We start from the raw sequence: 144,179 nt of genomic DNA on the forward strand, positions 1-144,179 counted from the left end.
AACAATTTCAGCAATTTATGTCACAATTTTCGCATCCCTAAGTCTTGTCTGAACCACACACTGTGGAAAGCAGTGCCTTTTCAGACTGCAAGAAGAAGATTGGGGTTCTCTGGGGCAAAGGGACTCACTAAAATGGCCATTTTTGTGCTCTTGTCCATAATGTACATTAAGTCAGAAAACAATTTGAGCTTGCAACAAAGAGTACATTAGAAAGGCATTCATGAACAGCACAGAGGGAACATCCTATTTCTCAAATTAGTATCCTTTCTCCAACTGTCAGTATATCCTCTTCAAATCCCCAAGCCACACTCAGTGAAGCTCACAAATGAGGCAATTAAATTCAGGGTTTCAAACTCCTTTGAACTACACCTTCTGTCTGAATCCTTTAATATTCTGACTGAGGGTTCTCAAACTCATCAGGGCTATTTAGCACCTTGGGCTCCCTTTTTAAAAAGGGACCACCAGCTCGCTCTTATCTGTCAGTCATTTCCTGAGGGGCAGAAGAAAGAGAGAGACAGAAGGAAATGAACATTTCAACAAGTGAAAAACCTCCCGTCTGTGATTCTTCTGTTGGAGGGAAATTTCCCATGTGTTTTCAAAAAAGGGATTAGCGCTCTGGACGCTCTTGTTCCAATTCCCCGTCCAATCCTATCCCATCTAATCTCTTCTCTTCTCACGCCTATGTGTTTAGTAGGTTAGCGCTGGATCAAGCGACTGTGACTGTGATACAATTAGCATCTAACACCATCTGACACTTTCGTACATGGGCTTTTGTTTTACTGCCTCTACTCATAGCACATATATTTTCAGTGCAGCACCTATATCTTGCATAGATAGGGGGTATCACTTCATGTACAGTCACAGGGGTCAAAGGCCCAACTAAGGCAGTTTAATCGGGGTTATCTGGGAATATGGAGAATGCTGAAGCAGTGAGGATGGGACTTTGTAACCAGATAACAGGATTTCACAGAATTTTCATTGATCCAATTTATTTCTACCCTGAGTAACACAAGGTTAGGTCAGATGTGATTTCATTTAGTGACGAGCCATGGACAGATCCCAAGTGCTTACAGAACAAATTTGTACACAGAGTACTCCTGGCACTGTGCACTCTAAAATGTCATGTTTTCTTTAAAGGTTTTTATGACATACAGTGTCACAGTGAATAATGTTTAGAGTTACGATGTCCATTTGTAAGAATGCAAGGGGTTACTTTCTGAGTCAGAAGGAAAACTATGAGCCATGAAGTCCAGTTTGAAGTGTCTACATGTATTATGTGTTCCAGCATTGCGTCATACCAAGTCCTCAGAAGTGTGTCACTGCACTCATTTTTTTCCAGTCTTTACAAATAGAAGGGTAACAGAGTTAACACCATTAACTAGACTCTAAAAGCTACGAAGACTGAATGTTAACAAACACAATCATGACCTTATAACCCTTCAATCATTTGCTGTGGTGGTGTTTATTAAGTATCCCTGCTTCCCAGCCCGGAGACTGGATCTGGGAAGCTAAGCCAAGCCCTGAACCATTGGTGAGATATAGGAGTTATACAGCCACACAAGAGGGATGGAGTGGATAGTGATCAGTGTGTGGGCCTGGATTTGCACAATAACAGGACTGCTTTGAATATCTCTCCTTTGTCAGTAGGATGTGCGGTGGTCCAATCATTGTTCTACCTCACCTTTTACACACAAACCCAGAAAGAGACAGATAGGTGAGCTATAACAGAATGTCACAGTATACCAGCATCAGCTAGAGATAATGTTTGTATTGATATCATGTAATATACATTTGATAATAAACTCCAATGGGAATACTATTAGGTCAAAACTACCATAGTACTATCAAGTAGTAGTATAGTACTTCAGTACTATTAATTTGCCAAAGAAAAGAAAACACACTAAATAAACAAAATTAAGACAATTATGTTTGTCCAATTTTTTTATAGACACTATGATAATATTGTTAAGGAATGTAGGGAAAGGCTATTATGCAAGCATTTGGCTAAATCATAGTTTATTTATAGTCCCACAACTGTGATTACACAAGAGTAGGGTGGATTATGCACACATTTGTAGGACTGCTGTAACATTTGGGCGGCTTCTACTTTTTCTTGTACCATTACTGAATAAGAGATTACTGCAATCACTGTGTGTGTTACTGTGATAGAGAGCGTGAGTGTGTGAGAAGGTTCGCAGTGGAAATAGAGTAGATGGACGTGCAGCACTGGGTTGTGACAAAAGTTTGTTACTTCTGAACATTCTCAGTGAAATGAACAAGCAGGGAGGTTATATCCCATCAGCACCTCTGTTTTCATGTTCCCCCTCTTCATTTCATAATTCAGCACCAGAACAGCTAACATTGAAAAATAATTTATTTCAGAAATGTACTGTGATCATATATTCATTCAGATTCTGCATGATAAGCTTTTTGTTGCGTACAATGAAATCACCTCACAAATAATAAAAAAAAAAAGTAGATGACATTTTTTTTCTGCTTTTTGAACTATGAAAACTAGGAACACACCACTGAGTCTTCACTATAGCGTTATGATTGCGCCTGGCAGGTGGCCGGCTCGTGCAGCCCTCTGTGGCGTTTCTCCAGGCAGGTTTACAGTTGTTGCAGAAACAATCTCTTTATAAACAGACAAAGTGAATGATCTGTAAGCTTGCACACGAGAAGAGTGATCGCACACGCACACACAAACACGCACGTATTTGCATCTGGGACAATACAGTCACACCTTAATAGTACAGAGTGGTTGTTTACACAAAAGGAAAAGAGGTGAGGCAATTCAGTGACATCATCTCTTGGTGCAGGCTCAGCGCTGCCCAGCGATCGTTGATCAGTGACAGCGAAGAGTTATCTCAGCAGGGAAGAAGGGGGTAGGTTGGAGGGGGGGGGGGGGGGGGTCCTCTTGGTCTCCTATCATAATCACACTGTAGAACCAGCAGCTGTGCTCACCTGTAACAGCTCCTGACGACAGTTTTGAGACTTCACCTCTTAACGTTGGTTTCCAAAGCATTTCAGCAGGATGAGACTCGTGTGTGTTGATGTGATCCAGCAAAAAGTGAAATATGAGATATGGTTTTGTATGCAAACTAATTCGTTGCCCACACGGGGCAGCACGATGCCAAAGTCCGGGGGCACCATCAACAGTGCATTCACGATTGGTGCCAGAGATCATAAATACGGGGTTCTCTATAAAGGCATCTTCGATCCGCTGTAACACACTCACAAAAAGACTTGAACAGATATACACTCATATATCTGCAGGATCCTTCAGGCACACCACAGTCGCTGACATCTGACCCACTTTGGCCAAATGCTGTCTGACTTTTTCTATGCATGTGTATGTTACAGGCCGGAGAGCTTTTTCCATTGAAATCCGTGATTGTTTCTTCAATGTCGTTTCTCACGGCCAACACAGTAAATGTCTTCAATTTGGCATAAATTCCACCTTTACGCTGGCATTTTGTCTTTTTACATCCAGTCCAAACAAACAGATGTTCTTCAGCTTCCACCACATGGCTCCATCATACTGTCAAATCAGTCTTCATCAAAGTAGAGTCAGCAAGGACTTGAGTTTGTTTTCTAGGTATGTCTACTATATATTTATATATATGTATATATAATATATATATATTTATGTGTGTGTGTGTTTTCAAAGATTCTAGTGACTTTGTACAGAATCAGATATTACCACTGAATGAGTTAAAAAAGTAAAAAGAAGGGAATAATAATCAAAAGCCATGCAACTAGTTCAACTAACAAAAAAATAAAAGTGAATGGATGCTGCAAAGACTTTTAAAATCAGCCAGCGAGAGAAATCAAAGTCTACACTGGCACACTTCCACACATTAGACCAAAAAAACTGCTTCACACTGGTTCATGGTGTTGTTCTGATACATCCAAGCTCACTGAAAAACAACATGTAAGGGCAGAAAAAGAAATGAGAAATTATGAAAATAAAGAGTTGTGAGTGACTTGACTGGGCTGGCTGCAATGCTATGTTCTTCTTCAACACAACTTGGGTAGGTATTTTCAGAAGTTTCTATGTCCTTCAGTATTTTTCACACAAAAGAGGAAAAGCCAGCAATAGGGGCCCTTGAGCCAGGGGCTAGACTGCTGGGGGGCCTGTACAAGGTGCTGTGCTGGCTGGGAGGGTTGGAGCTCTGCTGGGAGGGGGTGGGAGTCCGGCTACCTTTGGGTCTAAAGAGGCTGCCTTGGCCCTGGGGCTGGCCCTGGGCCTGCTGGGGCTGAGGCTGAGGGCTGGGTGAACTGAGCTGGGGTGGCAGTGGAGGTAGAGGGGGCAGAGGTGGTGGGGCGCAGTGATCCGGCTCTCCTGACTCTGACTCTGTGTAGCTGTAGGCCTGTGCCCGGGATATGCCTTTCTGTTGACGTCGCCAGGAATTGTAGTAGGTAGGATCACTTATGTAGTGGTTGACGAAGGAGTGGGTCTTCTGACGGTTAGGGTCCACCTCATACTCACTGTCGCTGCCCTGAGAAGGCAAATAAAGAAGAGACAGCGGTTCGTGTCGTTAGCATGCTGTGACTCTCGTATTTTCATGTGGAGCAGTTAAAGATGTTGAGGCTAAAATGAAATGAAGTTATTGTGTTATTCTAAGTCATCAGTTTACATCAGTCTACAAAGCACATGCAAACACATTTACAACACAGCACAAGTACAGGTGGACAAAATGGTCAAAGCATGAAGGATGACTTGCTATTGAAACGTGCAGACTAACTGGACCATCAACACAAGAGGGCAAAGGTTAATTTTATCTTCGGGACTTTAACCAATCAGCAGATCTGTATGTTCAGGATCTAAGATCTTAACCACAGCACATCAGCAGGACAGGCCTTGGTGCTGTGTTATACAGTGTCGCATATAAAACCTAAAATATAACAGGAATCTGAGGGAAAGGATTGGATGGGGGCTTCCAGTCTGAACCAGTCACCTACAGGGCTACAAAACATTCAAAGCAGGCAGCCACAAGAACCTCACCAAATGCAGTGGAAGTGTATGTAGGCCACCTGTTCCATATGAAAACACCAGCGCCTCCTATGGGTGAACAAAACAATGGGTTTTACAGTACATCACTATAACAGAATGATTCAAATGGCCGAGTCATGGTGGTGATAATGCCACAATATGTATAAATATATGCATAAATAGAGCCTCTGTGCCATTCTGCGTGAATGATATGAAAAGGTAATAAAAGCATGAGATAAAAACACTGTTTTGTGTTGTGCAGCATATTTGTATAGTGCATTTTCTAGCATCGACTTTAAGAGTTTATTGAAGCATTCTGAAAATGATTTTCCTTCACGTTTTAACTCAGTCTGAATTCCATTCTGGCCACGTGTAAAGAAATCGTAGCTCTCAGCACAGTCTCATCGTTGACCCTCCACCTTGCTGCAGGTTGAGTTGAAGCTCTATTGTTTTCATGTCAAGAAACATTCCACGCGTCAAGCAAAAAGGAACGCCAATCAGCCAGGCAGCGTCTGATTAATCACCTGGCCACAATGAACATATGAAATGTCAACTTTGCCAAAAAATGTCATTTGATCATTTCCCAAAGAGGGTCTTAGAAGCACGCATTAGGTGCCTGACAAAAGCCTGCTCTCTTCAAAGTAGCATACTGCAGAGAGGCTGCTGATAATTGTGACTGTTTCAGAAATTTCTTTCATAATCATGATCATGTACAGAAACAGTGCTGTTGGCACACACTCAAAGGATACACTGCAGAGGACAGATATTAGACAGCACATATGTCACACATATGGCTGCAGTCTCAGATTTCCCTTTGCCTCCCGGTTCATGCCTGTGTATATACAGGCTTTTGTTTGCTCAGTGTCAGCAGAGTTTATAAAAGTCCAAACAGAAACTTTCGAGCGGCGAATTATAGGAAAAAGGATCCTACTTTCTTTAAAAGAAAGGCTCCCCCTCTCTCTTTTCCACAAATTAATCAGAGACAGATATTGCACAAGCCACGTTCCCCCTCACATACCTTCTTTTTTCCTTTCTTCTGTATAGTTTTTCCTCTCAGTAAAGAGAGTCAGAGTGTGAGATGGCTCAGTAGTTGGGTTTTTGTTTGCAATATTGGTACCCAGTTGTAAATACTCGATGCCAACCAGGTCTGAGAAGCATTCTATTCATACCCGTCTATTTAGCAGCACGGCAACACAATAACAACATCCATTCACAGCGGACCAACAAGACGCACTGAGCAGCTTCAAGTGGCCTTAGTTTGCACTAAAAGAATTATCCCAGCACTGAGAAATGAAACAGTGCTCCAGTTGTGTGCGGTAATGGGAAAGAGTGAGTGTAGACCAAGTGTTGACACAGTGAATTGCATCCGTCTCCCGTCTGCCCCAACACAGTGTTAGAGTGTGCGCAACAGATGTTCTGACTGCTGTATCCTACAAGTACACAGCACTCCAATCTGTCTGCCTTTGTTTCTGGTTTATCACCCATATTTAACAGAAATAACACAAGGATACAATCGAGTAACCTAAAGTAAAGATGCTTAACTTTGCCTCTGGGGCTGCACAGCCCATGTGATACAGCTCCTTATTTCAACTCATTACAAGCTAATTACTAGAGCCGAATACTGTGACAGAAGCAGACTTTAGGCACGAAATGCAGCATTGCACCTCAGCCTCAAGGGAAAAACCATCTCATTTATGTAGGGATATGTGTAAGACAGACATGCCAGCCTGCCAGTGTCAATTATTAAACATTTTTTCATCATTTTGATGTTAAATTAGGCAGTGAAAGAGATTAAGAAATCTATCTAATTAACTAGCGAAACCTCTTGACAGCACTTTATTCTCGTCAGCATAATAAAGTTGTCTGAGCTCCTGTTTACACTTTCTAGCTTCAATGTAGGAGGGAGAACAACAGAGGAGGGGAAAAAACAAATGCTTCAATTATGGGTCAAAATTACAGTTTCCTGGAGATAAATTGGTCATTATCAGCAAACCATGTAGGTGTTTAGACCATCAATCTGAAGGAAATGTGACCTCAGCTTGCTGGGAATGAACTTGCTGTCATCTGTGTGTCTGATTTATTCCCCTTTTTATCTGCATTTGTTGCTCCAGAGATGACACAGACATATAATGGTGTTAAAAGTGCTTTTCATCAATGACTGTACTTTGTAAATAACAAATATTCTGGTAAGCGGGGTCCCAACCCCATCCCCCCCAAAACTGATGCATACCCAAACAGGCAGTCCTTTGTCCTCTCGTTATGGATTATTGCAAAGGGGAGGGGCAGAAAGGGGATGCTGTCTAAGTCACTCTTATTGATGAAGTGAACACAGCAGGGGTCCTTAGAGGCAAGACAATAACAGAGTACATTCGGCCGGAGGGGCCTTGAAATCCCTGCACATTCACAGTACATACATTATTATGAGCTTTTAGTAAACGCTGTGCAGGAAACTGGAAAAGGGGGAGATAGTTCGCTTTTGCCAGTACTAAAACACCAGCTTTATCAAAGCCAAGCTGCACACCGCCATCATCAAGGACATACGCCTCCTCAGTACTTACAGTCTCCACTCACATGCATGTTGCTTCATCAGAACAATAACACTCAGAGAAATGTTACATTTTATTGGGCATTAAAGCTGACAGACAGAGGGACTTACTTTGGCGAGAATAATGGAAGCATATGTGAGTATTTCACTTTTTCCCTTTAAAAGTCATCCCTAATTTAAGGGAGCGTGTCAGTTAAGGCTAGTTTACATGTGCTTCATCCGCCCAACATAAACGTCTTTCCAGCGACCTCTGATTTGTACACAATCCAAAAAACTATTAATATCAACTCTTATTTATTGGCGGTCACATTTGAACTTTATTCCCGGTTATGACACCATACTTCAAACTTGGCTGGTCAAAAGTGGTGTGTTGTCACTAGTGACAATCCAAACATCACAGAGAATATTTTCTGTGGAGTCTCAGCCAAAAACAGCTGCAGAAACCACAGCGAGTAACAGGGAGGAGAAGGAGACTCATAGACAGAGAGCGAATAAGAAAGCAGCATTTTCATTTCTCTCCCATGGAATGCCGCTCCGCAGAGCGAACATAGTCTACCATATGACTCAGAGATGAGATCATTTGTCTTTGACTGGTTTCGGCCTTGAATGACACTCAAAGGCATCACCACCAAGACAACCTTGGAAGGTGAGAAAGCCTATACTCCAGAGGAAAAAAGTCAGTAGGTCTCCCCCTGCAGGGGAGCAGAACAGTAATGTGGCTCTGTTGCCTTCCCAAGTCAATGTTGGCTTTCTCCAAATCCCCTCTTCACGAGGAGTACAATAGTGAACTTACACCTGCCGGGGGGGCCGTGGGGATTAAGGAGGACAGACAGCACAGTGTCATATTGACAGTCACGAGTTATCCGCTCAATAAAACTTCAAAGAACATTCCCGGGTTTTTTTGAGCACCACTGGTGCTGATATGGTGGTCTGTCAGGGGCATGGCAGGGAAGCCTCGGGGTAACGGGAAGGCTCTGTGCATTTCAGTCCATCAAAGCCGACGTGAAGCGGTGAGTGTGCAGTGTGGCGGCAGACAGCCGTCATCATCCCTGGCTGAGGGGGCCAGCAATTGCATTAGGGCGATGTCTGACAATACACAAGTGTGCATGCTAGATATGTCAGACAGGTGCTGAAATGTTGAAATGCTTCATTTGAGGGGATGTTATGGTGCTGTGAAAGGTCCTGTCTGTAGCTCTTCATTGTAGAGAGGTTTCTATTTGATCTGGAAACATGACTTGGGTCCCGATAAAGTGAGGTGGGGAGAGACTTCTGGCTTTGGAATTCACACTAGAGACTTATTTATCTGAGAGATCTCCCGAGATAATTTAGGAAAATGCAGAGAGTAAAGAATTCCCAGATGAAAGGAAGTCTGATAGCAAGGGGATTCCAGACCACTTTCCCCCGATTCTTTATCTAACAAGGCTCAAAACCAGACTGCAGACTGCGAGATGAATCACAGAAACTACAGAGAGGAAGTGACACAAATGAAAACAGAAACTGCATAAGAACACAAGACAAGACAGAAGAAATTATTTGGTCAAAAAAAGAAGAAGAAGGAGGGTGAAAAAAAGGAAAAAAAAAGTCAGAATGAGAACAGACAAAAGAAGATGGCACACACTGATCAATACAAAGAGACACAGACAGAAGGGCACAATTTATTGATCACACTCGCTGGGTAAAAGCAGTTTGGCTCAGCACAAAGGCCACAAGTCAGACATTAGTCATTAGTTTTTAATAATCTATCAGTCCCAACAATGTCTGCACATCAGACAGACTCAAAATTATAATTTCATTTATTAATATGAAGAGCGGGGCTAAAGAACAAACACAGTGTTCTTGTTCTTGATCATTTTCACTAACTCTGATTCCAGTAACTGAAAAGGAAAATTGGATAAACTATCTGTTTGGAGTGGCAACTTTCACTCCACAGCTAGCTCTAAAATACATTTTGCAGAGTGCATCCCCTCGCGCTGCCTTACATAACGGGTGCTGCGGCTGAGTGCGGTGACCTAGATCTCAGGTGGATGTTTGTAGAGCGACATTCTCCACAGGTTACTGCCTGCTCTAAAAACTGCTTTGCCACCAGTGAGCAGAGTCATTAATCTCTCATCTCGCCATGCGTATTACTGTAACTGTATGACCTCTGCAGGCCAAATGCATTCAGATGAGTGACACAGAAAGGACACCAGCATGAACAGGCACAAAAACAAAGGAACAGTACAGCTGAGAATGCAAAGCTGAATTCCTGAAGAATTCAAGGAGATGACTGTGCGCACACATACACAGGTACAAACACAGATCAAATACTACCTAATGCACACAGTACAGAGAGCTGAGAAGATGTGGCATAAAACAATATACTGCTGTTGCACCTGTGAGTCTGAGATTTCCGAGGGTTTTTCAGTCAGGCTGCTGCTCTCCGCGGGGATCAGGTCGTTGTACTTGGTGCTGACATCCTCGTCCGAGTAGTGAAGACTGCCTGGACTGGGCCTGGGAGGAGACCTGATCAAAGTGAAGAGGCACACAATTAATTTGATTCAAGTGGCTGTCGAGCTTAACAAAAAAAACAAGCATTCAAAATCAACATCTAGGTGCTGGCATAGCTGACTGGGCTGAGCAGGAAGCCTGTATCCTGTACGGCTAATGTAAACGGTAGATGGAAAAGACTCATTCTACTTTTACTTTTGGTATTAGGAAATGTGCAACCAAATCCAGGTCCAACTTTCAACACAATTCCACTTTTATTTTCTATTTCTATAAACAATTTGTGTGATAATTTGTCAGATGTTCTTTATCATTTTTATGCAGATGACTTGGAAATTTATTGCTACTCTTGTTCACTTTTGAAGGCCATAGAGCTCTTACAGTCTGCTTTCAATGTGGTTCAAACTCGTTTACATACTCTGAAGTTGGTTCTGAGTGTGGATAAGACGAAAGCAATGGTCTCCTCATACTCCAGAAGACTATCAGAGATCCCCCTATTGCTTAGCACAGCTCTAGGTGTACAAATTGAGTTTGTCACTAACTACAAATACCTTGGTTTTATATTGGATAAAGAGCTTTCTTTTAAAAAGCACATAGCAAATTTAAGAAGAACACTGAGAATGAAGATTGGGTTTTATTATCACAGTGGATCCTGTTTTTCTCTCCAAGCAAGAAGAAAATTGGTATCAGCAACCTTCTTACAACAGGCAGCAGACGTCTTACACATCATTGTGAACTGTATGCAAAAGCTGAATGGCCTCCTTTGAGCGTACGGAGATACAATCACTTGATGATCCTGATTTATAAAACTCTACTCGGTTTGGCTCCAGCTTATTTAAAATCTCTTTTACAATGATCTCCTACTGCCCGTTCTTTACGCTCCAACAATATCGTTCTTTTGCTGGTTCCACGTGTTAGAACAGAAAAAGCGAAGCAAGCATTCAGCGTTACGGCTCCGACAGCATGGAGTCAGCTCCAGTCTGAACTCAAGATGTCGCAGTTTATATCACTGGATTTATTTCAAACACTTCTTAAAAACAAGCAAAGTGAGTCATTTAATCTGTGTCACTGCTTTTAAACGGTTTTGTAATTTGTTTTAAACTTGTGTATATGGTTTAATTTGTTCTACTTTTGTGTAACCAGGTTGTTGTGTTGCAGATCTTCTGCCCAGGTCCCTCTTGAAAATGAGATCTGGATCTGAGTGGGGTTTTACCTGGTTAAATAAAGGAATGATGAAAATGAATGAAATGAAAAGAATAATGGAGAGGCCTGAGCTGAGACTGTTTCCTGTGTGCCTTTTGCCGAGCTTTCCGGTCTGCTTTCCGCTGTCCTATCCCGATAAAGGCTAAAAAGAAGTTTAAAGAATACGCCGTCTTTAAATCTTGGGTTAATTATTTAAGAAACAAATTGTTAATAATTATTCTTCTAAAATTCCTGAGATTTCATCTTTTGAAATTAGAAATCATAGTCAATGTTGCTAAACAAGCAGATGCAGTGATTCTTGATGTCCTTGATGTCTGGGACCCTACAGTCAGTGCTTCCTGCAGAGTTCACATGTGCTCTCCTTTCTGGGTGTAGCAGTGCAGCTTGATGAGAATCATGGGACACTCATGAGATGCTGCTCCCAGCCCGTCTCCTCTGCACTGAATAATTCCTTGATTCAGTCCTCACTGTGGGCTGTGGAATGTCAGACCACTAAGCTCTTGTGACTAAATTATAAACTGAACTCAAGGGGTCATCAAACAAGTAGCAGCCTCGGGCTTTGCTCGGGTAAATGTTATCACACCCTCCACAAATGATGGCCTGGATTAATGTTTCAGTGGCATACTTACGTTATCAAATTTGTAATTCAGATATAAGCTTAAAGAGAGAAAGAGAGGTGGCCGAGCAAAGGAAGGATCATTAAAGTGTGGGGGAGGGAGGACAGGGACAAAGGGAGGTGTTCAATGAACCTGAAAACTGAAAGAAAGAGGGAACGAGAAAAATGGGAACTAGGAAAAAAACATTCCCTAAAATGGTGTGCTTCTGTCAGGGGTGTTTTAAGTAAATATGAGAGGAATAAAAAAGCTCTTGGTGCCTAATCTCCTCCATATTTTCCACTGTTCCTGCTGCTCCTAAATAAACACCCATCTGTTTCTGCTGATTGGTGCTGGTTTGGCGGAGACTGCTTGGACATACTGACTCCCGTTGACTTTCCAGGCCACAGGGTCGGCCGGCAGTCGCTGCCAGTGGAGCTGCTGGAGCGCACACAGCCGCTCTACACATTCAAAGTGCATTTGCATAAGCATTTTCCATATAAATATATTTGGAGAGCATTTCAAAAATGTTGCGGGTAAATTCCAGCAGTTTTCACAGGGGTAGTACTTTGTGGATGAAATGGAAAACTCCACTGGGAGATCACAGAGCAAACTCAGTTACACTCAGTGAGTTAAACTAAACTTAATTCAAATTTAAATCAGGTACAATGAGTGCTCCTATACAACAAACTCTAATTTGTGATGAATCTGTGTCTAAGGCTGAGATTATCTCTGCTCACAGACAGCTGCTGCACTGCAGGCCAGCGTTTTTAGCCCACTCCCACAGGGGGACGGGGTAGTGTTTTATTATGTTTGTTAATAGTGTTACAGTAAAGCCTAACATAACTGTTCATAACAAATTTACATGAAAGATGGCCAGTGACCCCTGGATCACTTGATTACATTTTTGCCATAACTGCGTAAAGGTCGGCGGTCAAGTTTTTCTGAAAATCTTGCGAACGCGATAACTCGAGAGCGACACCAAAGATGCATCTACTAAAGATCTCAGAGGAGTTTGAATCTCGGCGACCTTGACCTCAAGTTAGAGGATAATTACGGGCACGGAGAACAGGACCTGTGCGTTATCGTGTAATCCAGTGTTTGCAGAGTGATGTTTGTGAGACGGACGATGTTCAAATCAGCTAAAACGTCTGCTTGGAGTCTGCTCGAAGGACGCGTGCAGCTCGGGGTCGTGTAGATTAGTGTCTGTGTGGACGGAGTTCATGGGGTTACAAGAAATCGATGGATGGATACATCGCGTTCACCCTTTGATCACTTTAGCCAAGCAAACTCACACTGGTAGAAGTGTGTCAGTTTATTGCTGATAACTCATAATGTGAACGCTTTTTCAATAAAAACTCGTAAGACTGCGGTGAGCACTGTAGGATGAAACTCATGTTAGTGTGTCTGTTTGTCTCCTGGAGTGAGCGAGTTGTGTTTTTTATGGAATGCTTGCACTGTATCATATCAGGATAGAGTAAACAAAACAACATTAAACACATTTCAAGTAATAAACGCCATTTTATTTTAAATTATTCAATCTTCAAAATATCAATTTGTTATTGCTACTTTAACATCTTATTACCTAATAAGATTATATTAGTTACCATATACTTGTCATATGGAGTAGTGGTAACACTCCCTCGGCAAGTGAAAGGTCGCTGGTTCACTCCTAGCCAGAGACACAAATCCCCTCTGGGGGGGTGTGTGAGGGAGGGCATAAAACATATGAAACACATGACTGACCCCTTGTGACAAGGAAGTAGCTTTTTTGCTTATAATATATGACTGTATATATGAGAATATATGACATGCATACATAGGACTGTATCATTTGGGGCCTGGCTGTACAAAGCCCAAAAGCACTACACAGGCCTGCCCTCCTGTGGGCCCACCACCCACAGGAGAGGCCGTAGGGGTTTGGTACATAGTGGATGAAATGAACCGGCGAAGTTGAAATGGTGACTGGCCCGTTGTTTCGGTCATGCGGTCCCTGGACACCCGCAGCAGCAGCAGTTAGCTTCACGCTGCCGCATTAACTCAGAACCATTCCCGGGGGGGATATCAGCTAAAACGTTCAATATATGTATTGCTATATTGGCAATACACATATTGCCAATATAGCAATATATGTATTCTAATAAAAGCAATTATTGGCAATAAATTAGAAGAAAATGTTATTTTAGTGCAATTGTTCAGTATTCTGATTATAGCAAAAATAGATAATTAACAACTTAATTAACATAATAATTAACAGCATCTTTCCCCAATTCTCCAGCATCCTTTCGCGATCCCCTTCACACACTCAGTGTAAATGTTGGTGCATTTTTAAGTTAATGACAGAGGAAATTTCCCCCCGGGGTATAATTTTTCGGAGCGGCACTCCAACTCAGAAATCATTTCAACAAAGTCATAATCACAGATCTGCACTTATTCCCAGAAGGACTCCACAAAGTAACCTTCAGCAACTTGCATTCCTCAGTAGTCCTCTTAGCAGGCTCCCGTCTAACAGCCAAACAGAGGACTGAGCCAAAGTGAAGAACAGCTATTGCGAGCCTACTGGGACATTATGATAAACTGCCTGTTTTAAAACACTGAGGAATCTCAGCCCACTTTCACCCTGCTTCTCCTTGACTCTCATACACTGTTGAATGAGGCGTAAATTATTTATCAGCTCTCTCACTTGGACAGAGAGAAGGGTCCACTTAATCCTCTCACAGCAAAATTCAGTCAGCAGCACGTCAGGTAAGGAATGAGAACCAGAGGGTGAAATCAAATCTGCCCCCTGGTCTTTACTCATTACCGGGCTCTCCTCTCGCTACAATCGCCTGAAGGGACTCATTAACATGTCTGAAGTATTCAGGAGCTTTGTCACTCAAGAGTGTTTAAAACCATGTTAATCTACATTAAATTACTTCACCGAGACCTCTTTAAACCCACAACCAGTGTCAGGGTTGGTTTCAAAAAGCAAAAAGACAATAACAGAAGGTCACCCAGGGAGTGTTAATCCATCCCTGCTGATCATCACAGACCCGAGACACGTTTAGACTGCTTTGGTTTAATAACAAGCATTTATGTGCTATTAGTGTGGACTAATGTCATATATAAATTATAGGACCACACAGTCTCCAAATTATTTACATTTGACCAAAATCAGCGTGTTTACTGTCAAACTATCATGAGCACCCATTTTAATCTTCTTGCAGGAACAAAAAGTTGCACTTAAGGTTCAAGTAGTGGCAGATTAAACCATCAGTTTCCAACGGTTCTGACATGGCTGTGAGCTGTGATTCACTAGCAGAAGTATTGGCCCTTGTATTAAACTCTGAACAAATAATCTCCACAGAGAGAAAATCTCTGCGAGGATCAGCTGCAAATGGCATTTGCTGTCTGACACAGTTCTGAATTAAAATGAATACAGCAGGATTAGGAATGTGTTTGATTTCTGATCCTGGTGTAACACAAAGGACTTCATCCTGTCTTTGGTATTCACAGACCCGAGATCAAGATGTGGCTTTAATCTATAATCGGAGAGTCAGGTGTTGGGATTTGGATTTCTCCGCTATGGGTTGAGTTCAAAGAGTGCTGACTGTACATCTGTGCATTCTTTCCCTCCGAGCCTCCCCTGAAAGTCGGAGACATAGTAGTAGGGAGCTGCCTGGAAGCATCTCAAAGACCTGTGCCTGCTTTGATCTGTCCTCAAGGTTACACTCATTGAATTACACACAACCCAACAGACTTCTCCAGCTTACGCTGCCTACATGGATACAAGGAAACAGTTCATTTATTTCAGGGGACTTTAGAATGCATTTACCTCCTTCACTCACAGGACAGTTGTATCCACATGACATAACTAACAATCTGTCCACAACAACATGGAAGCAGCCGTCTGTGAGTCCACATCTTATACGCAGAACAAACAGGTTCTAATGATCTCATGCAAAGTGTGCCGTCAGATCTGAACTGGTCTTTATATGCTGCTCTCAGCCAGCAGAAGGAGATTTAAGCTGTTTAAGAGTGTTTTTTTTACAGCACTCAAAGTGTTTTCAGGCATGAGGTAAAGCTTTCATGGGTTACCCAGTTATTTTTACCATATGGCTGTTTCATTTAGATATTAAATTAAGCTTCTCTCTTATATATTATTTGCGTGTGCATTTTTCTGCCGATGTGTTGCTCACTCACCTGGTGTAGACGCCGTTCTTTCGACAGAAAGAGTTTTTTACAGACAGCCGTCGGTTGTTGAGCTCCAGAGCGGGGAAACGGCCTTCATCCAGGCTGACCATGTCTCCGTGAGTAAGAGCGTTACAATTGGAGTTGTTACCTGGACACACGTACAGAGACACTGTGTGACCACAGGCCGGACGGACAGGCAGGTTAGAGTCCGGGAAAGCTGAGGGAACCACTTGATCTTTTAGATCTTAAAAATACTAAAACAACATTTTCGTGTCAAACCTGTGTAAACCTTTCAGCACACAGGCTTTTATTTCATCAGTTACACCTTCAGATGCCACTGTGTTTGCCTTCAAGGTTCAAATCGTTGAAGTAAATAGTGGTTTTCATATTTATGACCTGCAGCAATAGCTCAGAATTTTGGAAAATAGATTTATTCACTTTCTAGCCAAGAGAAAGAAGAAAAGATCAATAAAACAAAATATGTAACTGGAGCCAGGAGCTGATTAACTTAGATACCTAAGGGATCAGCTAGCTGGGGATGTTAATTAGTGAGGTTTACAAGTGCTGCTCGGTGGATTTTGTTCCCCTCACACAGATAGCTGCTTCCCTGTTTCCACTCGGTGTTAGTTATTCCAACCATTTTCTGACTCTAGCCTTTTATTGATCAGACAGCTACAAGAATGATATTTACATCTAATCCTCAACAATAAATTGAATAAGACTTTTTCCTAACAAGTGTCAAGTCATGCAATGAGGATTTTCAAAAGGTCCAAAAAACATGTGGATGAAAATTCAGCAGGTTTGCATGTCAGTGGAAATATAATATTACAAATTCAGTACAAATGACAGTGCTTAACAAATTTATTAGAACGCCTGTCAGAAAAACAAGGAAACAGAAATGTTTTAGAAATCTGTCAAAAACATGTTCAAAACTAAAAACTACTGAATTCATATCTTCATATTTGAGCCAGCACACCGGACTAATCTGAGAAGTCAGAAATTAATCAAGCATAACATTCAACCACTAGAACAAATTCCTCTGTTCTTTTTATCCATCCATCCATCCATCCATCCATCCATCCATCCATCCATCCACCCATCCACCCATCCATCCATCCATCTATCCATCCACCCATCCATCCATCCATCCATCCATCCATCCATCCATCCATCCATCCACCCATCCATCCATCCATCCATCCATCCATCCATCCATCCATCCATCCATCCATCCATCCATCCATCCATTCACCCATCCATCCATCCATCCATCCATCCATCCATCCATCCATCCATCCCTCCCCAGGGCTGGCTCATGGGGGCAGCAGCCTAAGCAGAAAAACCCTGTCCTCCCTCTCCTCAGCCACCTCCTTCAGCTTATCTGGGGGGGAGCACCGAGGCGTTCCCAGGTCAGCCAAGAGATGTAATCTCTCCATCATGTCCAGGGTCTACACTGTAGGACTTGCCTGAAACACCTCACCCAAGAGGTGCCCATGAGGCATCCTAGTCAGATGCCCGAACCACCTCAACTGGCTCCTTTTGATGTGGAGGAGCAGCGGCTCTACTCCTCACCCTATCTCTAAGAGAAAGGCTAGTCACTCTTTGGAGGAAGCTCATTTCCACCATTTGTATCTGTGATCTCGCTCACAACCACAGGTGAGGGTATGGACGTAGCTCGACCGGTAAATTGGCCGCCTCTCTTTTACGCTCACGACGATGGGGCTGCGGTGTCGTGTCTGCATCACTGCAGCCGCAGCCCCGATCCGTCTGTCAATCTCCCGCTCCCCTCGCTCATGGACAAGACCCCGAGATACTTCAATTCCTCCACCTGGGGCAGCAGCTCGTCCCTGACTTGGAGTGGGCACTCCACCCTTTTCTTACTACAGTCTCAGACTTCGAGGGCATGCTAATTCTAATTCTGCTTTTTTATAAGACAACAAACTTGAAAAATCATGGATAACAATAATTATATTTTAGCATTAACAATTTCAATTAAAGAGCTTGCACATACTGATGGATTAACTATTACAGAAACATAAAAAGTGATTTTGGTAATTAGTGATAATTTAGTTCAGCTGTGGCATGAAACTCACATTGGGTGGTGGTCTAATACATTTGTTATTTCTATATACAGAGATATATACTGTGTGATCTATGGTAAAGGAATGTGCTTAACACCAACCGTGAGTCACATGTGAATATTTTGCTTTGACTTTGACCTCATGATTAATCAAAAAGTCAACCATGTAAACAGGGAGTGACAGGCCAGCTTCTGCTGAAGATTAATGCTCGGAGAGAATCCTGCTTGCCATGTTAGGGGTTAAAAACACTTTGAGTCATCCTACAGGTGGCCACAGCCAGACCAGGGCCTGCATGCTTGCTCGGGGCTACTTAAGGTCAATTGGTGGTTATGCAAACACAGAGAAAAGAAATAGCAGCCCAGTGGCCTGGGCCAGATTCCTAGAGGAGGATATGGAGGCTTTGAGAGTGTCTTTGTGTTGGAATGAGAAGGAACCTCTTGTTTTCTCTCCATCAGTCAGAAAGATGGGCAGTGACCCACAGGGACCCCACCCCTCCCCTGCCTGGCAGCTAAACAGCTCTGGCAAAAGTGCTGAGCTGAGGGAAATACCCGCTGATGTCAGAGCTGCACTGAATGGATAAGTATGCACCCCGCTCCTGCTTCCTTTCTCTCCTCCTCTGGTTTTTGTTGCCCTGCAACCCAGTCAGTGACCTGATTCATTCAAAAGTAGAATTCACCCCTCTACAAAAAAGTTAACTCCAATCCTCTGCTCACTATTTGAAAAGTGCAAATAATAAAAACCCTTTAATAAGTTTGACTGTTTCGTGAGAAAAAAGGCACGTCATCAGATTCCTTGCCCTCCGTGCCACTGGGCTAAGAAACAAAATACAAGGAGGGCTTCCATGATAGATAAATGTTCCATTTAACTGTGCAACTGTGTGTGCTCACCTGATTCGGACTTTTTTGCATACTTCTTGCTCTGTCCTCTGATAATGAGGATGAAAACTAGCAGCAGAATGAAGATGAGCCCCACTAGAGCCACCACGACCAGGAACCACCACTCCTCATAGAAAGGAGCCACTTTTTGGGCTAGATAAAAAAAAAAAAACAGAAAATTGAAATTCATGGTTGTTAAAAACATGTATCCATATTTCTGTGAAGTCTGAATGACCTAAGGGGATTTAATTAAGCCTCAAAGTTAATGTAATTCAGTTCATTCAATTCTATTAACAAATACAAGAAAGCTCACCAGATATGGAGGGAGAGGGTAGACTCGGAGAGCCGTAGCCATAGTCGTTCACTCCGATGACCCGAAAGTCATAACTGACACCTTGTTTCAGTACGTCCATGTTGAATGTGTGCGATGTTGCATCCTTGGGGATGTCCTTGATTAAGATATCCCACAAACCCTCATCTGTAATGGAATTTAAATGGAAAAATTGGGTCACAGGAGGCTGTCAATGTTAGTTAAACAACCAAAAATATTTAAACAATGTCCGTATGTCATCGTTAACAGGCTGTTTGTTTGTTTGATACGCGGCTCCGGTCTGGCTGCCAGCTCCAAGGGTAATTGATAATTCTTAAAAATATTACACAATCCATCAATTTCACTGCTCTCGTAAAAATTTACAACCAACAAATTCTACAACATAAATAGTGGAGCGGCCATATTTCAAATGAAGCAGCATTAGATGCCTTGCTGCTTGCTATGGAAATCGTGCCAGAGATCATTTATTACACACCGCTGCTTGTAAATAAATGTGTAGGTATGACCACAAACAGCCAAGCAGGAGAAGTTCATCTGTCATGGTGCTGAACTTTGTAATTTGATCTAAATACAAAAATAAATTGTTGAGTAATTTGACACTGCAGAGACTTATGGCCCCTGCCATATGGATAAGAGAGCGAAAAGGGGGATATGGGACTTATTTAACCATCTTCACCCCCCCTGCACATTAATCTATACTAAAAAAATATCCATCATTCCTTGCAAACCTTCTTTAAAATGTAGGACTAGGTATCCCTTTCAATTTTCACTTAGAAGCTGTGAAACACATCTCTGCCTGCGAGTCACCCACCATCCATCACCCTGATCGCCATGCCAAGGCTTGTCAATCACAGCTGAAACAGGATGCCAATTGTCTTGACTGTAGCGCCTGAATCAATAACCCATTAAAATGCCAGGGACACAGACTCTAGGGCAGCAGATGTTGACACTTTACACCACTTTCCTTAATCAAAATCTCACACAAGGCAAGGTTTAATCATCATGTAAAACACCTGTTAATAACATGCTTACTAACACCGGCACTCTTAGAAGCATTTACACCGATTTTAAACTTAAATTCTTCAGATGCAAAGTCACAAAATTTCTACTGGCATATAGATTATATACTCATTCATTATAGCATAACTGCATAAATTATTTCAATACATAGTTTGCAGTCTCCTTGCCTGTGGGTGGCTGATGCCTACCTGAGGGTCTGGCCTCAATTACATAGCGTGTTATGGGAGAGCGTCCTGGGTCTCCAGGGGTCCAGTGAATGGTCAGGGCTGAACTGTAGCGTGTGATAAATGGCTCTCCAGGGGGTCCTGGGGCGCCTGAGAAAGAATGATACAGTATTTATTACTGTATTAAAACAAATAATGAAAACATTTTCAGATTTCAAAAACGCCACTGCACCTACCTTCCCCCGGTCCAGTGGTGATGTTTGCCTCCACCTCAGGCCCGTAGATGAAGGTCTTGGCCCGGATGCGGAAGTTGTACGTGACACCATCTGCCAGGTCTCTGACCTTCAACCAGAGGGGGCCGGTCCCCTTCACATCCACTGTCACCGTCTTACTGACGCCTGGGGGGGAGGGGGAGTGGAGACAGTCGGCACAGGCCACTGAAGACTCTAGACAAACACACCACATTTAAAGCAGGTCTTACACAGGCCAGGCAATGTGCAAGCACACCCAACATATGCAAGTGCACACACAGAGTAATGGAATTAGTCGTGGGAAACATGTTTGTATTTTGGCACCGAAGCCACATTTTATCTGGGATGATAGCAGTAGATATGTAAAAGGTTGTGATGAATAATGAGCTGTTTATCTTGATGTAATGGTTAGCTTATAGCTAAAGAAATGCACAACATAAGATTGATGAGTAAGTGTTAACTCTAAAACTAGTTAGTTCTTGTAGTGTGCATTGAGCTTTTATAGCCAGCAGCCATTCTGTGCAGAGAAAGTTGAAATGGTTAAGAATCTGTTACCATCTACAGGTGTGGACGGTTCATAGACCAGACGATAGCCCTCAATGATGCCATTAGGGAAGGTGGGCTCGCCCCAGGACACATTGACTGAGGTGGTGGTCAGTTCACTGAAGTGAATGAAGCTGGGGGCACTGGGGGCTGGAATATACAGAGGTCAAAGATGGAAAGTCACATGGGTTATACTCAATAGACAAATTCAAAGTATGCCTACGGGGCTTTATACATTTTTCACAGACAAACCTTTGGAAAAAATGTGTGAAATGTGTGTTGGATGATGCTGTGAAACAGAGTCAGTGCTAAACAAAAAATAAAAGATAGTTACAACCCAAAAAGAAATCTGTTACATTTCTCATGAAATTTTTTTTCCCACAAGCCACTTTAATGTCACAACCTATATTTGTTCTACTTTATATGGCCAATGAACTTCTTGAGGATTGAAGGAAATGAGTTTTTAAGAAGTTTTTAAGAAGAATGTTTGCTCTTACCATCTTTACATTTATTTGCCTGAGAAATCTGTCTTAGACTGGAAAATAAACATAATTGATTAATGACACAGAAGCTGATGTTTGGTGTCAGCCAAGAACAGTGTGTTGATTCTGGGTTTGCTTCTATCACTAATAGATTATCAATAACAGACATCAGGACTCTGTTGGATGGAATGATCAGCCACTGACGGAGATCAAACCAACGATAAAGGGAAGGTCCGAGGTCATGTGAACACCCAGCTGCTGGAATCCTTTGTCTTGCACATTTCTAGTTTTGTATATGATGTAACCAAGATTGATAAGCTTTGACTATATGAAACCCTGAGCTGAAGAAGAGAGTGTCAGTACCACACTGGGCATGGTATGTATTCTGACCCAGATTAAACTGTAACTTGTGTGAAAATGGCTAATTAAATGCAATAATTGAACTCCTTATTCCATTGTTTTGTGTAATTCCTGTTCGATAAACAAACAGGCAGAAACCTAGTAAAAATGACCCGTTCTTAGTTTTCAACAGGATACATTAGGAAATCTAACTGTCTCTACAGGTGCTGGTTCTTTTTTAAATGGTAGTAATTTAAACATGTACAGATTTTTCTTACTGGAGGTCCAGACCAACTGCTGCAACTGAAAATGACTGGCTGAGGACTCTGGAGTGAGCCTGAGCCCTTGCTCATGAGTTCAGCTTCACAGATTATGTTAAAAAATATATATATGTTATTAGCAATATATATATATATATATATATATATATATATATATATATATATATATATATATATATATATATATATATATATATATATATATATATATATATATATATATATATATATATTGCTAATTGTAACTACATACATATTGCCTGTAGACCCTCCTGCAGCAGGCTGAGCTCCTGAAACCACTGTGCTGAAATACACATTTTCCTCTGCTGCCTTTAAGCCTGCTGAGCAGGAGGTGAGAGGCTTGCAACAGACAAAGCCTCTTTGTTTTTAAAAAGATGGGATAGCCATCTTCCTAATACATGCCCCTCCCTACCAGCTTGTCATTTGCTTCCTCCTTTCACTGCAGAAAGCACTGGGGAAAAAACAAGAATCTGTGAACACCTTCTTTCCTTTTTACTCGTCTGGGACACAGTAGTAAAATGCATCAAAAATAGATTCCTTTACATAGAGCTTTTTGGGAGATAAATATTGCTTTGGTGTGTTTATAGATGGCACCCTGGTAGAAAGTCCCATGAGTCACAGAAAGAGGGAGAACAAAGAAAGGGGGGCAGAGCAGGGGGCATCTTTGATACAGCGTGCCTGTAGACTTTATGAAGCTCACTGACTAAATTTCCACAGCATCAGACAAAAGACGAGATTCAGCAAATAAGTTAGAATGGGTTAGCTGATTAGAAACTTATGCTCCGTGTGTGGCTCCACTAACATCGTTTGGCACGCTGCTGACAACAGCGATTAGCATCATCGTCAAATCAAATCCTTTCCCCATGGCTGACTCATCCACTTTGAGAAAACTCTCATGGTTCTCTAAACTAACATCGGCGCTGCCACCAGCACATAAATATGACAAATGAATAAACACAGCTGTACACGCTCTAATTTATCTGCTTTAGTCCTGTCATGATACTACCACATTTGTCTTAAGCTTGTCTTTTATTTCCAGAGAACATCTCCATCATGTGTGCATGCATCATATACAGAAATATTTGTTTTACTACACTGCTTGATCCTGGCTGTTGTGCTCTTTCATACTGAATAACGATTTTGCATATTCATTGGGGGTCTTGTAACTACATGTACCTGCTTGCTGAGTGCGTCCTCTGGTCGGGGGGCTGCGAGGTCCATCCCCAGCAGCGTTGAATGGTGCGACGCTGATCATATAGGTGGTGTAACCGGTCAGGTTCTTCAGCTTCACCCCTCCTTCAGGCATAAACAGAGTCCGCATCCGCTCTGTCTCATTCTTACGCTGGAATTCCCAAAAGTAAATCTACATGGAAAAGCACAAACATAAATAAATATCTGCAGATATTGTTTAGGGAATGCAGCGGGTTCTGCTTCTCTAAAACTCCCATTTCGAACTCCCTGATGGGAAATACACAATTATATTTTATTCCCTGCAAATGTTTTCTTGAGCAGCAGACTGAACCTTTTATTGAAGCCCCCTCTGGAAAACACTGCTCGCTAAAATTGTCAATTTAATGGTGATTAACATCAGATGAATCCAGTCTCGTGTGAACCACTAAAATGTAAATATTTAATGATAAAAACACAACACAGCATTGTTGGATTATTACACTGCACTATAAAAGTGGGCCGAATACGGCAGCCAGCAGAGTTCAGGAGAACTGAGCCTCTGACCTTGTAACCCTGAATGTCGCCGTTCTGCGTGTCCACAGGCGGAGGCTCCCACGTCACATCCAGCTGGGTGGCTGTTGCGGACTGAATCGCCACGTTCTGGGGCGGGGCGGTCGGCACTGTCACAGCCATTCACATAAATTAGATTTAACAATGACATTTTTAATCACTATGCTCAGAAATTACAGCTTCAAGGAGAAACGACTGAGTAAAAACAGAAAAAAGTTGGTGTTTAAGAAAGATCTACTTGCTCATAAGGGGACGTGTGCATACCTGCTTCTCCCACAAACACCTCCTGTGGTGGGCTGGTTGGCCCCTCACCCACAGCATTGTACACACTCATGCGTATCTCATAGCGCTTGTGTTTGCTTAGCTCTGCAGGAGAAGCAGAAAGTTTGGAGTATAAGGTTAGGAATTATATCAAACACAATATCTGTGATATACACTGCTCAAAAAAATAAAGGGAACACTTAAACAACTCAATATAACTCCAAGTAAATCAAACTTCTGTGAAATCAAACTGTCCACTTAGGAAGCAACACTGATTGACAATCAGTTTCACATGCTGTTGTGCAAATGGAATAGACAACAGGTGGAAATTATTGGCAAATAGCAAGACACACTCAATAAAGGAGTGCTTCTGCAGGTGGGGACCACAGACCACTTCTCAGTACCTATGCTTTCTACTTGATGTTTTGGTCACTTTTGAATGTTGGTGGTGCTTTCACACTCGTGGTAGCATGAGACAGACTCTACAACCCACACAAGTGGCTCAGGTAGTGCAGCTCATCCAGGATGGCACATCAATGCGAGCTGTGGAAAGAAGGTTTGCTGTGTCTGTCAGCGTAGTGTCCAGAGGCTGGAGGTGCTACCAGGAGACAGGCCAGTACACCAGGAGACGTGGAGGAGGCCGTAGGAGGGCAACAACCCAGCAGCAGGACCGCTACCTCTGCCTTTGTGCAAGGAGGAACAGGAGGAGCACTGCCAGAGCCCTGCAAAATGACCTCCAGCAGGCCACAAATGTGCATGTGTCTGCACAAACGGTTAGAAACCGACTCCATGAGGATGGTATGAGGGCCCGATGTCCACAGATGGGGGTTGTGCTCACAGCCCAACACCGTGCAGGACGTTTGGCATTTGCCAGAGAACACCAGGATTGGCAAATTCGCCACTGGCGCCCTGTGCTCTTCACAGATGAAAGCCGGTTCACACTGAGCACATGTGACAGACGTGACAGAGTCTGGAGACGCCGTGGAGATTGATCTGCTGCCTGCAACATCCTTCAGCATGACCGGTTTGGCAGTGGGTCAGTAATGGTGTGGGGTGGCATTTCTTTGGAGGGCCGCACAGCCCTCCATGTGCTCGCCAGAGGTAGCATGACTGCCATTAGGTACAGAGATGAGATCCTCAGACCCCTTGTGAGACCATATGCTGGTGGGGTTGGCCCTGGGTTCCTCCTAATGCAGGACAATGCTAGACCTCATGTGGCTGGAGTGTGTCAGCAGTTCCTGCAAGATGAAGGCATTGAAGCTATGGACCGGCCCGCCCGTTCCCCAGACCTGAATCCAATTGAGCACATCTGGGACATCATGTCTCGCTCCATCCACCAACGTCATGTTGCACCACAGACTGTCCAGGAGTTGGCAGATGCTTTAGTCCAGGTCTGGGAGGAGATCCCTCAGGAGACCATCCACCACCTCATCAGGAGCATGCCCAGGCATTGTAGGGAGGTCATACAGGCACGTGGAGGCCACACACAATACTGAGCCTCATTTTGACTTGTTTTAAGGACATTACATCAAAGTTGGATCAGCCTGTAGTGAGTTTTTCCACTTTAATTTTGTGTGTGACTCCCAATCCAGGCCTCCATTGGTTAATAAATTTGATTTCTATTGATGATTTTTGTGTGATTTTGTTGTCAGCACATTCAACTTTGTACAGAACAAAGTGTTCAATGAGAATATTTCATTCATTCAGATCTAGGATGTATTATTTGAGTGTCCCCTTTATTTTTTTGAGATGTGTATATGCTAAATCTGCACATGGGAATATTTTCCCATTTTTGAAACTCAGAATTGCTCTGCAGGTGACCATCAAGAGGTCTGCTGACCTCCCACCTGTTTCAGCACCCCCCACCCCACCCCCCATGCCCCGAACAATTAGTTAAATAGCAAATGTAATAAAAAGGTCCCTGAATGGCTTCTCATCCACCTACACAACACCACTGCAAGGAATTTAACACAATTTTACTGCTGCCCTCAGAAGACATTTCTATTTCAATTACAAATTCACTGTAATTATGAGACTGCTGAATCCTGCATTGTGGGGGTACAGGAGAAATATGTGACCATCTGCTTTTGCAGTGCTCATCCAAATAAGCTGACATGTGCAAACCAAAGAGCATGCTGGACCAGGCATGCTTGTGTATTCAGCGTTCAAGAATCTCTGTGTACAAAGCGCTCCATTGGCCTCAGTAGAAGTGTTTGTACCAGGCAATGTGATTATAAGCAGCCAAATGTTGTGTTAATTTGCTTAACACTCGGCTTTCTCTGTTCTAGTTTGAGGGGCACTTGAGAAAAAATTGAGATCCAAAAGGAAAATGTCTTTTTTTTTCCAACCTAATTTGTCTGAGGACTGAATTATTGAGTGTATGTGTTGTGAGACAAAGATGTAACACAAACTTACTGTCTAACTCGTACTGGGTGAGCGCTGAATCAGTCAGATTTCGGATGCTGTAGGGGGCTGCAGGTAGGAGACAGAAAAAGGAGAAATGAGAACAGTTGGAGACGAAGGTGGTAGAGTTCAAAGTCTCACATTTTTAGGTGTTAATGAGGGCAGCGACATTATCATAAAACAAACAACCCAACGTGATCATAGCTCTGAATGAGCAACAGAGTGAGCCAACAAGAGTAAAATTATAGGCCAAGTTTCACAAAGCAGTAGAAAGAGCGAGGGCTGCAGAGTAAGCCTAATAATAGCCTGCAGCTGATAACCACTGATCACAAGATGAAATGTTTTGCTGTGAAGTGTCAAGACCAGTGGGGAAATCTTGGCAACAGTTAGGCCTTTGTGAGAATTTTCCTCTAATGGAAACGGTGCTGCTGACGCATAAAGGCAGCGTATGAATCGTCAGCCATAACAGACTTATAATTATGTGTTACTCAATGAAAGTGTAAAGTGTAAAGTATTCTTTTTGATGTGTAATTTCTATCCTTGGTTATTTCCTAAATTCATAATGTCACATTTCATCTCACACACTGGAGAGTTAGATTTCATGCAGTACACAGCTGTTACAGTACACAGTCGATTTTTGTTAGGATCCTGTGGTGTAGGCGGTGGCATGATGAAATGTGTTTTGTTGGTAGCAGTTGCTCCTCACCGGAGAGCTCAGCCCAGGCGGACGCACTGTTGACTGTGTGGATGTAACTGCGCAGACGGTCATACAGCAGCTCCCGGTACCGAATCCGAAAGCCCAGTAAGATACCGTTTATCTTCTCCTCAGAGGGGGGCTGAGGACAAAGATGTGTAGTTAATGTTAGTCAAATGTAGCAGATCACTGCAGACCTGCATGTGACCCAAGTTTATTTAGTTTGAAGGTCAGAAAAAAGCTGATTTTACAGGAATTTTGTCGTTCTTGCTTCACTGAATAAAGAACAAACGCTGCATCACAGTTTTGTCGCTGACTTGTCATCAGCAGCGAAGACTTGCAGTAATTTTTATACACAGACAGAAAGAAAATCATCACACTAATTACTCATCCACAGGTTGAGTAATGAAGGAAAATCCCCTGTGGCTGAGCAATGGGGGAACAGGCTCACAGGAGAGAATTAAAAAAAATCCTCATAAACTCTACAAGTGTTCTCCATAAAACTAAAACTGGGTCTGTTTTCTTTTTATGATCTGTTAATTCAGGTGTGAGTGTGGGAGAAGGTGTTTTTATTACACAGTGTGCAGTGTGTGTACTGTAAGTATAGGCCTTGCTGTGCAGTACTGTATCACGCTCTGTCATTAGAAGCCACTTTCTCAGACTTGACTAGTTCATGGATTTCCAAAACAGTAAAATATGTAGCGACATATAAAGTTATTGTATTTGTCCTTACCTGCCAGCGGATCAGCACTGATGTTGTTGTGTGCGGCGTGACAGAGAGAATTGTGGGTGCTTCGTCAGGCACTGAGGTAATAAAAGTGAAACAAATTAGCTAAATTGACCTGAAAATCTGCACAATTCAAGATGGTAACCTATCCATGTGCAGTGGCATTCATGGAGCATAAATACACAACAGCCAAACAACTGATGAGTCAGAAGTAGCAGAGGGAAGGATCAGCAGAGTTTCTTTAGTTCAGTAAGCACCAGAGGGAGACCTGTTCTTCTCTCTGGTCTGATGATCGTTCACACGTGATAGTTCAGCAGCAATATCCCGATGACAACAAAACGCTCATTAATGCAAACATCAAATATTCATAACGATACAACTCAAAGTCGTACCTCAGACTTTTCTTTCTATAACAGTGTTAATATTTAACCTAAATACTGAATGAATATATGATACAGTACATGAATATCAAAGATACCACACAATTGTTTGATACCGCAAAGTAATCATTTTGTGAAAATGGATCAATAACTGTTATGTGTGCATTTTAACATTAGAGTCCATGCTGGCTGACAAACTGACAGTGTCAGTAAAGGAAGTCAAGCCAAGAAAATGTCTTGCATAACACACCATAAAAGGACTATGCATCAATATGACACATGCATACATTCAACAAATTACAGATGAGTGAGCTTTAGAGGCAGATGTTGTACCTACAGACTAAGCCAGACAAGATATTTACAACTTCATACCAGGTTTGTGCCAAAGGCTCAGTCACACTAGGATGGCAACCTGAACCCGGAACACCCTCAACCTCTGGGAGACTTTTGATTGCAAGGTGATTGCACGGATCGCCTGGTCGGAGGCAACCTGTCTCCAAACAATCACATTTTGACTTGGACTACAATCACGCTCAGACTGATTGGTGAAGGTTTACAAATAGTTACTGTCTAATTTATAGATGCAGACAGATTGCCAGCACAGTGCAATCAATCAATCAAAGTCACTTTGCGTCAGTGAGTGCAACTTGTCTGCAATGTGTTTCTTTGCAATAGGATCTCAACTGGTTGCCGACTGTTTTTATTCTATAAAAAAGCTAAGTTGCCGATTGCCTATAGTGTATGTCTAAAGTCTGTGAATTGATCTGCAAGTAATTGATTGAAATATGAATTAGATCCCCAAGCGAAACATGACAGTAGGTGGAGAAACCCTTGTTGGCAAGCACATTGGTAAGATGTTTCTTGTAGCTGGTCACCAGGTTGGCACAAATCTCAGGAGACATTTTGGCCACTCCTCTTCACAGAAACTCTCTAAATCCTTTAGGGTTCTTGGCTGCTGATTGGAAACTCAAAGCTTCAGCTCCCTCCACAGATTTTCTACAGGACTGAGGTTTGGAAATCAGCTCGGCCACTCCATGACCTTAATGTACTTCTTTTTTAGCTGCTCCTTTGCTGCCTTGGTGGTATGTTTCGGGTCACTGTGATGCTGGAAGACCCATCCACGACCCATCTTCAGTGTTCTGGCTGAGGGAACAAGGTTGTTGTCGAAGATGTTACAGTAGATGGTGTCATGTCCTGGGCCGTTGGCCCAGCGTTTTGTGTTAGTTTATTTCCTGAGTGTGTCCTCCCAGTAGGTTGATGTCTTGTGTTTCCTAGTGTTGTGATATGTCTGCGTCTCTGTCCTGAGTCTGTGCCTGTTCCCCGTGTTTAGTCAGTATGTTCCTTGGTTTGTCACTTCCTGTTTATTTTGACAGTCTGGTTTTCCTGTGCTTTGTGTTCAGCTTTGCTTCCCCTGTGTAATTAGTTTCATTTGCCTCACCTGTTGTTCCCTGCTGTTTCCTCTTGCCCTGATTACCCAGTGTGTATTTAAGCCCTCAGTTTCCATGTGTTCCTTGTCGCGTCGTTGACGTTGTGTGCCCGTGTGTTCCTGTGCTCCCTGTGTCTGCCCGTCGTCTCCCTTCGTCCCCCTTCCAAGGTTTTTTGTATGTGTTTTTGCCTATGTAAATAAATACCCTTTTAAGTGATGTTTACCTCTGGTGTCCTGCGCGGTTGCCCTTCCTCGCCTGTTTCCTCCCCGGCCATGACAGAACGACGCGACCAGACTATGGACCCCGCGGATACCAGGAGCCCCTCCGAGCAAGAGGAAGTGATTTTGGAGCTCATAGATCTCTCCAGGAACATCATTCATGCCACTGATGAACCCCGTCAGATTATTCAGGCAATTTTCTGCTGCAGACTTTTTTCTTCCTCCACTTGGCTCCTCACCCATCCTGACACTGCCTCCCTTGCCCATTCCATAATCATGCTCCGGAAAAACTTACAAGCTAAACTGTATAATATTGGTCGCCCTGTCCAGGGCAAGGACACAACCTTTTTCCTCCAAGCCATCACTAATTCACCTCTCCTGCAGCCGGTCATCTCACCTCCGTCGTCTCCTCCGCACCACTGCAGCTCAGCACCACAGGCGCTGCCTCGCTTTCCGGATCCGCCGTCATCCCTTCAACTCACCTCTCCCACCTCGTCATTTTCATCCTTTCACCCACAGCCCACCGCCTCCCCAGACCTCTCTTGGCTGCCAGATGATGTGGAGCTTATTGATTCACCTCTGCTGGTGGACATCCTGGATGCTGAGAATCGTGCTTCCCACTCCAACAGAACGCGAAGGAAGCAGCGCTCCCGGCGTCGCCGTGCTCCTCCCCAGCCACTCTCGCCTCAGTCAGCTGTAGCGCCTGCTCAGTCGCAGTCTTCCCAGTCAGCTGTAGCTCCAGCTCCCCCTCAGTCGCAGTGTTCCAAGTCAGCTGTAGCTCCAGCTCCCCCTCAGTCGCAGTGTTCCAAGTCAGCTGTAGCTCCAGCTCCCCCTCAGTCGCAGTGTTCCAAGTCAGCTGTAGCTCCAGCTCCCCCTCAGTCGCAGTGTTCCATGTCAGCCGTAGCTCCAGCTCCCCCTCAGTCGCAGTGTTCCATGTCAGCTGTAGCTCCAGCTCCTCCTCAGTCGCAGTCCCAGACCCCTCAGTTAGCTCCAGCTCCCTCTGTTCACCCTGCTCCAGCTCCCTTAGCTCCAGCTTCCCCTGCACCTGTACCTGTTCGGCGGGTGGGGGCAGCCACGGACGGGCTGACCTCTGCACTCGCACCTGTTCGGCGGGTGGGGGCAGCCACGGACGGGCTGACCTCTGCACTCGCACCTGTTCGGCGGGTGGGGGCAGCCACGGACGGGCTGACCTCGGCACTCGCACCTGTTCCGCGGGTGGGGGCAGCCACGGACGGGCTGACCTCGGCACTCGCACCTGTTCCGCGGGTGGGGGCAGCCACGGACGGGCTGACCTCGGCACTCGCACCTGTTCCGTGGGTGGGGGCAGCCAGGTCCAAGCCTTCGCATCGGTTTTCTGTGTTAGCTGCAGCAGCAGGGTCTCAGTCAGCTCTAGCTCCAGTCGCTCTCCCTCGCCTTCAGTCAACTCCAGTAACTCTTCCTCGGTCCCCAGTGTCAGCTGTTTCAGTGCCCTCTCAGTCAGTTCCCTCAGCCCCTGTCTTAGTTCCTTCGGTTTTGGTCCCAGTTCCCTCAGCTCCTGCTCCTTCTGTAGCTCCAGTAGTGTCAGCTCCCTCTCAGGCCCCAGTGTCAGCTAGCTCTCAGCCTGCTCCCACGCAGCCAGCCCTCCCTAGCTCTCGGTCTGTTTCCACGCAGCCAGATCTCCCTAGCTCTCGGTCTGTTTCCACGCAGCCAGATCTCCCTAGCTCTCGGTCTGTTTCCACGCAGCCAGATCTCCCTAGCTCTCGGTCTGTTTCCACGCAGCCAGATCTCCCTAGCTCTCGGTCTGTTTCCACGCAGCCAGATCTCCCTAGCTCTCGGTCTGTTTCCACGCAGCCAGATCTCCCTAGCTCTCGGTCTGCTTCCACGCAGTCTGCTCTCTCTGGCTCGCGGTCTGTTTCCACGCAGCCAGATCTCCCTAGCTCACAGCCCGCTCTCTCTGGCTCCCGGCCTGCTTCCACGCAGCCAGTCGTCTCCCGGCCTGCTTCCACGCAGCCAGTCATCTCCCGGCCTGCTTCCACGCAGCCGTCGTTTGACACACCCAAACTGTCCCCTGAGCAGCCCCTGCTGCCCAGGATGACGACCACCCAGCCGGCACTCCGGTCCTCTACAGCATCTTGGCCTTCAGCAGTGCTGCTGCCCGCTCTCCCTCGTCCTCAGTCGGCTTCCGCTCTAGCCTCCGCTCAGTCCGAGCCGTTGGGGGTCTCCGCTCAGTCCGAGCGCTCCGAGCCAGAGGGTCCCGCTCAGTCCGAGCCGGTGGGGGTCTCCGCTCAGTCCGAGCGCTCCGCGCCAGAGGGCCCCGCTCAGTCCGAGCGCTCCGCGCCAGAGGGTCCCGCTCAGTCCGAACCGATGGGGGTCTCCGCTCAGTCCGAGCCAGGGGGTCCCGCTCAGTCCGAGCGCTCCGCGCCTGTGGGTCCCGCTCAGTCCGAGCGCTCCGCGCCAGAGGGTCCCGCTCAGTCCGAGCCGATGGGGGTCTCCGCTCAGTCCGCGCCAGGGGGTCCCGCTCAGTCCGAGCGCTCCGCGCCAGAGGGTCCCGCTCAGTCCGAGCGCTCCGCGCACGAGGGTCCCGCTCAGTCCGAGCCGATGGGGGTCTCCGCTCAGTCCGAGCGCTCCGAGCCAGGGGGTCCCGCTCAGTCCGAGCGCTCCGAGCCAGAGGGTCCCGCTCAGTCCGAGCGCTCCGCGCACGAGGGTCCCGCTCAGTCCGAGCCGATGGGGGTCTCCGCTCAGTCCGAGCGCTCCGAGCCAGGGGGTCCCGCTCAGTCCGAGCCGGTGGGGGTCTCTGCTCAGTCCGAGCGCTCCACGTCGCCCGAGGGTTCCCCACCAGAGCCCGGGGTCGCCCTTCTCCGCCGCCGCATGCCCCGCGGTCGGCCTCCAGTGCCTGCACCTCGTCTCCGCCGCCGCACGCCCCGCGGTCGGCCTCCAGTGTTTGCTCCCCGTCGTCGCCGCCGCATGCCCCGCAGCCGGCCTCCAGTGACTCCTCCTCGTCTCCGCCGCTGGGAGCGCGGTCGGCCTCCAGTGACTCCTCCTCGTCGTCGCCGCCGCCGCTGGGAGCGTGGTCGGCCTCCAGTGGCTCCCCCTCGTCGTCGCCGCCGCCGCTGGGGGCGCGGTCGGCCTCCAGTGACTCCCCCTCGTCGTCGCCGCCGCCGCTGGGAGCGCGGTCGGCCTCCAGTGACTCCCCCTCGTCGTCGCCGCCGCCGCTGGGAGCGCGGTCGGCCTCCAGTGACTCCCCCTTGTCGTCGCCGCCGCCGCTGGGAGCGCGGTCGGCCTCCAGTGATTCCTCCTCGTCCTCGTCGCCGCCGCCGCTGGGAGCGCGGTCAGCCTCCCTCGTTGGGACTTTGCTTTGTGGCCCCTTGGCCCCTGCGGCCTCCTGAACTGTGTGTTTTTTGTTTTGGATTTCCCACTGACTCCCCTGAACTGTGGACTGTTTTTTCCCCTGCTGTTTTTGTTTTGTCATAGCTCCTGAACTGTTCCTTGTTTTGACCCCCTGTTTTTGGACATTGGAGCTCTCCGGCCTTGTGCTGTCGCTTTTTATTTCGTCCGGTTGTTTTTTGTTTTCTCATCCCCGTGTTTTGCTCTGGTTTTTGGACTGTTATTCAGCTTGTGCCATTGCTTTTCTTTGTTCTGTTCCTTTTGCTTATTGTTTTTTGCCCTCTTGCTCTACCCTTGCTCCAGTGCTTCCTTGTGTTTTTGGGTTTGTTCCTGACTTTGTTTGCTCCCTGTCTGTTTTTGTTTCGGGCCCTCCTTCCTGGTCCCCCGCCTCCCGCCCTGGTCTGGTTTTGTTTCTTGTTTTGGCCGTCGGGAGCCGGCCTTTGAGGGGGGGGTACTGTCATGTCCTGGGCCGTTGGCCCAGCGTTTTGTGTTAGTTTATTTCCTGAGTGTGTCCTCCCAGTAGGTTGATGTCTTGTGTTTCCTAGTGTTGTGATATGTCTGCGTCTCTGTCCTGAGTCTGTGCCTGTTCCCCGTGTTTAGTCAGTATGTTCCTTGGTTTGTCACTTCCTGTTTATTTTGACAGTCTGGTTTTCCTGTGCTTTGTGTTCAGCTTTGCTTCCCCTGTGTAATTAGTTTCATTTGCCTCACCTGTTGTTCCCTGCTGTTTCCTCTTGCCCTGATTACCCAGTGTGTATTTAAGCCCTCAGTTTCCATGTGTTCCTTGTCGCGTCGTTGACGTTGTGTGCCCGTGTGTTCCTGTGCTCCCTGTGTCTGCCCGTCGTCTCCCTTCGTCCCCCTTCCAAGGTTTTTTGTATGTGTTTTTCCCTATGTAAATAAATACCCTTTTAAGTGATGTTTACCTCTGGTGTCCTGCGCGGTTGCCCTTCCTTGCCTGTTTCCTCCCCGGCCATGACAGATGGTCCCGTCAACTGGCCCCTCAATATGATGAAACTGTTCTGCACCCTTAGTAGAAAATCAGCCCCAAAGCATCATGTTTCCACCTCTGTGCTTGACTGTGGGGATGCTGGTCTTTGGCTCATACTCAGGTCGAGTTGATGCCAAAGAGCTTGATTTTGGTTTCATCTGACCACAGCACTTTCTCTGAATCATTTAGATGGTCACTGGCAAACATAAGACGGGCCTGCACATGTGACTTCTTTAGCAGGGAGACTGTGCATGCCCTGCAAGATTTAAATCCATTGCAGTGCAGTGTGTTAACAGTGGCATTCTTGGTGACTGTGGTCCAAACTGCCTTCAGATCACTAAAAAGCTGCTCCTGTCTAGTTTAGGGCTGATCCACCACCTTTCTCATCCTCACCCCATGAGCTCCAGACCGACTGACTTTGTTTTGGTGCTGTCTTGATGCACGGGTATCATTTTGAAAATGGCAGATGACTGCAAGTAGCTGCAGACCCGGTCCTTGACCTTGACGCAGCCGTTTCAAAGACAATGGGATTGCAGGTCTCCAGCCACTGTTTTCCCCAGTGTGACTGTAGCATAAGCTAAGCCAGCTGACTTTAAGATATTTGAGTGTAATAACATCAAATATAACTTTAGTCAACAACAACCAAAGACAACCAAAAACACATTTTCTTCTTAATGCACTCATCGTGTCATCAGATGTTGATGCTGTGAACAATGCTCATAACGTTCCTCTTACCATCCTGTAGAGTTGTGATTGCTTCACTTTCCTGACTGTACTCGCTGTCCCCGATGTCATTTGTGGCTTTTACTCTGAACTGGTAAGATGTGAAGGGCTTCAGCCTTAGAAATGAAAGCACAGAAAAGCCCATCAATCTTAATCACAAACTTCAGCTCCGAAACTTTGAACTTTTTAAACCCCACACATCAACGAGAGCAGGTCTCGCTGCACGAGCTACAAGGTTTACAAGCAAACTATCACACATGCTTTAAACCAGACTGGGACCTTAATGGCAAATGCAATTTCAGATTTGTGTTTGTCACATGTATTTCCATTGTTTGCAGTCCAAACAGCAATCGCCTGGTAACATTTAAAAGGACACAGCTGCACTGCAGCTAGGGGAATATTTAAGAGAATGCATCAGCGACGAGTGTGAGAAGGCAACATCTGTTCTGATAACGGGAATAAAAAAATTCACCCCTTATTGTAACAAGAAGCTGTTACCTGATGAGTACACTCTACCTGGATACTATGTAGGATGTGGCCTCGTGGCTGACGGAGGCTGAGTGGACAGTCCAGTTGCTGTCAGGAAGTTCTCTCAACTGGACCGTGTAGTAACGCACAGGAGACAGGCCGTCGCTACCTGGCTCCCATGAAAGCAACACCTGGCGAGCCTGGACATTTTTCTGAGGAACCAGGGGGCGGCTGGTGGGCTGAGGATGAGCTGGAACAAGAGCAGGAGCAAGTAAGGGAAGGAGAAACGGACAGCAGGATGCATGAACAACAGACATTAAAGCTGTATGTAAAGGATCGCATGTGATCGGATGAATTGGGGAAAATTGAATATTTTTAGAGTTATTAGAAAGAGCACAAAAATATACACCTCTCATTTTTCATCTGCTCACACTTATGTGAGCTATGTTGAGCTGACAAGAAAAAAAAGTGGGATTCTGATGCTGGAATGAAAAGTAGCTGAGAAACTAAAGTTGCATAGTACACAATCCACAGCGTGCCTTGAGGGAAGCAGATGGACTGATGCATTCTCACAACGACATCAGAGCGCTCCCGATAAATACCCACAGGGCACAGACACTGCTCTGGAAAACACATCTGCTCGCTGAACTGTTGACTGGAAATGAACTAAGTGCAATGAAGGCTCAGTACAGCTCTCTGTATGTTGTGCCATTACTGAGATCATACACCTGTGCCTGGTCTCAGGTGTCAGCACCATTTATACAACTGTTACTATATTTCCTGCTTTGTTAGTGAAATACAAATTACGTTGCTGTTACACTTCACCAGCATCTTTTTCCTTTTTTTCCATTTTCTCAGTCAAACTGCTGTTTTTATCACCCTCCACATATCCAGCACTCTAATATGTCAGTATAAAAATAAACATGGAGGTACCTCTTTTCTCTGTGGTAACCACGAGGGCCTCGGCCGCCTCACCCCAGCCTTTCCTTGTCTGTGCTGTGATGCGAAACACATAGACAGTTTCTGCCTTGAGGTTAGTCACTGTGTACTGGCGAGCGCTGGGGTTCAGGACGTCCACCGTGGCTGTGTTGCTGTTGGTGGAGTTGAGGTGGTACGTGATCTGGTAGGCTGCAGAAGAGATAAATGGTCTTAATAAAGCTGTCAGAGAAGCTCTGGGTTAGACTGAACGGCGTATTTCAGGAGCATTGGAAGAAACTGGTGTTTATATTGTTATTAAAAGGGAAATGAAGCTGTGCTGTGGACAGCTGTGTTCCTTTTGACAGGATTTCATTAGCATCTACTCCTGCATGCTACTGTGCAGGCCTGTCACACCGGACAGTTTCAACTAAATTATCCAACAGATGTTTAATGGAATAAATACTCACAAGGAAATCCCCAATAAGCCAACAAGTAAATCCCAGTCCCTTTATTACAAACCGGAAAATAACAAGACTTGATTTCCCCCAACGAGTACGGTCTAATCCACTTAGTTGGAAAAAAAAGAAAAAAAAAGAAAGAAACTTTGCAAGAGTATGTTTATAATCATCAGGAGCAAAAACTGCTGCTTTCTTTTCCAATACTGATGCTACAGGATGAGAGCAATACTGGATCTGTAGACCAGAATTAAGAGCCAAATTTTAATTAAAAAACCCTCATTTATTAAAGAGAAAAACTGTATGTTACTAACCAAGTATAATGCCATTTGGCTGGGCGGGGGACTGCCAAATAAGGCGGACTGAAGTGGTTCGGACTTCAGGGAACAGGATCCCCACCGGAGGTCCGGGGACTGTGAGCAGGAGACACAGATTTTAACTTAAAAACACCACCTGCCTTTTCACCATTTAAGGTCCAAAAAAGAAAGACAGAAGAATCTCCACTATTAAACAATTATTACAATATCATTACTATTTATTTTTACAGAACTGTAACGCTCAATCTTGCTCTACCCAATGCTCCTACCATCATCCAAAGTCCTTTCAAGGATGGGCGGAGAGGTGGGCCGTCCATCCCCAATCCGTGTGAAAGCCAGAACTTGGATCTCATAGAGCACATATTTCCCCAGACCAGTCAGCTGGACACTGTGTGTGGCGTTCCCCTCTACTGTCCAGAAGTGGACCGGGCTGTCTGAGTCCTTCTCTTTATACACCACCTGACTCGGTGAGGAGACAGGAGAAAGAAGTTGGGGAAAGTGAATATGGAAATTAAGTAGGACAAACAGCCTCGCAAACCACAACCACGCTGAGCAGTTTACTGCATAAAATAGCTGAGGTTTTTCCAAACTAATTAGACGCCTCGGAAAGCTCAGTCAATAAACAGGGTATAGCTGCCAAACATAAAAAGCACAAATAGACCTTGTAGCCCAGAATGAGACCGTTCCTGTCGGGCTCTGGGACTTCAAACCAGCGCACCAAGATGCTGCTAGAAGTGGTGGCAAAGGCAGATGTGTTTGTGGGACCACTGGAGGGAACTGGGAAAAAAAACAGGGAGATCATTGGGGTGAAAACATGCCTGGATAGTCTGCAGTTTGCCATATATTCTGAAAAATCTGTCACATATCCTGTGCATGTGGGTTATTATTGTGTACACATGGATCTAAAATAGACAAGTGGATTCATTATTTGTGCTTGTGTATGCACATAGAAGCTCATATTCTTTTGGCCTGCTGAAAAAACCCCTCAAGAACAAGGCTCTTCTCTTCCTTGGCACTCATCCTTGGACAATATGCCTGATTCCAAAGAATTCGCTGGAGTGTGTGGAAAAACGAGCACAAGAATTCCACATTTAAGTCCATGTGTTCTCCATTTCCTCAGACTCCATTCTTAGCTCCTTCCATTCCTTTCTGCCCAATGCTGAGCGAGAGGCATGAAAGCGGTAGGAAGGATGGAAAAGCAGTGTCTTTGCATATATTAAAGAGGGCTATTAAAAAGACTCTAGCAGGGCACGTGAGCAGGAAACAATCTGCTCATGGATTTACCATATGGCAAAGTGTTAAGTGTTTGTTTGACACCTCTAATATGACTAATAATAAAGACATTCAGCACAGATGCTGCAAATACAGTGTCACAGAAGTAATGAGGGTGTTTTTAGTTTGGCTTTGTGAAAATGTGTTCACACAGAAATATGTGTGAGGCATTTTGGGAATTTGACCTTTAACAGAAAAAAAGAGACTTTTGACTAATTGTGCATTACTTTTCCAAACAAACAGTGTTTTTGCACAACGTGGACCTCACCAGATTCCCGGGTCCTGCCTCTGACTGGCTGGCTCCAGGGTCCCACTCCAATGCCGTTGACAGCCTGGACCCTGACCTCATATTCTGTCCACTCCTCCAGGTCCTCAATAGTAAACTCTCTCTCCAGACGGTCAGTAATAACATGGGTGAGCGGATGGCCCTGTGAGCCTGCACGGGAGTACTGAACCCTGTAGCCCACCTGCTCTGCATTTCCATTATATTCCCATTCAGGCAAAGGCTGGACGTGAGCATTAGGAGAGGATGGAGAGAAAAGTTGGATTAAAAAGGCCTGGTTTCTTCAGCACAGAAGTTTTTGTTTTTTTTTCTTCCACAGTGTCACAAACAATAAAAATACAATAGAAGAAGATTTCCACTCACCATCCATCGTAACCAGAGGCTCGTCTCGCTCGCGGTGCGCAGGGTGACGTTGGCAGGGGCCATGTCGGGTGGAGCTGGTAGGGTCTGAATCTTTCTGGAGGGCTGGCTGGGAGGACTGGTACCCACTATGTTTACCTGACGCATCCGGAACCTGGTATATGGATTTGAACATCATTATACAAATGCATCTTGTGGAAAATGCTCACCTGATTTAAGCTGCAGTCCTGAAACTCTGAATCTGGCAGCTCAAAATGAACCTGCAGTGATCAGCATTATGGTCGCACTTGCATCCTCTTACATGAGGCTTATTGCATTTGAACAAGATCAGAGCACTGAATATGAATAAAGCATGAATATGCTGAGAGGGGGGCTTATTTGTATTATGGCCTGAATATGCAAAACAACTAAATTTTGCATTTAACTATATTGAAATGAAACGTGTCAGTGCTGATGTTGGAATGATGAGAACTATAGCTGCTGTGAGCCTTTAGCGAAGGTTCAGTGAAATGCTAATTGCTTACAGTGAATGTGATGGTGAAAAACAAGCCAAGATAAAAATCAGGCATACAGTTAAAAAACTTGAATCTGGAATCCAAATCAAAGGAAAACATAAGAAGTTAAGCTGCTGGGATCTGCAGAAATGAAATGAGCACACAGATACAAAAGGCACACGCTTCATTTCAATATCAACTGGCACCGCAAAGAGGATACTGGGATTATGAGCTGTTCATACCTAATAGGACTTTAACAACAATAATAATAAATAATAAATCTGTAGTATGTGTGTGATGGTCCTTTGTTACTTTTGTAACAAAAATGAGTGTACTTTAGATGCCTATAAAACCATAAAATTAGATGCCCATCTGAACCAAAAAAAGTTACTCTCAGGTGCAGAGGAAAGATTAACGGGAGGCAAACTGAAGGAGTTCCCGGTGCGTTACCTGTATAAGGTGAATGGGTTGAGACCTGGCACCTCTAAGGAGCGAGCCTCAGGTTCGTTGAATACCTGGTGGACCACCACCCAATCCTCATTCTCTCCTACCGCACCCACCTGGGACCAAGACAACAGAGAGGTGACAAATACTGCAGATAACAACAGCATACCTCTGTCTGAGGAACTGCTGAATTTCTGCCAAGGACTCCAAAAAATAAAAAAAAATCGGTACATGAGTTGTGGTTGAAATTTGCCTCACCTGGGCCTCCACCAGCCAACGGGAAATAGAAGTTTTGCCATCATAGCCAGGTTTGAACTGCAGGTTGATGGAGCGTGGGCCAATGTTGGAAATGGCCATGTTGGTAGGAGGCCCAGGAAGCTCTGCGGAGAAAAACAGATTAGACGAGTCAAAGCTGAACAACGAGAAGCATACAAAAATAACGGGGTGATACTACTATGGATATTTTCCCTCTGCCACAGGGTAGTTTTTGAGTTTGTGGACTGCATGGGAAAATCCATCAACCACAGCACCCTCTTGTGGCAGTACAGATACTGCACGTGTACATTTCTCTGCTAAGTCGTCCTGTTCTCTCCCCGGTGCTCCCACCTTCAGCCAAGACACCGAAAGGAGATTAGATTTGGAAAAGATGCTTACACACAGTACACAGATGGAGACAATGCCATGAATGTCAATTACACTGCAGTTATCTGGAGATATGATTCAATCTGATATCCTACTTGTTTACACTTGAGCTGAATAAACAATAAGAATGGATTATTCACTGGTAATCCTGGAGGGGGAAACAAACCTGAAAATGGTGAATTCAAAGAACAGCAGCATGCCATATGTGTATATATATATATATATATATATATATATATATATATATATATATATATATATATATATATATATATATATATATATATATATATATATTCATTCTTGGTCCTTTTTTTTAGCTGCATACTTTTCTGTACTTAAACATTAAACCTACTAGGTGAGCCCCTCTTTCCAAAGCACAATTCAGCTCACATAAAATCTAGTTGAAGACATTAATGCAAACCATAGCTCGCCGGTATGACCTAACATTAAAAAGATATCATTAGTGCCATGGGGGTACTAAGCAGTTTTTCCAAGATTGCTTAAATGTGAGTGTATTCAGTCATAATGAAATGCAGATTATGTGTTGCTGTAAAATTCCCACCTCTAAATTATTTGCATGACTGATTATTGAAGCTGCTTTTAGCTGGGTCATTACAGTACAGTTGTAGGCACATAGGCGTTTCCTTTATACCTATACAATGGGAGTAATTGCTATTCTGGGGAACATAAGTGCTGCACTGAGGCCCGTTCTCAATAAAACAGGCTGTCACGCACAGGTTTCACAGATGCACAGCCTCTGAATGTAGCTCCAGTAATTGATGCGGGCATTGTGTTTCTGTCGCACAGTTTTTGCAAATATGAAATCATTAAACACTGTAATCGTCCTTAATGTTATCGAGGGAGCTATTATTTTGTGAATGCCGTGCAGATACGTGCATGCGCAGGTTTTTTTGCTTCTGTCCGAGATGAGGTGACTGGGGTCAGATTTCATTGTGTCTGGCGCCAGACAGCACTGAGTGTGTTCACCAAGTTCACTGTGTAACAGTAAATCTACAGGAAGGGACGGTTCGGTAAAGGTCCCCCGCTGCTCATTAATCTGAATAGTTGAGAATTAATTGAGCTTTGTTAAAGTTTTATGTTTGTTAATTGCACACAGCCTGGAGAAAGGCAGGTATTTTCTAAGCATGCTTAAAACAAAATATAAAGGTATTTTTTCTAATACGTGGTGTCATGTAAAGCATCCCTGAATTTACTTTCACAACATGCCACCACCTCTCCACATAATGCCTTCTGCTCTGCAGGGTGCTCTCCAAATACTGAGAAATGAAGGCTGATGATGTTTACAATGAGACTGAATGAGGATTCAAACTTTTAACAAAATAAAAAAAATTAGATTTTTATCACAAACTGACACTTTGGGACTGGACCGCAGCGTGTGAAATGTAGACTCCAGCGTCTGAAAGAGTGAATATGTCCAGTTCAGACTCAAAGTTACAGTTTTGTGAGCAAGAAAATTTTCATTTACCTCTGATGCAGTGGAGGAATGTGTCTTAATCCATTTTCACACCTGAACTGCAGATAATATGGGGAAAATCATAATCCTACCCTAACATTGTCCTTTGTTTGGCGCAGGCCTGAAGTCTGAGTAGACGACCACTCACAGGCTGTGAAGTCACACAACTTTTCATGTGTTTTTCTCACACTGGCAACGATTTGTGCACACTGACCCCCACACAGACTCCGCAGGTTAAAGACCATTGAACGCCCGATAAACTGCATCGGTTTGTGTTCTCATGTGTACCTCTGCCTGCTGATATTTAGAAAAGTTCAGTGCTGCAGTTCATGTTTAAAAGCTGCTTTAGTGACCACTTTCATATCATCTGGAGTGAGATTTTTTTGGACTTACTGGCCCCGGTACATCTGAACAGATGGCTTGGTTACTGACCTGGTGGGACACCAGAGGAAATGGTGGAGGAGGACAGCATGCCCTGGCCCTTGGAGGTCATTCCTGCCACTTCAATAGTGTAGGTGGTGAGAGCAGTGAGTCCGGTGACCCTGTACTCTAAGGTGACATTGGGCAGGTAGTGGGTGACTCTGGTGTTTGTTCGGTTGTACTCCTCCCAAGAAATGCGGTAACCTGAGGAGAAGCACTGATGAGTTAACATGGACAGATAGAGAATCCTCCACGGGAAAATTTGACAGCAGTTTTACTATAATAGCAACTCAAGGCTTGCATGCTACGGGGCAAGCTAACAGAAATATTAAATTAACTTCATCAAAAATTGAATATAGCAAATTAAATAAGCCTGTGATTATACCTCCCTGCACTCACACATCCTCCGCCCACTCCCATACACACACAGACACACACATGCTCGCCCTCTCAAAGTTAATGCAATTTGCTCCTTGGCCAGCAGCTCTTTTCATGTGATTGCACAAAGCATTAAGCAGCATTTCTTGCCAAATCAATAATTTCACATGGCATGTCAGTGTTTGTCTCCTGGGAATGTGCAACACATTAAAATGTTGGAAACTGCACTGCTACTGTAAACATCAACCTTTGTGAACAGTTTAAAATTCCTGTCACAGCTTTGACTTTATTTATTTACTAGATTTCTTTTGTACACAACAAAGTTAAGAGCTTAATGAAATAATCCAGGAAGAATATTCTGCTTGTAGACTTACTGCACATTAACTGACTGATAACTTGGTGGTGTGGTAGTAAACCAAAATTGGAAACAGTACATTTCCCTGTATTATACAACAGTCACTGGATATTAGAAGCAATTTAACCAAAAGCCAAAGAACTGTTTCTGCACATTTACAGAAAGAAATGATTTCATCTTCTACCTCATCATTCAATTTGATGTTTTATTGGTCTTTATTATGTATGACAATTTAAGGACTTCTTGCCTTTTAGTCCCATACTGTTTCATACCAAAATGGTCACAAAATGGCCTGTATATTTCTTTTATGATTACACAAAACTTGACCAGTGTCTTACAAAGAGAGTCTTATTGAGACATATTTCATATGGAGAGCGTGGGAGAGGAGAGTATGTGCATGATCCAAAAAACCAAACCAAACCAAAACCAAAACCAAAAACAACGATAACGAGCCTCTCCTGGGCTAAATGAGTTCAAGCAGCTGCAATGTATACAACCAAATCCTGCAGTCTCAGTTCAACCTGAGCACTGCCTCATGCGACTGGTGTCTGTCAGCCGAACTCTGACAAATACCACCTTGGGGTAAAAAAGAGAAAAAGTGCTATTTCTCACCTTTTCTGCCTCTGGCTACGAGTATAATTTGGGAGTTGTGTGACTGTACCTGTGAGAACTCCATTCTTCTCGCTGGGCTCACTCCAGCTGACTTTGAGCGAGGTGTCCAAGATCTCGGTAAAACTCAGATGACCCACTGCACCGGGGGCTGAACAGGGACAAATAAGAATAATGAGCACAGCCAAGAGGCAGTGACTCACTCTGCATACAGTCCAGGTGCACAGATGATTGACTGGCACTTGGAAAAAGCCGCTCGCTGATGACCTCTTAGAGAATCTGAAAAACTGTGAATACAAGCTGAGGTACATTTGGAGTTTTTAATGCTTAGCAAATAACCTCTAAGGGAACTATACCCCAGTTATGATTGTAGCTGGATACAGAATATACTCATTCATTAGCACTTTTCTACAACTCCTTACTGCATGAATAATAGATCCTGCCCAAAGGATGTGTTGCTCTGAGCCACTGTGTTGCCACCATGCGAGAGAGAAAAGTGTGGCAGAAAAGTCCCTTACTGTCCTCGTGTGTCCTCACTGCTTTAGGCGGGCTGCGGGGGCCGTCTCCGGGTGTTGTGAAGCACAGCACAGAGGTGTAATACTCGGTGAACTTCTTCAGACCTGTCACATATCCCACGTGGACACTGTCCTGGAAGTTCGGTCGGACTGTTACCATGGCAACTTCGTCGTCTTTGCCAGGTTCCCAGGCCAGCAACTAAAACCGAGAAAAACAAAGAAATTACCCCAACAGTTGAAAATAAAGCAGCTAATCCTTTTTCTTCTGTAATAACTCTCACAAAACTAACAGTAGTGTCACTCAGTGGTAGTCCGAAGCCACTCTGAGGAGATATTTGGCATCATCGTTCTCCCAAATATATTTAGAAAAATGCCCCAAAGAGGTTTTGACTGGGGGCGAGTGACTGAGTAGCTCCGCCAATGCAGGCTCAAGAGAGACATGATAGCATCCCATCATTGCATACCATATAGCATCTACAAATGGGGCCTGGACTGACCAAGTAGCTGCTTGGTAATGAGTCCCTGTGGCTTGTCTACTGGGTTGTGTCTAGTAGTCAGAGTGAGAGAGTTTCCAGGGAAGTAAAGAGGATGTCAGAGGGATAAATGCTTGATTGTCTGCCTTCATTTTCCATCTCTTCTTTCTGCTTTTGCCACACTTTCTATCACTGTCCAAACTACCTACCTCCCCTTTCCTCACTGCTTCTTAAGTCTCTATCCTGGGAGAAAATCCTGGTATTTAAAATTCAGATTGGGTCTTTACAGTATGACCCTTCCACCCAGCTGACTAAGACTTGTGCACTGCCATTCAACAGACAGACAAAAAGAGAGAGAAGAAAAACCCAATAACATAATTAAGTCTCAGCGGAGTCAGCAGAAAAGTACAACTGCACCGTGGATGCGGTTTGGAGAAATCCTGTGGGCTACATTCATTCAAGGTGCACACAGCAGACGCAGAGATAGCCTACATTTGAGAGCCTGCGACAAAATAATGAAGACATTTATCATTATGGGCATGCAGCTTTACAGAGTCCCGTATGAGAAATGGTTGTAAAGATAAAGGGAATGACCTCAGACTGACGAATGGGTGAACAGAAACCATTGTTCACATTGGCACCAAATATTGCTAACCCCCTGGCTCTTCACTCCCCCTTGCTACATGTAATACTACATGCTCAACTGTGACAGGCCTGCCAATGGATGTGATGGCTGGTGGTGATGACACTACTGACCTTGTAGCCCTGGTTAATGCCGTTGATGAACTGAGGGTTAGGGGCTGTCCACGTAAAACGGATAGCTGTTGAGTTGACCGCCTCGGCCTGCACGTTGCCTGGAGCGATGGTGGGTACTGGGATGGATGAGGAAAGGAAGAAAAAGTGAGATGGAGCGGAAGAAAAAAATAGAGAAGGGCAAAAGGCAAAAAACAAGCCAAAAAGTAAGGGTGTGACAGCGCCTTTCGATTCACTGCTGGAAGTCTGCCTGCATCTGTTTAGATGTCAGTATTGATCGCTGCTGCGTAGGTCAGGGCAGATACCACCATCACTCTCTCTCTGGTACGTAAACCTCATACCAGAACTCTTTGTGGGTGTGTTTGCGGTGGTGGGACCTGTTTATGGATTTTAGAGTCGTGTCGTTTGTGTGTTTCTTACGAATGCCAGTTAGTGGCAGTGTGATTTTTTTTTTTTTGTCGTATCGCTGTATTTGTAAGGTACTGAATCCTTGTCTGACAAAAAAATAAAATACAAATACTCAGTTAATAAAAATTACTCACTGAAAAAGGCACATTGAATTAGAAGGATGCCGTGTGAGTGCTTACCTCCTTGCAGGGTCCACTCAGTGACCTTATGGCTGAAGGTGCCCAAACCCGCCCCGTTGTAGGCAGCCACCTCAATCTCATAATTAGTCCAGATGATCAGGTCCTCCAGCAGCAGCGTGGTCACATCTGGGCTGGTAATGTTCTTGATTTGGTAGTCCACGGGCAGCCCAGTGAGACGGTACCTGAGATGCACACACATGAACTTGGATGCCTGCTCTGGCTCAGAGTTGATGAGCTTGCAGAGTTTGTGACGGTTTAGTTGCTTCACTGACAAAGACATTATTATTTTACCTGAGCCCAGCAGTACATTAGAATCCCTGCTAGGGGGAGACAAAGCACCAGCCAAGAAGCAATTAAAAAAACTGACAGCACTGAGTGTTGTCTGGAAAACACCTGCTGTTTTATTTGGATGTAATGAATAAAAAGCCTGACAGAAAACCAAACTAATTACATGCCTACAGGATTTACAGTCACTTTGGCATATTGCTGACTTTACCTAATAGCCTTACTAAAGTTTTTTGAAGTAAAATCAGCAATTTAATTTTGTGTTTTTTCTCTCAGACAAGATGAATAAATATATATTAAATACAGTGGTATGTATTAAATACAGCTATTACTAGCAGCTTTCCACTCCAGTGACAAAGACAAATTAAATGGGATAAGTCGATAAGATATGCACTGCTAATAAAGTTAGAGCATTTGACCTGAAAAAGTGCCTCGTTTTACGGTCCCTCAAAAACTGTGCAAACTCTCAGCAGTCACATAAATGTAGGCGAGAGGAACGTGTCTGTGGAGAGCGGGGGGAGAGTTTACCGAACGATGTAGCCCCTCAGGATGCCGTTCTGGTGGCTTTCTGGTGGAGGCTGCCACTGGATCATGATGGACTGGTTCGTCCGACCACTAGCAATGACATTTTGTGGAGGTGCACTGGGGGGCTCCTCTGGGAGAGAAACACTGCAGAACACACACACACACACACACACACACACACATACACACACACACACACACACACACTGATAAGCTGCAATAGTAAAACATTGCCGGGCGATGTGTGTAACACTGATAATCTGTTTCTGCCAGGAAACCTAAAGCACCAGCAGAATTTGCAAGGATTTTGGGTTGCCAGGGGGCCACCGGCTGGTCTCTAGGCCTGTGTGGCAGAGGCTTTAGGTCCTGGCCTTCATGTTGATATTGCTCTGACCAGCAGCAGCCGCATTAACATCTGTACAGATGAAGCACACACACCCAGGAAACAGCAGTCCTGGAGGCAGTGACTTTCCTTAGCAGGATAACAAAACCCCACAAAACTCTGAGGAAAAGCTCAGGGAGCAGGGATCTGGTGGGATGCACCAGAATAAGCTCTGTCCACACAGGCCCCCCTCTCACCCACTCATGTCAGTCCCTCAGTGGGTCCGAGCTGGCATATTTTCTGGGAGACCAATGAGTTATTAGGCAGGCAGTTTTGGTTTTAATGTTCTAGCTATTCACTGCAGAACTTAAAGAGAAAATTTCAGCTGAAGCATTTCCTCTTAATAATATCTTGTGTCCTATAACTGCTTCCATCTGTGTCCTAGTTTCTTAATAACTAACCATAACCATAACTAACCATATAACCATTCCTTGTGCATTTTTGCTCCCCAAAATATGTGCAATACCTGACATCATCTCTGAGAAACTGAAACAATACCTAGGCTACCTAAAAGCTATATTTCTACCATGATAAAACACCCTGTGTGCCTGGGGAGAAGATGCGTATGAGAGATGGGAGCAAGATCACTGGCACTGACTTAGTACCAAATGGTCTCATGCAGAGCTCTGTGCTGCGCCCCTGTGACACACAGATGAAGCTCCCTATGGCTCTCCTATGGCTAGTGAGCTCCCAGCAGGAGGCAGCGTGACAGACTGGTGGAAGAAAAGAAAGGAGGCAAAGAGGGTTAGGGGGAGGAATCGGTGCTTGATGTTGTGTGAGGCCACAGAGAAGCCAATCGTGGTATTTTCTCAAACCTAAATCCCCCCCGTGGCTTTCAGAGTCAGAAGGTGTTTGTATGTTTGAAAATGTGTGTTTACATGAGATTGCGCACGTTTGTGTGTGTATTCTCTCTGGGAGGCTTAAATGTATATCCCTGTTCTCTCGACTCTTGACTGAAGGGATCAGTCAATCTGGTTGTCTAGGAAACAGATTTCACGAGCACAATGTACTGTTTACTAACAAAGTTCTGCTCTGGTTCTTGACTCTTGGACGTGTGTGTGCGTGTATATATATGTATGTGTGTATATATAAATATGGTGTGCTGAAAGGGACACGAAGGCTTTTATAATGTTGATGTGAGACGGTGCGACCACATATAAAAACGTCTTCAGCTTACCGCTCTGTCTCCTTGCTAAACTGCCCCTTCCCCACATCATTCACAGCACAGAGGCGGAACTGATAGGAGCGAGCTGGGATCAAGCCGTTGACCGTCACTGCTGTGGACTCTGGTTCAATATTGGCCAGCAGGATGGCCCACGGAGCATCTATAAGAAAGAAAATCAAGTTTTACACCTTTTTTCTACATGCGCGCGCACACACACACACACACACACACACACTGGTCATTGCTATGGTTATGGTAAAGGAGGGGTGCTATAATCCTAGGGAGATTCCTAAAGATTTTCAATTTAATGCCTGCAGGTCATTTTGTCTTAGAAGGATTTAAAATTCAATTTAATAAAACCAAGTCTTGTTTAAAAAGTATTAGTACCCACAGGGAACCTCAGCGTCTGCACTGAACCCGTCCTCAGCATTAGCAGCAGCTGCCATGCAGCACCCAGGGACCAACTCCAGACGTAAGCCAGTGCAGTTATCAAGGGCACAATGACAGGAGAAGCAACCTGGTTTGTTTGATGGCAGGAGAAACTGGATCATCCTGCTGTGAGGCAACAGTAGTAACCACTGAACCACCACACTATCTGATCATTACACATACAACATCACTCCTTAAGAGTTCTCATATTACTTTTTGTTGTTTATTTTGCAATTTAAGTAATTTAGTGACTTTTCCCAAATAAGCAAAGCATTACTGTTAATATCTGACCTTACCTCCCTGCTCTCCTTGATTCCATTAAACAATATAAAGCAATCTCTGTTTCCCTCTCACTCACTCACACCGACATGTTTGTGTCGACATCTCAGCTTGCAGGATGGCAGAAAACACAGCCTTCGAGCTGTGGAAGTATTTACCTTATTTTGGAGTTGTGGGTGAAAATACGATGAAAAACATTACAGTGAAATGCTAATTGTGCCTGGGTGACAATAAGTGTCAGCTGCACAGACTTCTCCTTCAAATGTAATAACGGACACCTGCACAGAAGCTCCACAGCAAAACGATGCTGGTGCAGCAGCTCTGAAACAGCCCCGACGAGCTTCCTTTAGGGAAATTAAGGAACTTGCTGCTAGTTACATGGCACCAATATCTACTTGATATATGCAAAAAAGTAACTACATTTAAAGGTTGATGTCCAGTAGGCTGCAAATCCATCTTGAGCCTAAAGACAATGATGGACATTCCTAATTAGTAATATTGATCATGTTCTTAAATTCTTTTTGATCCTCTCATAATTTGTTGCTGTTTACATTCAGCGCTGTCATCACAGGAGCCTGTCAGCATGAAGAAACACAAGTCGAAACAAGCTGTTTTGAACTCACTGCTGCACTGCTAATCCCATGAGTCAAGTCCCCTAAACTCATCATATAAAAGGCAGAGGAGGATGCCAGTGCATGGCTACACCTGACAAGATATTACATGACTTACTGTTCTCAGAAACCTCCAGGATGTAGCGTATGAGTGGACTGTTGCCATCAAAAGGTTTGGCCCAAGCCAGGTCGATGGCTCTTTTTTCTGATTTGCTCAGCAGGGCCGTGGGGTTCTCTGGGGCGTGGGGCAGCTGTCTGCAGGGAACGGCAGGACAACAGTGATAAATAAAAGAATCTTTTTATTCCAGCAAACAAGCTGTGGGGCCATTTCTCTGAAGATCGTTGGTACAGATCTAAAGTAAAGCAGAATCTTTTGTAAGAGAGAGATCAGTTAGACAGGTGATGAAATGTGGCGAGACGAGACAGCAAAGATGGTTCCTTGTCGAGATGGACACGCAGGCAAACAGAACGAGATGGATATCACCAAAGGGAGGAAGGGGATTGAAAGGCATAAGGAGACACACAGAAAGAAAATGCACAGGGTGACGTGAATAAACGAGGCCAAAGCAGAGGATCATTAATTCATTCAGCCATAAATTCAGATAAGCACAGACAGATTGATAGATAAACCTTATAGCAATGAATTGATATAGACGGTAACTCAGTGAAAAGGCAGCCAGCCAGCGAGACGGCCGAGAGCAGGATAAACAAACAAAAACAATCAGTCAGTCAGTTTGGCAAACACAAAGTTAGACGTCACATTCATATTCCATTCACTCTGCTGCAGTGGCTCCCTGTGTGCCAAAGTATAACAGTAGCAGGCAAAGTTGTGTGGAAACGAGGGATTTGAGAATAAAGACAGCAGTGCTCGTGTATGTATGTGTAGAATCGGAGATAGGGAATGAGGAGGAGGTCCCCTGGGGCTGCAAGTGTGTCAGGTGAGAATGAGGACAGGGGAGGTGAGGAAGAACAGGCGTCACTTAAGTGAAAATGAGTCAGCGGTGTCAATAGGAACAGGCAGAATAGCAGTGAAAAGCTGATGGTGGTAAGAACTCGTGTGTGACGCTGACATGTGTGTGTATGAGTAACTATATGTGCGCGCCTGTGTGTGCGCGCGCCGTCTTCCTCCAAAGGATATGTTGCTTCCTGTTTTTACACTGGAGAATATTGGAGAAACAAAAGGGTGAGAGAAAAAGGAAGGTCAGTGAAGGGGGGGGGTTACCTGACACGGAGGTGTGCGCTGCGGGAGTCGTTGCCTCCAACAGAGGTCACTCTGCATGTGTAGGTGCCTATGTCACCTGACCAGGTTTGGGAGATGTGAAGCGTACCGTCCGCCTCGAGTCTCATGCGGGGGATGGACTGGACGTTTATCGCTGCGCCCTCTTTTTCCCACACGTGCCTGGAATACAAAGACTTCAGTCAGCTGGCTTGTTAAATGTCATTAACGTCATCATCATCATCGTCATCGTCATGTGCTGCATCTATTCCTTCAACTGTATCAGTCAATCGGTGTAAAGACATTTTTAAAGGAAAACTGTGGTATTTATCAGCCTCCGTGTTTTTTCATTATTACAATTAGTCACAATGCAGCATTACTCACCACCTGCATGTCAATGGCAAATACTCTCACTGCATGTTAAGCATATTCTTTTCACTTTATTGCCCAATTAAGTCCATGAAATTATCTGTCAAAAGGAATTTCGTGCATATTTCCAGAGCCTAACATGCATAATTGAATTGCCGCCCGCTGCAGAGTCGAACTATCACGTACATGTATGCATGTCACCTTCAGATTGGAGGTTAACGCTTTTTGACAGTAAAGCAAAGAGTAAACTGAGGTTTTGCTTTTCTTTTCTTCTACCACAATCAAAGCAAAAAACATGTCATTAGTGTGGTATTTCATCTTCCTCTCCCCCGTCTCTTCAAACTCACCATCAGAGGTGCCCTGCACATCATCGCAGCTGACGGGTGCATATCAAACAGCTGATTCACGTTCATCAAAACTGCACAGCTCAAACGTGGCTTCAAATGCAGCTTTCTCCTCCAAGTAGAAAGGGACAGAATGGTCTATTGATCGCTACTGATGTCAGCTACACGCCTGGAGTTCACTACATTTTCTGTGGGAGGGTTGTTTGTTGTGCTGCTTTGGGCAGCAGCTGTAACATGTGTGAGAGACGCTTTCTTTTTGTATATGCTGGTGGCTGACAACTATGGTTAACATGCGTAGGTGCATGTCAGGGTCAAAAAATGCTATCTGCAGTAAATGTAGGAATTCAGTGCATGTTTTCATTTATAACGCTTCCCTACAGCAGAACTGTCGTGTCACAGATACTAAAGGCACTAAATGATACCTTGCTGATGATGAAGCTTCTGTATTAGCAGACGTAAAAACAAAAAGCTCAGCTTCCTAGCTTTATTAGGTATTAAAAAATTAAGTAATACATAAAAAGAAGTTAGAATGTGCATCCATTTCATTCCTTCTAATCCATTTTAATCTAATCTTCACATGGCTGAATCCCTCAGAAGTACTGGTGCAAAGTTTCTGAACAGGTCCTCTAACTAGTTTTTTTTTTATGTTAACTTGTGATCAAATTGAGAGGCCGAGTTTGGATTCCTCTGCATGGTCAGGCCCCCACATTCATTAGTGAAGGTCTCTGAGGTTTCTGTGCTCTTCTGATCACTGTGTGTTGGGCGAGTCTTTCTCCTGGCCTAAACTAAAAAAAGACTCTGCAGCTTTGAGGATTTTGAGGCTCCTACACTATGGAACTGTGGACACTGTGGGCATGGACACATTTAAAGGACAGGGCTGGCAATATTTCAGATTGTTTGTTGGTGTTTTTAATAAAAAAGTTTCTCCAAAGCTCAAATAAACAATAAATATATTCTACTAAGTATGTACTGCTTTTTGTCAGCGCTCATATTTTCCTAAAACAATGAAAAACAGCTGTGATACACACTATGATGAGTCCAATATACACTGACATGCCCCAGCTGAACAACTGCAAACATGGACGGGCCTACAGCTGCATATAATAACAACCCTAAAAGAAGAAGGAAATATAATGCAGGCTAAAAGGAACACAGCAAAAGCTGGCTCACTGCAAACTGTGTGTGTGTGTGTGTGAATTAACAGGGTTACCAATCACTGCCCCATCATTAAGGCATGGCTAGAGCTTACAATAAATAAATTATTGGGTTGCTTAGATGTATTCTTATGGCAGTTAGGACAATTTCAGGCATTTTCTCTCAGCTGCAACCCTGCTGGTTTCAGAGCAAGAAAAGGATAAAATTCAAAGCTCGCCTACAAGCCCCTGTTTTAGGGTCCCTACACGAATGCCTACAGTACACTGAACTGGCTTTGAAGCAGTTTTTCTGCCAGAAGGAAAAAAAATGAATCAAGGAACGAAGTTCCCTCTGCTATGAATCTGTATCTCTCACAGATGCTCGTACATGAAAGACACGACAGCTTAGCTTGGGTGGAACTTGTTCACCTTTCGTTGTACAGGTTAATCAGGGGGACACAGCTCAAAGTTACTGTGATAAGCTGCTGACTTCACTTCTCTTCACTGCTTCCTTTGCCTGTTTGCATGCATTAGCTCCTTCCCAGCTTTACTTTTTTGACTTTGTGCTCTGCTGTATTTTCTTTCATTAAAAACTTGCTTTGCGTTACCTGCCTGTAACAGTGTCACTGCTTTCAGATGACATCAGTTTTAATAAGGGAAATGATTGCATAGAAATACACATTGTGTCTTAATAAATGCACGAGTCTACCCTTACCTGACCGTTACACTTGGGTCATGTGTGACTCCGCAGTTCATAATAGCTTTAGTTCCTTTGATAACACTCTGGTCCTGTGGGGGGGTGGTGATCCGGGTGCGAGCTGTGGACACAAAACAGAATAAAAAAGAAAAGAGAGCGAGAGATGAAGGAAGGGAAATGTCTTTCCTCAGAAGAACAATAGCAGAAAAAATGAATTTCAGAAAACTCATTTCAGTTGAAATGACTTGCTCCGCTCCTGGTTTGTATTTTGTCTTTTGATGGCTTCTTGAAGAAAACACCAAAATGATGACTCCAGACTTGCACACAAGAATGCTTTTGTATTTACCAATTGAGCATTCCTTTATTATTATACAGCACAACCTTGTTTCCAGCTAAACACACACATCTCTCAGTAAAACTCCACTACTGTTCTATTTCCTGTTTTCAATCACACAGTAAGGACTTTTCTACATATTTCATCAGGCACATGTGTTTTTAAAAGCCCACTTACCCCAAACAACAAGGTCAGCAGATGCCTCGTCGATGCCCCTGGAGTTGCTCGCCATGCAAGTGTAGGTCCCGGCATCAGAGATGTGTGAAGGGGAGATGAGCAGGCTGCCAGATTCGAGCAGGGTGAACCGGGGCAGCTGGACCGATCCGCTGGCTAACACACGCTCACCTGATGTTTGGGAACAGGCAGAAGAAACAAGCAGAGCAAAGGGTCACACAGAACGGGAAGAAAGATGGAAAAAAAGAGGACATAAAAAAAGAGAGAGTCAGCCTGTCAAAAACAAGCACAGTGCTTCAACAGCTGCAGTACAAACACAAACAGCCCGGCAAAAGGAATCTAATCAGGCCTTACTGAGCCACAACAAACTATGGGCCCATGTTTTATAGATAACACACTTCACATTCCCTAGTGGTGTGTGTGTGTGTGTGTGTGTGTGTGTGTGTGTGTGTGTGTGTGTGTGTGTGTGTGTGTGTGTGTGTGTGTGTGTGTTGTGTGTGTGTGTGTGTGTATGAGACCTTTCTGCCAGGTGATAGCTGGTCTTGGAGCTCCAGAGGTCTCGCAGTGCAGGATGACTGACATCCCGTCGATCACAGTGCTATCAGAGGGTCCGGCTGTGATATTCGGGGCAATGCCTGAGGGTAGACAAACACACAGCGAATAAAAGCAGCTCAGCGCAGTAACGAGAGAGGGTAAGGGGGTTATAGAGGTGAGAGAATAACTGTCTGTGGCAAAGCCCCACTTCAAACGTATTTCTTGTAAGCACCAGCCTGCTGCAGTGTTTAGTCGACGCTTTGTCCCACTAATTCCAAGCGGATTGACACAGCCTTCACCTCAGTGCCATAACTGTCTGCTGCCGGTCTATTTTTTGCACCCACAGAGATAGCGGATATGAAAAGGAGGAAAGAAAATGAATGGGGAAGAAGTATAGACAGAAAAAGAAGGCAATTTGTAGATAACTAAAATCCATATTTATGATATGCAATAAATCAAAGCTTTTATAGGATGACAGAAAACTGTATCACTCCCCGAGGAAAGGAGGAGAGGGGAGTTGTCATAGGTGCACTGCTAATCTCAGGACACAGGGAGCAGGGCTGAAGAAGAAGTACAAACATGACTGTGTTGACAAAAAGGAAGATGATAAGATGAGATCTTGGAAGGAGGGGAGAGAAAAACAGGAATGGAAAGGATGATTTAGTGAGACAGAATATTATGAATTCTGATAACGCGGCACGGCATGGAGCGAAGGCAGCAGGAACTGAGACAAAGTGAAGAAAATTAGATGTCACAAACTTGCCAAACAGATGCACAGTGAGAGTAAAATTAGCAGTTATTTTCAAATACCAACAGTGGCAGCAGCTCAGGAAAAAAAAAGACTTATTCCCATCATTTAGGTGATTACAGTTTAGCAGCAAACATGATTAATGTTTAGCCCTTCTGGAGTAATGTCAACTTAATCACTGTTGGCCTAATTGTTAGTTTATATAGGGAAGCCTACAAATGTAGCCACAGTTATCAATTCTGACAGCATCACCGCAATCACATCTCTGCTGTCAGACATGATATGTTTTCCTCCACTGCTTAGGTATCAGATTTCTTGGAAAGAGACAAAAACGTCAGTATTACAGAAAAAAATGCAGTTCTGTGTCTTTTTCTTGTAACCAAAGTTTTGTTTGTGGTTTTCCAGCAACCAGCTTTCATCTATATTTCATGTCCCAAGTTGAGTGTTTCTTGCAGTGTTTACAGTAAGTCAGGTTCTTGCGTGATGAGAATTAGTCGAACCGAGTGTGCAGGAGTTTCTTTCAGAGGCTGTCATTTTTATTTAGACTTTTATTCGCCCGGTGCAGGGCCGCTGAGCTCATGTGCTCATTTACAGCAACACCCTGCTACAGTCTTTGCACCACTTCCACATCCGTCCTGGGAGATTGGCCATTGCTAGCCCAGTCAGGCACAGCTGCCTGCTTTGTTTGTTTGTTTGTTTGGAAAATAAAGACTTTACACTCACTGGTTTCCTTCTTACTGTAATTACAGGGAGCAAATGCATACTTGAGCTGCTGGAGCGCTTACTTGTAACAGCTAGGTACGTGTTGGTCTGAACTTCTCCGGCTGAATTTCGGGCAAAGCACTGGAACATGCCGGTATCATCGGGCAGCAGGCCGTTGACCTGGAGGCTGCCTCCCACCAGCACCCTGTACCTGGGCGTCCTCACTGGGTCGATAGGCAAAGCGTCCTTGTACCACACGATGTCTGGCTGGGGCACTCCTGCAGAGGGTGAGGGTCAGTGAGAGTTTGGGGTTCAGTTCAAACGTTTCTGCCTGACAGGGTTTACTGTCTATACTCTGATTCTAATACTAGCATGCACTCACCCCGTGCCTGACAGGGAATGTCAACCACCTTCTCCATCTCAGCTGTGATGTGTTTCTCTGGTTCCTTTATAAACTGTGGTGGCTCTGGCACAGCAGACAGGTCATAAATTAACAAAATGAAAAAAAAATATATGTAAGCCTAAAGAACAAGTTTATTTTGCTGTTAAATGTATTGAATTTTGGACCAAACATTTCATAATGCAGCAGAACATTATGATATTATACAGTAGTTTGATTACAGGAGTGAGTAATTGGTATTTTGTAATGGTTAGCTCTCCTTCAACCTCATAGGGGGGAGGCAGAGGAAAGGCTCAGTTAGCAGTATCATGGAAAAAGCCCCCCCCCCATGCTTTGAATCACATCACAACCCTGAAAACATCAAAGTGTTTCAGTCAGATGGAATAAAAGTGACTCAAGCAATGCTGTTAAACCATTTCTTGAGGCCAACCATTAGTTTTCTCCCTTTTAAATCAATAACACTTTCCCCTCACTGCCTCACAACTTCACAGCTGTGCTTTTACCACATTAATGTAGCCAGACTCTGAACACATCTGCATCACGTTCATACGGTTGCTTCTGTTAAAATTTGCAAACCTTAATACTAAGTTTCCATCCACAGACGAGACCGATCCATATCAATAAATGCATACATTGTTTTTTATTCGGTTTGTGATGCTGATGTGGAAGTACAAACAGTACGATGATTATGTATGAAGACTAACAATATTATTCTATTCTTTAACTTGTCCATAATAAAAAGTTATAAACACCTAAAATTTATGTTAAAACTAAGGGCCACTAGGCAGAGGATGGAAATACAAACATTATGGTAATGTGCTCCAAATGCTGCAGCTGTATAAAAGACATATTACAAAAAAGGCAAAAGCAGAGACACTGATATCAAATAAACAACACATGAGGGAGAAGAATGATAAACTTATCTTGACTTCGAAGTGGCAGAGAGCATTTCTTTAATGTGTGTGTGTGTGTGTTTGTTCTCAGCACTGCATATTAAAAACTCAAACAGTATTTGTGATGCAGCGTCTCAGTAAAACTACAAGGTAATTGATCGTGGGCTCTCAAAGTACTACCTGTGGCCTAGTAGTGCCTCATGGAAATATTTTATATGGCCAGTGTGTGTGAAAAGGGAATAATTCACAACTGTAGGTTGAGTTTGTGCACAGTTCATGTTACATTATGACAAAGCGCTCAATGAGACCTGAAAGTGGTTAACGTGCATTTTCATGCACGGCCTTCAATCATCTGCTGGATCCTTATAAGTGCCACTCAGTCATTTAAACTTTGAGAACCCTGTAATAAACGGACATTCACACCAACTTCTGTGAATGGTGGTTTTCACTACAGTCGTCCTCCAAGAAAAAAAATATGTGAAGTGATGATGAGTTTCATAAATAGATATTGCCACCTGGAAGTGCAAGTATAGGGCAAACTTACAGCTACGAGTACTAAGTGATATTATTAGACAAATATCAGAAGGCTGAGACTGAGCCATGAACAAAGTTTAACCTTTAAATCTTACCAAGTACATGCAGATAAGCCCCAGCACTGACTGAAGGGACACTGCTGCTGCGGAGAATGGCCTCACACTCGTAGTAGCCGGCGTCGCTCACCACAGGACTCAGGATGGTCAGTCTGCGGTTGAAGTCGCTCAAACCGCCGGTCACCAACACGCCGTTCTTACGCCATGAGATACTCAGCTTGATGAGAGGTCTACAGAGCAGAAAGGAGCATGTATTATCCACGTCCCCAGGAGAATGTCTGTTTGCTCATCCATAAAATTTCACAGTGTAATGTTTATCAACCAATTTGTCTAGCTGCAAATTTTAATTATACAGTTTAAGTGGATCAAAACCTCAGTTTCAGACAAATCTTCTCTTTACTGCTGATATCGAGCCTTTAGGCATTTTTGCTTCTGTTTGCCCAGTTTTACTGAGGTTTGCCTCCCTGAACACAAAAAACATTTCACCAATGCTCATTTAATTTTTCTTTTACCTGGAAAACAACCCCATAAAGTCCTCGATTTTGGATTTTACTCAATGATTTGGACCCTGCTCTTCCAGGAATGTTACCTGGCATTGGCCACGCACTCCATGGTGACCTCTGAGGTCCCTGTGACCACACTGGTGTTCCTGGGAGGGATGATAATGGTGGGGGCTATAGGGTCTGCTGGACCTCCAACATCTAGACAGAAAGTCAGGTCACACAAACATATCAACAAAACATGGAGATGTACAGCAAAGATCAATGCATTGATGGATGGCAATAGGATATAATTAACAGAGGCACAATCTGGTGAGGTTTCATTGGGCTCTTTGGATTGTAGTGACCTATAAATTTCATTTCCACCCAGTGGGTGCTCATCGACGTGAAATATCGAAACTGACCGGCACACACCCTGCATCTGAGTTCTGACAGAGAGATGGCTCAAATATGATGAGACAGTGCACTGACTGTGTATAACAAGATATATGCCGGAGAACCAGAAGCAGCACAGAAAAATACTGCTCGACTAACATGAAGCTTGAGAAGTGAAGAGGCCAGTGTGTGTGTGTGTGTGTGTGTGAACACACATGTTCACATGTGTATAAAATACTATATATTCCTCTTTGCTTATTTCTGTGAAAGTTTGTTTGAGTATGTGTGTATTGATTATGATGCAGTTCATGGAAAGGAGACCCTGTGTGTGTGTGTGTGTGTGTGTGTGTGTGTGTGTGTGTGTGTGTGCGCACGCACTGCTTCAGATGTGTCATGTCTGTGATAAACTCACGGTGATCTGTCAATCCCATCATGCCCTGGAAGTGTGCTTGTGGGTGCACACGTCAGATGTAGCTACAGGGGCTGTCATGACTCAATCTAAGCAGTCTTGGGTGTTAAGATGTATGCACAGACACAGACACACACACACGCGCGCGCAAAGATGTGACATCCATATCAAATTTTATTCTTAAAAATGGAACAAATCTTATTTCTTTTTTTTAAATTAAACTATTCTAAGAGAAGAATGAAAGGCATTAGGACCACAAAACACCATGTTTTGTCTTGCTTAAGTTTTGAACTTTTAAAACTTCATCCTGAGTCTAAATATTGTAACTTGAGCGAGACTCGTCTTTCCCGACTTCCCTTGTCCTTTGCCCTTGCCAGATCTTAGGTAAGTACTGTTGGAGCCAGGGAGGCTCATGGGAAATACAGTGTCAGAGGCATAACTGCAGTAACAGCTGCTGTAGCAGATAGCGATAGATACATCCTCACATACGGCAAAAAGCAACCTCTCAGTTAAACACACACAACTCCAGACACTGGCTCTCACAACAGCCCGTATCTGATTGTATGAGTGCAAACGTGTGTGAATGTGGAGCATGTGAGGAACAGTCATGCAAATAGTGTATTTCCATCACACCTGCTGAGGTGACACCTCCTGCTATGTACCCTATATAGCCTGAACCCACGTGCGCACGCACGCACATGTATGTATGTGTGTGTGTTCTAGCACTTGTATAATCAGCTCTGCCACTGTTCTCAACATGTGCCATGGGCTATTTTTGCTCCCTTGTGTTGTCAACTATAATATCTTACCCTCACCCTCCTCATTCACGTCCATAATGAACTCCAGTCTACCATGTCATAAGATGCTGTCTGTTAGGTTTCCTCTTATATTTCACTCTGCTGAGCTGAAGCCGACCGAATTGGTTTGATTTGTGTATTCTGTGTTTTTTGTTGTGGAAGCTAAGGATGCTTGTGAATATTAACTAACTTGGCAGCAGAACAATCTGCCTGTGCCTCTGTCTGTGTAGCTTCCTCTTTCTGTGTGCATGTGTTTGTGTGTGGCTGTGGGTGATGTAGCAATGTGTGAATGCTGGTAAAGGCTCAGGTGGTTGAGCTTAGATCTCCCACAGTGGTGGAAAATATAATTCAGCACAATTAAAACTTTTATCATCCATCCATCCATCCATCCATCCATCCATCCATCCATCCATCCATCCATCATCTTCAGCTTACCTGGGGGTGGGTTGTGGGGGCAGCAGCCTAAGCAGAGAAACCCAGACCTCCCTCTCCCCACTCACCTCCTCCAGCTTGTCTGGAGGAGGTGAGTGGGGAAGATGTGTTCCCAGGCCACCCGAGAGATTTAATCTCTCCAGCGTTTCCTGGGTCTACCCCAGGGCCTCTTCCCAGTAGGACATGCCCAAGACAATTAGACCAGACCCCTACGGCGCCACCCGCAGGAGGCAGTGTGTGCTGGGCACCAGCCAAGGGCGGAGCGATCCCCAAGTATTGAGACTGGTGATTGGGACAGTTAAAAAATTTACCTGACAGATTTGTTCAATATTCCTTTCAGGTCATCCTTTTATTACATCTCTGGAACAGTCCCAGCACTGCTTTATATAAGCTGACAACTTACTTATGCACTGGATCTTCTCTAAAGCAAACCTTCAACTTGAATTTAATTTTAGTGAAAAGGAAGAAGTTAAAGGCGATCCAATCCGCTGAGAGGGTCAACTGGTGAACACAGACGGGTGGTGTGGCCAAAGATCTCCTCTCTCCTCTTTTCAACATGCTTTCAGTGCGCACACACTATTCTCCCTCACACTGTATGGAGCATGAATTTTGAATAAGCGTATCAGGTCAGGAAGACGCTCTAGGTCACACTCCTGACCTGAAGTGGTTCCTTTGGGCTTTTATACTGAAGACTGCTGTTTGGTCTCTGGGTCATAACTCATTACTCACTTTATTTTTTCATTGCCAGTTTGAGGGCCATAGTAAAATCTTAGATCTGGACATACGAGAGGTCAGAATGGGACTTCCTAAATGTAGAACGAGTGATGGAAGCAGTCCAGAGGTGCATAAGGAGACAAACCTGAAGGGGAGAATTTAAATCAGGTATCTTTTGTTTTCTTTTGCTTTTTAAAAATGACTAAAAACATGGTGACCTTCTAAGTATTAATATAATCATTTAATGGTTTCTAAGATCTTTACTCTACAATGCAAAGTGCCCTGAGATGAGCAAATAACTGAGCTGTAATGAACCGAGTATTAAAAATGCTTTGTTTCAGTGTTCTATTCAGTACATTTTATTATTTGTTAGTACTGTGGCAAAAACATGCAGCATGTACTGCATATTTTCTTTTTCTCACCAGTGTAGTGGTACAATTTCTACTTCACACTGATATACATACTAATCTACTAGAACTATGAAGTAACATGAAATGGACAACGGAAAATCAAAGCGCAAGTATCCCTAAATGTGTTTCCAATTAAGAGTTGATCAGAATATATATCTGTGGTTACTTACTCTCTACTGACAGTGTGATGGGCTGGCTGGTCTTGTTCTCTCCATTCTTGTCGTTTACAGCCTGCACATAGTAGCGTCCAGCATCCGGAGCCACAGTAGACAAGATGACCAGCGTGTTGTCCAAAGTGATGGCACTGAAAAGGAAAAAAAAGGTGAATGCACTGCATATAAAAAGACAATAAGTTGAAGGCTGTTTAAGTTGGTAGTGAGTAGAAGGAAGAGTCAAAATCTTTGATATCCATAGAAAATAAAAATGTTGAGAGAAATGTTTCTATGAAAAGAAGGAAGGAGAAGGAGGTCTGCCTAATGAAAGCCAAATATGTCTGATGTTTGCTTTTGTGTCCACACTTGATCTCATGGCAGAGGGAGGCATTAAACATTTTAACATTTTAATTACACTGTTCAAGCAGCATTAGGTATATCGATTTACAATGTGTAAACAATGTGTAAGTGCTGACTGAGCAAGGCAGAAATATCGACATCCTCTCCTGTCTTAACTTCTCTGCCGTCGCTTCACAAATATGATAGCCTTGCTTTTAATAACCCAAAGCTTTTAATTGGATATTTGTACCACTCTGCTTCATGTGGCCAGCATTTTGGCAGCAAACTACTTCTGGTGGGAGACAACAGCATCTTCCTCATTGGCTGCTGTAATAATGCCTGAATAAATAAACACGGATCCATTTTTCAGCAGGAGGCCTATAGGCGCAAATACCTGCTGTCGTGTCGCTTCATCAGGTCCTCCTTTTCTTCCTCACTGCAGTAACCAGTGAGGAAGACATTCTTCTCCCACCTCCTTCTATAACATCCAGTGTTACTGTCCTCTGAGTATATTTTCAGTCAGTATTTCAGATCAGATATAGCTTTCACTCTTTTCTATTCCCCCCATCTCTCTTTTCCTCCTTTCACTCCACCAGAAGTGGTCCTTGGTCATCTGCTGCTTACAGAACTGAAGTTTGATATAAGACACAATTCACATAAAAATACACATATTTGGAGCAATCAAGTAACACATGATCAAGAAGCTTGAACCCCTCTGTTTTCATCGCACCTTTCAGAGTGTTAGCAGTGCTAAAACTGCCATCTAACAGTGATCTTAGTAATCAATGAAAAAAAAAGCCCTCAAGTCATGGGTTCTAGAAATAGTGTTATTGTTGCTATTTGTTGTAAACGAGTGTAAGTTTGTGTAAGCTGTGTAAGTTTCAGAGGCATTTCTGTTTTACAGCTGATGACTTCCTCTTTCTCTCCTCCTCCAATCAAACCCACTCAACTTCTCCTTCCACTTTTTCCTCCATCCCAACCTTCATCTCATCAGCAGGGGATCGAAATACCTGCTGTGCATGATCAAGGGAGCAAGAGAGCTGATGAGAAAGCAAGAAAAAAAAGATGCCAACAGTATGTGCTCACAAGCAAATACAGAAAATATATAGAAGTGTGCACACCCATAAAAAAAAAAAAAAAAACGACTCTCACTGTAGTTTCAAGGAGGCATGCAGGAATATCATCTGGCACAGCAGAGAGAGCAATATGCTGCGTATGTGGCATAGAGGGACCTGTGCTGTTAGCATTTAAAGTATGATGACTTATGAGATGCATCTTCAAGCTGATTGATTTTCAAACATCTCAAAGCAGCCCCAGTCGCTGGGCTCATCTGGGATTCTTCATGCATGCTGAGACTCAAAACAGTCTTCCTAAAGGGACAAGCAGGCCTCAATGGCTGTGGCTTATGATCTGAGGTAAATATTTAATGCTAGCTCGCTGGAGCGGTGACATCCTGGACACACAGCCATGAATTATGGATCTGTTCAGGGATGTGGGTAGAACGGAAGTGTCCAAAGCACCGAATGAATCCCGCATGACTTCCCAGGACCTTTCCAAAACAGGGACACAATCCAGGGTTTAACTTCTTTACCTGTCACTTATGAAAGACTTGAATATACAAGCTAGCACTGCTACCCACAGCTTTACAGTGACCTCAGTGAGACGATAATGCACCATCTCAGGTGATCTTTTAAGCTCTGCCTCATTTTTTTCTCAATTTACTTTCCCCAAATATCATTCCACACTGTGTCGAAGCACCTGCCAGACTAAATTCAAACTAATATTATCCAGAGCAAAACCAGATTTCATGAGTTTCTGGGAGCAGGAGGTATTTTCCCCCTGCTAGTTGATTTTAATATGCTCCCTTGCTGAGCATTCACTCCCCCCAGCCTGTAATCAGGGCTGGTGCAGTGGGGGTCACACAAAACTTGGTTACACAGCTTGTTCAGCACATCTAACCACTCCCAGTGTGTGCTGGGCCTCAGGGATCAAAGACCACATGATGCTGGAAGAAATTAAAAGTAAGCCAATTATCCTGAATGGCTTTGCATGTATATCAAGGGAGCAAGAAGGGAAAGATAAGAATTTTGGTTAAAAATCAGTTAATTTTTTGCATGCTTCTTGGAAGTTGTGCTTTAACACGTTCATTATTTTTTCTGTTTTATCATTGTCTGTCTGATTTCGGTCACCCTTATTCCACTCCCCGTCTCTCAGTGGTGTTGTGAGCAGCTGTCAGAGGCTCGCTCGTAACGATGGCTTACCACGTATCAGGCACGGTGCAGGGATTTATCAAGCCACAAGGCTGAGAAATTTGGACAAATCAGATATGTGTGAACATGCCTCTGTCTCCGTCTAGTTTTAATGTTTACTCCCACATCTCAGACTGCTTTCTCTTTTTTATTCCAAACCAATTTCCTTTTCCATTATTCTCCTTCAGAAAGAGCCGTGGTCTACTAGAGAGCTTGGTAGGCAGGACAGCTGCCCAGAAGCATCTTGGCCAACTGTGCAGCTTTTACACAACCCTAATTTTGCTTGCAGCAATAAGCAATATTACTCCATATGCAATTACTTTCTTGTGGATGATTTATTATTTTTTTTTATGTAAAGAATCAAGGGCTCCTTTTCAATGAATGCAGCCTTATAATGATTCTGTCGCACTTTCATCAATAATGATGATGACGATTTATGTTTGATTGAAATAGATATAACTATAAATGTTTTATTTGCCACTAGCTGCTTCCCGTCTCTAATTTCAATTATTAAAAATAAATTATATTACAGCAGAATTAAATATACAATGATTAGGGTTGCTCCCTTTAATTAAAAACACACAGTCCCAGTGCTGCAACAGTGGCTGTATCTCTGAACAGCCGCTGACTGTGTCAGTCTGGATACATATCTTATTTTGTTAATCCAGTGCTGACACAGTGTGACAGTGCTGGTCCTGCTCTAACACATACAAACACACACACTCTGCAGTGTTTTGGCATCTGTCGTGGCTGTCCTTCTCCGCTGGGCCGTGAGGGGCCTAACCTCGCTCCACAGCCTCAGACCTCCATTACATGCAGACAAATGGCCCCAGTTGGCTGATGGCCTCCCCCAGGAGAGAAAAGGGGCAGCGGGATCAAATGGCTCACATTGCTGGCTAAGGTATAAGTCAAACCACAGGCAGTAGACAGATGAAGGCAAAAGAAAGCTAGAGTGAGAGAAAGCAACAGGCTGCATGCCCTACTGCTCAACAGAGTTGTGATGAAAAAGCTACAGCTCCTGGGAATGGAGGGATGGAGAAGTGAGAGAAATGAGAGGAGGTGAAGGAGCGTTGCTCGTGAAAACAGGCACTTGTTTTCTCACTGGGGGCATTGACTGAAGGTTTGTGCCTCTCTGCTCACGTTCTGCTTCCCTGTCGCTTGTGGTTCATTGAGTCTTCAAACCAATGTGAGGCTGTCCCAAACACCCCTCAAACAGTGACATCGAAATGAACTCAAAGCCATTATTGGCTGTGTAACTGACCATAACATTCTTCCAACATCAACCGAATCCTTAAATATAAAAATCCACCTATACTATGATGAAAAAAATGTTGAATTAAAAGAAAAGTATTTATTATTATCATTCCTTTGTTAGTGTGATGGTGGTCCTTGATCCCATTTACAGTGCGGTTTAGCATCGGTGCTAGATTGACTCGTTCCACTGTGATCCATTGTTGCAGCATGATCCAAAAAGGATGGGATGCTGCAACATATTGCAATGGTTAACAAATCACTGAAACATTATATTTAATTGAAAACAATACAACATATCAAATGTTGAAGCTGGGAAGTACTACAATCTTTTGAAAAACTACATGCTCATTTTGAGTTTGATGCCAGCCACACACATGCATGGGCTTGTTTACAACTGTATTGCATCACTACATCTTTGACCAACACTACAAGAGTTTGGAAACTAATGAGACCAAATGCTGTGGTTTTGAATGGTTAAGCTTTTACAATTCTTGCTTTATATGATTTCAGCTTCTCAACCATTTGAGGCATTCTTTTTTCTTATTATTTTTCACTTCATAATGCATGGTGCATTATGAACCATTATAATTTTCAGTAAGTGGTAACGTCTTAAGGTCTGAATAAATACGTAAATATGGATTTTCTCAGATTTCTGAGAAGTCTGTGGGGACTAAATGCCATCAGATGCCTCAGGGAAAGCTTAAACATTAAATGGTTCTTATATAGCTCTTTTCTACTGTACTGTCTCTACTGCACTCAAAGCACTTCATACAACATGCCTCATTCATTTTGGAAACACTCACATGGGTCGTATGGGAACAAAGGACTGATACTGTCGTTCAGCTTGGAGGACAAGCTGGGATCAAGATCTGATAGCACTTTGTTGTGTTCATAATTCAACACCACTGACTGAAATGCAGCCCAAAATCCCGACAGAGCCGCCCCAATGTTTTACAGAAACCTGCAGATATTCATTACCTCTCACCTGACCTCCTCTGTACATAGTGACGATGATTGATTAGAACCAAACTAATCAACATGATGGTTGTTTTAAAAAAATGTTTTTGCAACAGGCTGCTAAAGATACAAGTCCAAATTGTTTCTTTGCTAAGATGTCTGTTATGTGCAGACATAAGACTGGTTCTTCTCCCTTGAGTTAGATGTCTTTTTAATTCTTAAATGGTTCATAGGTCAGTGTGAAATGGCTTAAATCTAAAGAAACATTATTCTGAAAACGGTCAGGTACTGAGGACTGAAATGAGTGAAAAAGCAGGATGTGTCTAAAAAAAAACTTTGAAGGAGCTTCAGAAGAAATATTGTTGAACATCAGTTTTTCAAGACTTTTGCACAGTACTGTACATGCAGTTCTATGAATATTGGCAAGAGCCCAAAATGACAATGAATATCTCTTGATTGCAGCTTTTTGATTGCACTGAAGTTTATTTTTATATTTTCACTGGCCTTTTATAAACAGACATCAACACAGTACAGAAATGAAAGCAAGACAGGGAAACTTTTAAAGTGAAGCGTACATTTTCATAATTAATTATCAGGTTGATATTGTATAATGTTTGCTTCTTCAGAGCACAATGTTCAACATGCAGTGGAGCCGAGTGTGTGACGACTGGGATGAGAGACAGCACCTCCTAGACTGAGGCCACGATGCTCTGCCAGAAAATGGTGGATTGCTCCCTCTGGGTTGGGGAATAAATGCTGCCTCATGCAAGGAGGCACAAGTGATTAGAAGGTGGAGCATGAGTTGGACTGACAGATGGGTGCAGCATCAGCAGTAATGGTAAATGGACTAGTTCTTATATAGCGCTTTTCTACTCTGTTTTGAGCAGTCAAAGCACTTATACAACACGTTTACATTTACCCCATTCATACAAGCATGTCCATGATTAACAAAGCTTAGTGCTTTTATTGTCTAACATTCACACGCCAACGCTTGCATCGGAGAGCAACTTGGGGTTAAGTATCTTGCCCAAGGATACATTGGCATGCAGTCTGGAGTAGCCAGGAATTGAACCGCCGACCTTCTGATCAGTGGATGACCTGCTCTATCTCCTGAGATACAGCGTTGTAATGAACTGTTGTGGTGAGAGAGCATTGAAATGAAAGGTGAAGCTTTCAATTTACCAGTCTATCCATGTCCCAACCCTCACTTATGGTCATGAAATCTGGATACAAACGAGTTAGGTCACAAATACAATTGTCTGAAATGAGTTTCCCCTGTAGGCTGGCTGGGCTCAGACTTAGAGAGAGGGTGAGGAACTCCTGCGCGTCAAAAGGAGCCAGCTGAGGTGGTTTGGGTGTCTAGTTAGAATGCGTCTTGGACACCTAACCCACCACTGGAAGGAGACCCGGGAGTAGACCCAGAACATGTTGAAGAGATTATATATGTCAACTGGCCTGGAAACCCCTTGGGATCCCCCAGGAGAACTGGACAGTATTGCTGGGTAGAAGGACATGTGGAATACCATGCTTAGCTTGCTGTGACTGCCACCCAAATTCAGATAAGTGGAAGACAATGGATGGATATTGTAAAATATACTGGTCAAAATTATAAAAATTGATTTACAAAATTTGAAGATTTATTGGTCACTGGGAAGTAGTGTAGACCAAAGAATAAGAACAGTAAGTGTTCTAAAAATAATTTGTTGTAGGTCTAGACACATGCATTCATTCATTTAGAAATCCATGTGCACGGTGACGTGCCATTCTTCTGATGTTATTCTGGCTTCGCCTTGTCATCCATTCCCTTTCGACCTGAAGATTTTTGGGTTCATGACTAATGCTGGGCAGTTGTAGGCAAATGCAAAGGAAGGGCATGGCTATTCACTGGCCCTCGTGACTAATGGAGAATCCATAGCACGCTGACAGGACCTGAGCATCCCAGGCAGGGGCCATTAATTGATCAGTAGCTACAGCAAATTACTCAAGCAAACTGCAGTGTGTGTGTGTGTGTGTGTGTGTGTGTGTGTGTGTGTGTGTGTGTGTGTGTGTGTGTGTGTGTGTGTGTGTGTGTGTGTGTGTGTCAGCGATGTCCTCCCACTGACTCCTCCAGGTCAGGCTCCTCTGTGTTCTGTCTTAACAGACACCTCTACAAGGTTGTTTCGGTGTAAATCCATGCCAAAATGTCAATAGAAAGTTTCTGGGAGAAAAACAACAGGTAGTGAGTTGTTGTCAGAGGTGAAAAAGTGAGGACAGAATCCACTGCTACGTCTGGAGACAGACTCACCTTCGAGCCAGCAAACCTTAAATTCCTGGCAAATGCATTTAAATGAAAGAGGTTCTGATTATACTCCACATTAAGTCTAAAATAACATAACAAATCACACTAGCTGAATGGAAAAGATTCTGTCAAATGCAGTCCCATTCACCGAGGGAAGGGTGACAGCACTAAAAAATTTCTGTTTCTGTTTGCATCCAGTTTCACATTACAGAAAGAAAGATATGAAGACTCCGGGTGAATCACTGAAGGGAAGCTACGCTATATTGCCTAAAGTATTCAAACATCCATCCAAATCGATGAATTCATGTGTTCCAGTCACTTCCACTTCCACAGATGTATAAACCAGCACCTAAGCATGCAGACTGCTTCTACAAACATTAGTGAAAGAATGGGTCACTCTCAGGAGCTCAGTGACTTCCAGTGTGGTACCGTGATAGGATGATACCTGTGCAAAAAGTCCAGCTGTGAAGTTTTCTTGCTACTAAATACTCCACACTCAACATAGGTCACTAACCTTCTACAGACCTCCAACCTTCATGTGGCCTTCAGATCAGCTCAAGAACAGAGTGCAAAGAGCTTCATGGAATGGGTTTCCATGGCAGCTGCATCCAAGCCTTACATCACCAAGCTCAGTGCAAAGTGTTGATGCAGTGGTGTAAAGCACGCCGCCACTGGACTCTAGAGCAGTGGAGACGTGGTCTCTGGAGGGATGAATCACATCTCCACATTCTCCACATTCTCCATCTGCCATTCTGAGGGAGGAGTCTGGGTTTGGTGGTTGCCAGGAGAACGGTACCTGTCTGACTGCATTGTGTAAAGTTTGGTGGAGGTGGGGGTTATGGTGTGGGGGTGTTTTTCAGGAGTTGGGCTCGGCCCCTTAGTTCCAGTGAAAAGGAACTCTTAATGCTTCAGCATACCAAGACATTTGGGACAATTCGATGCTCCCAACTCTGTGGGAACAGTTTGGGGATGGCCCCTTCCTGTTCCAACATGACTGCACACCAGTGCACAAAGCAGCTCCATAAAGACATGGATGAGCCAGTTTGGTGTGGAAGAACTTGACTGGCCTGCACAGAGTCCTGACCTCAGCCTGATAGAACACCTTTGGGATGGATTAGAGCAGAGACTGTGAGCTAGGGTTTAATCCCGGGATCCGGGATTCCCGGGAAATGCGATCAGAACCATTTCCCGTTTCCCGGGAAACGTTAGACAGGAAACCGGGAAAAAAGTTGCGCGCGTCGATTTGACTTTCAGAAAGAAAAGAAAGTTTCAGAATGTTAAATTTAAGGAAATATTGAGAGAAGGGTTCGTTTAATGCGAAAAGCATTACTCTTCATTTCAGGCACGTTCAGCCTCCGTTTAAGGCTTCAGCCTTCATCTCAAGCGTTTTAATAGAGGTATTACACAGTTGTACTTTTTTCCTCTTTAATTTGTTGAAATCGTAGGCAATGTGTTTAGCTTAAGGTATTTTGTATTATATAATTTTATATTATTATATATTGTTATATTGCATTATATAGCCTATAAAATATGCCTGCCCTGAACAATAAAGAAATATCTGTTTAACTTCGAGTGTTTCTTTTCCTCGTTTGCAGCCGCTTACTAACAATCATGAATTAGGATACGGGCCTAATGTGTGAAGAAAGTATCACGAAATAGATTACTTTAACATATTTCGCTTTTAAAATGGAGTTGAGTAAAATGTATATTTTTTAGGCTATAAGGATCGGCCAGTTTTTCAATATACGATTCACAGCGAACCTACTTTAACCCTCAGACACGGTGTTATAAATTTGCTGTTGCCAGAATGGCAATGACCAAGTCGTAGTGCATTACTCAAGGCCCTGTGTTATGCCATATTATAGTGTAGTACGGTAGTTAACTTTTCAATGACTATTACAGCGTTCCACTGGTGGAGATATAGCGCAACAGATGTCGCCACGACAGCGTGGCTGAGCCTTTATCAATGCTGTGGAGATGAACCGTATTGTTTTGCACCAGCAATTGTTAAATAGCTTGGTATAATTCCATGTACAATGGAGGAATATTCGAATTATAATTGTTAAGGGAGTGTTGAGGAACGATACAACACCGCATAGCTCGAGCACTTGAATGTCGAGATGTAGGTTTTATTGCGTTAATCAAGCCGACGTTACCCCCTACTGGGCATAACTGGACATAGCTGGAAAGCTACCTCTACAATATCAGAATAGGTTAAGCCCGACACAGGCTACAGAAGGCCTAATTAAAATAAAAAAATAAATAAACTTTTTCCCGGGATTCCCGGGAAATGGCTCGTCTTTTCCCGGGATTTGATTCATGTCATTTTCGGGAAAAATATTAAACCCTACTGTGAGCCAGGCCTTCTCTCCAACATCAGTGTCTGACCTCACAGATGTGCTTCTGGGAGAATGGTCAGAAATTCCCATAAACACTCCTAAACCTGTGGAAAGCCTTCCCAGAAGAGCTGAAGCTGTCATAGCTGCAAAGGGTGGGATTAAGAATGGGATGTCATAAGTTCATATGCGTGTGAAGGCAGATGAGTGAATCTCAAGATAGTAAAGAAGGAGTATGGGATACCAGCTGAACATTTATGTTAATAGTGTGAATATACAACATCCAAGCCTTGAATGTGTAAACTTAATGAAAGCCGCATCTTTTCTTCCCTGCTGCCAGTATTCCCCTTGGCAAGGCTGTGTTTCGCTGTGGCACTGCGACTGCTCACTTTCTGCAACGTAGCTTTGCAGCTGCTGGCCTTGGCGTGGGCAGAGATTCCTTTGCTCTCTCTAACAGCATGTCCATAAGCTCGCGGATTCATTTATTGATGTGTTTTTCTCATATGGTCTTTGCTGTGCTCATGTTGTGTACTGCCCAGGTTCAAAGCACATGTCCTTGTTTGACTGTTAGCTGAAATGTTCAACCAGACATTGATCTACGGTAGTTTGGACGACCGGTCTATGATCTTGAGAAAGCTGTAAATAGCAATATTGGAAGCCAAGCAATCAGGCTATTTTGAGCAGGCATGTTTTGAACAGCCACTACCCTGGTTCCTGATAAATTGAAAGAGCTATTTTATGCTGTCAGCAGCATTCCAATATCAAGTGCTGACTGTGAGCATGGCATGGCTTTTCTTTTTCTTTTTTTTTCCCCCCAAATGAACTTGATTTGCACCCAAAATCCATTCCTCTCTGCACACATCCACTAGATCATATTTGCTCTTTTTGAAGAGTAAATCCAATTCCCAGCTGTGGGTGAGCAAAGGACATAAAAACAGACCTCACCCAGTACATCCCAAAACAGTGAGCATGAGGAGAATCAGGGCAGGACTGCGGTGTGGGGTGTTATGGACATCTAGATGAGGTGAGCACACACAATAAACTTTGTGTATAATTTTTTATTGTGAACTGTGAGGTATTGTTGTAGAAAGAGCTGAGAGCTGAGCTGCAAGCTCTGTTCACAGTTGAGCATGTAACCTTGCTGCATGCACTGAGAAAAGTGGCCTAAAAAAACCCATCACTTATTGAAAATTGATGCCTAGAAGCCACACAGCTTAATAAGAGGAAATGTAAGGACACATCTGCTTGTGTTTTGCACTGTGTTCTATACAGTAGCTTCATGCTCCACCAGTTTGTTGTTGCTTATTCACTACAGAAATAAGTGGCCAAAATATATAAAAAAAAAGATTATTCTCACTCCCCAAACAACCTCCCTATGTATTCAAAAGATTTGCATTTGATTACTGGATTTAATTCTATATTCAGATAAAGATTTATGCAGCTGTAAATAGAAACACTTCGAGATGTCTACTTGTTCCCCTGAGATGTGTGTACCCAACCCGAGACCTCACAAGAGTCCTTGCAATCAACAGGTGTCATCCCTGAGTGATTTCCCAGCTCCTCTCACCTTTCCAGCGCGTGAGAAAAACATCACACAAGAACAGCACAAGAACTCTCATACTGTGTGACGCAGTTTAAGGAAACTCCCAGAATTCAAACTAAATGAAAACACAATGCAAAAGGAAAGTTGCTGTTGTACAACAGCCTCCAGAGTGAGTGGGGATTTTATTGGGCATTACATTGGTTAGGGGAGATTGCCACCATTTTTGAGGGGGTCTGATTGTTTTTGCTCTTTCCTCTGTTGCTTCATTGCTGGGGTGTGATTAAGAAGAGCACAGGCAAGCAGCAAGACAGACTCCTGAAGGGCCTGCAAATTAAACTTATGACACCTTAGGAGGGCTAGCAAGAGCAGGAGACAATTAGGGGAGATGTCACATGGTTCTACTCCATGGCATGATTTTTTCCCTTCACTGCTGTTCCGCTGTAACTTGTTTCATGACGGATCTCTCGTAACACCTGACATGCCAAGATCTTCCAGATGGAAACACCAGTCTTACAACCAGAGTACGTCTGGAGCCCTGTATAACAATGTGGCAGATTTGCAGACACAGAGCCTTCATGAAGGTAACATTTGTGGTTTGGTGTGACTCACTCAGTAGCACTCCCTCATTCTCTCCTCCACTAGCGAGACTTTGATGCCTCTACAGAGTAAACGCTAGTGGCATGAATCAAATTCAATTAAATGATTTTCAATAAAAAAGGCTGTCTGTTATCAACAGTGCTCATTTGCACACTGTGACCTTGGTAGTGCGTGTGGTATTAGCATTCTCAGAGCTGCAGGGTAGGAAGTGAGGATGAAGAGCAGCAAAGTACACACAGTGGGTGGCCCATAATGGAGACAAAAGAAGGAAGAGAGACAGAGGAGAGAGAGAGTGACAGAGGAGAGAGAGAGTGACAGAGGAGCAAACGAAGTCACTATTATGTCCGACACATTGGTCACTGCACATGCCAGCTGTGACATCAACACAGAGCCTTTTATACTCGTGCATGAGGTTCACTGATTTACTGAAGACTTTAAAAGAACAGTGACAGAAAACTATGGTCTATGCCACTGGAATAGGAACAGGAGGGGTACAACGCAAGAAGTACATAATTCAAAGATAAACTCAATGGTGTTTTTCAACAGCTTTCTGCAGAACGTCTCATCATTTCTAACTGATGCACCAATCTTTCACCCCAAGTTGCGTGCCATCTGGGAATCTCTATACTCCCACACTGATGGATTATAGAGATGCCCGTAGAGATGGGCCCGCTCACGCCTTCAGCTCGTCCATTTTGCTCATTGTTCACAGCGTGCGCCAGGTTACGAAAAACTGAGAAATCAGCAACCAGCTGTACTGATGTCAGTGTACACAACCATGCTAACTTGAGAGAAATGCGAAACCCATGAAAAGTTCAAATTTTATCACGGTTCCATCTCATTAAAAATAAAAAGTAAAATAAAGTAAATGATGCTTTTCAAAATAAATAAATGCTCAAAATAATCCAGATTTGCACAACAAGACAGCAGCAGCTGAAGGGGGCGGGCTAACATTGGCCAGCCACAGCCTTCATCTTCGCAGTGTGCCTGGGAATTTGTCTCATTGTGATTCTAGGTCAGGGGATGATTACTGATGATGAGAAGCTGATAAGAAAGATGCACTCTAACTAAGGGCAAGGTCACCTCCCACTGTGAAGAAATGCAGATGTGATGAAATGGAGACTTTTTAGCATACACACAGGTAGACACAAATATCCCCACAAAGCTGTGTGTAACCTCAGTACAATGCCAGTCACTGAAAGATGAAGTAAAAACACTACCATGTGAAGGTGTACAGGGTGTAGTATCATGGGGACTGTAATATTAATTAATCTGTTCTTGGAGCACTTCTGCATATTTGGGGGAAAATGTTTTAAAGTTCAGATATTTCAGAAAACACAGCCTCCAATTTTGAGAGGAAAGTGAAGAGAAACATAGGGCGACATTAATAAAAAGACAAACATAGATAAGCAGATAGAAAAGGGCTTCTTTCCAAAACAAAATGTGTAGGAAAACACACAGAGCCCAAAGTGTTTTGTCTTCAGCCCTTGTTCTGCACAAGAAATTCAAGCTGTCCTTCAGCACAAAATGTAGCAAGATGAAAAGCAAACAACAGGTAGGAACAGCTGCTCTCAAACTAAAGCCCTCAAACACCCTCAGGGACAAAGAAAGAACCAAAAAGTATTCTTAGAGTCAGACAGAAAAGCAAAATAAGATAAAGAAAAAAAACAAGATAAAAACTTACATGCGGCTGCTGGGTGGGATCTTGCGTCCATCTCTGAACCAGGTGACTTGTGGCTGAGGGAAGCTGCGAATGCGCGGTGCCGGTATTACCGCACCTTCTCCCTGAGAGACCGACTGGGAGCGTTCACCCTCCTCAAAACTGCCCATAACTAAAGGAAAACAACCAAAAACAGGTGAAAGGAGAGAGCAGGAGAGTAAGACTGACAGTTACAGGAACGCATTACTGTTTCTTTCTTCTCTGACTTTTGGGAACCGCAGAGCTTTTGTCATCTGCTATCTGTTGAGAAATTTTACACTGAAGCTGTTTGATGGACAGCAAAGTGTTGTTGCCATGGTTTCCATGGTACATCAAGAAAGGCTAGAAGGAACCGGCATGTAATGACTCACAGAGGGACATCGAGGGACACCAAATTGACTAATATTCATATCCTGTATCCTCCTGTGGGGATGCATCAGAGGCAATCCATCTTGATCACACACTAAATTTGTGCATTGCGCAGCATAGATGACCAGCTATGCTGCTCCTCTATTATTCTGTAATATATTTCATTTGTTAGAGTATTTTTATTCATCCCTTGCCTCATTATATCTTAAGAGCTGACAAAACACTGCACTAATATTACCCCTTGTTGCTCTCCAGATTTCTGATGGAAATTTACTCAACTGGCTGTAAATTCAGCTGTTTAATTGCAGGCTGTGAAATTCCCTTATGCAGTCGTATTAGCAGATGCTGACTGTAAACCTTTATAGGACAACAACAACAAGTAGACTTTGTGTTCTCCTCCTCCAGCACGAGCTGAAACAGACAGTGAATAGTTTGGTTTTGAAGAAGTGACAGCTGAATACCTTGAATTTTTTTTTTTTAACGCCATAAAAGGCAAAGGCATGATCGTATATTTGCCTCTGCCACTAAAGGGAAACAATGGGGAGAACTCTGCTCAAATAAATAAGATGAAACATTGAAAAACCAATTGTGACACACGGTTTAGAAATAATATCTTGGAAACATGCAGGGATGAAGGTGAGGGAGTCTGAACTGAGGATGCTGCGTTGGTTGTGCATCAATGGCGGTCTTATTTTTTCTCACTCTCTTTCAAGAGAATAAAAAAAGGTAATCTGGCTTTACGGTGCAGCTGTGGTGCTTAGCTTAAATGAAAATCTGGGAAGTGTGCAAATCCCCCGACTTTGATCTGCAGTTTCAGTGATGTGATGTCCTCCTCCCCTTCTTCCCTAATCTCTAATGCCTCGGCATGTTTCCCTTTCTCTGAGGTGTGTCTCTGCAATTCTAATTGTGCTGCCTCAATGGAATAGTTTCTAGAAGAAATCTCTCCATCTTTCCTTCTTCCTTTCTTCTTCTCCCCTTCCCTCCCTTGTCTGGCTCATCCATTTCTTCTGCAGGTGTCCTTAATTCTTCTTTTTTACTCTGCAACAGCATCCATGCCACTTCATGAACAACTGAGAGGGAAGAACAGAATTATGGAAATGGGAAGTGCAGGGAATAAATATGAACTGAAATAACAGCGGGGTGGAGGCCAAGAAATAAATAGAAAGCAGTGGTGGGAAGAATCAGCGATGGACACCACAAACAGTCAGACTGCTGGAGGAGAGGCAGAAGGAAGGCTACGGTAACAGTGTGTTTGCCCAGTACTAAAGAAGTGGACCCATGGGACTCCACTTCCTATCACACTCCCATTTCTTTCTCTTTAGTGGCTGGTTGACTGCATTGACAGGTACAGCAGAATGTCACATCCATTCAAATGAAGCTGGAACAAGGGGAAGCCAGTGACCCAGGCATACCCTAGTAAGGAAGATAATGGGCATAGGCCAGTTGTGCATATGGGAAGGGGGTGGATTTGATGCGACAACACTCCAGACACCTCAGTGGCACGTCTCTAATAGCTCGTTAACGAGACGAGGGAACCGAGTGGCCTGAAAATGATTGTGAAGATTTGCAGAAACACTGTGCATGGGAGCTCTATTTTTGCCAAAGAAACAACAGATGTTGTTGACAAAGGAGAGAGAATGAAAAAAAGCAGCGGTCATATTGAAATGAAGCAAAGTTAAAAAGAACCATGGCAACAATATCAATCTAATGAGAATGCTGAGTGGAACAGCTGTCTGGGTTGATAACACTCTGAATGAGATGCAGGTAGATCTTTCACCCTGGCAGCATCTGTCCCTCCCCAGTCAGTCCTCCATACAAAGGCACCCAAAGATAGTGTGGGCCTGCTGTGGACCAAACTACTGCAGATGAGCACGTACTCTCTCTTAAATTGGTATGTCTATTATGCTTCCATTTATTGATTCATTGGCTCCATTTATCTGTGTTTCACCTGCATCCTGTGTGGATACTTACAGGCCACTTGTACTTCTGTGCGCCTCTGTAGAAGGGCTCCCACCCGATTCCTCACAATACAGCGGTAAAAGCCAGCATGGGAGCGGTCCAGTGAAGGGATTAGGTACCTTTTAATGAGCACAGAAACACACAAGACAAAGATTAGAATACTTTTAAATCTCAATAAACATAATAAAAAAACTAATTGAGACAAAAGTAGAATTCAAAGGGGTTTGTAAACTATAAGCATGAACACACACACACGCACACGCACGCACGCACACACACGCACACACACACACACACACACACACACACACACACACACACACACACACACACACACACACACACACACACAGGCATGCACACATTAAATATAGAAACTCAAGACTAACAGAGGAACAAGGACATAGAGGACATCACAGCTTAGCTGTTGTTTATTCCAATGATAATGATACTTGTGAAGATCACCCGGCCATCATGGAAGCTATCCTCACACACTTACTTACACAGGCACTACACACAGCCAGCAAACACCTGCATGAAAATGTCTTTTATGCAAACATGCACGCTTCTGCAGCTGACATTCTCACAATGACACTGACTTGATTGTCCAGCTGTGATAGCAGTACTGCCTCTGTACCAGGTGGCAGCAGAGTGACGTACTTCTACAAGGGTACACTTAGCACTGCCTTGCTCTGTCTTGCTCTTTCTGCAACATCTGGTGATGCGGCCGATAATAAAAGTGGAAGACACACCTAAAAAAAGGCTTAAAGGGCATCAAATGCTGTCATTCTGTCTAACTCCACTGGTGTCACAACGCCTCAGTGGCACGTCTCTCTGAAGGTGTATGTACCACATCGCCACCTGCAGTAATATCTGAAGCCAACAGATATTGCTCCTCTTTTAAAGTCCACATCTGGAAGTTTGTTCTGAATTTGCCAAACAGAAGACCATGGTCTATGTCCTAATTTTCATTTTCAATTTCATTTGCAAGTTAGGTCACATCCCAACATTAACCCCGCAGGCTGAAAATGCCGCTTAACCAATGCATTTAAATATGAAGCCAAAAGGTCCTTTGCAAGCATTGATTTATGACAAGCTGGGAGTAAGAATGGGCAGTTTGATGAAGCCACCAAGAGAAAATAATGATTTTGTGTTTATTCACACAAGTATACACCTTTGCTTTCAAAAAGTTTCAAGCATACTGAACTTCTAATTGTGTTATACTGAAAAAAAAAAAAAAAAAAAAGCTTGTAAATTTATTTGTTTACTAAACCCATTTCTTGCAAGCTAACAGGTGGATCCGTTGTGTAGTGGTGGTGATCCCCGGTTAGAGCTGGGAAGAGACACAAACGCAGCCTCAGAATCCAGTATACTCCTGTGCCAGTCCCAAAGCAGGACAAGCAGGATGTGGGGGGTTGTGTGAGGAAGGGCACCTGGTGTTAAAAACTGTGCCAAATCAAATTTGGGGATCCATCTGCTGTGGCAGCCCCTTGGGGAAATAGGGGAGCAGCTAAAAGTACCTTTGTTGTCACTTACAAACTGATACTTAATTGTGCACTTGTGGATATATCTGTGGGAGAAAACTTCAATAGCACCAGGATACAAAATGGATTAGGACAATTCATTTTAGAGACCAGGCACAGAAAGGCCTCACAATGGCACGAATCAAAATCTGAAAAACCTTTCAATAGCTAAAAAAATCAGATGTGCTGAGGGAGATACAGGGAGCGGCCAACTGTTAAAGTGGCTGCACAGACGGTCTCTAATGGCGTGTTAGAAGGCAGCACAACATGTAGAAGTTGCAAGTTAGCCTACAGCCAGTTGTGCGTTTAATTTGAAAGTTGGTCTGGCACAGCACACTCTTGTCAAAATAAGTACTTGTAGGAGGTGAAACAGTTGCCACTAGGAGCGTACGTGACAGCAAAGCTGTCACGTTCCTGCATGATATGTGCTCAGAAGGGCTCCGAGCGCTGCCAGGCAGATTGTCTCAGCATAACCTTTAGTAATGGTATGTTTCCGTTTCTATAGTAACCACATGCAGTTTATTAAAAAGTTTTTTTCTGATTCAACATTTTGTTTATACAGAGCTTTTTGTCAAGAATCAATTTCTGACATGACCATAAGTGAGACTATTTGTGAAAAAAAAGAAAAGAGCAATTTAAGAGTTCAGAAGTGCGTTCAACAAGCTGTTGGCAGCAAAGTTAGAGGCTCAGAGAAGTAAAACTATAAATGCAGACAAAGCGGTTATATTTTAGGAGCCATCGAAAGAATTATTGCCCTAAAAAGGATCCAATACATATACATCGTGGTACCTAAACATTATCTGAAAAGCACTCATCTGATCTGTTTTGCAGCTGACTAAAAATGCATCAAGAGATTCAAAAATGCTGCAGAGAAGAAAAATGAAATATCTGCTTTCTATGAGGGTGGTTAAAGTAAGCAAGAACATACACAGTATAACCTCTAAATCTATTTTTAAAGTTTCCACAGAGAAGAAGGCTGGAATATCTTTTAAAATCTTTGTGATTTTGATCGGGCTGACAAAAATCCCACTTTAAAGTAGAAACAAGTATCTATTTTGCTTTGGGGTCGTTCAGAATAATTTTACTTAGTGCTACACTGATCAAATATACATACGCAGAGGAAAAACAAACACCCAAAAAGGAGCAACTTCAGTGTGCTGTCAGTGTAATCTCTTTAAATGATGGTCAAGAGCACTATCGCTCATCCTCATTAAACGATCGGGTCACATGCTCTGCAAAGAGGGATCTGCAATTGGTTTATTTCCTCAAGTCAGGTTTTTCTATGGTATCAGTCTCTCATATATGTATCAGGAAACTCGCCACCTTTCAATAAGGAGGACGACTGAATCAAACTAATAGCAGAAACATGCTGATTTGCTGTTGTGCATGAAAGGCGGAGCACAAACGTGTATGGTGCTCACTGTTGCTTCTTTCTGCTAGCTGGAGAACAAACTTTGCTTTCAGATCTTTTCATGTGCACTTCAAGATGAAGATGCCGTCCCTGTTGAACAAGGCATCCTCTTAAGTCCTCCGTTACACAGGCCCAGAGACCTGTCAGTGACTACCTGGCAACCACCAGCTGTGAGAAAAAATGTGTATTCCCAGACTGATTGCAAGTGATTGTGGGAAGTTGCTGTGAGGTGCAGACCTAGAGACCTGCGCGAATGGCACCCCCTGGTAACCACCGGCTGCAAGGGAAGAGTGTGTATTCCCCAACTGGTTGGGGAGCTGAAAGTTGCTGGTGTGAGGTATATGGTGCAACACCCTAAACTTCCATTGCTTTGGTTGGTGGCAGATTGCCACAGTAGCCAACAGTTTGCATGAAAAATCTCAACTTGTCTGCAAATTTTCCTAAACTGCTCGCCAAGCGGTACAGTAGTGAAACTGCGAAAAGTGCAACACAATCTGGACATGGAAAACTTGTGCCTTCAAAGTAAAAGCTGCCCCGTGCTGCTGCAGCCAACACATTTCAAAAGTTCTTCGATTCCAGTTTCCATCACACTTTTTCAAGTTTCACTACCGCTTGGTGGTTAGTGTGCAATTGTCTGCAGACAAGTCGCCATCTTCCATGCAAACTGAGTGACCGCAGCAATTTCCCACTGACCAAAGCAATGAGAAGGAGCTTTTTGGTGCAGCTGCCTCTTTGTAACCAATTTCATCCAGGGACAGCCAGCAACCTCCAGCCACCAGCCGGGAACGCACATTTTCCTTTAGTGAAAGGAGGGCGCCAGGGGGTCGTCAACCAATCTCTATGCCTGCGTGACTGAGGCCTAACTTCCACCATATTTCATCATCATTTTCAGATAACTGCTCCTATGCTGGTAGAAAAATATTACAATATAAAATATTATGTCTACATCAATATATGTTGATGTTGAAGATAGATAGCTCCTCTCTCCTAAACTGAAATTGAAGACAGCATTATGCCAAAAGATTTAAATGAAACACAATGGTACTTCCTTAATGTGTCAGATTATTAATGTCACAACAATATGAGTGTTTCTGACAGCTTGAAAATGTCCAGAAAGTTTCTGTGTGCTTTGGTTTTGGCTCATATGAAATTGCTATAGTGCCGTAACAACAGACTGTTAATATCTATACAAAAATGAAGTGGTATCAAACCTCATTACCAGCAGCGTCACTTGGGCCCGAAGGACTAAATGAGTTTTAGCCCAAAGTCTGTTAAGGCTTAATCAAGTAATCAGGAGGCTCTATTAATGATGTGTGACTCCTTTCATATGTTCCATCAACTAAATGAATACAATTACGTATATATGCTATTCACAAATGGAAGGGAGAGGACACCAGCAAGAGAACACAGCCACAAATAAGTGTGGCTGTGTTGGAAAAGAAGCCGATATTAAGCCAAAAATATCTGACAGGTGGTGTCGTTGCTCCAAGTTTAACCTCGCTGAGGCCTGGAGAGAATTCACCCTAGAGCCAGAACCTTCAGGGTGACTTTAGTTAGTATTCTTTCTCTCTCTCTCTCTCTCTCCCATTCTCCCTTTTTCACTCTGTCCCTTATATAATGAATACAATTAACCTTTGCAGAGTTGTGCACGTTGGCAGCAGGTTGGGGGAGTCAGCGGGGGCTCGCTGTGTTGGACAGAGATTGATTGATGTTCCTGTGGTCAGCACACTCCGTCAGATCCCCTTTAATTAGCCCCACTCAGGAGAAATGATTAGTTGGAGGAGTGGCAGGGAGACGGATAGAGGGACATGAGAAAGAGGGAGGACTTGGCATAAGGTGGGCTGCAGACGGAGGGAGGCAGCGAGCATGGAAGGGATAGAAGAATGAAAACAGAGTTTAGGAAAAGAGGGGAAAAGATAAAGAGACGGATAACGGAGAAACTATAATCTTTGATTGAAGGTGGCGCAGTGCACTTTATCGAGAGCGTTCCCGTAATAGCATCATACCTTCACCAAGGTTAGCTCCAATAACATTCTACTTTAATTGCTAGTTAAACACTAGCATTATAAAACCTCATTCACACACCACCACAAGGACACTGTAATTACAGCCTGGCTTATCATAAAAGTAAATTATAATAAATTATAAAGCATCATAAATTTATTATGAGCCGGTAATGACACTAACATCTTTCTCTGATAAACACTGCAATTAATTTGAAACCTGATTTGAAAGTGTGTGTTTCTGCAGAACATCACGTGATACCACGATCACATCTGACTAAAATTAGACACCAAACCCCCCTTTACTGTTTGGAGCTAACGGAAAGGTCATCACCCTTCTATAACAGTCTGATGTCACTTTACTTCTCTTAATGAGTTCACTTACAGCAATGCTGCATACTTCAACAGCTTGTATATTCAATAGGGTAGCGTATAAACAAAAGCAGTTGCAGTGGATAATTATTGGCTTTGACAGCCTAATTAGTTATTTATTCAGGGGATCATGACGGAGTAATGTGTGTCACTATTCTAACGGGATGATTATATGCTTATAGCGTGTTTACCATGCGCTCGAAATATCCATCACAGAAAGCAACAATTGAAAGCAACATTGACATGAAATCACACGTTTACAGTTCTGTAAGGGGCTACTGCTACGTCTCTGAAAAGAGATCAATACTGAACCATTTTTATGGACATACCATCTAAAGATGCTCTGAATCATACGCAAACTCTCTTCTCAATTATGTAAGTCTTCAATCTAAACTCGCTCTCTCTTCTTACACCAACACATGACAGGTAACTAGACTTCTCATTTAAGCTGCTGACAATCAATAGTGGGTAATTTCTCTAGCGGTGCACTGGGGATATTCTCCATATATGTGGTTTAAGGATAAAACAGAGGGATAACAGTCCAGTGTACATATTAATGGATACTGTGGAATGCAGTACTGCGATAATACTTCAATTCATGAGCATTTATACGAGTACAGGAAAGAAAATAATGTGGAAAATACTTTGATACAATGATACAAACATAATATAACGAGGGTACTTAGCTATACTGGCCAACAGCAGCGACACACACTCATGAACCGATGCTGCACATGTGCAAAATGAAACACTGTCTGCTTCTTTCTCTCCTGCTGTCTCACTTGCACTTCAGACTGACTCACTCTGCTCAGCTACAGAAAACAAGGAGTGAGTGAGTGCAAGGGCGGACAGAGAAAGGCAAAATCTATTGTATCTAGGGGCTGTGGCTGAGAATGCCAGGGAGATAGAAAATGGACATTTCTAGTTATAGCGAGCAATCCATTAAGGTCATCCAGAGGAAGACGCTGCCTGGCCGACTGTATTAAAGGCGTGCCCATCCCTTACACGATGGGATTCAAGTACTGACCCAAGTAATTGGATGCTTCTGCAACTCTTTCTCCTTAGTGTGGATAAAGGTGAGCAAACATCACAGTTAACACACTGTTATCCTTATTTATTTTGTCCAAAGTCAAATCAAATAACAAGGTTTAACAAAATACATTTTGCCTATATGTTGAAAATTCAGTCATCTCAAATTCTGGTGAAGTCTACATACCCATTTATTATTATTATTATTATTATTATTACAATTTCAAGGATACTGTCATTTAATCCAGTGAAGTAGCACTGCATTTTCTTTCCTTTTATTCATGATGTAAGAGCTTTGCACTGCCTCATCACAGGGCCTTAAAGCACAGAAACAGCATATAAAAGAAACACATATAGCTTAAGCAGAGTGCCACTGACCCCCTAAATAAAAAGTATTTATTTAGATTTGATGAGACTCGCTAGAACAATTGTGTGAAAATTGGAAAGAGCGACAGCAGAAGGAGAAAGACATGAATATGTGGGATGTGTCAGAGAAAACATACAGTACGGAGAGCTGGGAGACGAGAATGACAGTGAGGAAACGGCAAATCTGGATCTCAACGTCTTCTGATTTGCTGCTGTGTTTTATTCCTCATACAATTTCATATCCACACGTGCACTTTGACCCACCTCCTGTTCTACATGCATACACATTTGGTTTGGAATAAAAGGACTCTTCATTTTGTCTGCTTATCAATGACAATTTTGATGTTTCCTATGATGAACTACTGTTTAATGAGAGTCATTTATCAAAGCATAATTTGGATTCTACTCCCGGGTCTGTTCTGTAGTCCTTAACAAATGTATTCGACCACCTGCCATAAAAACAAATACTTTAGAAGTCTGTCAAAAGCTTGTTTAAAACAAAAAATTCTATTTATTTATTAGGCACATTACAAACTGAATTCATGCTTTTATATCCATTTTTGAGCCGGCACAGTGGACTTCTCTGAGCAGGCAGAGATTAATCAAACATAAAACCGTAAAAACTCTTTTTTTTCCTGTTCAGGAGTAAAAAAAAAGTAGCAAACAAAACTGTAATTTGGCATCTTAATTAAAACATTATAATGTGCTTTACTATTTTTTCTCTTTTTTTGTTAAACAGCAAAATTCATGGCTAAAAACAAAAATTATATTTTGGCATTAAAAATATTTTGATTACAGTTTGGTGCTTTAATTATTACAGAAACAGAAGAAATGATTTTGTAGCACTACTGCTGATTTAGGGCAGCTGTGGCATAAACCTTCCATTGAAGACATTTCTAAGCACTGTAGTTGGAGCCAGTTGGAACATTCACAACTGAGACACACAATAGCACACAGAAATGAAAGTTCAGAACTAATATTTATTCAATAATTTACACATTCTCAGTCACAACGACGCATGTGACTTTTCGGTGTGTGAAGTCCAAAGGCAGATACTACTTGGCGCATATACATGCTGTCATCCAGCAGCATTTTGCCCCCAGCTTTTCCTTCATCTTCAGCCAGTTAGCATGCTGAGCTTGTCAGCTCTCGTCCCCCCAGACACTGGAAAATATTGTATTGGACTTGTTTTAATTTGTTCAGAGCTACCATGAAATTATATCTGTTTAAAAGAAAAAAGAAAATGTGGATGCTCAGTGGTGGTTCATCTTTGAGTGGATTGAAGTAATACAAAATAAACAAAGGTGATGGATGAGAGAGCAGTCACGAGTGTGACGAGAGGCTTCGTGAGGGCGAGTTTTTAAGAAATACATAAATGCACTTTTATAAACATATATAATAAAGGTGGCCTCTATATAAAGGTGTGTGTGTGTGTGTGTGTGTGTGTGTGTGTGTGTGTGTGTGTGTGTGTGTGTGTGTGTGTGTGTGATTTACAAACAATTACTGGCTCATTTCTGAAGTTGTACCCACATTTTAAAGTAATGCATCATCACCGCAGAGACTGAAGTGACATTCTATCAGGCCAGCTGTCAAATATTAATCTCATTTTCTATTTATTCTTTCTGTCTTGAATGTGAACTGCCAGATTTGAAGAGCAAAGCACCTATTATACAGAAGATCATAGAAATGAAAAGTCAATCAACATGAACTTGGCATTGTCTTTTCTACCATTTTATTTCTTTTTTATTTGGTGCCTTGAGTATTAATGTGTTAAAACTATTGCAGTCTTTCACAGAGGAGTGAACCCCTCCTGATCTTTCTTTCTGAAAGATTTATCTTCTCCAGGATGACATTTTCCCATTATTATAATTGAAATAAATAAATGAACTCTTTTTTTTATTTTCATTTTATACAGTAACATATTTTCTTTTCTTCCTTTGTGCACTCCTTTAAGACTGCCACTTCTTTATTTCTGTTCCTCAATCTAATTACAATATGAGAAGGAAAAGTTTACTATTCTCTGAAGCAGAGGCCACACTCCACCAACCCAGCCAAGAACCAATTGACAAACAAAAATGCCTCTTGAGGGCTGATTAATAATTAACTCTCTTAATTAAGTTTCTAGGTTAATTGGCAGCAAAAAGACTGGTGGAGTGCCAGGTAATCACCCCTGAGGTTTTGGTCACGTGATAGAAAGCTGTGCTGCTATTCTGTGTATTTATAGACCTATTGATTTGCTGAAGCATTGTGTGCTAGATACTTATCTGCTTAATAGGATCAAAAATTCTTAATTGTATTGGATATAATCTTCATCCTTCCTAAGTTCAATTGTAATCTCGTGATAAGGCTATTAAATGATTTTTAGGAACAAGGAAAGCAGGATGTGAGCCGGGATGTGTGAATATCTGTGTGTGGCAGTTGTGTATTGTATGGGTGAAGTTGCCGTCATGTGACACTCGTCAATGCTGAGCAGCAGCTTACTAAAAGTGAGCCGCTTGCTTGACTTTTCTAGCACACTCGCACGCACTCAGCACACTTCCTCGCAGACACACACATACACACACCTACATGTTGAATTATAATGCCCACGCAGAGTTTGCAGTATTGATTGGTTGCCAGAGGACACAAGGTCAAGTCACATGGTGTCAATATTTAAAGCAGCGCTCAGCACTGGGGACCTCTACCATAACCTCATTAATATGGGGATCTGCTCTGCTGAAATACACTGCTGGCTGAAAGAAAGGCCGCCTTGAGGAATAAGGAGGACTGCGTACCCACACACAAACAACACGCACACACACACACACACACACACACACACACACACACACACACACACACACACACACACACACACACTACTGTTTTGCATGAAGAACATTGCTGGTATGCATGAGGACATTACCGAATAGTTTATGTCAATCTCAAAAATGCTGGTGACTGCCAGAGCTGCCCCTCAGCCTCCTGGCAGTACAGGAATCCCCTGGAAGCACAAGTTCAGCAACACATAATTACAGGTCTCAGCAGATCTGAGCCTCAGTGACTTTTTCACCATACCAATTCAAAAGCAAGTGGCTAAGTAAGAACCAGGACTAAGAAATCATAATAAATATAAAGCACTGAGATTACTGCCACGTTCTCTGATTGGCATTACAACTGGACATTCCTTTATGACCACTGAGGTTTTCGACTAATATGGCATGAAAATAACACTGAATGCTGAGTTACTAGAGTGACTAATCATCCGATTAGTCACTCTAGTAACAAATTCCTCGACCCATTTTAAGCCCCCGGAAGGCCTGGCTGTTTGTAAGTAAATGTCCTTTTTCATGCTGCATTTGCTGGGTGATCATAAAGTAAAACAAAGAATTACTAGTATATTAGCTGTGTGATATTTAACCTCAAACATGCAGCACGGTCTTCTTCATCACAAAAGATACTGAAGAAATGTTTTCAGGTTGAAAAATGATGAAGGTTCTTATGGGATCAGTCTATGTGCAGTAACTGACATCACTGCACTTTGTGGACACTAAATGACCAAAGGAATAATTTCTGTGTCATGTTTTTGTTTTTCATATCAAGATTTTAACTGTACTGTTGATTTCAACCCACATGTTTATTAGTGCATGCGGGAACAAGTCAACGCATCAAAGTCGCCAAGGTTAGCAGATGCATCTATGGTGTCAATTTGAAAATCCGGAGACATCTTTATCGAGTTATCGTGTTCATGAGATTTTCAGAAAGATTGACCTCAAGGTCAGAGGTCAGGTGTTTTTGAAAATGCTAAGTGACATTTTTACAGAGATTTTCAGAAAACCTGACCTCTGACCTTGATCTTGATCCTACTCATTCTCAAGTGACTGTGTTCACAGAGTTGGGCGCCCACGCTGTGCGCCACCTGCGTGTTCACTCAGCTAACATCTAGAAGATCTTAAGCACAATGATAGAAACCCAGCAGGCCCTCTGTCTTCACGTAAATTATATTTACTTTTTAAAGTATTACTTTTATTCTTTGAGCAGAAGGCAAAAACAGAACAAAGACAAACAAAAACAGACTAAGTTTTTATCAAGGTCCTTTTTTTAGCAGCCATGATTACACTTAGTCGCCTCTGCAATCTTTACTTTCTGTTTGTACCGTACTTTATTACGAGCAGGTTGATGGTGTCTGAGTGCATGACAGAAATTTAAGGAATATTTTGGTTAGCCTTTGGTTTATGTCTGTTTGTATAGACAAACAATGCCGAATGGCATAATTGCATGGCTTTAACCATGCTTTTATATGATATGAACACTCACACAGACATAACCTTGTCCAGCCCTGTGCCTGAGTACTTGTTTAATCACCCATAGCATCACTCAATCACTTTCCCAATAACACAGTCAAAGGGGCCCTAAGCTTCCAGAAGCAGTGGTTCTCTCAGGTACAGTCCATTCTCATCAGTTCCTCCAGCAGCAGCTGTGTGTCACTTCTGCCCTTCCTGCTCTGCTGTTCTCACTCTGGTCTTATCTGTCTCCAGAGATTATACCAAGAAAGCTTTTCCATCAACAAGGCTGATGTTGCTTCTGTGTTCAGCCGCTGTTGTTTTCACATTTGTTCTCTTTTTCATGTGTGAACACAACAGTTCAGCTAAGATCTGCTGTGTTTCAAACCTCAAGTGCTTCATTTATACTGCTGTCTGCAGACATCCATGCACACCGAAATGCTCAGCACAGGCACACTGCTCGCTAAGATAAGAGCAATGTTTGCCTGGTGATTGGGATCTTCCAGTTACCATTAAAGACGGTTTATCTCCTGCACTAACCCTCATTCACGCCTTTCGCTTGTTTGCAGCCTCTCCAGAGAGAGGGTGATGGAGGTCACAGAGCCACAAGGGAGAAGAAGAGAGACAGAGGCGACGAAAGAGAAAAGGCAAAACAGAATAAGCTATTTCTTTATTTATTAGGCAACTGTATGATGGAATTATGACCAGCTTTAATTAAAAAATGCACATCTAAAATATTACACTGCCCTTCAGAGTCTGAGAATTACTACAGCAATTTTTAAGGTGAAATAAAGATTTGCTTTTAAAATTGTAATTTTACATTGATTCTATTTTAACTTAAATGAATTTTATTTACAAATATTTTCATCAAGCAAGGACTAAATATCAATCTCACTGGAACTGGATACAATATATGTTCTCATATAGCCCGTGAGTCTTCTCTGTGGTATTCACCAGGAAATATAAGTCAGGCTACCTGTGGCTACAAGACCAGTTTCCTTTGAAGGACTCTTTTTTTTTAGGTCAAATTCAAATCATGCCTCAAGCAAGAGAGTTCAAGTATCCTGGAATCTGCCCTGTGATGCGAATTTGGAGCGCGGCTTTGACTGGGGGATTGGTGCAGCGTCAGTACAAATGTGGGAGCTGTACCGGGCTGTTTGGTGAGGAGAAAGCTGAGCTGAAAGGCAATGCTTTTAATTTACCAGTCCATCTATGTCCCAAACCTCACCTATGTTCATGAAATATGGGTTATGACTGAAAGAGTAAGGTCGCAAATATAAGCGGCTGAAATGAGTTTTCTTTGTAGGATAGCTGGGCTCAGCCTCAGAAATAGGGTCTCTGAGGATGGAGTAGATTCGGAGTAGAGCCAGAGGGTTCTCGGACAAGAGCTGCTGCTCCTGTGCGTTGAAGAGAGCTAGTTGAGGTAGTTAGGGCATCTCGTTAGGATGCCTCCTTGGGGCCTCCCTTTGGAGGATTTCTGGGCACGCCCAAGTGGGAGGAGCCCCTGGGGTAGACCCTGAACACACCAGTGAGATTATATAGATGGACTTGCCTGGGAACCTGTTGAGATCCCCCAGGAGGAACTTTCATTTTTCACAGTTTCGCTACTACTTGGTGAGTAGTTTGAAAGTGTTGATGTTTTCCATACAAATGACTTGCAACTGTGGCAATTAGCTAGTGACCAAAGCAATCACACTAAGGTTTTCAGTGCATACCTCTTTCTGACCAAGTTCACTCTAGAGACTGCCAGCAACCACTTGCCAACCAGTTGCAGACTCATCAGCCAGTGCTTACCAAGGGGTCACTGACCGGTACTAGCACTGTGTGACTGTGTGACATCCTACCACAATAAAGCCAGGACGTGTGTAATGCTGCAGCTGGCACATTTAGACAAGAAAGCTTTGTATACAAACTACAAAACTGAAACAATGTACTCATAAACTACACATTATTTTTTATACAGTAAGCCTATAGCACAACAGGTACAAATGTAAATACTGACTCTAAATATATCCATTACATTTGTGTTCTGTATAAGAGTAAAAAGATATAAATTCAGCTGTTTTATGACCACATGTTTTGTCTGGTGGATTACACCAAGTTCATCACTGTATCAGTCACTCTGTATGCTCTCAGACTACGTGTGCCGTATGTATGTATTCATGTATGTATACTCTCCAATTCAGTTTGCACTCACCTATATTCCAGTGAAAAGCGTGTTAATTCTGTGCTATTGTGGATCCATTTAAACTCCAGTGGCCAGCTTCCCTCAGCCATGCAGGTCAGCACCAGCCTGTTGCGTTCCAGATGGAGCTGGCTGCGCACGGGCTCTGTCTTGAAGTAGGGAGGCACATCATCTGTAAAGAAAAATATTTGGAATTAAAATCTTTCAATTTTCCAAGGAGACACCTTCCTCCTAAACCCAGTCAATGGAAAACAAAAGAATGAAGAATGCCCGCTCTTAAATCTCACTTCCATGATACTCAAGGTAAAAATGCACACATGTATACAGAGACAAAAGAGTGTCAGGAAAACTGCAGGAGTTCTTCAGCTAAAATAGAAGGAATCACATTCAATGTGCACTAAATTTACTCTGATAAGGCAGCATAGACAAGGAGCAAGCAAAATAACTTCACTGAGGAGACTTAGATGGGGAGCCAAATGTGACTGATGCTCACATCTCTCTGCCTGTAACACATTCATTCTCTGTGGTCAGATGCTTGGATCTCATTTAAGACAAAGTAAGCTATGTTTCCTTTGGTTACCACTGGCATCTAAACTCCCTCCAGACGGAAAGCCCTCTGTGAACGTGTCCCATTTGGAGCGACCTAATCTCAGTTGATGCACTGTTGCTGTTGCGGGTGATTTTGACTTGCTCTAAGTGTCAGAGAAGTCTGACTAGCAGGGAAGAGGAAGCAGAAGCATCAAGTCATAAAGGATTGATCCTGCATCTCCTGCTCTGTGTACTGTACTTGTGTGTCAGTAGCTTACTGGCACGGTGCAGTACCTTCCTCCAAGCTAGACAGAGCAGACAGGAGAGGAGTAAAGCCAAGGAGGAGGCATGAAATCCTTTCATCATTTGTTCGCCTCCACTCTGTATCGCTCTGTTTTTCGCTCTTTCTGTGTTTCCTGAGCACGCTCTGTTGAGTGTGACGGAATGGATTGAGGAAGACCGGCGAGAACCTCTCTGCAGGGTGGTGCCCATAGCGAACGTAGCAATAGACATACAGTCATTTTTATATCTCAATCAAGAAGCCTCATGGAAAAACTGTCAAGGTCTCTTGTGGTTCTAATATGTCACCCTTAATAAATGATGCAAGAAAGGAACGCTTACTTGATGATCATTGTAAATATAGAACACATTAATTGGATGGTTGGATAATATAATTATCAAATTGACTGATAATCAGGCATTGAAATTAAACTGTCAAAATGATGTATAGTGCTGATATTTTGTGCCTCTGTTCCAGCGGAGGTAGATCAGAGCGAAGGAATATGAGAAAAACAGGGGATGAAAGTTAAACAGCCTAAAGATCATTTACAAGCATTTCCCTTTAAATCCCAGATTACTACTACTCAGGTTTCTGGACGTGCTTCATCTGATGAAAGCACCTCTTTGTCTGTAATATTTCACACTAAATGTGATGTGTGAGGTATAGTATCTTATTATGGAGGAACACAATAACAGCCAAATGACTAACTGTGCCATTCCAGAAATATAAAGCAGATTTAATTACTTCATCAAATTCTGTTGGAAAACATATTTAACTGATGCGATAGACTGAGGCACACACAAAGTTACAGAAAGAAAATCAAGAGAAATTATGAGCAGATGAACGGTAGTTGTTTGAAGTTAAAAAGTGCAAAACATACTTCAATGATTCAACAATGAATATTCATAGATGCCTGATGCATATTTATGAACAGCTTTCGGTTTGACTTCTGACTTGATAACCTGCGTGTAGCGCCAGACTATAGACTGGGTCGACATGAATAAATATTTATAACAAATATAAGCAGACATAGGAGACTCAATAAGATACCTCACAGTATTTATCTGCCAAATTCAACTCACTACTGAGATTTTCAAATTCAAAACTGAGCCCCTTTCAATTCTGTTAAAATCTGATCCCTTAATATAGTCAAACATAAAGAAAGCCTCCATACAGCAGGAGCATAAAAATCAGCCATCACACGGCTAATCAGGAAGTCACAGTCTCTGTAGGTGCAGAGAGAGAATACATCCTGAATGGGAAGCAAAGTGAACACTTAGGTTAAGTGATATAAGACAAAGAAATGAGTGAATGATCTATAAGCGAGCAGGATGGCAGACAGAGGGCTTAACAGATGCAAAAAAGAGATAAAATGAAAAAGAGATTCTAAGCTGCCTTTAGAGTTGGAGTGCCAGGGCCTCTCCCAAAGCAGTGTGGGTTAATGCTATGCCTGGCAATGAAGGAGACAGTCTGAAAATGAGGGTGATTGAGACATGCAATAGTTATTGGAGATGGCCGAGACTAATTGTTCCCCTGCGATGTGCGCTTTGCTTTTATCTTCGAGAGCGAGATAAAAAGAGCATGAGGTGAGAGGAAGCAGCGGAGTGGGGAAACAGACAAGAGGAAGCAACGGCGTGAAGGAAGAGGGGCGCACATGCAAATGAAAAGGAAGCATGCATACTGTATCACACAGAAACACAGATCCATTTGAGCACAGGGCAGTGTGAGGCCAAAGAAAACACTGATCACTGATGATATCTCCAGTAGCTCCTCTCATTAGGAAGTCCGTGAAAGTTCATCAGTGTTATCTAACAGCAAAATCAGCACATGCAGCGCCAGCAGAAATAGCACTGTAGGAATATAATGGCTTAGGCCTGCAAGTAATTAATACTTCTGTTAACAATCAGTAATCAAACTGCACACAATACAATGCTTTGTACAAAAAGCAATTACTATAAAAGCACAAAAAAATATAAAAGTTTTTATGTGAATGAGAAGCCTGAGTTTTATCTGAGCAGGTGTTAGCTCAGGCCTGGTGGCTCTCTAGGCTCAGCATTGCACTGCAGGCACAAACCCTGCAATCAGCCAAATAAGTGGAAGAAAATGGATATATGGATGGAAATAAGGGCCAATGGTACAACAGAAAAATGTTGCAGTCCATAATTATAAAAAAGTGTCCTGTCTTCAGGTGTTGCAGCCTTAAAAATGCATATCTTTCTCACATGAAGACCAGCAGTGACAAATGCAAAATGTGTTTTTATGGTGCCTTCTGCACAGTGATTAACCATAAAAGTGGGATCATGAGGGAAATGATGTAACATGCAAGACACAGTTCATATCTTTTTGAGTGTGAATGCAGGCCTCCCCTATCAGTGACCCACAGCACCTCCAACAGACTGATGCACCAATAACCCATATGGGAACCTGTGCTCCCTGTGCACACGGATGGTTACATATTCTTTATGCTGACAGCACTTTGGCAACATAGTGTAAATAAAGCAACAATTTCCCGACTCTTTAATATTATACACGCTTACATGTGACAGGATTTATTGTTGCGTTAAAAAAAGAAAAATCAATGCTTTTTCTCAGAGGGAATTATTTTCATACATCAGCTGGTATAAATGTGCAACTATCAGGTTTTGAGACAAAGATGGGGCTCAGTGGGGTCTAAAGGTGATCACAGTTGAAATATGGATGATTTTAATGACATGCCACCCACCTTACTATTACAGTATTACAGTTCATACTGTACGCAGCTATTAGCACTGATAAAAACAGCTTAGGTAACATACTGGATGGCCCACCAATAAGCTCTCATACACTTCCAATTAGTGTGAACAGTGCTACAAATGAACTCAGACAGACTAGACCCAACTTAAGTTTCCACTATTCGGCTGCATGCTTCTTGTAAAATACAGAGGATTACTGGGTGTTAGAGACCCCTCATTTGCATACAGCACAGTCCATGCCAGGAGATGCTCCCCGGGGCCATGCCAGCTCAAAGTGGTGTTTGTGTGTGTGTGCGTGTGTGTGTGTGTGTTTATGTATGCATGCAAAGGTGAAGGGTAGTGTGTCAGATGCAGGCTCAAAACCAAGTCTGCGGCACAGTCAATTAAATCAGCTCTCTTATTAATGAAAACAGTGCCAGGTACAAATGCCTGCCCTGGGGTGAGAATTCATAATTTAGGAGAACTCATGTTATTAAATTTTAAAACACAAGGACCTATATTCAGGAATATTTCTCCTGTTTCACTCCAAGTACCTTTGGCGGACTTAAAAAGGTCAAAACAACATTTTAAGTCAGTTTATTTATGAGACTCATTAAAAAATGCTGCACAAAGCAACGAGAAATGCAGTTAAGAGAATTAATAAGACCATCGACCATGTGATTAAATCAGAAACCAGATTGGGTGAATTTAATGCTGCACATGTAACATCAAATTCTTCTTAAGGTGCTAATGGCACACATAAGGTATAAAATTGGATTAAAAATATATAATTATATAATGTGCAACATGTATGAAAATATTTACAAGATTATAATTATGACACAAAGATCTATTTGCAGCTCAATCCTACAGTTTTCAAACTTTATTTTTTCAATGCTGCTTTCCGACAAGGTGACACACGCATGATAATGTGTCCATGAACTCTTTTTTTCTGTATTATTATTAATATTATTTTCACTGACGAACAAATACACACTGAACTGAAGGTAAAGCAAGTAATTATGTCTATTTACAAGGAAAAATACCCTGTTATAACATTCAGGAAACACATTTGAATAGATGCAAGTTCCTGTCAATACAGCTCAACAGCTTTACAGATGACACGTTTTTCTCAGCTTTTGTGTGGCTAGTGCAAAATGCAACATTGAATTTCCACAGATAACTCAGAATATTCCAGCTCCCAGAAGGCTGTGGTGCTGCAGTGGCAGCCATGAGTAGCAACCTCCCTCCTAGTTCAATCCTCAGGGGCTCAACGCTGCCGGACACAGCATACATATTTCAGCTGCAGCCTGGGGGCCCCACACATACAGACAAGCCCGTGCACTCAGGCACAGGTGCTTGCTTAAAGCTGCTGCAGTCCATTTTCATAAACTTACTGCTACCCATTGATTTATAATGTGTAACAAATGTGAATCTGGAGGTGTCTGGGTGTTCATATGTATCTGTCTGCATGTGATTTATTTGTTTTTAAATTATATGTGTGCACGCCTGTGTGTGTGTGCCATTCGTTAATGGCAGGTGTCAAAATGTGTTTGCGATGCTGATGAGGATGGAAGTTTGCTGGTGGTCTAACTGAGCTGCTAATGGTCCCGCTGGGTGTGAAAATCTGTTCTACTGTCTAATTTTATTTAGCACACTGCTCTGGTCCTCAGTGTGTGTGTGTGTGTGTGTGTGTGAGTGAGAGAGAGAGATTTGGCAGGCACATGTGTGTGTGCTGACTGATATTTTGCTCATCCCAAAGAGACACTCAAATCCAGTCCAGCTGCTGGTTTCCCCTAGCACTAGTTTATACATACTGTATATACACTCATGATACAAAACCAGTCAACTGCTCACTGTTCGGTTCATACGCACAGACATCCATTAGCACATCCATACGACACATGCGTGCTGTCAAAGGATACACATTTACTCTGCACACAGCTTCACTATTGTATTGTTGGCTCCCTTTTTCCATTCGTGGTTCAGTGACACCTCCTCCTCCTCTCTGCACGCAGAACTGCATTTCCCAGGAGACCATCGTGCTAGCCAATAATCTCTAGTCTTGCTGGTCTACTCTCCACTCACGATTTTAGTTCAGCTGGAAGCCCTCCAGCACGGCCAAAGACCCCTGCAATGTCCAGGAGACAGACTCTCAGTGGGCAACAGAAGATGCCCGGCTCCAGTCAAAAGTGAGCTTTCAATATTTTAATTTTATTTTAATCCGTTTAAATGTCCTTTGTAGCAGACGTCTGCATACTGTGGACATGTGCAACACTGCAGATTTGATGTTAATGTCTTTATGTTATTTACATTTACATATCTTCTGGTAAGAGATGCCACAAGACAACACATTAATTCTGAAAATACACACACACACACACACACACACACACACACACACACACACACACACTTCCTCATTGAAAAGCACTCTTTGACTGCAGGGTTGACAATCTGGAAAGGCAGAAAAACACTGGTGTGGGATATTAAAAACAATAATGTAATAAATACATTGCTGTGAAAAGCCAAAAAGCTTTTTTTTTTTTTTTAGCACATGAATATTTAAAAAGTGTGAAAACTAGCATGACTCACTATTCTTTTCTCAGCTCTCATGCCATCCAGGGTGGGAGATGGATAGCAATAAATCACAGCAACTAAAATATCAAAAATGTCTACTTCTTAAATGGTCTAGGCAAAGAGAGGTGGCAGTCATAAATCTATGAGTTAACCTTTAGCAAAGACAGGCTAAGCTGTCAGCTTGCATGCTTACTTTTATCACTTAACCCACAGCAATCCTTCCCAAGTGTCAATAATGACTTGGAAAGCTAGACTAAGCAGGTAATGCCAAGGAACAGAGCTACATAAAGGAAAAAAGCTTTAATACACAGATGAGGGAGAGATTATGTACTATAAAATGAAAGGAAATATGATTGGTTGTACACCAATAAATGCTCCTCTATTGCCATCACCATTGTGTAATTTCCTGTTTCTACAAAAAAATAAAAATGCGTATGGATGTGTATTGGCGTGCCTGTATGCGCTTAGTTAAGAGCAAGCTGGTTTAATTTCCCAATAGATCCAGGAAGAAAAATCTCCTTAGCGGTGGAGTGCGGGGCACAGTACACTGAGCATATTAAGCTATGATGTTTATGGAGGCAAATCAATTGCTGTATTATGGGACACAATAAAGCTGGAAAGCATCTCATGCCTCAGTATCATATGGCTAAAAAATCCTGCATGAAAACTCTTAGATTACCTTACGTGCTCCACCAAAGTGCCTGCAAACTGAAGTACTGTACTGTAAGACTTTATGCTCATTTATATGTGCATCAAGACTTTTTTTTTCTTTAGGTAAAGGATTGAGTCATTCTAAAACCATAAAAGAGGAAATATACACGTGCAAAAGAAAGCACACCACTTGAGCTGTATGATGAAAAAGTGCAGCCAGGGGAAATAATGAGCACACCCTGTTGATACACACAACTCTACGAGATGGTATGCATCAGCAACCTGACTAACCCATAGCTTCAGGATGGGGTGTATCTGCAGTCCACCCCTGGCCTGCTGAAAAATTAACGCTGTGGAACGATGTTCTTTACTACTTAATAATGTAGGGATGGGTTCAAGCAGGGGAATCCTAGACAAAGGAAGAAAAGAGGAGCGTACGCCTATCGCTCACTTCCTCTGTATGCTACAGCAGGTACAGAATAAGTGAACATGGAGGCAAGTGCCCATATGCACACACACACACACACACAAGTGTGTTTTGCTATCTTTGTGGGGAATTTCCATTGACTTCCAATCATTTCTACAGCCTAAACCTTACCTTTACCCTTTTCCTAACCCTAACCATCACATACCTAACCCTAACCCTAACCTAAACTCAATTCATACCTTAGCCCTAACTCTGACCCCTGACCCAAAAACAGGGTTTCCCCTTGTGGGGACAAGGTTCCAGTCCCCACAAGGAGCAATTGGTCCCCACAACGTAGTATATGTCAGGAAAATTGTCCCCACAAGGTATTATAAACATACGCACACACACACACACACACACACACACACACACACACACACACACACACACACACACACACACACACACACACACAATACAGAAACATGCACACTCAAGTGTTGTAAATTAGGTGTTGGCCAAACTGCGGCTTGAACCTAAACCTAATACGCATGCATTTCTGTTTAGTAAATCTATAGTTCAGTGTGTGAATGAACTGTGACGACAACAAGCCATCCACAAAACAACACATTTGACACCAGAGGCCATCATTACACTTCAGCCTGACAGATCGTGTAGAGTAGATTTATTTTTATCTGAAGAGACTATTAAACGTGAGTGGCACAAACATATTTCATTAAATATTACTAGGTGCAGACAGGTGTTACAATGTTATAGCACCTGGAAGAAGTTGTCTTTTTCATACCTTTCAGGTACGTAAATTGTATCATATGTTGCAGATATGATGCAGCTTGAAAACAACTACTGCAGAAGTTCATCATCCACTGTTTACTCAGCTGACAAAGAGAGGACATCATATGGCCTATGTATAAAGTTTGTAAAATGATAAGTATAGGTAGACCCTAAATTTTTCTTTTCTTTGACCAATGGGTCCATCCATCCATCCATCCATCCATCCTCTTCCTCTTATCCAATTCAGGGTTGTGGGGGGCGCTATCCCAGCTGTTGTAGGGCAAGAGGTAGGGTCCACCCTGTCACAGGGCTAACACAGAGAGACAGACAACCATTGACACTCATGTTCACACCTATGGGGAGTTTAGAATCACCCACTGACTGCATGTCTTTGGACTGTGAGAGCAAACCAGAGTTCCCAGAGAGAACCCACACAGACACGGGAGAACCTGCAAACTCCACACAGAGAGGCCTGGCCTGATGACCAACGGATTCCAGCATTAAAAATGAACTTTTACTCCAAGTGTTAATTTGATCACTGTTTGGAAAACCCGGCCTCAGTGTTCGACTGGCAACAGAAACACCCAACTACCATTTTTACCTTTTAAAAGTCAGACGTGTAATCAGCATGGTCAGAAAGTTAGAGATTTGACCTTCAAGACTTTTAAAATCTTCTTAAGATGAGTGTGCGCACAGTTTGCTGGATAATATGAATTCATTTGAGAAAATACTCAATTCAAAAGAGAAATCTGGGGGATAATTGTCCAAATTGCCACTTTGTGAAAATGATTAGTGCAGGTCAATATCCAGAGCATTTGATAGCTGAGGTAGTTTGAAGGAGAGGCCATTATCCAGCTTCTCGTCCAATTCAACACTTGTTCACTCTGGAGTATGGCAGGAAACAATTCCACTTCATGGCCTTGTTAGAAGGCTTTTAATGCACTACAATGGGCTTTTTAGTCAGCCTCTGTTATTGCCACACAGGAGTTATTTGTTGGAAATAATACAAAAGTTGATGCCTAAATAAATGTCATGTTAACATGGGTTCCTCCCTGATAATGTATTTATAATTTTTTTGTATTTTCTTCACTGTTCTCTCCTCTCTGGATCTTTTCGATTGGCATCTTTCTTATAAAAACAATGCAAAATGTAGCCTGTATTACACATTAATCTGTGTGTTTGCTGAGTTTGTGCTCATATTTGTACACTTGTCTACTAATTTAAAGGATTTACAAAGACGCACATCTGTGTGATTTAATGCAAACAGCGTGCAAATACTCATTGGTGACTTTTTCCCCCTCAGTACACACAATGTGAGGCATGCCACTGGGTTCTTGACACAAGCAGAGCCGCATGCACACAAACATCGCCCACCTCATCCATCTCATCCCCGTCTCTGCTGGCAACTTCACACATCCTCTGATGCTCACACTGAGACAAAGGCATACACATATAAACAAGGAGACACCCCCCCGCCCCACCCCACCCCGTCCTCTCCCGACACATACAAACATACGTGCATAAGCACTCACACTGTGAGGCTCTGCCGCACCCCCTCAATAAACATGATCATTGCACTGTCCTCTTTGTGCTCACCTAATGAAGGGCATGTCTATATAAAGCCAACCAAATGGATGGTGCTACTTTGATTGCTCAGCAAGCTAATTAGCTCTTCTTACCTCATGCCATACATTTTTCCTTGACCTCCTGCTATGTTTTCTCATAGTAAGCATGGTTAGCTTAGTCACTGTTTTCCTCGCCTGTCTCACTGATTCTACTGTTTCCAGAACCAGAATAGCAGGAAGTTACACATGTGGATTAGTTAAATGAAATAACACATCAGGGCAGTTTTATCTTTCCTTTATTTTCTCCTTTATTTTAATTGTCTAAACAGCTGTTTTGTTGTTGCTTTGCTTGTTAGTAGAGGGGTCATTACTTCTGGTCAAGGGGACGTCTTTAAATCACAGCACAAAAGCCCGGCTGAGGTCATTCACGCTCCTGCAGGGGTCAATGTTTGTTCCTTTTGTGTTTGCTTCTTTGTACCACAGCCTATATGGGCGCCGAATGAAAGCTCACTGTGGCTATTCAGAGAAACCATAATCTTTCATTAATGAGCTTTTGAGTATTTTTTGTGATCAAGCCACAGTATATTGTGCCCGTACAGCCAGGTCAGGAGAAAGAAGGAGAGAAAGTGGATAAAGCATAAAAGAGGAGGATGAAAAGATGAAAGTGGGTTGGAGCAGCAGTGATTATAAGGCTGGTGGTACAAAAACATTCTCTAAAGTGTATAATAAAGTCCAAGGATTAGGTTATGGGGGAAAACAAGAGTTTTATTTACATCAGTGCACACAGAACCTTTTAAGCCAGAAGCCTTGAGTGAGTATTAGGACTTGATATTTTGTTGCAAAGGGGGCTGCAGGCAGTGGACACTGAAGTTTCTATATATTGCAGAGAATGAGAATTCCCTGTCAAATTATGTCCTACAGTTCTAGATTTAGCAAACAAGCAGCAACGAAGAGGAAAATGTTGCTTATGCAAATATGCAGAAACTGGTCAAAGAAGAGTGTGCAGAAACAATGAAGTCTTAACAGAGACTATGCCACAACTTTCTGGCTTCTAAGGTGAAACTCACACCTCTCAAACATGTCAAAATGTAACTGCGTTTAGGTGCACTCCACTCATACCTCTGAGGAGTGCAACTGGGGAAAAAGGAAAGCAAGAAAACCTCAACTGAAAACTCACAGACCTCATTTTCTACACGTTCAGAGAAATGTGGCCCTACAGCAAAAAAAAGGGCCTAATTTTGAACAATTAAATATTTAAAATTGCTTCTCTGATAATGATAAATTTTGATTAAATGCTATTTACTGTTTCAGAGCACAGGAAAAGTGTATTTTGGGGATTTATGCATCTAAGAAATGGAACATTTAGCCAGATTTTACAAATGACACTGAGAGAGAAATAAATAAGAAAAAGGAAACGGATGCTTGAGAAGGTACAGAAAGAAGTGTGCTGATTCATCAGACATCAAATATCGGTACGCTGCCACAGGGGTGGCAGTGTGCCTTGGAATGCCCCAAGCCTCCACTCATGCTGCAAAACTGTAGTACAAAACTCAAATTTGGTTTACGTGCAGTGAAAAAAACCCCTCAGAAGTCGTGGTGATAAAGACGCAGGCGTAAGAACCCAGCAGGGAGCCAGAATCAGATCCAGTTCCTGAGGGAGAAGGACATGGCTGTACAACCAGCAACATGCCAGCATCAAAACCTCTGATAGGAGAGACAACATGTCCGTGGGCTGTTAGTGGCTGTTACACAGGGGAAATTTGCACCTTGATTCTGTGAGCAGATATGATGCTGTGTGCTCCAGTAATAAAAGTGGTTCAGTTGACTCAAGGAGGAGAGATTGAGAGTAACTCATGAGAAGAAAATGTATGTAGAACTCATCACTGTTCTCTGAGTACAAGGAAGTGTTTTAGGGCAGGAGGAAAGTATCACTAACAGTGGCCACGGCTAACAAATCAGCCACTCACTGATCAGGTGGAGGTGCTGCAAGCCTGAAGCATGGGAAGAGGAAGTAAGAGCTTAAAATTAGGGCTCGTGATGAGATAAGATACTGGCTGGGATGATACAGTATGATGTATCCAAAGCTGTGTGCTGCTGACATTTACTAACCCTAGAAGGGGTTCGCTCATTATGTGTTTTCATCCATTATTCTGAGGAGTCAGAAGTTTGTCTACAACAACTTTCTCCTGATGTTCAGGCAGAAAGAGTTTTAAAGTCAGTGTAAAAATGTTTATTATTGGATTCTCTAGTTTTCATCTTCTTTGGAGGTTGAAGTAAAACATGTTTTCCCTTCAATCCACGAGTGTTAAGGACTGTTTGTAGTAAATACACTTCTTTAAACACTGAAAGAGAAATATGTCAAAAGGGCAGGGGGAAAGTTTAATCTTTTCATACTTTTTCTGAACACAGAAGAATAAACACGATTGAAACAGGTCATACATCTACCAAAACAGAATTTCTGTGAGTGTATTCTTGTTAATATACTTGATAGCCGGCCACTTTATTAGGTACTGTTCAACTGAGTGTCAACACAAATATGTAATGAGTCGATTACACGGCATGAACTCAACTCGTTTAGGCATGCAGACATGGCCAAGGTGACCTGCTGAAGTTCAAACTGAGCATCAGAACAGGGAAGAAAGGTGATTTAAGTCACTCTGAATGTGGCAGGTTGTTGATGCCAGACGGGCTGGTATGAATATTTAAGAACCCAGAGGTGGCAAAAGTACAGACCAGGGTTATTATAGTTAACGAAAACGAACGAAATAACGAAAACTGAAATTGGAAAAACATTGTCGTTAACTGAAATAAATAAAAACTATAATTAAAAGGAAAAAACGATTACTAATTAAAACTGAATTGTGAGTTTACAAAACTAACTAAAACTAACTGAAATTATCGATAAACTGACTTTCATTTACTTGTTTTTTTTTTTTAAGCCTTGTGGATTGATATGAAATCATTTTTTCCGCTCTCCGAGTTTAAGCTGAGAGCACCACAGGACAACTGTGTGAGTGCGTGCGCATGTGCGTGCGCATGTGCTGGTCCACAAAGTAATGGCTGCGGTCTGCAGAGAAAGCGGCAGAGTCCCGTATGGAGGTTCTTTGAGTACAAACACCTGCACACGACCATAAGGTAATTAACACACACAATCCAGCTACACAAGCATAAATGTGGACATGAGGTCGACAACTTCCGTAGGTTGTGTACAGAGGCCGCAAAGACCCTGCAAGTTTAATTAGCAGCATCTAATCAAGCTAGCTCCAAAACAGAAGCAGCTTCAGGTGGTGAGAACATCAGGATGCAGCTGGATTTGAGCTTTGACTCCTTCAAAGAGTTTGTTTTTGTCAAACACCACATGTAGCTGTTGTTAATCTGCTGCACTGATGCTGAAGTTTATTGTAGAATTTATTGAGTTTGGGAGTTCATGTTTTTCTTTGTTTCTCCCTGCTGATGTTCATGTGTGTCCTTAATATTACACAAATTTAGCATGTCTTGTGAACAGTTGGTTGTTGAATATATTTCTTTTAATGGTATCTTTTTGTCATTACACAATAGTCACTTTTGTGCCTTGAATCTTGCACCTGATTAGGTATGAAAATACTAAAATTAATACTGAAACTAACTGAAACTAACTAAAACTATGCATGAAACCAAAAATAAAAACTAATAAAAACGAGAAAAAACACTCTGAAAACTAATTAAAACTAACTGAATTAGAGAAAAAAAAGTAAAAACTAACTAAAACTAAACTATAATGTAAAATCCAAAACTATTATAACCCTGGTACAGACATTCTTTACTTCAGTAAAAGTACAAGTACTTGTGTTAAAGAATGAAATGTACTCAGAGTAAGAAAGGAAAAATAGCTCTTTTCTTTCTATTTTGTGCACAGCTAACTGAACCTTGTGCTATAAACAAATGAGTAAAAGTTAATAAAAGTCAAGTCTCAAGCAGTTGCGAATGAAAAAAGGTGGGTTTTAAGAAGTGACTTAAAGCTTGATTCTGTTATGTTGGACACAAGCTGTTGCCTAGATTGAGGGTGACGCTGCCTCCACACAAAACACAAAAATGAGCAAAATCAGGCATTAAAATGGAGTTCGGCAGGTGGGGGGACCCTGAGACCGCCTGGAGTGGAGAAAGAATCACAGCTTTCTTTGTGTCAGGCTGTGATCAGCTGACCTGCTGCTGCTCTGAGGTTACTGCTCTGTGTGCATCAACTGAATTCATCAAGAGGTAAGAAGATGTTTCACGAGCTAACTTGACTGATTTCCATCCCCCACACTGACAGTATGCTGGTTATACTGTCTTCATACTGACAGCATACAGGTGGTATAATGGTTGGACTGAGTGAATGAATCTCAGCATCATCAGCTTTAATTCAAATAATCTCTGCTGCACTGATGCAACCTGTAACTCTGACCATGAACAGCACAGCTGCTCTGCACCAGCCCAGCACAGAGCTTTACTGTAAACACACCACAGCACAGCAAGACCTGCTGTATAAAGCTCTGTGAGTGCTCATTATAGAGCAGAAAAGTGCTATAAAAGAATCAGTCCATTTACCATTCAGCATACAGCAGCTGTGCCTTTAGCTAGCAGAAACACCGTGTGACAAACTAGATACCAAAGTAGTGCAACGACCGTTCACGATCATCTGTAATTTTGCCAAAAAACACCTGCCTGTGTTTAAGCTGCTGTAAATGACTTTGGCCTATAGTCTGTGAAACATGTCAAACATATCTCTCATGAAGGATATCAAGTCATTTTGAGCCAGAAGCAACATTCCTGTCACAAGGTAGAAGCTGAAATCACTTTTTTGGCAAAATGACTTTTACTGTTCTTTATTTCTTTAAGTGGCCAAGAAGAACGGGATTGATTATAATGTAGATACAATAACACAAAGATGTTTGGAAAACAGTTCATTTCTTTATTTTATATATAAGCCCTCCATAAATCCCGCTGCCTGCAGTCTGTTTAACAATATAAGCAAAGATATTACACATCAAAAATACAAACATCGGAAATCACTTTTTGTCACAAGACCGGCCCACTTTAACCCCTGTGGGAGCATTTAGCATTTAGCCCCAGTGATGGAGCATGCACCAATAAGATTGGCTTTTATGTGTTATTGTTCCCTCCATTTAGGCTCCAAGCAGTTTGGAGTTTGAAGGCACAGTGATGTGAAATACTAACTCCTCTTAAATGTGTTAAACCTAAAGTAACAAGCCCGTTTTTAAGATGTAAGGAGTGAAAAACACAGATATTAGTGTAAAAATGTAGCGAGTAAAAGGAAAAAGTGAAGAATTTGTACTTCGTTACTTCCCACAGTCACCAGATCTCAATCCAGCAGAGCAGCTTTGGGATGTGGTGGAGCAGGAAATTTGCATCACGGATGTGCAGCTGATAAATCTGCAGTAAAAAATAGCTGCTGTACCTTCAAATTACCAAAGGCATATCAGTCTTTTGAGCCAAAACTTAACAAGAAACTGACTATAATTTCTAGAACATTACTATTTTAAATTTCTAAAATAAATAACTATCATTGAACTAATTCAGTCACAATCATTGAAGCCTCACATAGACTATGTCACATCTGTGCGTAGCAATTACAGCTACCCTCTCAGAGCAGTGGCAGCTTTTCTCCCTCCACTTTACCAAATGATTCCCTCTCCCTCCTTTTACTCCAGCCTTCTACTCTGGTGACAACCATACCATTACTGCACTCCTGGGTGACTGACAGCTTCCTCAAATGGAACAGTATTGGCTGCGCTGTGACTGACAGATCTGCCTCCCACCCCCGTAAGCATGCTCCCATTGTTTGATAAGTATGTGTCCAGAAGTGGGCACTCCAAACACATACTCAGCCCCTCCACTGCTCTTAGTACGACACTCTTGTCTCTCACTTTATAGAAAAAAAAAATACATATATTTTTTCCATTTGATTTATGTAACATGCTCTCCAGCTTACAGTGGCCATTATCAGTCACACTGCATAATTTCCCAACAGTCCTGATGAAACTTCATACATACTGGATCTGCCAGTATGGTGATGTGGTGACCATATCTGTGTACCAGCTGAATGAAATCACAGCCATTTTATTTATTACTTAGTTTAGCAGGAAGAACATGCAGCTTATGAAAAGGCTAATTTTGATCTGCAGTGCCTGATTTTTTTTTTAATTCATGTACATTGCAGTCCATTTTTAATGTGTGCATTTATTGTGCTTTCTGAAGCTGTCGCAGAATCAGTTTTGCAGCGGTGACAGACGCTGTTTCCAGTTCATACTGGAGTCGGAGCTTTCAATTTGTATCACAACTTTAAATTTTCACATATACGCAAACCAACACATGAGCAGAGAAGGAAGTGAATCACAGCTTAGCAGATATGCCACAGTGAAATTAAAGACTGCTGTGGGAGGTTATAGCTCATAGATTTTACTTGTCAAAATCTTCACTTACCAAAACTGCAGCACACACACACACACACACACACACACACACACACACACACACACACACACACACACACACACACACACACCACTGCAAGCATTCGTTCTTTGTAATTTCAGCAGTTGCTGTAGTGATAAATAGGCAATGCACTGCGTGCTGCATTCAGACAGGTTCACTGCCTAATGACACTGCAAAGAGGGCCAAGGTTGGAGCATCCATCAGAGGTGCTACGCTCATCACTGTCTGTGTGCAGATCACAGCTCCAGCATGCATTGTGGGGCTGCACATGTCCTTTACAGCGCTCTCTTTGTTAATCACTGGCCTCCCACCCCTTCTTTAATCTGCTACTTTGTTTTCTACTCTGTCCTTTTTTCTGCTCTACAACTGTTCACTGTTTTTTCCTGAAAAATATCATTAAACACTTTCACATTTAAAATAAGCACCAGCGATTATGGATCCAGTCCTCATGAAAATCATAACACTTTGCTAAATGACATTGACAAATGACATTCCTCCAGTAGGTAGAGCAGGTCACCTACTGATCGGAAGGTCAGCGGTTCGAATCCTGGCTACTCCAGGCTACATGCCAATGTATCCTTGGGCAAGATACTTAACCCCAAGTTGCTCTCTGACCGTTCTGTCGGAGTATGTATGCGTGTGAATGTTAGTTAATTAAAAAAAAAGCACTTAGCTTTGTAAAAATGGAAGTGCTTGTATGAATGGGAGTGCATGGGTGAATGCAAAACAGGTTGTATAAGCGCTTTGAGTGCTCATACTGAGTAGAAAAGCGCTATATAAGAACTAGTCCATTTACCATTTACTTTCTTATAAACCTTATGTTTACACTTTTGTTTGGGACTGGGTTTCTGCTTCCTCGTATCTGCAGCTTTAACGTGAAATGATGCACCGTCATCAGCAGACAGTGGACGCTGGGCATTGAAAGGATGTGGGTGTTGCCTGTCATTACACAATAGCAATAGAAAAGAAGAGAGAGAGCAGGAAAAATGCAGCGGTGTAGTTTAATTGTGCTGCTTTGCTCCCTTGTCACCACTGAAGGTCGGAGCCATCACTTTCTGTGCATTGCCATGACAGGTGCTTCACCTGCGATTGGCGTCCCATCAGATCATGTTTTACATGTGAGAACTCACAGTTGCACAGTTGTATCTATGCTGCATAAAAGCATAGGCACACACTATCAGTGAAGTGCCCCCCCCCCAAAAAAAAAAAACTTGAAACACTCTTGTGCACTACACACAAACACATCCTGTCTATCCTTCATATATCAGATGGCTGTGCATTCACTGTTACCATCTCCCCACACACACTCATGTAGACACATGATTGGGTGGAGACCAACATCCATTCAGGACTGCATCACAACAGCACATCCTTGTGTGGCAGCCTTGAAGAATAATGACTCCTTTTAGGAGTATATGAAAGTGTCCTTTGTGTAGCCAAACTACAGTTGCTCTGTACTGCCCTATTTGTATTCATTATAATGCGTGGATGAAGTATCAGTGACACAGCATTATGTCATTACAACTGTAGCTCAAAAACAGGTGTTCTTTTGTTGTGCAGTGAGAGAAAAATGAATACAAAGTGGGTGCTTGAAGGAACAGTAAAGTGCCAGGAGAATATTCCGGTCCTTGACCCAAACAGCAGCTCAAGTTGGAGTATTGGTGGTACAGAACTGTTTAAAACACTGCTACACATAATGCTTTGCCTTTACAATAATATGACTCATATCCTTTTACTGAAGAGATGCTATATTCCTGTCAGTCTTATGTGGTATTTCTATGATAACACTGCATGCAACAAAGCGACTGCTGTCATTATCAACCTCTCTCCATCTCTATCTATATACTCTTTTGTAAAATAGCTTTACAGTAACATAATAGCTAAAGACAGAGAAAGTGTTACAGTTGTCAATGAGGAGGAATAGAACAAAAAGAGTAAGAAAACATTTACTGATGTTTTTCCAGCCGAGTTTTATAAAGAATTTTGGTCTGAGCTAGCTCCCATTTTTTTCAGAATGGTAACTCAGATTCAGAATGACCACATCTTATCTCCAACCTTAAACTCTGCTAACATTAGCCTGCTTCTTAAACCAGGCAAAGACCCCACACTCCCATCCAGCTACAGGCCAATCTCTCTCATTAATGTAGATCTTAAAATAATTTGCAAAGCCCTTGCCAAAAGATTAGAAAATATTACTCCATTTATTGTACATCCAGATCAAACAGGCTTTATCAAGGGTCGGCACTCAGCCAATAATACACGTCGACTGATAAATATAATAGACTATTGTTCTATTAACAAATTAGAGACGACAATCGTGTCTTTAGATGCAGAGAAGGCATTTGATCGGGTAAATTGGAAATTCTTACTAGCAGTTCTGCAAAAATTTGGATTCGGTTCATCCTTTATAAACTGGATCAGAACACTACACAGCTCTCCGAATGCGCGTGTTAGGACAAATGATCTCATTTCACAAAGTTTCAGTCTGCAGAGGGGCACTAGGCAGGGCTGCCCACTCTCTCCCTCTCTTTTTGTAATTTTCATTGAGCCGCTAGCAGCAGCAATCCGTCAAAATGCAAATATTAAAGGGATTCAAACTGAAAATATGGACCATAAACTTAGCCTTTATGCTGATGATGTATTACTTTTCCTTGGGAATTCACAAGGCTCTCTTTTGAAGACTATCACACTGATAGATAAGTTCTCATCTATATCTGATTACTCTATCAATTGGAGTAAATCAACAGTTTTGCCTCTGAATTGTAATTTCCAGAGAACCTCTAGGACCCCACTAAAGTCAGGAAATATTAGATATTTAGGCATAAATTTTTCCGCCAGGCTCTCAGACTTGGTACGATTAAATCATATCCCCTTATTAAAAACAATAGAGGATGATCTCACACGTTGGAACAGTTTACCTATATCACTCATGGGGAGAGTTGCTGCCATTAAAATGATGGTTTTACCAAAAATTAATTATCTATTTTCATTGATCCCTAATAAACCTTCTATTCCTTGGTTCAAGTCACTAGATTCAAACATCTCAAAATTTTTATGGAAAAACAAACCGTCAAGAATAAGCTTAAAAACTTTACAAAAGCCAAAACACAGTGGAGGTCTAGAATTACCAAACTTTTATTACTATTTCTTAAGCAGTAGATTGCAGTATATTTCAAAGTGGATCAAATCCAATTCATTAGACAACCCATGGCTGGATCTAGAACAGGCGTTTTGTGGAAAAATAAAAATCTCAGATTTACCTTTCATTAGTTCCAGTATTAAACATCATAACTGCTATAAAGTCCTTAGTATAAATACCTCTCTGACAGCCTGGTGGGAATTTTTAAAAATAACTAAGTCTTCACTCATCCCCTGTAAACTAACACCCATTTGGAACAATCCAGATATTTGTCAGAAAAAGAAAATGCTGAATTTTCCGTTATGGCGTGATAAGGGTATAAATAACTTAGAACATATTATCCAAGATGGAAATTTTATCACGTTCCAAGAACTTATATCAAAATATAGAATTGGCAACGGTAGATTTCTGGAATATCAACAAGTTAAGTCCGTCCTACAGGGAAGATTTAACCTTAATCAATTGAATCTAGAAATGCCTACTTGGGTAACAGAATTTCTTAACCTCTGTACCCCAAAATTGTTATCAAAATTATATAAATTATTAATAAAAACTGATGATTCAGTTTCCCTCCCAATTACAAAATGGGAGCGTGATCTTTCTGTCAACCTGGATCAAAATTTATGGACAGAAATATGTTTAAATATCTTCAAAATGACTAAAAGACCCCAAATACAACTTGTACAATATAAGATTCTCCATAGAACATACTACACTGGACAAAGGATGTTCCAAATGGGCCTTACACACTCAAACATATGCACCCACTGTACAAGCAATTCAGAGGATAATCATCTACACGCTCTGTGGTCTTGTGTACCAGTTCAGAGATTTTGGCAGAGGATTTGTGAAGATCTATCCACATGGTTTAGCTGTCATATCCCAACTTCCCCCAGACTATGCATCTTAGGTGATGTCAGTGAATTAATTATGGAGTTAAATATATCACACATAGTTCTTACTGCCTTGTGCATCGCTAAGAAGATGATCCTCATGAACTGGAAGACAAAAAATAAACTATGTATTACTCAGTACAGAAATTTATTAGTAGATCATGTTAGTTTAGAGAGAATGTCTGCTTCTTCTAAAAACAAATTGGAGGAATTTGACTCTCTTTGGTTCCCACTGCTCAGCTCCATTACTTAGGGGGGGTGGTGGGCTGCGGGCTCTGCTCCTGATGTGCTTTGTGGGGGGGTGGGGGGGGACTCCGGGGGCCTGGGTAGCTGGTAGCCTCCTGAGGCTGGGGTCCTGGGGCGACCTTCTGGTGATGTCTGTGTGCCTGTCCTGGTTGATGGAGGTGGGGGCTTGGATGGTGCTGCCTTCGGTCCTGGGGTGTGGGCGGGGTGCTTGGGGGGGTGGTGCCGGCCCTCGGTCGGTTGGCTGGTCTTCCCTGTGTGGCTTGGGGGCTGGGGTCTGGGGCCCCGGCACTGGGGCCGCGCCGGCTCCCGGTGGGCCCCCCCTGGCGCGGGGGGGGCCTCTGCTGTCCCGGCCGCGCCGCCGGGTGGGGTGGGTTGGCCTGACGTCGGGATGTCCGGTCTACGCTTTTGGGGCCCTGGGGTGCCTGCATTGCGGGGGGGTGGGGTGGGGGATGGGGCCGCGGTGGGGTGGTTGGGGGGGACTGGGCACTGCATTTCCATGCCCAGGCCAGTATGTCCTGTCGCCTGTTTGTGTCTATTGTTGAGTGAATGGGCATCTAGGAGGCGCGGGCCGCCCTCTGCGGTGGGGGCGAGGGCGCCAACCTCGGGTGCTGCAGGGCTCCGGGATGCTGTCACCGCGGCCCCGGGCTCACCTCCCCCTGCCCTGTGCTGGGGTGTGGGAGGTCGGGGTGCCTATTGAGCCAGCGGCCAGCTGGCTCTCTTCTTCCAGGATTTTTCCTGGTCATATGCCCCCCCCCCTCCCCCTCCCCCTCCCCCTCCCCCTCCCCATACACAAACACACACACACACACACACAGAATACACATCACTCACAGATGTAGGATGGAGAGGCCACGTGGAGAGCTGCACCACCACTTGCCTCTCCGTTTTAATTGCACTTTAGTCATTATAACTCACAACACATACACACTTACACCCTGATACACATAGGACCTTTGGGGCAGGCATGTTACTCAGAGGTTGATGAGATGGGCCGCTGAGGTGGCCCCACTCGGATCCTCGTCACTGTCTGTCTCCAAATTTTATTTGCACTTTAGACATGGAGGGTTTTGGGGGGGCAGTGTGGGCAAGCGCTGACGACCAACAGTTGGCGCTTGTGGCATAACTGTCCCCTCAATTTTAACTGCACCCTATACACCTCATTCACTCACAAACATTAACACATAGACCTACAAGCTGGGGAGGAGGAGGGGTGGATGGGTCATCTTACACCCCGATTTCTTGCGTCTCGCCCGGGGTAGGGGTCGGGTGGTTCCTTGGGGACCGGGCTGGTGGCGTCCTGGGGTCGCTGTTGGCCCTGGGGTGGTTTCCACTTGCCCCGCCTTCAGAGGGTGGGTAGCTATGGATGAATGTGTGTCTTTGTGTATTTGTCACCGTCTCCGTGAGTATGGGTGGGTGAGTGAATGTGTATGTATGGCATATCTGTGTGTGGGTAAGTATGTATGGGCATGTACTGTATGAGTATCTGTGTATAAATGTGTACACGGGTGTCTGGGTGTGTTTGTATGTATGGCTGGACCTGGGTCTGGGCCTTGTGCCTTGCCTCCTGGCCACTCCTTGCTGGTTGCCTCCTCCCCCCTACCCCCCTGGGATGGGGGTGCCTCGGGGTTCCTGGGTGGGGCTGGGTGTTCTGGCGTGGGTACTGGCCTGCCCCCCTTGGGGGTGCGGTGCGGGGCTGCGTTGGCTTCTTCGGCGTGGGGGGGGGCTCTGTGGAGGGTCGGGCGGTCCTTGGGTGCCGTGGGCCCGGGAGCCCTGCCGCCGGCCAGTGCAGGGGGCTGGCCGCTGGGGGGGGGCTGGCTTCTCATCGCCTTGGGTTCCCTGGAGCCCTCGCTCCTCGACTGGGGGGGCTCCGTCTGAGACCACCCTCTCCCGTCTGCTGGGGTAGGTGTGCGGTTGTCTTTGGACTGAGTGGCCGGGGGTCTTCCTGGCTCTTGGTGGGCTGCTGGTGGCCTGGGGTTCCGGGGGCTTTCCGTACCTGCCTCTGGCTTCTGATGGGTGGAGCTGCAGCGTTTTGCCCTCATTGGTAAGTACGTTCCATGACACAGACACAAACATGACACAGACACAAACGCCCACTCAATCACAACTCAACAAAATTGTTGGTGTGCGTAACATGCTTTGTTAGTTTTGTTTTTCACACACAAATTTATTTTTGCAAGTATTGATAGTATTTTTTATATGTTAAAGTGATGAAGTATCTGATTAATAGACTTGTGCTCTTTCCCCTTTTTTTTTTTTTTTTTTTGCTCCCTTTTTCTCTCCCTTTTTCTTCTCTTTATTTTCCTCTTCTTCAGCCTGTCAGCTCTGGCTGTTACATAGTATGTGGAAAAATAACTCAGATAAATAAAATAAAGGGTTAAAACAACAACAAGAAGAGCCTATTGAGAACCTATAGAGCTCATCTTGAAATAGCAAATATGTTTGGCACAACAACGCATTCAGATCACAGTTCTGCTTGCAAGATCTACCAGACATGACAGGCTAAAAAAAAAAAAAAAAAAAAAAAAAAAAAAAAAAAAAAAAGAAAACATTTACTGCATGACTGACCACAGGTCTGGAATACATGAAAAAAAAATTACTGGTCATTGTTAATCATGTGTGGATGCAAAAGTGTGGTGGGGAAAAACAAAACAATGTACACTTGATATTGATATTTTCAGATCAGAGCGTAAATGAGCGATGCCTCTTCTTCAGGTTAAAATGGAAGGGTCACAATTTTGAAGGCTAATTAAAAAAAACTCTTAATTGAGTTCAAGATTATTACAACACTATCCCAGCTGTGTCAACATGCAGTGCTGTGTTTATCAATATCTTCAACATTAATTTTCAATAAACTGATACATAAATCTCTTTAACCTTACACAGTCTCTGATGGACAGCACTGCAAAGATCTAAATGAACTGGTTTTTATATAGCACTTTTCTGAGCGCTCAAAGCATTTCATACACCGTGTCACATTCAGTGTTCACATAATCACATGAAGTGTTTCTTTATCTAACATTCACACACTCACAGTCCCATGAATGCATCAGGAGCAACTCGAGGTCCAGCATCTTTCCCTGGGATACTTTGGCGTGCAGACTGGAGCAGCCACAGATCAAACTCATCAGGAGGTGACCGGCTCTACCTGCTGAGCCACAGCCATCCTTAAAACTTTAATTTTTGGATGACTATTTCATGAATGTTTTTTTTTTTTTTTTTTTTTGACCATCTCTCTCTCTCTCACCTTGAGAATTCCCCACTCGCCCTGTGGGCGGTCTTTGTCCTTAAAGCTCGGGTCCTCTACCAGACGCCTGGGAACTTGAGGGTCCTGCACAGCATTTTAGCTGTTCCCAGGTCTGCACTCTTCTGGACAGAGGTCGCGGATGCCATTCCTGGGATTTGCTTGAGGCACTCCCCCAGTTTGGGGGTCACTACCCCAGGTGTGATGATTATCACGGGGACCACTGTTACCTTCACCTTCCTTGGTATTTCTCCAGCTTCTCATGTTCCTTCTGCCTGATGTTATGTCCTGGTGTTGCTACAGCTATCACTGCAGCCTTCTTCCTCTGCTTGTCCACGAATGCTGTGGTTGGTTAGCCATCACAAGTTTGTCCGTCTGTATGTGGAAGTCAGGATCTTAGCTCTGTCATTCTCAAACACCTTTGGGGGCGTATCCCATCTTGATCTCAGGACTTCTTGGCCATAGTCATCACAGAGTGCCAATTTATTGATCTCGCAATAGCTGGAATAAAATTAAATTCGACTATGCCAATAGCACTTCACAGAGGTGGTCCTGGACCACTGACGGGCCCCCTCACTGCTGTAAGTCAGTTGAAATTTCCATTTCCCTCTGTGCCTACAAGCAATGTTTTCCAACTCATTTTTAAAGACAATATTGTAATAAATCAAATTACCTGAAATGTATGTATGTTAATGCAGAACAGTAAAGTAAACATCATTTATTCTGTAAGTATATAGGCTATAGATATAATAAATCTGAGAATTATTCCAGTTCCAGTCTAAGCACTATTTCACATCTCAGTCATAAATGAGTGGCACAAAAGCACAACTGGATGGAAAACAGTACAAGAGCCACACATGTATGATAAAATACAAGTAACTACATTTAACTGCGTTTCTTAGTTTCTTCACAAGAGATGCAGCTAATGACCCCATCAAACCAAAATATAGTAAAGTCAAACTTTGTATGTAAAACACAACAAAAACGCTTAAATGAATGAAATCGGTTTAACAGAAACCTCGGCTGCTGATGTGTGTGTGTGTGTGTGTGTGTGTGTGTGTGTGTGTGTGTGTGTGTGTGTGTGTGTGTGTGGCATTTAATGAATGCAGCATATCATCACGAGAAAGGCTGTTCCTGAATTGAGGCCTCTGGTCTCACACTGCTCAAGGTCATTAGTGCTAATGCCGTGGTTTTGCCATCTGCTGAGATTGTTTACACTTGCCTAGATAATTAGCTCTTAATTAGTAGTTGATGGTGGGGAGTATATGCTCTGTCTGCATGTGTATAAGTGCGTACATGTTTTTGTGTGTTTAAGAGATGGCATGTGTGTGTTTGTTTTCAGTAAACATATGATTGTTATTAAGAAAGGCAGGTTGACTTGAGCAATTAAAGGTTTGCTGTAGAGATGAGGGGGTGGGGGGTAGAGAGGTTGCTTTATACGGAATCAAACTACAATAAGAAAAATAATAGAAAACAACCTTGAAAATGACTTTTATGCAACTAGTAATAGAAAAAAAAAATCTCACTCTCAAAGTCTAAATCTACATCAGTTTCCACCCACGTGTCACACATGACCAAAAAAAGGAAAAAACATGCTTTGCAAAGACTTAACTGGAATAAAAAAAATAACGTGATGCACACAAACAGCAACTACTATAGAGCCAGTATATATATATATATATATATATATATATATATATATATATATATATATATATATATATATATATACCTCTGCACAGTTTCCACAGCAAAAAGCTACAACTTACCACTAAAATGGTTTTACTTAAATATTTCTGAATGCAGGTAAGAGATCTAATTCTTTCCCAGATTTCAGCACCAGTAAGACCACATGAATTTTGAGATTTTGGCAAAGGGACATTTTTATAGCATTCCCTCTCACTGTCCTTGAAGGTGTTCTCTGTGCAAAGATAACACTGTGTATTTACTGGTATTTTAATTAAAAAGCAAACGTCTGGCCCTTAAATTCAAAGAAACAACAACAGCTCCTGCCTCTCCTTATCACCGTCTCCTTCATAATTTCCCTCTTTTGTGACATCTTTGTTTTTGTCTTTCAGTTTGAATATTCTAATCGCTTGATGAGATTATATCCTGCGCCCATGTGTTTGTAACAGAGCAAACATTTTCCACTATAATCTCCTCCAAGCCTTTATAGTAAAACAGATGTTGTGGAGGGAGATGGCCCTAATCCTGTGCTGTACAATAATCCACAAGTGTTTTGAATAGCATCACAGAGGATATTATGTTTCCTGGTTAAGCATTTGTAACGTGAAGAGGAAGGCAGGCTGGTTCAGGGTATATGTTTGAGCCCCAAGGTAATGCTAATGGTTACAAATTGTGTGATCTGTGCTTGAAAACCAATTTAGTACAGGAATACGCCAATGTTGTTCTTTTCTTTAAAATATTCAGACTGCAGAGGAAGAGGTCAGAGGTTGTGTTGTTAAGTTTCCTAGCTGCTGCATGTCTGAACAAAATCAAGTAGAGGTCCAACTGTGCACTGCACCAACAAACCTCTAAATATATTGTTAAAAACACACACACACACCTTTGTTTTACACAATAAGGACCAAAGGGGACTCAGAGACCCAAAGCCTCTCTGCTGTTTGGGTATTTGCTGGTATATCTGAAGTGTAGCCCGGGGCCGTATGAGCACTTGAAGACGGGGATGTTAGCTCCTTTCCTTTGTAAGGTATAAGATGTGACAGCCACGTGCATGGAAGAGCCCGAGCTGAGAAGGCGGTATATGTCGATGCTGGCGATTGATTAAAACATAGGTGTGGTGTAACAGATTAAAAAAAAAAAAGGTGTAACGTCGGGTCTGCAGTGACAGATCCTTTTCTATCAAACGGCTCGAGCTGTGACCCTCTGTGACAGGGTGCTTTCTGTTTGGTATTTTCATGTGGAAGAACCAGCTGTCTGTCAGATGATGGTGATGGGATTACTTCTGACAGCAGAAAAACTTACAGACAAAAAACAACAACATCAGAAAGCCTACGTTTCTATTTTGATTTATTTGCCAACTTTCTGACTTATAGCTCACTCTTAACAAATTGCCTACTTCTCATTATTGTGATGCTTGGCTATCACTACTTGATGATTGGTGCAGAGTGCTGTTTACTGTAGAACAGGGAATCCAAACCTAAGGCTTTAGCTCAATAAACTCAGCAAAACACCACACTGCATGACACTGGCATGTCACATAAAGGGAATTGATTCCACACTAATCACTCATCTCGAGTAATGGAATTTATCGTCCACAAAGTATAAATCCATGGCAGATGGCAGATGATAACACAGCCCCTCTGTTGTTGGTAAGAGGCTTGAACACTGAGAAGAATAGGATGATGAATTTGTAAAAAGCAGAAATAATGTACACTTTTTCTTTTCTTGAATTTAGCCTGTTTGGCAAAGACAAAAAATAAATAAATAAATAAATAGAAAGAAAATCCGATTCCACTCAGCATTTTTGTCCACTTGTGCCAAATGTAAAAAATGCAATTTTAGACAGGAGCTTGGAATCAAATCTTGCCTGGGGCCCCCTAGAGGCCTTAGCCAATGCTGCTCACAGTTCAAACGTGTTATTGGCCTCCGTGATCTCTTTTGGACTAAGACTGGGAAGAAGATCAATATCTATGTTTTTGCTAGATCAAAAAGATCACTGTTAAAAAATAAACACTCTGTCCACCGCGTACAGTGCCTCTATCCTCTTCCATCTTTATATCATTTACTTTTTCAGATAATCAAATTTCTCACAGAAATGCTAACCTCCAACTGGCCAGAGAAAAAATAAATAAAAATAAATAAAGCTCATGACTCTACTGGTGTATTCATATTTGATACATGTAGCAAAAAAGCAAAGTCAAATTATTCTGATGCTCACCAATTTTGGAAAATCACCTCCGGCTCTGGGATCTGGTGTATTGTGTTTTGCATATCAGAGAAGACAATGTTTCACCCCGATGAGAGATATAAAGACGAGGACAAACAGAAAGAAAAAGATCAACATGCTTTGGATTCTTTTTCCTGTTCTGGCAATAAGTAAAATAAAAGGGCATCAAATACATCCTAATAATGTTTTAATGGTTTTGCAGTAACTACTCCATAAACTTCTACTCATTATCTCTTATCAGTCCCACTTCACTCACTTTCGTTAGAGCTGTAAGCAGTAACCAAAGTTGAAAAATTATGCCAAAAACTGCAGCCACATGAAGCTGGCTCCAAAATCAATCAGTTCCCATAGACGCTCATGTGAAATCCCCAAATTTATAGCAGAAATAAACAGTTTATTTGTTTATTTGTTCCAAAATGATAATAATTATAAAAAAAGCTGTTTTTGCTCTTCATTAAATCTTTTCTTTTTTCCTCCTGTCTGGCAGCTTTAGCAAGGAGAATTACTGAATGTGTTATTGTGCCAAATACATTCACTTTGCCAAGAGGAGCTCTATAGGTGCTCTATAGGATCCTCGTGTTAGTGCTTTTCTTTTATTTCTTTTATTATTTGCATTAGTATCCGTGTATATTTGTAATGCCAGAGCTGACAGGCCGGGACAGACAAATTACCCCAGGGAAAGGAGAAGTGATAAAGAAGAAGGAGGAGGAAAGGAAATGGAAAAAAAAAAGGTTGTGGTGGGGGAGAGAAAAATAAAGGACCAAGCACAAAGACACAAGTAAGATACAACAGGTCACCAACTGCTGCATCTGTAACGAAACATTAAAAAAAGGAACCTAAACAAACAAACACAATCTTGCTGTATTGGTCAAATATGTGTGTGTGTGTGTGAGCGTGTGAGTATGTGCGTTTGTGAAGAAGTAGACCTGATAATGAGGGTGATAAGCTGCAACATCGCCTCCCAAGAGGCAGACAGAGAAAGGCCCAGGAGACCCGGGTTGTCCGCAGGCCTCCAAGAGCACTGAAGACCCGAGGCCGCTCAGTCCGATGACAGCCACGTGCTGAGCCCCGAAGAAGGAAGAGTGAGGCCCCAGATGGAGCCCCCATGGCCAAAAGGCAAGAGCCCCAGGGAACCAGAGGCAATGGGCAGCTGACCCCGCCAGAGGCCGGCCAAGGATGAGCCCCCCCCTTCTCACCTGCCAAAGAAATCCAAACAGCCTGGACCACTCTTCATTAACATTAACAAGGTTTGAAATTTAAAACTCATGAACCCAATTAAAATATATTAAGGCTTTTTATGTGCTGTCTGCACTGTTAGCTATCTGCCAGGCTTTCCTAAACCAAACATGTTACACATGTTTTAGTGTCTGAAGTGTTATTAATGAAATTATCAGACAAAAATGTGTCTGTCAGCTAATTTTAGTGCAAAATTGTAAAATCAGCCCATCTGAGATGCCTGTGCTCCACTTAAAAGTACTGTAGTCTATGGATGCACCATGCTAATGCAGTATTAACACAATTTGTCTAATTCTGCTTACATTGAACATCCAGGTATCTACACACTACAATAAATAAATACTTTACAGTTCTGCTTCCAAGTCTTTTCAAGTTCCAACTTGCTGAAGCTCAATGAAGAAGGTGAAATGAGTAGAAAAAGCTGGAGCAATTATGTTCGCCAAGGACAGCAGTAATGTTATAGGACCCTGCCTCACAGCAGCTTTCTTTACACTTTAAAACATGGTTGCAGACACATTATGTAGATCAACAATCACCCACTGGACCTAAGGCCTAATCAAAATATTACCACTAAACATAAGTGTAATGCCCATAAGAATTTCAATAAAATAGATGCTGCTCAGTGTGTCGAACAGTTACACTGGGCAGCACACTGGTCCTAAAATCAGTGACATCTCATTTCTAACCTGCAGATCTGAAATAAAAGTGACATGAATGAGTGCATACGTCACGTGTCTCTGACAGTTTAGGCTCTTTGCAGAACAAAGTCAGTGAGCAGAGGTTAGCTGAAGCTTGTACAGGGAGGTGGAATTAACATCCATTTAAAGGACCGCTGCAGAATGTGGGGATATTAAGTGCCTGTGTATGTGAGTGTTTTATGAAAGATGTCGGAGGCTCAAGGTGAGGGGGTTGTATGAGAACAAGTGTAAGCTCCACATTTAAGCCGGCCGCACAGGGAGCAAGATCAGCTTTTCCTGTCAGCAAAGTTACTGCAGCTACACAATAACTGCATGCTGATGCTCTGTTCATTTTTGTGGCAGTGAAAATGTGTGCAAAACATCATTAAGTTGACACACAAAAGCAGATGTGACAGTAAATTATATATTGCTTGTGTACTGCTGCCAGTGTCTCCTGTGCTCATACATGCATGACAGTGTGTCAGAACTGAAGACATGCATATGGTTATGTGCTACTTACCTAACTAAGCTATCCTTATGTATGTGCTGTTCTCTCATATCACTGTTACATTTGAACAGAATACAGTTTTCACTGACAGCAAAAGCATGAATGATGGAGCCAGTTCAAGCTGTTATAGGGCAGGGGGTGAGTAACCATAGATGAGTCACTAGAAGTGACCATATTTAGACAAAAAAAAACTGGAGTGTGTAATGCAAACAGGCTGGAGAAGAATTTAAAATTCTTCTTCTTACACATTCAAATTTGCAAATAAAGATCACAGTATCCTGTTTTCCAAATAGAGCATTTTTCTCTCAGACTGCAGGCTTACTCGTGGTTCACACATTTTCCAAAAGTAGAATGGGAGGAAGAACCTCCGGGCTCCTGTGGAACCAGCTCCCACTTTGGATTAGGTTTGGATTAGGGAGACAGGCACCCTCTCTGCTTTCAAGATTAGGATTAAAACTGTTGAGGTGACCCTGAACCATCGGTTAGTTATGCTGCTATAGGCTGCTGGGGGACTGAGCATTTCTTTTCCACGTCCCTCTTTTCACTCCCCATGTGTTTAAAGACCACTGCTGCATATCCTGTTGCTGTGAATTGGTGCTATGTATACATAGAAATGAAACTGAGGTGCATTCATAGGCTATAATGGTGCATTTGCACAGACACAGAAAAACCAAGACCATCCTGTCCTTGGAGACTTCCCTCTCTTACTGTAACTTACTGGGAAGCTTTTACTGCACTTACAGTGCCAAACATACTGTTGGCAACTCCATTAATTATTATTTCACTTCATCTGTCTCTTGTCAGCTACACTCCACAGGAGTGTGTGAGAAGGTGCACTGACAGTGAGTGTGCAGGAACAGGAGGAAATGACGGTATCTGGTTGTGGCTCTCACAGTGAGCTGAAATGAGACCTGTGTAATTAAACTAGGTCAAAAATGCAAATAGATTTTTGTTTTAAAATTTCTCTATATTGTTGTATATTGTTGTCATGTATTATTTAAAAAAACACTGGGTAAATTTATATTCTTGGATGTATTTTTTTTATTTGTTCTTTTACAAATTTGTCAATGTTGGGCTTAATCCAATGTTGCTTTGCACATTAAAGAATCATTCCAAGTCTATTCCAACTTTCCAACTGGTATCTTATCAGAATTAGGAAAAGTTGGATCTGCTCATGTCTATTTGCAAACAAAACAAAAACAATAGAATTTGAATCACCAAAATTAACCAAAATAAATGTAACACTTTAAGAGCTGCAAAAGTCATAAAAAGATCTGTTACAAATGCACGCCTCTTCATACGGCAATGTCAGACAGCCCCATGGGAGATAATAGTGGAGGGATTTATGAATTAATACATACATAATTAGTATTTGTGTTATTGCTTCTCACTGCTAGGTGTCCATGTTAAAAGTGAGGTATTTTATGTTAGTGTTCATGGATCAAAAGGCACAGCATGGTCGATAACTGGACGACCAATTTCACTGCCGTACCTCTTAACCCACACTATCTGCTTCTACCATAGATTCCTACCACAGTCACACATACACACAGCCCAGAAACAAAACCTCACTTCACTCAACCACTTTCAGAATCCAGCATAACAGGGCAGCTACTTCCTGAGCTCGCAGGTAAAATGGACTTGACTGTCTGCTCATTGTTCCATCTCCCGCTCTTCTTTATGTCTCTTATCTACAGATGTCTCGTCTCCTGCGGCCCTCCTGGCTCTTTTCAGAGCTTCTATTTTAAGTGCCAAGTTTCTCTGTTCGATCCCACCGTCCGTCTGTAGGTCCTCCAGACAGCAAATGGAAACAGAACCTGTCTGTGTGTACAGTATGTCTCAGTGAGTCTTTGTGTTTGAATGTGTGTGCATGTGACTCCCTGCCTCTTTGTCTTACGTGACTGTATATCATCTCATGTTAAAAAAAGGCTGACCAACATAGAGTGATTCCAGATGGAAACACTTTGCAAATCACGGTGACCCATCCCTTCAACCACAACACACACACACACACACATGCACACACACACATGCACACACACACACACACACACACACACACATAAATACAAAGACCTATCCACACACAGTCACAGAATGGAAGCCTGTCTTGTTTGGGAATACCATATCTCAGTCTCCTACTATGTTTATCTCCAGTGACAACTTTCTAGGCCAGGCTTTTGTTTCACTGTTTATCTGAACTCCAGGCTCCAAAACCAGCAGCACTATGATTCAGTCTTTCTGGGCCCTTTTATAGACAGTGGTTATGAAGTTAGAGGGAAAGTGGTTTGGAGAGGAATGAAGTGAGGGGGGCGGTATGCTAGAGAAATGAATGTTTTGTTCAAGGTCTCGCCAAGGTCTTATCATTCAAAACTCATCCAAGCCTGACAGCCACTGATGAGACGGATGAGAAAGTGGTTCTGCAAACATTTAACATACTTTCAGTATAGCTTATCATGGCTATTTTAAAGGATCAGTTCACCAACAATATAAAATAATTTTAAAAAATACTCTCAGCCTCCAACCTTTAGCTGACACAAATCCCATGGAAGCACAAGTTCGAGAACACATAATTACCAGGTCTCAGCAGATCTTAACGGGGTGCATATGAGCGTTAGTGACTTTAAAAGCAAACCATTAAGACCTGATTTAGACTTCTGTGTTGGGTCTTTGCGGGACCTACAGTACGTACATAACCGGAAGCCCTTCTCAACAATAAGTGGTAATTGCAATCCTTTCAGGCTGCATTGGCCCGATGTGTAGTTACATTTCTCAAGACGTGCACGTCGGGTTATGTTGAAGGTTACCGTGTACGGTTTAGCAGAGATTTCCAGTTACGTACAAGTTCCACAAAGAGCCGGCACAGAAGTCTATATCAGGCCTAACAAAGAACCAGGAATAAGAAATGCTAAAATCTGATGCGGGGCACGACAGCTCTATGTACACGGCAGACAGCGATGGTGGAGTTTTGCTAGTCGCTGTGCTAACGTACCTGCTAACATTTCTTTGTTCTGCCTTGAGAATTAATCCGATGTTCAGGATTTGTTACGCATGACTTTTCTCTCAGGTCGTTAGCGCCCCACCCTGTCATGATCCTGTGCCCCACCAGTGGGGTGCGCCCCACAGTTTGAGAAACACTGGACTAAACTAACTGTACTTCATACCATGCAAATCTGTATGTATGTAATGTAGCTATATTTAGTTTTAGCTGCTGAGGCTTCAAAAAAAAAAATAAGAAATTAAATGAACTTTATAGATATAAGCACAAAACAAAGAGAAACAGAAAATAAACTATCCACTATCACTCTCTGCTTCTCTCTTCTTGTTCTGCACTACTTCTTGATTAACCTCCCTTCTCCTCTATTCTCTCTCACAGGCCCTCATTGTGCTTGGTAGATTGTAGAGACGGGACTGTTTTGTGGTGTAAGAGTCGGGCCAAAGACAGCTCTTGTCAAAAGAAACAGCACGGACAAACCGCTGCACACAGTTGACTGGACTAAGCAGATTTTACAACATGCAAAAAAGTGCACCTAATGCCTGCATAACAAAAAGCAACAATAAACCACATTTATTAATATGGCAATTAATGTATATTCATGTATGATGATAACATTTTAATACTGAAACCAAACTAATGCAGCTGAAGACAAAACAATACATTTTGAAGATGAAAGAAGACAATGTATGCTCTCATTCTCATTGATGGTAAGCTCACTCTGTTCTTGGGGAGCTTTGGTAAGCTTACAGCCAATTTCGGTCTGTTTCACTTTAACAAAGCGGATGTCCTGAAAATCCCCCTTCACTCTACACTGTCCGCAGGCCTAGCTTAAAGCCCCAACACTGACTAAGAACCCGTCAGAAACACACATTCTTTTTAATCCGCTTCTTCTTCCGCTCCTCAGCAAAACTCAGAACATGCAAGGACATTAACTTCTAGCTCAGGGATAGGTTTATTTACTCTGTCCAATAGGCTGCTGTGTAACAGAGATGGCTTCCATTTGTAAAGTGTTTTTGATTTAAAAAAAAAAAAAGCCCAATTTTGTTACAAATTTCTGTTGCTACTTTTCCATTTCTGTCCAGACACAGAATGAGACTGAACCTGCTTTAGAAGATAACACAAAGCCATAGGCCACTGAAGCTTAGACCAAATTCAATATGCCCATTACAGATCTGCTGCCATCTTAGGCTGGGACACAGCACTATGCCAGTGTGGAGTACTATTCATTCATTTATCTGCCTGGCACGGTGACTGATTTCAAAGTCTAAAGTCTCAGAGAGCTACGTTTAAACAGCAGTAGGTGACTATTCTCCTCTGGGCAATGATTTTAGGTATGCAAAGATGGAGGTGGTTTCAAGGAAAACACACAGCAAAACAAGGAACAGGGCTCTTCCATACCGCTGGCCATTATTATAATAATTATTATTATTATTATTTATTAAGGGAAACCTTCTGCTTTGGTGTCTTTCACTGTAGAAAATATAAAACTCACCCCTGGAAAACCACATTTTTATTGTATTAAAAATGGTGCAGAAGATACACTAAATAATGTAAAGAACCTCCGAACCTTGAGGCAATTTTATTCTTAAAACCATATAATAATCCTGTGGTCAGTACATGAAGTTCTTCTATTCTCATACATGTCTGATTTCTAGGCCTCAAGGGCATTTACATGCAAAACATAACCCTGTTCTGTTTAAAGCTAATACAAAGAAAAGATTAGAATACAGGCTGTAATACAAGTTTAAATCCTTTGCCACTTGGGAGTGTATGAAATGGATACAAGAAGTAGGAAGAAATAAAGGGATAGGGAAGGTAAAAGAGTTAGCAAAAAAAGAAGACTTGACCTCGTTTCTGAGTCCTTGTTAGGGAGGGCCAGTAACCTCACAGTTCCTCCATCCCACACTGCTGAAGCTTTGGCAAGCCCAAAAAGGGATGCTGGCATCACAGACGCAGCACATGAACCAACGACTGCTCCTCTCTCCATTTGGCCTGACGGATACGCTTGCCAAAAATAATCTCGATTGTAATATGCCAGACCTCTCCACCTTATCCAAACACCAGGGAGCGCCCCAGAGTGTAACAGTCAAATTAACACAGTAGGATAAGAGGCTAAATGAAAATACAGAAAAATGTCTGGAAGAGATTTGCCCTGCATAGCACTGTATCTAATTACCACTTTAAGACCTCTGTTTCTAAACTCCACAGCTACAAAGGTGAAGCTTATGTGGGCTTTGGTGCAGATTAAACTTGTCTGGATGAAAACTGCAGCTGAATAACAATATTAATGGGTTTGAGCAGCACATTCGTCTCACATTTGTGGTACACACCATCATTTTATGCAAATGCTCTCTCGGTATGTAACAAATTCACATGTTTCACACCTATTTACGTTACATTTCACACTCCTAGATAATTGATAAATTTACAGGAGATCAAACACAGTGTTAACTAAATAGGATGAGAATGATTCACCTTTGCGCTATGAAAGCTCCCATCATCTTTAATTTTCACATGTTTAATCATATCCCATCATCTACAAGAAGTAAGTCTCTTTCAGGCAGCTATTTACATTTTACAAATCTATGCGTCTCTAATCCTCCTTCCAATTCAACGAGAGGGAGATTCAAGTTATCGCTGACTGAATCATTTCCATATACAGAACTGATGCTGAGGCAGAGGAGCTTCTTTTTGTAGAAAATGGTCTCTGAGCTTAAGACTTGGCCCAAACATTTCAGACCTTTATTACAGGAACTTAACCACAGGGCCCATCAGTGCTGGTGATGGGCTCTAAGTCACAGATAATGAGCCTTCTCTCTCACTCTCACACACTCACACACACACACACACACACACACACACACACACACACACACACACACACACACACACAGGTTTTAGTATATCATCATCTGTTCTCAGTCAGCAGTGAAAACTAACACAATGTTTGATGGAGCACAGAGATTACAGTGTTGATCAAAGCATTTTGGTGTATTCGTACAGGAGTGTGTGTGTGTGTGTGTGTGTGTGTTTACTATGTGTGGTGGAGTGTGTTTATCAGGGCCAATGAGCGATGTGTAGACCCTCACAGTGTTCTGATACTGTGCATCAGCTTAGCGCACTCACACAGATCCCTGATTCCTTTGACCAACTACTCAAGTGCTGCCAGTGTGTTCGCTTTGGAGGTAGATTTATACACGTGACAATATGGAACAATACTGTAGATTAGACTATTAAACGTATGTCCCTGGAACACTGTGTTTTAGCTAAATCAAACTTAGTACCTAATCTGGGGACCCTTACTTTTTAAAAATGTCTTTGGGAGAGCTACAGTAATTATCATTTTGCTCTACTGGATCCTACCAACATCACAAAAATACACGTTTTTCTTCAATCTGCACCACATTTGGCAAAGATTATCTTTAAACAAAGCCTCACATAATTAATCAGATGGATTTTAGAAGCTAATAGAAACTGAGAAACAAGCCATCAAACAGTAAGTTAGGGTCAGGGTTAGGAAACTTGGCGTGTGACTATTTGAGTCAAATTTTTGTACACTGAGGCTGCTCTGGGTCAAATTTGACCCGTATCTATTCAGAGGGATTTTAGATCCACCAGTGTGGAAAATGGTAGTTTTAGGGAATCCTGAATGTGTACATGCCACCTGTGTCCGTTTTTTATGTGGCAGTGGTTTCACAAGAACAGACTGTTCCCACCAAAAAACACCCCCTCCCTTTCTTTCTTAAAAATAAATATCATTCATGCTTTTATTAACATCAGACAGAAATTGATAATTTCTAAATAGGTTTGTAGTTTAAAATTTGGTACAGACACTTGAAATATGACCTGTATGTATGAGTTACATTCATCAGTGAAGTTCCTGTGGCTGCTGTGCCCTGCGTAACTCTTTGCCCCTCATCGCTGCTTGCAGCTATATTTATCTGTCTTTGTACAGTCCTTGCAGACTCTTCAACAAGAGGGTTATTACTGCTATCCTTTAGTCACCAAGAATGCATAGTAACTATGAAAACCATTAACACACACACACAACATCCAACTTAGTGTGTTTATGTGTTGCACATTGTATGGCTGTGTTTCCGTGCGTGTCTATGGACTGATTTAATACTTCATTGCGTTTTCCAGCACAGGGCAATTAGGATTCCTCTTGTTTCCCTGGTCTCCTATGAGATGTCTCCTAGTTTGAAGATGATACATTCCCTCAAGCCTGTGTGAGTGTCAAGGAGCGAGATCGACAGTGAGGAAGACGGTCGACAAACACAGCTTATGTTGGAAGGTTGAGGTAAGCGAGCTGAATATGCAGCACTCCTCCACTGCAGGAAGGACATTGAAGTGCAACGTTAACCTCAAACCAGACCCTTCTGTAAAAATGTGGCTTTGGCTTCTCATTGTGGGCCAACAGATAATAAAGTGCAAGGCGGGCACAGGGTTTGGCTGTATATAATACTGACACAGTGGACACAAATAATACAAGTAGTGAAAAAATGCAAATGTGTTCCAAATGCAAATCACACACCCCTCAATACATAAACTAGACTTGGGCAGATAAAAACACACTCCACACTAGCAGCTACCCTTTCTCCCATGAGTCACTCAATGCCTCATTCATCAGTATTAGACCCCCCCCCCCCCCCGCCACACACACACACACACACACACACACACACACACACACACACACACACTTACCATCCTAACAATTACTCTGCAGCTCTCCTCTATGTGAGCCAAGTAATGGGCTGAAGGAGGACAGTGAAGGAGCAGAGGACACAGAGCTTCTCTGCAGCTTCTTGCCAAGCAGATGACTGGCACCTATGCCTCACGCTTTTCCTGAGAACTGAGCTGGGATGTGCAAGAATTTGATTATTCCCTCCCGTCTCCTCCTCATTCACTTTTCTCTTTTCATCAGCAGCTTTGTTTCTCGTGCACCATTTTCTCTCTTTTCACTTATATGAGTCTTCTCTCTATTTATTGCCCCATCCAAGCGCTCCCATCTTTAGATCTCCTTTTGTCTTAGTGCTTCTTTTTCCGTCTATATTCTACAAGCTTATCCTCCACTTTCTGATAAAAAAGTAATAAGGCTTCTAATGGCTTCAATTTCTTCTCTCCGGGCAATCCACTGTGTATTGTATTCCTGCAGATAGCCTCTGCTGTTCCTAAAACAAAGGCCAAATGTATGTGTGTGAGCATATGTGCACTTCCAGAGATGTTTGGGACCTTATTCTAGATATAAATTCAGGTAGTTCTGTAGGTGAGCACGAGCCTGTGTGTGTAGTAAGAGCTAACTCTTTGGTTTTGTGTGTGTTTGCATGCATATTTGCACCATTTGTATATCTGTGTGTGCAGTTTTCCCACATGATTCACCCTGCCACTTAGGCCAGAGGTTTAATTGAATAGTGGAAGTGGTTGGATGCGCTTGACTTCAGTGGTATATACGACCCATTACTCCCCTCAGGCCATGCTTGAGGCTTGCCGGGAGTTATAAAATTTTCACAAAAGCAATCCAATGTGTTTGTCACAGGAGAGAGTATAAATAAAAGCTGTGATACTTGAGTGTGTGTGAGAGAGCGATTTAAAGAAGAAGAGAAGGAAAATCACTAAAGGTCAGCATCCTTCTTGTCCTCCTTTCTATTCTTGTAGGAGCATAGATTCACTTTTAATCTCCTCTCTTATCTCTGACTATTGTGTAAAGAGAGAGAATATGGAGCAGCTTTGGTCCTGCTGTCTTCTTGACTCACACCGTGGGACACGGGACAGATCAACCCCATAAACGCTCTGTCTACTGAGACTGAATGAGTCCACAAGCAGCTACATCAGGTCCGGAGACAGAACTAAATATACTGAGTAGTCAACACCTCATAAAATGCACATTTGCTAGTATAATGTTTTGTTTGTCTAATAGTTTCCTTTGCAACATTTACTTTTATTTTACAAATATTAAGTCTGTTCTGTTACACGTCCTCTTCTCTGGGACTGAATCAAACATTTGCAATATGCTGTTTGCAATGTAAGCACTGAGCGTGAGTGTGTGTTTGAGTGTGTGTGTGCGTGCACATCATTCAGGTCTCATTCTTGTGAATAATTGCCCAGATTTTCTAAACTCGTTGTTGGCAGATTCTCTGCGAATAATACAAATCCTTTCTTGGACCGATGAACGACCAGCAAGGATCCATAAATGAGTAACAAAAAGAGCAGACTCCATCTGGAGCAGACAGAATCAAGATCTCAGCAGTGCTGCTGACAAAGCTCCTTTTAGGCTCCACATTCAAATCATTTTTATATGCAAAAGAAGGTTTTGTATTTGGGACCACGGTTTGTTCATTTTGTGGAGCAACGAGGCTTCACATACAGCTTTGGTATGGATGACGAATTAATGAAATTCTGATATGACTTCCTAATGTAGACAAATTAGCATTCCTTTAGCTAACCCGTGTTTGTTGTTATAGCTGTGATGTGCAAACCTCTGAATGCCCACTCGAATTTTGGCCATGTTTGTTTAACAGATCCTGTGACATGTTTCTTCTGGTCCTCGCTTCCTCCACTGATGGAGTGCTTTTCTCATTATGTCAGTAAGAACAGGTACTGTCTGATCAGAGAGCATACTGACTGAGACCACAGCCCCATCAGTGTTTCATGGCACACTGAAGTCACAGTCCCAAATGCAGCACGGACCTCTGTTTGGACCTGCAGTTACATGCTTGACACCCCAGCTTGTTTAACCTTTATTTTCTGAGACAGTGGTGACTTATTAGTGGCAGCACAGCATCTGTATGCTGTCAGAGAGCTAGTCATTCTTCAATTCAGTACTGTTTTAAGTATGTATACGTGTGGATAATTGTTTATTATTATGTACTAATTCATTTTTTCCTCCTGGCCAAACATTTATATGCTGAAAGACTCACAACTCACAAATATGTGTTGGCATTATGTACAATTTGTGAGTGAGACCTTGTACACGAGGGTCACATCACACTCTTTAAAAGCCCATCTGTTTCTTTTTAAACAACTAATGTAATCTAAATGAGTTTATAATGGATGTCACCCTTGACCCCTGCTCACATTTTTCTTTCCATCTGGGGACGCTCCAAGGTTTGACAGCCCTTGAAAACGTTCTTCCTTGACTCATTTCTCCGGCTCCTTTCACTGTATTCTGTCAACTAGACTTTCAAAATGAGCTGAGAATGAGTGGGAAGAGAGGAAAAGGTGCTGCAAGTTAGAAAGGGAGAGATGGAAAGAGGAGAGATATTAATAGTGACAGGACAGGGCTATTGAGAGCCTGATGATGAGACCTCTGCATCTCTCTGAAGGTGTGGGGATGAGGTAATGGCTTCACAGTGACATCTAGAGATGGAGGCGGAGAGGTAGATGAGGGGCTAATGCCTAAAGATTATGACCTCTGGGGACTGAGTCGCCATTTTGTTGAGGCCTTTAAAAGCCTGGGGTTCCAGCTGAGATCTAACAACCATCAGTCCCCAGACTAAGCTAAGGGTTTGCCTGGATAAGTGGAACTGACAACCCCCAACAATGAGGTCTCCCTGCAGATACTCTACTCCTTTGGCACACCGTTGAGTTCAGCCAAGGGTATGTCTGTGGGGATTTCTCCATTTTCTTCCTCTCGTGTCTATGAATGTCATCATTACACCAGCAAGAATAGGTTTGTTTGTTTTTATGTATTAGAGGTGATTTCCAGCACAAAGGAAAAACCAAATGATCATTTCAATATTGGTGCGATAAAAAACAATCAATAAACATGTGCACCGATCACATTGTGGCTTAAAAAGCTGGAGGCTAAATTATTACCACTTGATCCTCTACAAGGACAGATACAGAATGTGTGATCTTCACGTATCTTCTCAGCACACCTGACAGGTTTTGCTTCATGCACAAGAAAACGCATTAGTTGCAATAATAAGACGTGCACACACTGCAGTGTATTGTCCCCATATTTGCTATTCAGTCTGTGACAATTTAACACAGGACTTTGGGTAAAGGTGAAACCTTGCCTAAAATATGATAATGAAAGTACTTAATAAACAAAGTCCATACAGCAGCTGCTATGGATAAAAGCTGCCCTCTTGTCATATATGTTGATTTCCAGTGCAGACTGTTAAGAATCTGTGCTTGTTTAGTGATAAATTACAGACTAAAAACAACATTGAGTTTGGAATGAAAGCATCACTGAGGATGGCGGTGAGCACAGTTTGAAGTCTGGTGAAGGTCAGAGTATATGATTCACATCCTCATGTTCATATTTATCAAAGAATTCAGTGAACCCTTGGATGGAGACATTTTGGTGGAAGAAAATCCCTCCCATCTGCATTAAAGTGTTTCATCATAAAAGTGATCACGCAACAATTCTACATCGATTTTCAGTCGCCTTTCCCTCTGAGGCAGTGCTTTTCAAACCTATCCCAGCGTGCTTTGCTTCAGAAGGTAAAACGAGTTCATGTTCCACACCCCAAACTTTCATTATTAATGACTTTTTATTTTAAAAAAAGGATCCAAGCAGAATTGTGGTTAAAATATTGGTCAGCACAGCTTGCCAGTTAATCTTGTTGATTTTCCAAAAACCAGACTCTTCAGTTTGACTGTTTCTTTTCCCCTGGCAGTTCATGTGCCAGCAGTGAGAAGTGGACACAAACCATGCTAGCCAAAATGCTATCAACAGGACGGCACTACAGCCTGACTGTGTGAGTCATGGGTCCAGAGCTTACCTTTAATTTGTCACCCCTCTCTAACTTAAACTGAGGGTATTTTTTTCAGCTGCTGCTTCCAAGATATGAAAGAAATTTTAAATAAACCTGAAGATAATGGGGATTATCTGAGGTAAATCAGTTTATTATAATTATCGGTATCTAGAGGATGAAGTGTCTGAATCCACGGTTCATGCTGCGTCTAATGAGGAGAGCAGGAAGTCAGACTTTCAAAATAATAAAAAAAAAAAACAACCTGTGCAGATCGATCACCAGGTAAACACCAATACCTGGTGCACACCACACTTCCAAAGAAGGTCCCAGCTGGAACTAAAAGGATGGAACTAAGCCGTGCAGAACAGGTGATTCTAAGTTTACATGTAAAATTCACTCACTTCATTTGCATAAATGGTTTTTCTGATCAGAAACAAACAAAACGTTGTACATGAAATAGAAGCCAAAACTTTACTCTAACATATAAATTATACATTTTAAAGCCTAGCTGTTTAGGTGTATGTGCAGAACAGAAATCTGATATTAAAGCAATGAAAAAATCCATCGGGTGGTTTACTTGATGCGTTACAGACGTAGGGGATAGACTCCTCCCGAGGCTTCAAAGAGTCGACACTGAAATGCAGTTTGGATTTCATCACTGGGGCAGTTTGCACAAACACTCCTCTGCACGGATAATATTTTCCAACACCTTGCTGGTCTCCAGCTGTGCTCCTGTCTCAGCGAGGAAGGAAACTAGATGTGCAGGTCTCCCTTAATTCAAGTCTCTATAATGGTTCTGTCATGTTTGAACACAGTCAGTATAACAAAGAATATGTATGAGCACCAAAATCGCTTTCAAGGTAACAGATAGATGAAACCAGGAATCCAAATTGGTCCTACACACTGATACTGAAGCCAGCTGCAGACATAAACAGCAGCTGCACGTTTAGCTATCTGCGTAACAGAAGAGGCCGCAGCAGGCGCGTCACCAGAGTGTAAAGTTCTTCATTTGAAGAAGGAGTTTTTGATGTAACCTACCATGTTCAGACTCACACCATGCTGTTCAAGCTACACCCATCAAACTTCACACACTTCACTCTGCATAGACTTACTCTAATAATCACAATTACATCCTTTAAACTCAGGTTTTACATGAGATTAGAGAAACTTTCCACTTTCAGAATCCAAACAGAGCCTTCAAATGTCAAAGGTGTCAATGTTCAAAGAGAAATAACTTTATGATGATGATGATGTGTGTGTGCGTGCGTGTGTGTGTGTGTGTGTTAGGGCGAGAGGCGGGGTACACCCTGTACAGGATTTAGCTTCCTATATATTTATTCACCTTGTTCCTCGTTCTCCTTTAGTAAAAAAGGTGCCAGGTGCCTTGCTCAGCTGGAATAGGTACAGAGGGAGTGAGATAGTAACAGGGAGCGAGACAATGAAAAGAGGATGAGGTTCAGTGAGAGCTAAATGAATAGTTGGCCACAGGCACTGGACCAGCATTGACCCCCTCAGATTCAGTGGATAGCTTTAGTAAGGGCAAAACAGCTTTGCTGGGAGAAGGTCACGGAGCCCTTTCTTATACTACACTTTGCCTCCCACTTGTGCCTAAGAACTCAGTTAAAAGGGCTCAAAGAACAGTGTTTTGTATCATGTGTTCTTTGTCGTCTGTCTTAAGACATGAAAAATCTTATGAAGAGAAAATTCAATAGAGAATAGCTTCTGTGCTGAATTTAAAGCTTCTGTATTTATTATCAAAAGGCAAGAGGGAAAATCCTCTCAAAAACACGTGTATGTGTGGATAAGTTAGGAAACTTTTATTGATTTATTCTGACAGAGAAGGACGATTAATATTTAAAAAAAAAATCAACACTTTGGCTTCACTGGGCGTCAAAGTGGAGCAGGCTGAAGGTCTGATAATGAATAATTCTGGAAAAGTTTTCCACCGAAGGTGCTAGATAACCATGAAGACAGCATATTTGTTTGGCTGGCTAATTTCTTTGGCAATTTGAACAAAGTGTGATTTTAAGAAGCCAGTCTCCAGCTGCCTGCATGCCCACAGCTTCTGTTCTGATATAAAAATGCAATACTTAATCCCTTATCATTGGTACTACTAAAAACATCAAATTATTGAGCTGTTGCAGCGCGGTGCAGCTTGAATTGCAGGTGAGGAACTAAAATAGGTCACAGGCAGGCTTGTTTATGTGGGTTCCAGGATGTCAAGAGTCAGCATTTTCTGTCTAATGCCTTCAGAGAATGTGAGCAAAAATTAGACACATGGTTTTGTAACCGTCAATGAACAACTGATGCTAAAAAATAAAACCAGTCAACACACACACACACACACACACACACACACACACACACACACACACACACACACACACACACACTCTCCAATGGAAGTTGGGGGCAAATTGAGATTCAGTATCTTAACAAAGGAGCCTTTGACATGCAGACTGGAGGAGCTGAAGATGTAATTGATTAGCAGACATCCTGCCCTACCTCCTGAGCCACAGTCACTCAGAAACATTCAGCATTTCCAGTTGTAGACGCAAAAATATGAAACTGCCATAGTGATATTGCTAATTTTTTATTTATTTCGTCAAATTAGCATCCACTTTATACTGCATTAAAATCTGCAATAAAGGAAGGCCATCTCTGACATCTTTAAGGATGTCACAAAAATTGCACTGAATTTATTCAAGTCTGAAAAATGATGGCAGATGTGTGTAATTACTTCAGTGAAGACTTACCTTTCTTGCGAGACTATTAAAAGTTTGGACATAAATTGCACCATTAATTAAAAACAATGAGCCCTCTTCAATTAAAAAGGGGACAGGGGGACTTCATGTCCCCCTGTCCCCTTTTTAATTGAAGAGGGGACAGGGGGACTTCATGTCACCTATTGGTTCCTGAAGCCTCATCGTGAAGCGTCAGGATTGGCAGTTTGTGTGTCACCATATTATTTTTTTGGAAGTAGGATTGAGTGTATTTGAAAAAGAAAGTGGAGTGATAAGTTCTGGAAAGCTTCCAGGCATCCACACACTGAATCACAGAGAAACAGCTCCCTGCTAATAATGCAGGTACACAAAGGAGTGAAAGTAGAATTTCACTCACCAAAATTGAAGCACTTCTTGGGTGGGCTTTTGTATAATTAAATACACACTAATCCACATTACTTCTGGAGTCTGTGGGGATTGAACCCTGGAGCCATCCTTATACGTAGCCACTTGAGGAACTTATTGGCTTAATTTTTTTTTTTTTTAGTACCAGAAGTTTCTACTTTAATAACACTCAGGTTGTATGAAAATAACACTTTAGTATAATCAAGTAAAATATGTGAATATGTATGGCTTTTTGTGATAGAAATCTAGACCACACTTTGTGCCACTCTTTCATCTTTCCACTTGTCATAATAAACAAAGTATGCGTGCATGCCCTCATGCTTCACTGATGCACTGCTCCTGTCTATCTCTGCACCTTCGCCTTGCTGGAAAGCCCTGTCAGACGAGCTGATATCACAGCTCGTCCATCTGTCTTGTTCCTTCTCTTCTGTTGTTGTTCTGAGGGTAAAAACGAAAAATGAGATGGGCAAAAACACAGGACACCTCCTCCAGCCACATCCTCCTTCCCTCCCTCCTCTTTACCTCTCAGTTGATTGATATGCTGCTGCAGGGAGGGCCACTACTGGAACTCGCTCTGATGGGAGAGCCGGAGGCAAAACAGGGCAGGAATGTAAGAAAAGGGGAAAGCATTGGGGTTTGGGACCATGACGAAATATTTGAAATGATACTTACAAAATAGGATTCGATAGGATTGGCTCACACAACATGTAGGCGCAAAGTGAGTGAGGATATAAGTAGTCCTAAAATAACTCGGTGTAAGGCTGTGATCACACTGTCACAGGCACTGTCCAAGGTGCTGCACAGCAAATCACAGCCACCTTAAGCCATCTTATTCTATATTCAGCCTTTATAATAGCTTAATAGAATGGTTTACCTTGTTGGAGGATTTCTCTCAGAAATAACTATCAATACTTTCAAAAGTCAAAGTCAAAGTCAACTTTATTGTCGAATCTGCAATATGTACAGGACATACACAGGATCGGAATTCCGTGTATGGACAGGTCTCGCTACTTCACTGGTATGATTTTACTGAAAAATTAAATCACATAAATAGATATTTTTATGTTGCTTAGAAAAAAAATCTTTAAATGTTTCAACTGAATAAAATGCAAAATACCAAGGAATAAATATAATAAATAAATTGAGAGTTGTTATCTCGCTCTGACTAACTGCTGATTTAACTTCAGAGTCCACTGTATAATGTGTGTCCCTGGTGGTGCACTGGCTTGAAAGAAGCTCCAGTGACACATTGTCTGCTAGACCCCATCTTTTGTAACATAAATACAAAATGGAGCTTCCTAATCTGCCTACAGTTGTAACAGTTGTCTCCATTCCAGGCTGAAACCTCACGTACATATTTTGGGAAGCATGCTGGAAGGTAATGCGAGTAGGCTGGGGCTTTCCTTTGCTGTACAGCAGCTCTTTGGCTTTTCATAGCTACAAAGCACTTGCTTTGAGAACTATAATCACAAATTTAAAAACAAGCTTTTGAACGGTTTGAGTTCTAAAGCAGTTTTCTTCACCTCACCAGAGTAGCTGTTTTCAGTAATTATTAGCAAAATGTAAATGAGAGGGCTTCTACAAAGTCCCACGGGTCCCAATGCAGATGTTGTAAGCAAGGGATGCATTTACTCTAATGCAGGCAATTAGCATGATCACTGCTTTTAAAGGCATTAAGTCTGGCTTATTTTTATTTATTTATTCATTTATTATTGTCTGGGTCTTGTTCAATCCCTCTTTAAGGGTAGTAAATGTACCAGCGGTTTAAGCATTTTTAGAGTAAAAGGAATCTTGTTCCTGTGTGACAGGATAGACAGATTTTCATTAGAGAATATTGTTGTTTTGAATGAGGCAAGAATAAACAGAAGAAGGCACAGCGCATTCAGTTTTTACTTTTCTCAAATCCATTAATTAGTAATCAATAGTAACTGTTCTTCTAGTCTTCAGCACTTTCAGTGCTGGCTGAAACAGGGCTAATATTCCTATCTACAGGTCAGGACCACTGCATCAGTGTTTGACTCTAAGTGCCACAGACAACCGTACTGACTTGCTTGACTGAGTCAGCTGTACAGAAGAAAAAATACACAGCACAATTTTGTTCAGTCCCTCTTTAAAGTTTGGTAAAAGCCATTTTAAACCAGGAACAAGGAACTTCTCTTACAACAGGGCTGCCAAAGAAATGAGAAAGTCGAAATGAGGCAAGTGAAAAGACTAAGAATCTTGTTTTCCCAATTGAAACGTTCTTATATACACAGCCGGAGGGAAAAACAATAACAAAAAGTGTTTTTCGTCCATCGCTACTGATCTTCAATTCAGCTCCTCAATTTCCTCTGCCTTTGGTAGTACCCCTTCTATCAGCATTATGACTACAAGCATTCACAGGCAAGGATAAGAGAACCAAACGCAGAATCAACATCAGAAATGGGATAAAAACGATAGCACAGCGAGAGACAGAGGAGAGTGAATTGTGGCGGCTTCTGAAGCAAACCTCTGGAGACACAGAGCCTGCAGCTGCAACACCAGACAGAACGGATACAAGAATTAAAGCAAAAATTAATCAAAAGGGACATGTAAGTATCCTCATATAAGGCATTCAATCTCTTTGCTAACCGTTTCTCTTTTCTGACAACAGAGCCGAGGTCTGGCTTTGAGAGCCAGACTGATTTGTGTCCAAAGTGTAAACCAGAAAGAGATTGCTATTACTGGGAGCCACAATATAACCATGAGGCAAGTTAAATCAAGGGTTAAAAGACTGGCTGTTCTGAACAGAGAAGTATATGTTGCCCATTTTGTCTGAAGATGCAGTCTCAAGATGGCAGCACAATGACATCCAGAAAATGAGCAATTCTGTGTTGCTTCTAAAATTTGACTCCAGTACCCAGAGCGGCACGTAGCACTTGAATCAAAACCCTAAAATGTCAAAAAGATGTTTGCTCATGTTTACATCTGTGCCAAGGGAAATTGGCTGCATCTTAAATTTATGTGGTCCCGTGCCATCAACAGCAGCTGTGAGTTCTGTGTGTACCGTCTTGGTGATGTGATTTTGTTCTAAAAGCAAATGTACTACCTGGTAAACGGCAGAAGCTGATATGAGGGATTTAGAGACTCTTTTTTTTTTTGAGGATGTGTGTCTCATCCTTTTAATGTATCTATAGACAGGTGACAAATTAAAGGCAAGACCAACATAAAGTGTCTCAGCAGGGTGTTGGACTCATACCGGGTTGGCCTTCTGTACTTATTCTAAAAATTTCTGGAACTCTAAAGGAGGGATGGAACACCATTCTGAGTCAACTGCTGTGTTCACAGTGGTGGTGGAGAGTACTGCCTAACACACCAGTCCAAAATCTCCCAGATATGCTCATCAAACAGTTCACTGTGCCATTTGGATGTAAGCATTGTCATCCTCAAACAGACCACACCCATCAGGATGCAAATACTTCATCCTCACATGAAGGCAATTTATTCAATTTCAGTTTTAATTATAGCGCCAAATCCCAACAGTCGCCTTATGGCACTTTATATTGTAAGACCCTACAATAATACAGAGAAGACCCCACAATCAATATGTGTCATGGTCCTGGGCCGGCGGCCGTGTTTTATGCTTCTTGTGTTTCCTGGTGTCAAGTCTGCCTCTTTGTTCCCCCTTCTGTCTTCCTGTTTTATTTTGATAGGTGTCTGGTCCTTGTGCATTATGTCCAGTTTTGCTTCCCCTTGTCTCATCAGTGTTATTAGTGTCACCTGTTTCCACTTCCCACATTAGCCTTCCTGTGTATTTGAGTCCTGTGATTTCTCTGCCTGTTGTTGTCTTTGTCTTCTCGCTGTGTGCCCTCTGTTTGTTTACCCTGTTTCCTGGAAATCTTGTGAAGTTTATTTCTGTTCTGTGTCTGTTGCCGCTAGCTCTGTCTAGTCCGGCCTTTTGTTCAGCTCCTGTAAATAAAGTGGATTTTAAGTCTAACCTCTGCCTGGCGTATCCTGTATTGGGGCTCTCTTCCTGTGTGCCACACAGCTGATTCATGACAATATGAGCAGCACTTGGTGACAGTGGGAAGGAAAAACTCCCTTTAACAGGAAGAAACCTCCAGCAGAACCAGGCTCAGGGTGAGGCAGTACGGTGAGTCAGAGATTAATAATAACTAATTATTAAATGCAGAATGGGGTATAAACACAGAGAGTGAAAAGAGGTGAATGAAGAAGAAGTACTCATGGGAACCCCCCAGCAGCCTAGGCCTATAGCAGCATCACTAAGGGAGGGTTCAGGGTCACCTTTGCATTTGTTACCATGGGCAAGCAGCTCCTGTAGGTGTAATGTATAGGAGGCCCAGTACTTTTATAGTATGTGCACAGGCAGTATTTGGTTATGCTGGCAGCATCTATTTTCTGTCCAAATTGTATGAAAATCAGTGTTGACAGTGTTCAGGGTCCTTGGCACAAAAATAACCTCAGTTCAATTTATTTATTTTTTTATGACTTTTTTTTCTTCAGTCATATCTGCTCTCATTTGACAATAGTTCTACTTCTGGAACAGCACTGTGCTTGCCAGTACAACAGGTCTTGCAACAACCAATCAAAATGAAGATGTGGCAGGACTTGCTATATCAAAACAGTAAATGATGGTGAACCTGAAAACTTTGGAGAAGGTAGAAGCCCATTCCAGGCTCAGGCACCAGCATATTTAACACCCATCTGCATGTTTGCTGCCACTGGTAGTTACATTTTGAGGGAACTGCTTTATTGAAACAAAACTGAATTTAATGTGAGTGCTTTATTTGCTTGCCTCAGTGTTTAAATAAGTTTACCTATCGTCCTCTTTGCGTTGCTGCTTGCTTCGCTATTCCATCTGTCCATGCTATAAATCATGAAATTTCACTGACGTTCCATGGTTTCTGTTCACCACATCCCTTAGTCTCTTCTTGTCAGTGCCTCATAATGGATTACTTGAATATAAATCAAGAATATAACTCTCATATTATGTTCCAAAAGGTAACCCCCCCCCCCCCCCCGGTCCCCCTGCTGTTTTCCGCTTGGCTACAGAATGGGGCACTTACAGTATACCCTGGGAATGTGTACGTTAATCTAAATCTAATCTAAGTCTTTACCAGCAGCATCTTGCCATGCAGATATAGGTAGTATTTTATTTTCAGCCCAGTACACTGGAGATGAACTGAACCAAAAATACATAATCCACTACATACTCTTCTTTCATCTTTTCATGTCTTTTTATTCTATGGACATGTTATATTGGTGTGTATATGTTCCTGCCTCCCTGGTTCCCCATCTTGTTTTTTTTTTTTATACCCCCCCCCCATCTACTTCTTTCTCTCTCATTCTCAGGACATGCAGATGACACGGGGCTTGGCCAGACAAAGTGATTCCACAGTGCCGAGGTCTGCCAGGGAGAGATAGCTTAGACACAATGTCACTGCTGTTAGCAATGTAGATGCAGACTGCCGAGGGAAGGAAGACTCGAGCTCGAGTGAGACCGAAAGAGAAGCGAGGGAAAAGGAGGGAAAAAGAAACCTGGCAAAGGGGCTTCTGGATGGAACCAATGTTCAAATACATACAGAGTCACAGTATATAGAACTTACTTAATTAGACTAAGTGGAGAGGATACTTTTTAATGTACTTTGTTTTATCCCTTTCCGTGAGCACTTCTATTAAATCCAACAGGAAGTTCATTGCCTCTGGCTGAATGAAATGCACCTCTCAAAGAAAATCAGTGCTGACCCACTTCCCTCGGTATGTCAGTTATCAAGAGGAAGCCAACAAACACACTCTACTCTCTACCACCTCTGAGGTCTATACTTGAGCTAAAAATAGGTGTACGCACCCAGGCTTGATTCTGTAAGACTTCACAGCTCTCAGATAACAACACACTCGATATATGCTGGCCTATATCGATCCAAAAATAGAAGGAAAAAAACCCAACATGCATTTCTCAGGTTTCATGTGTTTACACATCCATTCATCCATCAATCCTTCCAGTATTTCTTCCCTGGGGAGTTATAAAGTTTCAGATTTAGGTTGTTAAATTTCCACAGCCTGAGGAGATGGAAATAAAGGAACACAGCCAAACCTGTGTTCAGCGTGCTGGAACCCCAGCTCAGCTGTGGAACGCATGTTAAGATTTCTCATGTTTATTAGAGGAAACTAAAAAAAGAAACAGGAAAAAAGAAAACGTAAAATTAAACATGACAAAACTAGAAATATATTGCAACACATGTACATGAATAAACAGTGGGGTACTCAGACAAAATTAGACATTTAAAAGCATCATTTAGACTCTTCACTCCCTTCCACAGACTCTAAATCAAAAAATAAGTAATTTGTTGCTGACCTGTAGCTCAGAGAAAACTGGAGATAATTAATGCTGTCAAAATCAATAGACTTTTTGGCATTAAAATGATTAAAAAATTAATACTATGAATTTACTGCTTTGCGCTTCCTGCGAGGGCTGACCACGGAGGAGAACATTCACTATGCAAGTTGTGTGAGGTTTTTCAAATTATGCAAAAGCCCTAACTCTTTCCCATGTCAGCTGTCACTTCAATAAGTAGTGGAAGAAATGTTGTCATCACATAAAGAGTGACAAACAACACTATCAGGGTGAACAGTGGGGACAATAACCGGGCTGTGTGGTCTTCCCTCCTATCAGTAATGACAGTCGCTGCATTGGGGGTCCAGGCCTATTCAAAAGCCACCTGAAAAAAGTCCCCGAGCTGAATTATTTGTCTGACATACATAAATGAATAAATCTGAGATGCTCTTAAAAATATAATTAAGTAACACAGGTAAAGGTGTTAAACACCCACTTTAGAAATAAGTCATTGCATAACAACCAAGCTCCAGCCTGGTTACTGAGGACACTGAACCCTTTGGGGCTAAACTGCTGACAGAGACTTTGGGTTTTGGAACTTTCTAAATTTTTGCCTTGAGAGCTCTGAGTTTATCTACCATCATAAAGTGGAGGAGAGATAATTATCAGTCAGTTTATTCATATGGTTAAAATAGCATCATTAGGCCAACAATCTAATAATTCAATAAGAAATAAACTTGCTATGTATGGCACGACATCTTGGACAAAAATTCAGACAAGGCTACACCCCTGCTGGAGCAGCTACTGATTGGACCAATGAGAAGCCAGCTCTGGTAACTGGCAGGCCAGAGGCGGTACAGGAGGAGCCGACTGAGCTACGGACTTGGCTGGACACTAGCACACCAAGGCTAGTGTGGAACATACCATAGCTGAGATGTCTTGTCATTAGCATGGTGAGGATAATTCATAGACAATATAAAACATGGACATAGCTTCTGGGCCAGAAAAAAATTAAGCCAATGGTAAAGTAGAGGCTTAAGGCACTTCTGTAATATCTTCCAACCCTGAAGCTACATTCATTTTTTATTTATTTTTTTTAACTATGTGTCTAGTTCAAGCTCCTCGTTTCCCACCACCAGTTTTATTTTGGTCCCAACAGTAGCTGGCCTCCTCTGACTTCTCAGTAATATCATGTTTGTTCATAATGTTGTGACATAGGTCTGTAATGCAGTACAATAACTTTTTTGGTGTTTGTTGCACCTTCCATGGCTTTTTTTTTTTTTTTTTTTAAAGGAATGTCTTTTGGGCATCTTCAGGTTATCCCACATTTAACATCACAATGGTTAGCTCCCGTGGGCAGAGTCAGCAGAACTTACACAAAGTGGCTCAAACTGGTTGTGAAAGACCGCCTGAGCTCTAAGGGTCTTACAGAGTGCGTGTCTCAGTCCATGAGTCTGTGAGTGTGGACAGTAGGACTGCCTCGCTTACCTACCTCTTGGCGTTTCTGAGCATGTCTCTCTTGTTAGGCAGTAACAGTTTTGTTCTGTGACTTGATGAAAATAAAATAAACTGTTCATAAAGTTTGGTATTGATAAATGCCAATGGGCAATGGTCTTTGAAACCGGAGCTTCCACACACACGATGAGTTCGTGTGTGTGGAATAAAGCGCACTCTTTCCAGCAGCAACCTCTGTGGGGACTCGTCCTTACATTACACATATATTGACAAGATGTACACATTTTTCAAAGTTCAGTTCCAACTTCAGGCTAATGAAAAAGGAAAACAATGGCTTGACCCTGACTAGGAATTCTGAATTTATTAGAGTAATAACATTCACTTTTTTTAGGAATCTATAGAAAATATTACTTATATTCTGTGATTTTATATTTTAATACTGAAAGATTTAATATTGTGAAAAAGTGATTACCTGCTATAAAAAAGAAGCAAACTGTGTGATTTTTTTTTTTGACAGTGCTGGTGATAATATTATATTCTTGGACTCAGACGATAGACACAAAAATAAATAAATCACACAGGCAGTAGCTTCCAAAAGAAAAGAAAATTATGGAATCCTTTAAAAGCAGAACAAAGAGCTCTGGTGTACCTCAGGATGTGGGTGGTATTTATTCTGGATGGCTGTAGTGCGCTTTTGAGAGTTTGCAATTATCCTGCCACACAAAGGGGAACGCATCAGTAAGATGCAGAAGGGGTCCTATGGATTTTACTATCCCCTCACAGCTGTGGACGTCTGCGGTGACGTGTTTGTGTGTGAGACAAAAGAGAGTGAGCGGAGTTTAAAAAGTCAAGACACTGACTTGGAAATGGCACCGTCGCACAGTGCC

The 144,179-nt window shown here is 42.6% G+C and overlaps 1 protein-coding gene across 1 annotated transcript; it reads right to left on the reverse strand.

Moving 5' to 3' along the window:
* Positions 1 to 2,892: 2,892 nt before the first annotated feature.
* Positions 2,893 to 91,013, reverse strand: sdk2b (sidekick cell adhesion molecule 2b). The gene is made up of 44 exons (XM_030755817.1): positions 90,866 to 91,013; positions 77,715 to 77,821; positions 75,360 to 75,507; positions 62,141 to 62,274; positions 58,923 to 59,034; positions 58,373 to 58,563; positions 56,833 to 56,916; positions 56,534 to 56,728; positions 54,985 to 55,101; positions 54,470 to 54,637; positions 53,977 to 54,079; positions 51,422 to 51,598; positions 50,318 to 50,454; positions 48,893 to 49,040; positions 47,337 to 47,477; positions 46,524 to 46,705; positions 45,940 to 46,055; positions 44,714 to 44,909; positions 44,248 to 44,346; positions 42,866 to 43,057; positions 40,573 to 40,694; positions 40,321 to 40,430; positions 39,380 to 39,530; positions 39,002 to 39,239; positions 38,123 to 38,238; positions 37,731 to 37,920; positions 37,459 to 37,557; positions 36,705 to 36,899; positions 35,820 to 36,021; positions 35,316 to 35,419; positions 28,214 to 28,284; positions 27,493 to 27,622; positions 26,799 to 26,855; positions 24,387 to 24,488; positions 24,117 to 24,232; positions 23,559 to 23,745; positions 21,272 to 21,409; positions 20,702 to 20,863; positions 20,490 to 20,615; positions 19,264 to 19,428; positions 18,963 to 19,103; positions 16,004 to 16,142; positions 9,914 to 10,043; positions 2,893 to 4,502 (listed from the first exon to the last, which is right to left on the reverse strand). The coding sequence occupies exons 1-44, from the start codon at positions 90,943 to 90,945 to the stop codon at positions 4,074 to 4,076; spliced, it is 6,447 nt and encodes a 2,148-aa protein (XP_030611677.1). The 5' UTR covers positions 90,946 to 91,013; the 3' UTR covers positions 2,893 to 4,073.
* Between the last annotated feature and the right edge of the window lie 53,166 nt (positions 91,014 to 144,179).

Source organism: Archocentrus centrarchus, chromosome 19 (assembly GCF_007364275.1).
Source record: "Archocentrus centrarchus isolate MPI-CPG fArcCen1 chromosome 19, fArcCen1, whole genome shotgun sequence".
Classification (NCBI taxonomy): Eukaryota; Metazoa; Chordata; class Actinopteri; order Cichliformes; family Cichlidae; genus Archocentrus; species Archocentrus centrarchus.

Excerpts from the sequence above, each read along its gene's own strand:
- sdk2b (XM_030755817.1), bottom strand. The coding sequence starts at position 90,945 with ATGGCTGAGGGAAGCTGGCCACTGGAGTTTAAATGGATCCACAATAGC. Across the intron at positions 46,056-46,523 it reads TGAGTGGACCCTGCAAGGAG|TACCCACCATCGCTCCAGGC; the intron begins GTAAGCACTCAC and ends CATCCATCCCAG. Across the intron at positions 38,239-39,001 it reads AGGCAGGACCCGGGAATCTG|TTCCCTCCAGTGGTCCCACA; the intron begins GTGAGGTCCACG and ends TTTTTTTCCCAG.